Source organism: Podarcis raffonei, chromosome 6, assembly GCF_027172205.1.
Source record: "Podarcis raffonei isolate rPodRaf1 chromosome 6, rPodRaf1.pri, whole genome shotgun sequence".
NCBI classification, from domain to species: Eukaryota; Metazoa; Chordata; class Lepidosauria; order Squamata; family Lacertidae; genus Podarcis; species Podarcis raffonei.
In genome coordinates this window covers 31,346,590-31,490,768 of record NC_070607.1, presented here as the reverse complement: position 1 = coordinate 31,490,768, position 144,179 = coordinate 31,346,590, and positions in this window count along the sequence as shown.

The window sequence follows — 144,179 nt, the reverse complement described above, 5'->3', positions numbered from 1 at the left end:
CATTATTTGTCTATTTCATTAACAAAAGGGAAATAGATTATGTTGCTACAGCAACAGCTTGCCTTCCATGGAACAAAGCCTTCATTGGAAGTGGAAGTGGGATTTAAGTTAAAAGATGACATTTACCTTACTGCAGGGAAACGGACAGCGCAAGGTGCTCTGCTTGAACGGAGCTCTACAAAAACATCAGAGAAAATGTTCTCGGAGGCAGAAAAGGCTAGTGAGTTACGTAGTGACAGCAGGCCTGTGCAGTGAGCCTCCGGGTCCAATGCATGGGGGATTCATCAACATGGTTCATTAGTAACCTCACCAAGCTATGAAAGTGTGACATCAGAAGCAAATGTCCCTGATGATGAAGGTAAAGGGGAGGGGAACCCACTAAGGAAATGGAGTGGGAAATTGTATATCCCCCAAGAGTATCAATTCAATAGATACTGTACATGTTCTCTTGAAATGTGTCACCCCCTCCCACATACTCAAACCATTGTAGTAATTACCCAAACCACCGTACTAATTACTGTTGAAAAGCAACTACTCTATGAATTCCTACACTTGTTTAACATGAGCCTAGGAACGGACAAATCAATCCATTTCTGGCCCGTCTTGACAATTTTTATAGATACCCATTCTGTTCTGTTCCTGCATTAATCTCCTTAATTTGTTTTAAGAAAACCCCTCTCAAAATAGGTATTTGAATCTCTCTCTCTCTCTCTCTCTCTCTCTCTCTCTCTCTCTCACACACACACACACACACACACAAAAACACATTTGTTTAAATGTGTACTTGGATATATTCAAACTGCCATGAACTGTGTCACATTGTTATGATATTTGGAAGAAGTAAAATACCTAGTGAACAGCTAAGCTTCACATTGCACTGAGAGGTGGATATCAGGTCATTTCATATAGGAATTTTCAAAGGCAGAACATTCCCTACATGAGCCTTTGAATTGGTGAGGGGCAACCTTCATCTTGATTCAGAACTAGCTTGGAATCGGCTCTCTCAGATAAATCTTGGGAATTCTGCAAAATTGCCACATACATCCTGATGGGCTAAGAACATACATCTTATTCTATTGTGTCCCCCCAAATGCTCCCCAGGCCAGGTTTCAAACAAAAACAAAAAAGGAAGAGTTTTAGATCTGGATGGAGGGGGAAGTAAGAAACAATCAAGAGAATTCAACCAAAAAGATATGCTCATCAAAGAAAAGGTTGCTTGGTTCTTCGCTTGTACCCACAACTTCTGCACTTGCACTGCAGCTGACTTTGTAGTTGAAATAACTGCGCAATGATTAGCCACAGTTTCAACGGATGAGAATTTCATCCAAGAGTAAAGGGCTTATATTAAAAAATTGTTTGCATAAAATCTGCAAAGCAGCCTGGTCTAGTGTAGCACCTTGTTTTACATTTCAAACTGGAAAAGAATTTCTTGAGGGAATGGGACTTAGTTTGTAAAACAAATGAGAATTATAACTTGTCGGACACATTTGCATCCTGAACTGGGCATAAGTTATAGCACGATCCATATCATTGCTAGTCAAAAGTAAGTCCTATTGAATTAACTTGGCCTTACTTTCAGGTAAGGGAGATTAGGATTGTAGCTTTAGACATGTCTATTAACTTCAGTGGGCCTGCCATTTACCTCACAATTGTTGTCTGTAGTTGGTATAATCCTGTCTTTCTGTCTGATCTGCATCATGGATGGTGTAATGTCTAAAAATCAGAGAGCAGAAGCCTTGGTTTTTGCTTGTTCAGGTGTAAGATCTGTGAGTTCAATTAGACTTACACTCTACTAAGCATGTTTAGGGCTGAATCCTGAATGAGTCCCACAATTTATTCAAACCCAAGTTCATCTTTTTTCTCCCTGTTACATGAGGGATAGTTTGGAATAAGGCTCAGATTAAATGAAGGTCTCTGAATGTGAATAGCCTTTCATTTCACCCAAAATAAATACATCAGCTCTATGCTTTCAGAATAACATGCACAGCTACCAATCTTCATTTTCCTACTAGCTGGGGAGAAACTGCAAGTCCCGAAATTAGAAAAGCCACTAAAGTTACAAAGTTCTGTGCATGCGATAATTGAACTGGTTATGAAGAGAACTGTGAAGGGAGCTCACAGGAGAAGCGGAGAATGCAATGCTCAACAGAACAGAAGCAGCAAGAGGGAAGGAGCTGGGCTTTTCTAGGCCAATGAGACACTGAGGGGGACGGGAAGCCAGAGAATGAGAGTGGATGCAAAATTAGAGAATGGCTTTTCAATAAGATCCATTTTAATCGCATATAGGAAATTGTGACAAGAAATGACCCGAGCTGAAGAATACTAAGTCTTTAGATTGGGGGAAGCCAACGTGGTAACCTCCATATGTTGTTCAACTCCAATTCCCATCATTCCTGATCACTGACCGGGTAAATGCTTTTAAAAATAGATAAGTAAGTGAACAAAGTATGCAGGTCTCCACATGGAAGGCTTATATCAAACATTGCTTCAGCACCTTCTTGAAGCAAGAGGAAGAACAAGCAAGTAGTATGTCTTCTGCGTGGAGAAGACAGAGAAATGATATTGGGTAACGGAGAGAAGGAAGAACTGCTGAAAGCCTACTTTCCCTCTGACTTGGACTACAACTCCCATCATTCTTAGCCAGCATAGTCAATGGTCCAGGATGATGGACATTGTAGTCCAAAACATCTAGAGAGCACCCCATTGGCTACCACCGATTTACCCGAAGAGCAAGGATGCCTCCATTACTCCTTCCCATGCCAAGCCTTGCAGTAAACATCAAGGTCTTTGTCTCAAAGTCTGATATTTTTTAGAATATTCCACATATATCTTAGTGAATTCAGTTGGAAAGCAAGCAATTGTCCGGTTTAGGATTCCACATGAGAGACCCCACATCGCCCCAAGATGAAACTTGCTGTTGGGTCATTCCCTACAAATAACTGAGAACTCTAAATGCTATAAAAATAATAATCACAAATTCATGGCAGCCCCAAAAAGGTCACTAGGAAAATAAATATTATTTTTCAAGGCATTAGCAAAGAAGCCATCTATAGGGAGCATAACAGCAGTTGGCAACTACATCAAATATCCCCGTTGTGGTATATCTTTATCCATTATTAAATAACATGATTTCTCTATCATTTAAATCTATCTCTTTCAAAGCACAGCTCCCTCACTGAATCTGTTTTTACATAAGACTTCGTCTGCTGTTTCAACTCAGAGCTCAGAGTCACATCTGTAATTTCCTTCCTCCCACCTCATTTTTATCTACAAGCCTGGTTCTGTATATAAGATAAATATATCATTATAGACTTCATGAATAAACGCAGCTCCCTAAAGTGCATCTTCAAATTTTGTTTTCAGCATTCGTTTCCCCCCAAAAAGCTTCCAATAAAACAAAATAGGGAATTTGCCTGGAAAGTGCTGGAGAAAACCTACACTCTAAACACTTCTACTACAATAGAAAAATGTTTCTTAAAAAAATCAATGACACTGCCCTTCCCAGTTGGATATGAAAACCACATTAAACAAACAAACAAAAATACCTGTGCTATCTCAAGGATCTTAGCACACAAGCTGTGATCTGCTGACCCCTGCAAGCAGGTCATGAAGTACCATTCAGCAAAAACCAAGCAGTTACTAAGTGCTGTGCTATTGAGCAACTTCTTCAAAACCACTGTCTTGAACTCTGCATTTCACAAGTATGTTCAGACTTCTGTGCGGCTCAAGCCCTGCATTGGGCAAGGGAATACAGCAAAGAGTGGATCTTCTTTGCCACAATAAATTTAACCTTTGCATCTGGGATTTTCGCCAACTCACACAATACAATGTTCTGATGTTGTTTAGGGACATATAATGCTGTTGGAACAAATCTTATTTGCACTTCTCGGCGAATGTTATGGTTTTACCAAGGTAAAGGTAAAGGGACCCCTGACCATAAGGTCCAGTCGTGGCCAACTCTGGGGTTGCAGCGCTCAGCTCACTCTATAGGCTGAGGGAGCCGGCGTACAGCTTCTGGGTCATGTGGCCAGCATGACTAAGCCACTTCTGGCAAACCAGAGCAGCACATGGAAACGCCGTTTACCTTCCCGCAGGAGCGGTACCTATTTATCTACTTGCACTTTGACGTGCTTTCGAACTGCTAGGTTGGCAGGAGCAGGGACTAAGCAATGGGAGCTCACACCGTCACGGGGATTCGAACCGCTGACTTCTGATCGGCAAGTCCTAGGCTCTGTGGTTTAACCCACAGCGCCACCCATGTCCCATATGGTTTTACCATATGGTTTTGCCAAAGGGCACAGCAAAAGGTCTCTAGCACAAGACCCACTGAAATGAATGGAGTTTGTGGTAGAGAATTCTGGAGCGGCTCGCATTCATTTCAAAGGGGCTTGCCCAGGAGAACTCGTTTATTTATTTATTGCATTTGTATCCCCCTTTGTTTCTCCAAGGACCTCAAAGTGGCATACATGGCTTCCCCACTCTTCATTTAATCCCCACAGCAATCCAGTGAGGTAGATTAGGGTGAGAGGCAGTGACTGGCCTAAGGTCACCCGGTGAGCTTCACAGCCAAGTGGGGATTGGAACTCGGATCTTCCAGTTTCTAGTCCAACATTCTAACCACTACACCACACTGGCTCTCCTTCTGCGTTGATTCAGCTTGGAACAGAGACAGAGAAATCTGTCGGTATCGGATTCTTTGTATTTCTCATTCCTGCCCCCCAGCCCCCATCATAAGATCAATAAATCAAGCATTTTATTTGTATGCTGTCTTTGCAAAGTTGAAACCATGCTCAAAGTGACTTACAACATATTTTTAAAATTTTATAATTACAATTATGGCAATAATAATAATAAACAGCAAATCAAACATCAAAAGGTACACAACCAAATTGAACAATTTCCACATACAAGATTTAAAATAGATATACAAAAAATTAATAGCGATAGCAACTCCTCACCAACAACAGAGTCTGTTCAGCAGCCTTGGCTTTTGTAGCTGGAGTCAGTCCTGGCCCCTCCCTCCTATTCCAGGTGGGGAAGCAAAGCAGGGAGCAGGTCTTTGAGAATTTACAGCCAAGTTCATTTCTCTGCATTACTAGATTGCTTTGTCATTTTTTTAAAAAAAAGTTGCCAGGAAAATTTATCAGCATTTCAGCGAAAATTTGTCCACGTTCACATGTTTGTCTGCAATTGTGCTCGATGTACACATTGTTGCAAGTATTTTCGCCACTATAATTCATTTTTGTGGGTTGTTTCTACTAATATATCCTTTTTATGTCTACTTTCCCCCAATACACCTTAATCACATTATTTGGCTGGAGAAATGTATCTCAGGATTCAGAGGAATGCAAACTTTAAAAGGCAGCTGTGTTTCAGTTCACGTGTTGTTTCACAAAATGTGAATTAGGAAGGCTCGGCTTAAAATCTGAAAACAAATTTCTCCTCTGTCCCTAACCGGACGTCAATATTGAAAGTGCAAAGTTGGAATTGCATGTTCTTCTGGTTGCAAAATAAAGAATACGCAGAATATTAGCAAACCTTGAGCGAGTCAGACAATATAATTTTTGCCTTTCGTTCAGAATTAAATAATCAGCTGAGAAACTGTGTACAGTTTAGACTGCACTGAAATCATTAATAAGAATTTCTACCAAACATTAGTATGCATGGACATCAAAGGGGTAAAATGGCTGAGTCTGGCATATTTCCCTTCTAACAGGGAAATAGTTGCATGCAACTGATCATAGTTCAAACAACTTCGAAAAATAATCTTTAATATTTAAAGGAAAATGCTAGTCAGAGGTTCCATAACTTCAGTAGATCTTTGTCATGTATTATTTACCTTTTGGAGACATAAAGAGCTGCACTCCAACAAAAATTGTAAGGATGGCTATCAAAGTAGACCTTCGATAACGCTGGGAATAGAACAAAATGAATTTTCAAGACAGGGCATCTTAATGAAGGATGCGATGCATAGATGTTAACAGTAGATATTTAGAAAACTATGGTTTGTCTTAGTTTCTGTTATATATATATAAACAGCACAATCAGTGGTTATTATATGTGATATTCACATCATATAACACAGAATGAGAATAATTTATGTGAATACGTTGCAGTTTTCCATTGCCTAAAGTTTTGAACCAGCTGCCCAGCGTTCCTTGAATAATAACAATTCTTCTTCATCTGTGGGGAGGCTGATCTCTGGCTCCAATCCTATACAGTCATACCTTGGTTTTCAAACAACTTAGTTCTCAAACAAATTGGCTCCCAAACACCACAAACCCAGAAGTGACTGTTCCGGTTTGTGAACTATTTTTGGAAGCTGAACGTCTGACAGGGCTTCCGATTGGCTGCAGGAGCTTCCTGCAGCCAATCAGAAGCCGTGCTTTGGTTTCCGAATGTTTTGGAAGTCAAACGGACTTACAGAACGGATTCCGTTCAACTTCCAAGGTGTGACTGTATTCATTTACCTGGGAGTAAGTCTCCTTGAATCCAGTTAGGCACACTTTGAACACACATGTATAGGATCGAACTGTCAAGCAAGGAAAGAATGAGAGGAAGACCCTTTGAAATAGTATTTATACTAGAGATGGGGAGCTTGTGGCCTTCCTTCCTGACCATTGGCCATACTAGCTGTGACTAATGGGAACTGGTGGCCAACAATGTCTGTAGGGCCAGAGGGTCACCACTCATGACTTATACCCGTTGGTCTTTTTGACAAGCATTTATATCCAAGGGTCCTATTGAGCACCACAATATGGAAAAGTAATTCTTTTCCTTGTAATATTCATGATTAAACCCAGACACTTAGCTATGCTAAATGAGGAAGTAAAGAAAAATAACAGACAAAATGGGGAAAAAACAGTATCTAAGGCTAAGCATGGCCTCATGCAACACTTCTAGCAGAATATAAGCTTTTCTGTGAAAGTTTTCTATATGGCACCCATTGACTGAAATATGAAAATGCCTCCTAAAAGGGTTAGCATGCCCTCCAACATTTCTCCGATGAAAACAAGGACATTGTATTCCACAATATTATTAATAACAATTTTTTTATTTATACTCCGCCCATCTGAATAGGTTGCCCCAGCCACTCTGGGCAGCTTCCAACATATATAAAAACATAATAAAAGATTAAACATTTTTTAAAAAACACTTCCCTGTACAGGGCTTCCTTCAGGTGTCTTCTAAACTCCTTACCCTCAAATATTTCTCTGACAAAAATACAGACATCCTAAGGAAAAGCGGGACATTCTGGGATCAAATCAGAAACTGGGATAGCTTCTGTAAATCCAGGACTGCCCCTGGAAAACAGGGACACTTGTAGGATTTGGAATAGTTCAGTCTTTGGCAAGTGCATTGTTGAACAATCCATATTCCATGAAATCACCCAGAGTACTTTGGGTGCAGCCATTACCTTTTGGCCTGAGTCAAAACTGAATTCATCTGCAGCTGAACATATTAACCACTAGGAAAGAATCCATTCTAGGCCAGTTGGCTGGCTGCTGTGGGTTGTGTGTATATGCTTTTCAGGTTCCCCTCTGGTCATCCCTTAGAGTACTTAGGCCAGATGTTTTTATTAGAAATATTGCAACAATACAGTCTGTTTAAGTGTCTCCTGCTGTTAGACCTGGGATCCAGCCCAACACAATACTCTTAAGCATCCTGCGTCCAAAGAAAAGTGAGGAATAAGCAGGTTCACAGTTAGCAACCAAGGGATTCACATCAAATAATCCAATACTGCCTGAATAGGGAGAGGGGGTTTTCAGTTAGCCTGCCTAGGATGCCCTTAAACCCCTGTAAGGATGTGGCCAACCAGGCACTTTGATCAAGAGACTTCAGTGAGAATACATACAACCTCACAAGATAAACCAACAGCACCCTAGAGGCCTAGTGGTTCTTCCAGCTTTCTGATGCTTAAATATATATATAGCAGGATGGGTTCTTCTGTTGCATGGGCAAAATTGCTAAGGATAGTTGCATATTTCTAGCATTATAGTTCAATTGAAAAGAAATGTTTTACCACCATGACCCTACATGCAAACCTGTGGCAGGAGCTGGAAGAAGGGCTACCTTTGCAGTGACCAGCAGTGCCAAGTGATGTCTGCTGATGTTATTAGCACACAGCCAGAAAGGAGACTCAAGATACACAGCATGAGATGTAAAGGTTATATTCATTATTATAGTGGGGTAGGAAAACTGGAAGGACAGATCGTGAAGCTGAGGCTCCAATACTTTGGCCACCTCATGAGAAGAGAAAACTCACTGGAAAAGACCCTGATGTTGGGAAAGATGGAGGGCACAAGGATAAGGGGACGACAGAGGACGAGATGGTTGGACAGTGTTCTCGAAGCTACCAACATGAGTTTGACCAAACTGCGGGAGGCAGTGGATGACAGGAGTACCTGGCATGCTCTGGTCCATGCAATCACGAAAAGTCGGACACGGCTAAATGACTAACAGGAAAACTGGAAAAAAAATTCACATCTGGCAACTGTTGCTAATGCTGCAATGCTAACCAATTATTTTGTTTCATATAGTTCATAGGTAGATGAGTCTAAAAATCGGGGACACAAGTTTTCATGGCCCTCAACAGCTATATGGAGGCTCATGTACCAGAAATAAAGTATTTGGCATTAACTCTGGAAACATATACTCAGTTCTGACCAAACTAAGTCTCCTGGTGTACATGTTGCTCTAGGAGGCTACGTTTGGTCAGAATCAAGTATACGTTTCCAGAGTTAATGCTGAGTTGGCGCTAAATGCATTACTTCTGGTAAATGAGCCACCACTGCTGCAAGAGGGTCGTGAAAATTAGTGTCCCGGGCTTTTTAGATTCGTCTACCCATGTACTCTCTGAAACCAAAGGGGGTCATTGGTTGCCAGATGTGAAATATATTGGCATTATTTTCAGCTCTCCTATTGCACTATATAGAACAAGAAGATTTACAGTCAGTTAAACTGTGAAAGTGTGGGGTGCTGGAATCTGGATAAGTCAGGTAGAGGCAAATACTACCAGTCCCAAGCCCCACAGATGATTGGAAGCAGAATCATCCTTCCTTCACTAAGGGAACTATGGGGATACAGTATGTGTCAAGCATATGCAAAACTACTACAACAACAACAACAACCATGCTTCATCCAGCACAGGGTAAACATGCCAGGCTCCAAAAAATGCACATGCCAGGAATACACCAAGCAATGGAAGGTGGTTGGAAATCCTTGAACAAGACTCCCATTGACAGGCCTCCTTAGTTGAAATATGCTCTTAGTGAACTGAATTTTGCGGTGCAGTTCTTCAGCCAAGTAACGTATAAAAAAAAATATGGTGCATTAAAATGCATGTATTGGTGAAAACAACACACAAACAAATGCATCCTGTACATTTTGCAAAATGTGAGTATTAGGCAAAAAGGAATGCAAATTTGCCTATTCAGAGAATTTTGCACTAAAGTGCTGATAAATTTTCATGAGGACTTTTTAAAAAAGTCAAACTGATGTCAAAATGTGGAGAAATGAACTGAAGATTTGAAAAATGAGGACGTCAGAGAAACCAACATGGACAGATTTACTCATCCCTACCTATCACATTCCTCAAATGATCCCCACCTTACACCATTATGCTCTGTGTGTCATTTCCAGCTAAGAGTTTGGCTGGCCAAATAGCATAGCCCATATCTAAGACATGCAGCTATTTCATTCACCTACAGGCCTGCTGCCTAGGTTGTCTATCCATTCAGGAGACTATTAACCTTGTTCATGCTAACAGACCTGGAAGATTTGTGGCCAAGCAGAGATGGAAACTTGGAAGACCTGAAATTTCCACAGGGTACAGGATACGACAGTACCCCCCAGCTCTCAGCTAACACACCCAGAAATAGAATGCTTGAAATGGTATTAGACAACACTAGGTGAACAGGCAGGACTTCATGGGACAGAAGAGGGGGGCAATCTCAAAATATATGCCAGTTTAGACAGTTTCAGACTAATTGTACTTTTTGAACATTTTACCTCTTTAAAAACAAGCCCAAGCTAAAAGAATTGTTTTACTGGTTGCAAAGGAAAATTCACCCTCACATATGGAAACCATTAGAATGACGATATAGCATAAGTTTATTGTTACAAGAGTAGCCATGCTGCAGACTGAATGAGGTTTGTTTGTTTTTTAATTCGAGCAAAGAAAATTCTCAAGCACGGAAAGCCAAACTTGTTGGTCAGACATGCATCACAATCCAGTGCATGCTTACTCAGTAGCAAGCCCCGCTTTGTTCATTGGGGGTTACTTCTAGGGAGGGGTGAAGAGGATTGACGCCTAAGTGGGTTTACTTTAGGCCTGCAGCCTGCATTAGTTAAACGGGTGTGCTCTCTTTGCTTGTCTTCATCCTGAATGTCGTGCAGTGGGTGGGGTGAATGATTAATACAAAACACTGTGTGCAGGAAGAAGCTGAGCAACACAAAGTTTTTGTGCAAACAAGACCATATCATTAGAGAAAGTGATGTGATACACTCGAGGGGTGACATGTCGTTAGTCAGGCAGTTCCTTAATTCCTTAATACATGGTCCTAAAATAAGCACCAGAGCTTTCTTGCAGGCAATGGGCACAGTTTGTTTGTTGCAACTAATGATGAAGAAATTAATTTTCATAGAATCATAGAATCTTACGAGTTGGAAGGGACCCACGGGTCATCTAGACCAACTCTCCTTCAGAGAGTTGAACATGGTATGAAAGAGGAATTCATTTTATAAATACAGTGGAACCTCGTGTTACAGACGGGATCCGTTCCAAAGGCCCATTTGTAACACGGAACTGACATAAGCTGAAGTGCCACGTCTGCACATGCACGGCACAATTTAACACTTCTGCACATGCGCAGAAGCATGTTTTAGCACTTATGCGCATGTGCGAGTGGTGAAACCCGGACATAACCCATTTCAGTACTTCCGGGTCGTCGCGGGACGCGAGACGAAAACAAACAACATGAAGCAGACGCAACATGAAGTATGACTGTAACAAAAAAGCAGTTTTAAAAACAGTAGACGTTTATCAAAATACAGATAAAATCAACAGTTTCGAAAAATGTACATAATGAAATTACATGTCTAGGTTGCCTATATTAGATTTATACACATGCATACATTATATCAGATACTGTAATTCAAAATAAACTGAGATTGTTGGGTGTGTTTTTTTGAAAGAAACAACAATAACACCGACAACCATTGACTAACACACACAAACACATTATACTAAGGGAAACCAGGTGGAATGTATTTGAGGCAAAAGGTCATATCCTGAAGTCAGCAAACATTTTTTTTAGCTAGATGTAACAAGATTGGTCACACTGGCAAAAGGGTCATGTGAAACATTTTGGGCTCATGAGCTTTAGCGCTGGGTGTGTAAGCTGCCACCATTAACTCAGAAATTCCATCAGAAAACATGATGTTGTTTTATTAGCAGAAATTCCACCACATTTCCCTAGTTTGTCAAATGTCATTTTCCCCCTCCTGTTAGAGACAAGCTTTACACATTACCGGCTACTCTATCAAATTACAAGAACAAATATATCAACTCAACATACTGTTCTCCCATATAATGAAAAATTGATTTCAAGTGAAGAATTGCATACAGGGCTAGAGCAGTAAATTGCCTCCTTAGTGGCTTTTTGCATTCCCCATGAACGTAATTGAATGTCACTCATCCACGTTTGCAGACACGGTCCCATTGACTTTACATGAAGGAAGGAACTTGCAGGGTGCAAGTTCAGGAGTCCACTGTATGGCTTGTGGACTAGATGGAGCCTGTCCACCCTTTAAAAAGCATTTCAGGGCAGAGGCGTAGCAAGGTCAGGTGGTACCTGGTGCAAATTTTTTTTGTCACCCCTCCCCCCCCCACATCAATGGTTCGGGGTAGGCTTGGGAGTTGGGGTGGGCGGTGTGCCGACTGTCACCCCCCTCAGTGATGACACCCAGGGCGGTCCGCATCCCCCCACACCCCCTTCCAATGCCTCTGTTTCAGGGGTCTGCTTACTTACCTCTTCACAGTGGTTTAGACCTATTGTTTAGAAGTAGCATCTCTGGAAAGTTGCTGCTGCAAAGGAATTTGAACCTCCCGAGCAGCTAAAACATAGAATTACCAATGGTGTGGTTCATGGCAGGTGTTCTATCCTTTGACCAAACCTCCTTAAGTGCTGTCTTAGAAGGCTGATGTGGCTAAAATTATACAGGGTCAGTAAGAGGGACGCGTCAACTTCACAGAGAACTCCCTTAAGTTTCCCTGCATAATTCAAGCACTGTTAAGAGGCAACACCAAAGCCTTTAAAAAAGCAACAACAAGGCCAAGAAAAAGGTGTTGCTGCAGGTATGGTGCAACCAGAACCTGTCTTCTTCTCAATTGCCTCCAATTTGTCCACCAGTGGTCCACAGAACAGTGTGATCAATGAAAGTATTGACACATATTATGTAGTCAAAGTTTCCTTAGCAGCCTTTCAGATCTCTGCCTTATACCAACTCAGCTGACTGCCACCGACTCTCCAGGGTTCCAGAAGGCATATTTCCCCACCCTGTCTGGAGATACCAGGGATGGACCTTCTTCATACAACCCATCATCTCTATCACGGAGCTGCTGCTAAAATGGAGGTGAAATTCCATTCACACTTAAAGGCAAACCCACCTAATTCACATTTCCCAAAACAATACAGAAACTGAGATACAATTATCCCTTCCAAGTTGCACTTCTCTAGATTTTGCAGTTCAGTTCTCCAGCCAAGTAATGTGTACATAAATGCGTATACCAGGGCCAAATGTGCATAAAAATGCCTATATTCATGACGATGCAATGTATTTAGGGGAAATTGCCTTGTGAAATGTCTTTATTGGGCAAAATTGCACACAAAAAATGTGTATCCGAGGATAAAGTTGCACAAGATTGTTCATGAAATGTGGAGAAGTGAACTTAAGAATGGAAAAATGGGAGCCAGAAAGGAACCCAAATTGACCAGTGTGCCCAACTGTAGCTGCAACCCCTCTCAGTCAACATTAGTAGCCAGAGCTTCTGGCTTCTTCTGCATCCTACTGTGGGGCTCATGGTACCTCAGTTGCTTCTGTTAACTTTTTATTCTTCAGCCAAGACCCCAATGGATTCTCAGGCAATTTAGCCTGCTGTTTTTTGCCCTGCACACACGTGTGTACACACCGGAGGAGGGACACACAGGCGCAAATGCCAGGCAGATTGGGTCCTCTGCTTAAAGTCTCCCAGAGGCCAGCTCTTCTTCTTTAAATCAAGTCTGTCATTTACTCACAGGTCCCCACAGTGTGCAAAGTCCAAGAACAGTCTTTGGAGTCTCCTTCAGAGAAGGAAGTGCTGGAACCTTAGCATACGCTTGGTAAGCCTCTGTGTATGCATTTAGAGGTTGAAAAATGAATAAATGGAAAGTTGAGAGCAGCAATCAGCACAGCCAGAGTTTGCCCTGAGGCAGCATCCTTGGCAAGAAGGCAGCAAGTGCTAAATGAAACACATTACCAGGCTCATAGGTAAGGAAGCCTATGCACAGTGCTCCCCTCCACGCAAAACATAAAGAATAAAAAATAGGATGTGTTCCAGATTTTCCCTATTAATGTTAGCCGGACCCTTTTTTTGAAAAATAAAAATGGTGCATTGCTGAATGCTATCCCAAGGGTGTGTACTCACACACACATGCAACAAAACATAGGGTGAAAAGTACATTTTACTAAAATTAATTAAAAAAATTATACGGGGGTGGGGAAGATTGGACACTAGTCAGACTGGCAAAAATTTATCCCTCCCTTTCCCCTTTATGCTTAAAGGGTTGTGGAAAACTTGGTTCATTTATACATGTTTGGTGGGAATGGCCCCATGTTTAAAAAAAACTTATGGAAGAGAGTATTCTCCATTATATCTGCAATTACAAGCCAACTTCTTTTTCCAAATCCTGCCTTAGCACTACTGTATTTGGACATAGACCTGGGCTCCACTGTGAACCAGCAGCACAATTAGTGATAGCTCAACAATGGATGAACCAGACTGAAATACCCCTCAATATATGGGAAAATAATATCTGAGATACAGCAATGTCTGGGGGTCTCACCAGACACAGGAGGACAATTAAAGGCATAATGATAAGGGACACCTTCCGAGAAACATGGATCCCTTTCTTTAGCTGTGTTATTGACCTAAATCAAGACCTTGTTATACCTACTGCTCAATCATCTCAGTGAAGAGCTTACATTAAGAAATATGTTTGAACACTGAAGCTCATGTCTAAGGTCAATGGATAGCCCAAATACCATTAGCTGTACTGCTGGATAAGTGTTTAATGGTTCTTGTATAATAAAAATGGTTTTTTTCAAAAAATGTTTTGAATATATACATTTTCAATGAATATGAGAAGAAGAAGAAAAAGCCTGACACACAATGCTGTTCACATTTGGGCTCTCTCTCTCTCTCTTTTTTATTGGATAGCTTTTGCTAATCGCTAACACTTTCAGCAGGGTTCCTGCTTTGTGGAAGTGAGTGTGAATTCCTCTAAATGCGAATTTCTATGAACTCAACACCTGCTAGTAATGCCAGAATCTGCAAATGAAAGTAAATGCTTGTCCTTATTCGCTTAGGATATGAAATAGTTAGAACTGCAACGCATCGCCCAGGTACTTTGGTTAGAGTAGATGGGGTTACTCCAAGGTAAGTGGGCTGTATACTTTCAACATTCACTATTTTATTTTTTTTAAAAAATCTTGGCAACAAAGGCCCTCTTAAATGTATCCTGAAACACTTTTGAATTGATAACCTCAAAATGAATGTACCTCAGCCAGATTGATGCAATTCATTCTGCTTTGAATAGAATAAAATAGTTGAAATCTGGTTCTGTAAAGTGATAGCATGCTGTTAGGACATATTGAAAAGATAAAGCCATTCTTTCTAATGAACTCTTTTAAGTGAAATTGATCTAGAGGACAAAAATATTCAAGTTGCTGGCTGACCTTTTCCGTCCTATAGATGAGGATGTGCATAATGCATTATTCTGCCGGGTATGCATTTCTTATTACACAGTAATAGGGGGCCTCGGTGCTTTACATGTGACCATTAGAAAGATAAGAACATAACCCAGCCTTCATAATGTAATTGAGTGCTTCAAAAATATCTCTAATGATTAATATACCAGACATTATGCAATGCCCCTGCTAGGTAATTTTGGCTTGACACAGAATAATGAATGTTATAGAACTTCGGTAGCGTAAAAGACATTAGGCCCCCAGGCTGCCATAGCCAGTCGCGAGCCAATCACAATACACAATGCGGGTGTAGAAAGCTACCTCATTAATATCAGCGAGACTCCAGTTTGTTTACGTAAAGCCACCCAAAGAAAACCCTGTGCTCACGTAATACAAATATTACTTTGGCCAACATTCAGAAGTCCAGGCTTCAACTTTTACTCCTGCTGTTTTAAAGTTCTACTGTCCCTGGACCTTCATACTAGAGTGAAGTCAACACATCAGAGATATCCAGTCTCTGTTTGGCAATTGGGTGGGATGAACATGGGCGCAAAGTTCTGCTGCTCCTGGGAGATCTATTTTGCATTCATACTTGAGGTCAAACTGATCATTCTACGTGTCTTGTGTGTGAGCATAAACGTTCACTGGCCTGATAATGCACTAGAACACATGTTACGCGCAGGATTGGGAAGGCATGGAAACAGCCTTCCCAAGGAAAGTGTTCATCTTCTAACCGTAATGAGTGATATCCAACTAATTTACTTAAGTGTATGGATATTAATGGATCTGTTGACTATCACACAATGTCTACAACTACTACCATTGATCAGCACATTGCTTTGGCTTGATCCACACAGCATGGCATTCTCCATGTTTCAGCCAAGTAAGGGATCACTTTGCCATGCAAAAGCTATCAGGAGACAAAGAACTACACAACTTTTAGAAGACATCTGAAGGCAGCCCTGCATCAGGAAGTTTTATTATGTTTTATATATGCTGGAAGCAAATCAGATTGGCTGGGGAAACCCAGCCAGATGGGCAGGGTATAAATAATAAAATTATTATTAATAATAATAATTATCTTCAGCGGCATCCTCTTGGTTAATGTCCTAGTCCTAAATCCAATGGCTGAAGTGATAAGCTGAAGTGCTGAAGCCTCGAATGGGAAGTGTTCGTGTTAACCGACTGATACATCCTCCTCCGTTGAGTAGCTCTGGAAACAGCTCTGTCCTATTGTCAAAGAAAGTGGGTGGAGGCAAAACAATACAGCCCTAAAAGATTTTCAACTTCAAGTGCTATAACTTTAAGTGCTCATAACAGCCTCCATCCTATTGCAGCAAATTCATCATCTTACTCTGAGGACCACAGTGTCATCTGCATGTTTGTCACAGGCAAATACTCTACTCTCTCGAGGAAACACAGTGTCTTCACAAAGTATTCTGTTTTCGAGTGGTTCTTTTTTCAGAATATTGTACACATTTCATTAGTTGCAAATTGCTGGGGGTCCCCTGCTCCCCAATCACCACCCTGGGATATATATTTTTACTCTTTCTGGGCTCTCTTTGCCAAAATCATACCAGATGGTAACCCTGTCTGCATATTGAAAGTACCATCTACATGATAAATAAGATCCAAATGCCCACACCTGTATTTTACAGTCCACATCTGGAAATAGCTACCATACTGTTGATAGCTTGCATATTCATCACTGAAATCAGATTCAGAGGCAGCCCTTCTGATTCATGCTTTTGACCCAAGTCTAGGGAGACCATTTGTTTAAAGCAGACATTTTATAATACCTGGGAAAACATAATAAATCTTTGGGTGTGTAATAATAAGCAGGGTTGTTGGGTCTTGGTGTGTATATGTGTGTGTTTAGTTTTAGTCCCACACATTATTTGTAACACATTTTAAAATCAGCATTTTCTGGCTTATTTTCTTCTAGTCTCTTTTGGCATTTTTAAAATTTTTTATCTTTTGCTCTGTGACTTGACTTCCTTCCCTGCTTTCCCCTCTTCCTTAAATAACACCCAAGGACATAAACTGAGATATAGATAGAAGTGCAAGAAAAGCACGCAAGGGTTAAACCCTAACGAATGGGGATCTTGACTCCCAAAGGCATCCTTTCAAAAGCATAACTATCTTGGGGACTTCAGGACAAGGTCACTTTTGTGTGTTTCTGATATAGGAATTGATTGCTGACTTCTCATTTGACCTTTTGTTATACATGCGATTTGCCATGTTATCTTGGTTAGCTTGCTGCAAATTCAGAAATGAAATAAAAATATGAAACAGAGAAGATACAAGTTTTGAAGTCATTAAAAATAATAAGTTTAAAACTTTTTAAAAACCAACCAAATTTGGGCTCTAAATCCCAGCTAACACAGGAAAGGAGCAGATGAGATCTTTGCCTGCATCCAAGTCTCACACAGCCTAATTGGAAGCTGTCTTACTCATAAGTAGGTGCTATTGATTTCAATGAGAAGCAGAATGAATCGTCTGCAATTGCAGCATTAGTGTTCCTCAATGTTATTCTCTGGCTTTACGTTTTGCCGCAACTGCTACTGTTATCATTTGTGTGTGTGTGTGTCCATGCAAAAAGAAAAGGATACACACATCTTGATAAAAGTGTTATATCGGTGTTAGATGACTTCCAGGGCAGCAAAAAAAGAAAAAATAGCACTGTCACAAAAAAGCACTGATGCTGATGATTTAATTTATATATCACTTACTTTCCAAAATGGCTTCTAAATAGTTTTAATTAAGGATTTAAGAGATGCTTTTAAAAAATGAATAATGAATAGATCCTAGAATCATGGAGCATGTTCAGCAATGTGTACAAGACTAACCCAAAGATCAGAAAACATTGCTAAATTTCAGAGGGTAAAATGGTCTCTACAGAATCAATTTTGGCACCTTTCCCGGTCACGCTCAGCAGAAGGACAGGCTAAAGGAATCATAGATACGCACCTATAAGGCAATTTTTATGTTCTCATTGAGTGATTACAGACCTTTCTTCCCAGGACAAATTGAACTGAATGAAGGTCTATTTCTTTGTATCATCAGGAAAGACACCGAGGTTAATGCACCCACCTACCAACTGGAAATGCAAGAACATAGTTGGATGTGGAAGTTGGATGTGGAACTGGTCTTCACCTCATGGGTGGAGCAACTGATGACTAGCTCAGTCCATCTGATTGTATGTGTACCTTGGTGAGTTCCCACTTATTAAATAGTACTTTGCATCTATTCATTATTAACTTTCTAGATTATACTTCAGTACAACAGATTAGTAAAGTTATTATTCAGAGAGTTATGTTTCTTGAGGTTACAGACGTAAGGTGATGGAAAATATGGTTGATTTTAGCATGAGGTATTTCCAATTGAAAAAGCCCTCTGAAATACCTGATAGCTAAAGAGTGACACTAAACATTGTTCCAATAAGTTTACAGTCTAACCATGGTCAAGGGTAAGTTACATCAAAAACCAAGAATGAGAGAACTCAATAGGATGATGAGCTAATGCAATTTAAACACCGTTCAGATATTGTAAAGAGAAGAAAGAAAGGAGTTGAGTCATGGATAGATAGGTTTTCTGAAGTCGTGGGCCTTAAGAGTCATTTCAAGGATAAGAAATGGAGGATACAGCATTTGCACATGGGAAGATGATTTCAGGTGCTGGAAGAAACAAGTGAATGAGGATGGAGGGTCCCAAAGAGCAGAAATCTTCAGGAGGAACATAATAAGCGTAAGAAATAAGAGAGAAATGAGAGTTTAGAAGGGAGAACTGCATAAAGCTTTGAAGTCAAGGACAAGGAGTCTCTGCTAATATGAAAGAGGATACTATAGACATCAAGAAGCATAATACGGTCAAAAGTATTAGTATTAGGCTGCAGTCCTAACCCCATTCCATTCAATAGGACTTATTTCTGAGCAGATATGGTTAGGATTGCACTTTGTATGTGCCTACGTGTGGGCGTTTTCTGGGAGGTTTCTTGGCCATGTCCAGGAGTAGAGTTCACAATTTAAATCACTGTAGATCTCTGGTGCTTTATTGTTTTCATTATCTTTCAGCATTTTATATCCTCTGTATCAGTGGTTGGCGAACTGGAGGCAAGGGGCTAAGGAAGAGGGAAAATGTGGTGTATGTCATAAAATTGTGGAAATTTCTCAACATCATGTTAATTAGAACAGATAAGGAGAAAGTGTGGAACTCCTTGAAAAAGGAGGTAAAACCAAACTACACTCCAACTAAGTGCACCTGTGCTCTGAAGTACACCAAACTCCGCTGGGCTGTAACCATGAGATGTTATTGTTGAAGAATTAGCTCAGGAATATTGTCATTGAACTAACTGGGACTACCTCAAGATTTCTGGTGCTAGGAGAAGAGCAGCTAGTTGATTTTGCATAGGTGTGGCCACAGAACAAGTGCAAAGCACCTTTTGCCTGGCATATGTGTCTGAACTACAATGAACTACAGCCCCAACAAGCAAGGCCGATGGCTAGGGGTGATGGAAGTTGTAGTTCCCCTCACCTTCAAGGGCAGACAACCTGTTGAGGTCTGCAAACATAAATAAACTCTTCTTGCAGCATCACGACAAGAGCAATTGAATTCTTCCATGATTGTTTGTGACACTCCGCCATTACAGCAATTTAGTTTCACTGTGCAGGTGGCTGAGGCAAACCGATAATAGCAGCTGCATAGACGTCTCATCAAGCAGTGCCGAGAAGAACATAAATCCTACCTTGCGGCTGCTATTATTGCTTTACTTGTTTAGGTATTATACGTAGTGACAATGCACCCCACCGCCCGCCCCCAAACACCATATTGCTGTCCTTGCATGCTCTCAGAGCAAGCATGACAATGTTGTTCGGCGTGTTATTGGCTGACAACAACTAACAGAAACACATGCTGCTACCTGTGTATGCAAAGATATTCCCATTCAAGAGTATGTTGTCTTCTCTGGGTTGCTGTGAACTCCGCTATGTCACTTTCATCTCTTCGGATACTGCAGGCAGCTCAGATCTCCCAGCTCTTCTTTACATCCATTCATTCCCTTGGATGTTCTATCTTCTTCAAACAACTGGGAAGACTTTGATATTTTCTCAGCTGTACTGAACATCCTCACTCAAAATCCCTCCATTGCTCTGGCCACTTAGCATAGCTGCAGTGGGCAAAGGGTGTTGTGTAAAGCCTTTATCACATCATCTTGAAAATATCAAAGAAGAAAGCCATAGAAGCCTGCTGAGCATAACAGTGACAACAAATTAAATAAAAAAAAATTGAGGAAAGCTGCTGTCTGCACCTCATTATAATGCCTGTCAGGTGTCCTGAGTACTTGTGAGGTGTTTAGCTGATACGCTAAAATGGAAGGGCTGGTGCTGCAGTCGGAAATACTTGAATGGGAGTGGAGTGGCCAGGCCACCATAGTTTGTGACCTGTTAAGTGAATGTGTAGGCCAAATTCAGATGTTCCATTCCTACATGGGCACATGAGGAGGTGGGAAAAGAGAGCAGGTGTGTACTTCTGCTGACACCTTGGATCACATCAGCCAGAACTCACTGTAGCTCAGTTCCGGCACCTCTCAGGTGGGCACCATTACCATTATAAGAAGAAGAAGAAGAAGAAGAGTTTGGATTTGATATCCCGCCTTTCACTCCCCTTCAGGAGTCTCAAAGCGGCTAACAATCTCCTTTCCCTTCCTCCCCCACAACAAACACTCTGTGAGGTAAGTGGGGCTGAGAGACTTCAAAGAAGTGTGACTGGCCCAAGGTCACCCAGCAGCTGCATGTGGACAAGCGGAGACGCGAACCCGGTTCCCCAGATTACGTGACTACCGCTCTTAACCACTACACCACGCTGAGAACAAGGGAGATGCTCATGGTGAATTCTGACACCTCTTTTTCTGGAAAAATATACTGGGTTCGACTAGATGATACCCAGTGCTAACAATAACAAACTAAATTTGGAGCACGACACAAATCTGAAGAAAGAAGCTAAAGAAAGTTTCCCCACTTCTGCCAATGGAATTAGCACAGTGTAGGCACAAAACCCCTTCCTTCAGTTTACATTGGTTGCTTTTAAAAGTTGCAGGGTTTCCCCAAGACTTGTGTGCTATAAGCCAAAGCTCTTCTAACCCAAGGTCAAATGCCTCTTCTTCAAGCCAATTTGAAAACAATGTGTTGCTGAGATTTCCAAAGTGCTTTCTTTTCCTGTGTAAATATAGTTTTATCAATATAAATGACTGTTTATCGCCAGCTGTTTAAAACATTTATGATTTTGTAGGATGAGAATTGCTAACCCCCTGCCATCTCCCATTTAAATGAATTGGGGAAAAACACTGGGTAAATTGCTGCCTGTGATGTACAAACACAAGTAAGTCAAGTGCTCATAATTGTGGGAGTCATTTTAGATCATTCTAATTTAGGTTTCTTACCAGAAGTTCAATTTCCAGTAGCATCAACTTAATCGTCACCCTGATCTACGGCTCATTCACAAAGCTAACAGAATTACCAGGGAGGAATTCATAGCAGTGGCTTGTGGCCTTCTGAGCACACCTTAAGAACTTAAGAGGTACTATTTGCAGGTGTCTAGAGGCATAAATGGATGCCCACTAGCCTACACTGACTGCCGTAGAAACTCGGGTATCAATAAACCTTTATACGCATTTATAGCACAATCTAAGGCATGTTTGCTCAGAAGTGAGTTTCACAGTGTTAATGGGATTTTCTTCCTCATAAGTGTGTGCATAAGGTGGCAGCTTTAAATTGCCAGCCACTACAGCAAATAAGGTAAGCCATTGCCACTGTGGGGCTTGCAGTGTGAGGAGATAGCAGTCTATTTACCTCTTGTATGATTTCTGGATCCCAGCTAGACCTCCCGACTGCTTATGTGTGCATTTAAGCAGCGTACGAAAGGAGAGACTATGCAACAGCCACAAGTAACTAAACCTGCAGGAACAGGGACATGATTCAAAAAGATTATAAGCCTCTAACCTCCCCACTATAACTTTATACCACCCAAAGAGATCATATGCTTGCTCTTCAAATTGTTTACTTTTCTACTGAATTTTATTTATACTCCTTTGCCTTGGTTTTGTTTAGTATTTATTGTTACAAGTGCGACCCACAAGAAAATGTGGCCGTACAGAGTGCTCTGCTTCAGGATCATCAGTGCCACTCCACTCCACCCCCCAGCTTTCAGTTATCCTCCCTTCACCAGATCCTCCAAGTGCCCCTCTTTTCCAGGGACGTCCCTGATTTAGAGAAGCCGTCCCGGTTTCTGATTTGATCCTGGAATGCCCCACTTTTCCTTAGGGTGCCCTTACTTTCATTGGAGAAATGTTGGAGGCTATGGAGTTATCTGACCTCTAAGCCATCCAAAGGCAATCCTGTACAGTCGTACCTTGGGTTAAGAACTTAATATGTTCTGGAGGTCCGCTCTTAACCTGAAATTGTTCTTAACCTAAAGCACCACTTTAGCTAATGGGGCCTCCTGCTGCCGCCGCCGCACGATTTCTGTTCTCATCCTGAAGCAAAGTTCTTAACCCGAGGTACTATTTCTGGGTTAGTGGAGTCTGTAACCTGATGCGTCTGTAACCTGAAGCATCTGTAACCCGAGGTACCACTATATAGGGAAGATTGTTTTTTACAAAAATGTTTAATGTTTTATTATGTTTTACTATATGTTGGAAGATGCCCAGAATGGCTGGGGCAACTCAGTAATATATGTGGGGTATAAATAGTAAAATTATCATTATGGAATGTGATGTCCTTATTTTCTTTGCAGAAATGTTGAAGGGTAAGCTACACCCCAGAGTAAGTGGCCACTGCACTTGCTGGGTCTTCACTGGATAGTTTAGGGGAAGCTTTCCTCCTTAGGATCCCCCCCTTTTTATTACTATTTTTTGAGAACCTTGGGTTTCCCCAAAGCATGCTGCTACCTTCCTCGTGTTTCTCAGCAGCCTCAGTCAAAGCACCGTCGTAACTCACCACTTGAGCTTGCTATTAATTAGGAGATATGCTAGAACAGGGGGTCTCAACATTTTCCATACCTAGTGCTAACTTGAAAGGAAAAAAAAAACTACTGAGACCCTCCTTTCATGAAATGGAGGCACAGCCAATCACAAAATGGGGGCTGGTGGTGGAGGGGTTTGACATGCTGTCTCAGTCCTGCCACCCTCAGAGACACACGTGATGGGGACACAGGAAAGAGCCTTCTCAGTGGTTGCCCCAGACTTCACAACTTCCTTCCTTAAAAAGGCTTCTTTCTTGCCCTTCCACCAGCAGGTGAAGACTTTTTTCTTCCAACAGGATCTCTTCCATCTCTCACACTTAGCCAACCATTCTGTCCATTTTCCTTTCTTTCCCCTTCAAGTTAACATGCTGGAGCCTTGCTGTCTTAACTGCTGACCGCCTAGACCATATAACACCAGTTCTGAAAGACCTACATTGGTTCCCAGTATGTTTCCGAACACAATTCAAAGTGTTGGTGCTGACCTAAACGGCCTCGGTCCTCCTGAAGGAGCATCTCCACCTCCATCATCCAGCCCCGAAACTGAGTTCCATCACTGAGGGCCTTCTCACTGTGAGAAGTGAAGCTGAAGCTACAGGCAACCAGGCAGACAGCCTTCTCAGTAATCGCACACTCCCACCAGATGCCAAGAAAATAAACAACTATCTGACTTTTAGAAGACATCTGAAAGCAGCCCTGTTTAGGGAAGTTTTTAAGGATTGATGTTTTGTCGCTTATTATTATTATTATTCTGTTGGGAGCCGCCCAGAGTGACTAGGGAAACCCAGCCAGATGGGCGGGGTATAAATAATAATAAATTATGATGATGATGATGATGACAGCATGCCTATGTAAGGGAATGGGTTTCCATGCGAAGACCCACCAAAAAGCTAAGGCCCAACACCTGCAGTTTTAGAAACACTGTGGCAGATGATTGTAGGGGAAAGCAAGGGATCTCCAACCTCCCCTGCAAGGATATATTTTCTGTGAACCACAATATCTCGAACTTTGCCCCCTTCCGCACAGCCCGACCAGGGGCTAGTACCAAATACATGCTATCCAGCTTCTCTATCAAAGCAGCGCTATTTCCACTGTGTCAGTCACTGTAATCTCTAGTCACCGAATGCCTGCTAGAGGAGCAGAAAATAAGTGGCGTTTTCAGATACGGTAAAAAGTCCAAGACTTTTCTATTCCACACTTCATTCCCCTCATTCCTGTAGGGACCGCAGATGCAGAACAGAGGTCATCTGTACAGCACTCCTTGTCAAATCAAGGATCATTGGGCTCAAGTTCTCCACCAGAAGGCATCCCATTAAAGCCACACTTCCAGCAGAAATATCAGTAAATGACATTTTACTCTAGAAGGCGGCATTATCTCAATAACATGTAAGTGAAAGTGAAGAAAGAAAAAAGAGAAATACCATAGTTACACCCCATGACTGATGCTAGAGACACAACTTCTGAGATCCTGGAGGTTGAACCAAAGTAAGAGTGCCGCCGCCAACACAGTTTTCTGGGAGTTCTGAAAACTGCAAGTATACAGATTCTATAGGGTAAGGGATTAATTGAAATAGGATATTGGTAACTGCATTGGAAGCTAGCAACCAACTTCTGTAAAAGCCATTTTCTAGATTTGCAGCTGAGTGTGTTTTTATTCCATTCCATTTATGAATCACATCCTGTGAAATTGCTCAAAGCAATTTAGCAATAAAAACACATGTAAAACAATTTCATATATAAGAACCAATTAAAACAATTTCATATATTGAATCAATTTTTAATCCAATACAGGTATGGACTGATATAAAAAATATTTGTTGAAAAGGTAAAGTTTTAAGAAGAAAAGGAGTAGGTATTCAATAGGCACTGAAGAGATAATAGAAATGGCACCTGTCTGATGTATAAGGACTATATATACATAAAATATCAATAAATTGTGCAATTTTTACTAAAACTCTCTTTGTTGATCTGTCCCCACCTTGTAGGTTCCACTTGAGGAACCCACAAAACTACTTTTAGTTTTCCTTTTGGCAACTTTCTGACTAGAAATGTGTGCGTATCCTCCATTTTCTGCCTCCTCTTCCCCATGTTCTCCGATATCCACAGGAAGTCAATGGAGATATTATTGCTTTTGCAAATGAGTTCTGTGCAGCTGGGATTCTTCTCCCTCTCCCCAACGTGCAAAAAATAATTTCCCAAACCGGTGTACAATTTAGTGATGTGCCAGCACATGAGTCTTCTGTTAAAATTTTGCACATGCATGGGCAACATTGCTGACTGCACAGATATCCACTCGGTTTTGCAGCTCATGTTTTGAAGCCTGAACGTACGCACAATGTGAAAAAGGGAAAGTCTCAGCAGCTTCAACCTAAATTATACACTGTGTGTGTGTTGTCCATATACGTGCCAGTCCAGCCTATCATGTATAGTTGTGGGTGGGAATGTACATACCGATGAGAATACTGCAGCAGTGATATACATTTGCACTCAGATGCACGTTCAGATAATACTCTTTGACATTTCAACCCCCTGCCTAGTGCACACAATAATTTGAGCATCCAAATGCTGCTGTTGTGTTTTTCCAGGTGGTAAAAATATTGGGCAGAGTCAGAGGGCTATTGGCTGCACCAGTGGAACAACAGTATCTATGTTCAGTGCTTGCCTAGTACACACTTGTGCATTATTACCATAGAGTTTGGGGAAAGATATGAAGGAACTCAAAGCTGAGGTAAACTGTGCATGTGCACAAATTGCAAATTTCAGAACTTTTCTTACTTAAGCTGAAATTCGCACAAACCTGCTGGGGCTAATGGGATAGTCCAAAACATCAGGAGGGCTGCTCTGCACAACATCTTTCTTTCATGTTCAGATGCCCAAGCTATGGAAATATATTTGCTTCTTATGGAGGAACCATAGTAAGGGTACATTTACACTGCAAAGAATCAGTTATATATACCACTTTGAGTGACATTTCCCCAAAGCATTCTGGGAACTGAAATCTATAGACATGTCCTAAGAATTCTCTGTTGGCATCCTTAGCCTCTCCCACAGAACTATTAATCCTCAGAGTTCCCTGGAGTAAATGAATTATTTTTAGGATGCAATTCTATATCCATTTACCAGGGAGTAAGTTCCACTGAACTTCATGATACAGTCGTACGTTGGTTCTGGAATGCCTGGTGACTCGAACGTTTTGGCTCCTGAACGCAGCAAACCCAGAAGTGAGTGTTCCAGTTTCTGAACTTTTTTTGGAAACCGAACATCCAACGCGGCTTCCGATTGAGTGCAGGAAGCTTCTGCAGCCAATCAGAAGCCACACCGTGGTTTTCAAATGTTTTCAGAAGTTGAACGGACTTCCAGAATGGATTCCATTCAAGAACCAAGAACCAACCATACTTGCTTCTGAGTAGGCATATAGAGACATACGCTGTTGAGGCTACCTATGCCCTAAATTAGGAGCAATCAACAAGTTGCAGTCCAAATGTTGTGGATTACAATTCCCATCATTCCTGAGCATTGGCCATGCTGCCTGGGGTGGTGAGAGGCAATAGTCCTTAACACCAGGAGGACATGACATTGCCTACCTCTGCTCTCAAGGTTTACATCAAGCAATGGCTCATCTATATCCACACCTTCTGTTTCCATAGAAAATCTGCTTGTTGTCAAAGTAGACGTTCCCACATAATTTCTGTTGCTTCCTTAAGTTGCATTCCTACATCAAGACACTGCCAGCTAGATGGGATTCTGCAAGGACTGTAATGTTACACGACTAAAGAAACAAGAAAGGAGTCCTCTGAAAGTAAAAGAAAGTACTGAGGATGAAAGCATGGGTGACAGTCTCGCGGTCCCCTAGGACCTCTGTCAGCAGAGAAGAGAATTGCCTTGCGGAAAAGACCCAGCTGGCAAAAAGTATGTCAGCTGCAGGAGGTAAAGAGGGGAGAAGTCAGGCAGGAGTAGAAACTAGTGAGCCACTCTGTGGACATGTGGTGCCAAGGAACAATGTCCCACAGGCTGAAGGACCAAGGATTCACATATATGTACAGAACAACACAAGCGTCCCCAACTAGCAGAAATCGCACCTGCGCTTTGCACCCCACAGAGAGATTCAAGGTGCCTCGTTTCCTGAAAAACAGGTTTACTTCAGAGTCTGCAGCAGGCCCAAAGGGAGTTCACCAACAACCTCAGTCATTATCTCACAGCTTTCCCACTTGACTGCTATTTTCCCATATATGCACCATCTCCCTGCCCTCTCCATCAGGAGCTGCTTCACAGCACACCCTCGGAGTCAAGAGGGTAGACAGATTCCTCTGAAGCAGTTAGCACCGCATGGAACCAGTCAGCAGGGATGCCCAGTAATGAGCCCATCTGTACCATCTCCGCCCTGACCGATAAGAATTAGCTCCATTGCGCTACAAGGCCCAGCAATACATGGCAGCTTCATATGGGAGCTGCAATTAGACGTGCTTTGTTTTCTTTCCCGATCCACATAAAAGAAAACTCTTGTTTTTGCATACCGCCAGAACAATCAAACATAAATAACAAATTAAGCCAAGATTAACGGTTAACAAATTGCAACTTTAACTGCAAACCGAGGATTACTTAAGAGTTAACCAACACTATTAAAAATTCGAAATGGGAGATAAGAGAGCAAAAGTTATGCTAATGTGTTCCAGTTCCATTGTGCCATAATAATCTTAATAAATTCCAAGAATCCTTGCCCTATGATTTTGTTATGCTCATTGTTATTATACGGTGATGTCTAAATCATAATGCAGAGACGATGCGGAGCTGGTGGGTGCCACTTTCTGAGGTAAAAATGTCTTTGCTGAAAGAATTCGGCTGCCTCTGACACTGCCTCATGCAGTTGTGTGTATGAGGAGAATCATTGCTGGGGCAAATGGTCATTTGTTGGGCAGGAGAAGAACAGTTATTTACTGGTGATTTTGAATGGCATAGAAGGCTCTGATTGGCTGATCCAGGGGAATGTCAGCCCACTGAACCAGTCAGATTAATAAAAGGCTGGAGCTTGCTGGCCATTTTCAGTATCTGAACTCACACCCTCACTCACCTGATTTCCCCTCACCTCAGCATTTTGTTACACTATGACCTGGATACTTTTTTAAAAAAATGCTTTTTAAGAAACAGCATCATGGCAGTGCAAAGCTCTGAGGCTGGAGGGATTGCTCTTTCCCAACTCTTCATTTCACCAGTTTTCTGAACCACAGAAGACTCCCCAAATTTTGAGCATCTTCACAGAAAAGACATCAGAGAAACCAAGCAACTCATCTTGCTCCTATGCAGCATGACAACGGTTTGAGTTGGTTATATATGTGGTTTCCTTGCTGCATAATTTCCTTTGTATCAGCAACATTTTAACTACTGACATTTCTTTAGAACATCCCTCTTCTTCCATTACCGTTTTGGAAGAGAAAGTAATTCCCTTGTTAAACACAGACAAACCACTGCATAGCTAGCTCTTTAAGGACATTGTATTTTGCAAATAGCATTGCTTGTCTTTGTTTGTCGGTTTAATTGGAGTCCATGACTCCATTGTGGCCAGTTGCACAGAGTTATGGAGACCTGTGGTTATACTATAGAAGGCTAGAATTCTGAACAAACACGTGAAATTTCACCAAAAGAAGAAAACAGCTGGCGGTCGGTTTTGGTATGCATATATGTTAAGGATCACAGAACATGTAAGTGGGATAATGTCACATTTCTCCTGTGCCCGACACAGTCAAAGTGCAGCCAAGGAACTATATGAAGTGACTTACATGGCTCTGCTGTGTTAGCAAGAGGTTGTGACAGTTTCCCAGCTGGAGCCTGGGATGTGGTTGCTCTTTGCCTTCATTCTTGCAAGAATTGTGTCATGGGAGAATAAGGGAATGCTGACTCTAGCCGGCCTGCAGCTGGTCTGAATTCAGGAACCTGAGCATACATCATGGTTTATTATTTTAGCCTTGTGTGAGTGCTCTTCCTCTAGGACTCTTCCTTTCCCAGATACCTTTAGCAGATCCATCCCTAAATGAAACGGAGCTTGCCTGTTACGTCCCTCTGGGTCCTATTTTAACTTCAGAGGCTGTGTTTTTAAGAAAAATAATTGCAAGTTGCTGTTCTGTGACAATATCAGTCAAAAGCAACGGAGCTATCTCTCAAGTTGACATAGCATACGGAATTGTGTTGTTTCACATCAGACCTTAGTGCGGTGTTTTCCTTGATGTCTAATTCTTTGGCTGAAATTCAGTTTCGGCTGGCTTGTAATAAGCTCTTGCCCGAATCCTGCTAAGATTGAATTGTTATTGATTGGTCTGAAGCATTGGTGTAGAAGGGTGTGCTCCCATGACTTGCATTTGGTAGGGTCAGAGCTTCTGACAGATGATTTTATTAGAAATGGTGGGGTCATTTTGAAGCTCAAAAGATTACATAACCAAACATATTTTTGCTTGCCTGCAAAAACATGCTCTTTTTGTGTGAAAGGTATGTCTGCTTCATGTACCTTCAAAATGATTCAATCCTGTGATCCGATTGTCATCAGACTGGCTGCCAGGATTACATGAGGCTCTTAATAGAGCTTTTTAAATTACATCTAAATGTACAGATTACAGACCAGGTGTAGGCAAACTCCGGCCCTCCAGATGTCTGGGACTATCATCCCTGACCCATCATCCCTGACCACTGGTCCTGTTAGCTAGGGATGATGGGGATTGTATTCCCAAACATCTGGAGGGCCGGAGTTTGCCTATATCTGTTACAGACCCTCCAAGTGTCCGCTCTGGTTTCTGATTTGATCCTGGAATGTCCTGCTTTTCCTTAGGATGTCCCTATTTTCATTGGAGAAATGTTGGAAGGTACAGAGTTATGTGACCCCTGAACGAAGGAGATAAATAACTGTACAACCTTTAGACGCCAACTTCTAAAGGCAGCCTTGTATAGGGGAGTGTGTGTTTTTTTAAAAAAAGTTTAATGTTTTATTGTTTTTATATGTGTTGGAAGCTACCCAGAGTGGCTGGGGTAATCCAGTCAGATGAGTGGGGTATAAATAATAAAATTACTACTACTACTACTACTGTTATTAGTATGGAATAGGACATCCCTATTTTAATCGGAGAAATGTTGGAGGGTATGCAGATAATAATAAAATCACCATAATGCGTGCTGATCTTCAGTGAAATGTGCTGAGTAGTTTTCATTCATTTTCGCAGAGTGTGGATCAGGAGCAATTTTAGTGGATTCTGATCCATATAGTTACTGATTGATGAAGTCTGCAAGCAGGACCAGAACACAACAGCAGTATCTCCACTTGTGATTCTCAGCAAATGGCATTCAGTCATACCGCATGAGAGAAGGCATGACATAGCCACTGTGGCTAGTAGCCTTGTCCTCCATGAGTTGGTCAAATCCTCTTTGGAAGCCATCAAAGTTGGCGGCCATGATGTCATCTTTTCCTTAAAATTCTGTGATGTAGATTAGGTAGAGAAATAGTGCCTGCCCAAAGTGAACCGAGCAGGGATTTGTGTTGGGTGGGGGTGTCTTTCCATGCCAACCGCCACACTTTCTGTCAGGAGTTCAGCCTACACTTGAGTAGGACCCTGGCAGAGACACATGCCCAACTCGCATGTTCTCTCCCTCCTGGTTGATCGTTTGGGAGCTTCAAAAGCTTTCTTCTGCCCGAACATCACAGCGAGCGATGCCAACCGACACCAGCATACTTAGGGATCCGCAGTTTGCACAACTTGCATGACAGACCTCAGAAACTCATCATTTTGGCTAATCTACTTTATTTACATATAAACACACATGGAGCACTGCAACATGGTTCCCTCTCTCTCTAGCATCAGACAGCAAAGAGAAAAAGAGCAAAGGACAATAGTCCCACTTCACGGAACACAATAACACAAACATCCTGTCTCCGTCGCTTCCCACTCTGTGGAGTCAAAACACACACTGTCATGTGATAGACAAAAATCCCATGCCTGCAATCATAGATCAGGAATTCTAAAACTTTCTCCCTCTCAAAAGTCAGATCTTTTGTTAGCACTGTTAGATGCAAGGAGCAAGGGACCCTGTGGGTCTCTATCATCACTGACCCTGGGGTTGGTGGGAGTTGCAGTTCAACAACATGTACAACATTAGCAGATGACAAAGAGAACCCTGTTATACTTCAGGGGAAGTTTCACTACTGAAGTATCAGAAGAAATAATACGTTGGTGCCTGCGGCTACCCTAGCATTCAATCCCTTGTTCTTCTCCAGGGCAGTCTTTAGCATATGTACTGCTGGGGTGCAAAGATCTGCCCAGCACCCCCAAATTTAGTTTTGGCCCCCAAATTAACTTTTATTATGATGTAAGAGTTAATTTCACGTGCACGGCGCCATTGAGAATGACAACCACCATCGTTGAGTCAAGCACAGCCGTTGTGAATGACAAGCGCCGCCACTGGCGTGGAGCGTCTTTGGTAAATGAGCGCACAAAGTCAAAAGTCCTCTAGTGAACAGTAGGTATACATTTTGGTAATACCAAGGTATATATGTATTTTGTTTTTCTAGCTTGATCAAAATTATTTATTATTTCATAACAGGTAGATAGTTAAGGGTTGAGGTGGTTTCAGCGGCGGGCGCCTGGCGCCCCCCAGAATTTGGTGCCCGGGTGCCCCGTACCCCTTTCACCCCCGGGTAAAGATGGCCCTGTTCTTCTCAACACCCCTAGCAGGTCTTTGTAAAACCTAATTTGTAAGTATTTTAGGACATTAAATCTAAATTCCAGTCCTCTTGCCTTTGAGAGCTTTTTATATACTTTGGTTTTACTTCTGTACTTATAAATCTCAAACTTATAATTTATGTGTTTGACTTGAGAAGATGCATGGATGCAATTAACAGCATTAGACTTATTTTATTACTATGTCTTAGATTTAGGTTGCAAATGGTGTGAAAATCATAATTTTGGAATGAATTATAGAGTGGTTTTTGTTGCCCATTTGAATTTGTCAGGGGGTTGGGGTATAATTAGGAAGGAGCCATTTATTTTTCATCTTTGTTGTTTAATTGAGCTAATATTGTCTGCTGGAGAACATGAGGACATGTGGCTTGACCACTAGCTGGAAAGTGAGGCAAAGCTATTTCAAATGGAAGAAGGCATTCTGAAGGACAATCTTGCTTCCAGAGATGTTGTTTTTTTCCTTGAAAAAGAAAGCATTTTGTTGGCAATAGAAACCTTTCTCTCTCTTTTCTTCTTCTTCTTTTTTCTGTTCTTCTGTTGGACGAAATCCATGGGTCATTTGGTATGCTACTCTAACTGTTCCAACGTAATGATCTATTATTATGCTAAGTCATCATTGTATTTCTGCGCCAACAACAATGCAGATAACATTGCATCACACTGAAAAGACCATGTTGCAGTGTTTTACGTTTTTGTGTGTGTGTGTGTGTGTGTGTGTGTGAGAGAGAGAGAGAGAGAGAGAGAGAGAGAGAGAGAGAGAGTTAGCAACATTTTTGCAATGCTTCACAACATCGCATACATGAAAGTGCCCAGCATTAAGTAAGATCGTGAGAGAGGGATTGCTAGACCAGTGCGGCTAGTCTGTTGTGTCAAGTATTCACCAGTTACTCAGTAGTCCCAGGTAACCAGCTTGAATTCCAACTGCATGAAGAAGGCATAGCTGATGCTGTAGGAGGGAGGTGCTACCACACAATGCTGAACTTCCTGGGGGTGAAAAAGATGTCATTCCTGCACTTGAGAGCCATTTCCTCCTTCACTATATGCATTCAGCCTATACACAGAAAGGAGAGGAGAATTGCACCTGGTAGACTCACCCCTCACCTACATGAGTTCAGTGAAAAGGGGGAAAGAGGATTCGATGTATACATAGCTGTACAGACCCAGGCTAGCCAATGGGATAACTCCACCAATTTCACTTAATGGTTATGCTTGTATTCAGTTAGTAGCATTGCCGACTTCAGCATGGGACAACTGCTGCACTTGGATGGATCCTTTTTACTGGAATAATGGGAAGGTTGGTAAGCATTGGACTAGATGGGTCCCTTCCCACTCTAAGATTCTATGATGTAGTGGTAGAGCACAAGATTAGGGAGGATGAGACCAAATGGTGCCCTGAGCCATGAAGCTCACTGGGTAATCAAGGAGTTTCCATTGCTTCTTGTGGACTTTCCACTGCTCCTCAGCCTAATCCACATCACAGAGGTTTTGTGAAGATAAATTCTGTATTTGGGTGGGGAGAACCGAGAATGTGGCCTTGAGGAAAGGCAGGAGACAAATGAACAAATTATATCAGCCCAGGAAGGGCTTTTCAGTGCTACTTACATGGACACGGTCGTACTGAAACTGGGCTTTGGCTGTGCACTCTGATCTGTGGTGTTAAATTCCTCAGCAGACATTATTAACTCAATTAATCAGAAAGGGGATAAATTAAATTACTAATTCCTAATTATCTAAAAATAGTTAAACACGAAATGAACAATTAGGTAATTTGCCCTAGAAATTAAGATCTTTTTAAGGCAACAACATTCTAAATCAAAATGATGGCATGAAAATAAGTGTAATGTTGCTAATTGCACCCATTCATCCTCTCAAGTCAAGTATGTAAATCCGCAGCGACCTTATGCATTTTGACAAATGACTACAAAAAAGAACAAAGGCTCTTCAATAGACCAGCCTCCCTAATAAAGAGATGCAGGCAGGGACAGAAGCATGTATTTACCTCTGTCTCTTCACTGTCTTTAAAGAATAGCGGTGAAGACACGTCAACAAAAGCCCTCATCAGAACTGATATGAACTGCCAGTTCAAGGGAATAACCTGTTAGCATTGCCCCCTCCGCTCCACGTCTCCTCTTATTATTTTTGTGCTGAATTAAATTAAAATTCTGATTTGCAATGCACTTTGTATGCCATGGCTCTGCCTGATTATTATTTGTTATTATAAGTGCATGTTCCCCCTTCACCACTCTTTATTAGCCTTTTCTTCTGAACACTCAAGAAGAAGGTTAACGACTTCAATAATCTAGTAATCAGCTTTTGTTTACACTGGATTTATTATTATTATTATTTTGAGGGTGCACACATGGAACATAGAAGATCCATCTCATTTGCATAGTTCGTGAAGCTGTGTTTTACCATTTTATGCAGTTTTACATGGATTATAGGGGGGTTATATCAACAGCCATGAGGTGATATAATGCAGAGTTGAAGCCATAAGGCACAAACTGCAGCCAGATAACCTTGGTTGGCTCACATGCTGCATTTTGGAAGGAGATTGTTGGCAACATGTTTTCATACAGAAACTTCCCAAAGCGACAAGATGAACACATTGCTTAAAACACAATGATTTCACTTCTTAATTTCCACTCTGTTCATGGTATGCGTCTCCATTCATTAAAGAATATTCTCATCCACACCTGCTCACTGTGGGCCTAAGCTGCTCTGCCACCTTTGCTGGGAGGGGGGAGACCCTGTGGAAGCTGGTGCCTGTGTGGGGGTGCCTGGTTGCGCCCCCCTCAGAATTTTGCACCCAGAGCCACAGTCCCTTTGCGCCCCCCATGCTATGCCTTCCTGCTACACAGGAAGTTTCCACCCCTTTCAGTTCACAGCCAGATGAATATTTTGACGCAGAATTCCTCTCGTTGTCTCCCAAAGTCTTCCGATAAAATGGGGTGTACTGTGAATGACAGGATGATTTTATGCTAAGGTTAACTAAACTATAATTGAAATGTGCTGCATTGGATGATGACCAAAGCTCAGCTCGGGTCCCCTTGAGAAATACATTCACCACAGCAATATCAATGTGTCTGTTTGTGTTACTACAGTGGTACCTTGGGTTACAAAGACTTTGGGTTACAGACTCCGCTAACCTGGAAGTAGTACCTCGGGTTAAGAACTTTGCCCCAGGATGAGAACAGAAATCGCGTGCCAGCGGCACAGGCCCCATTAGCTAAAGTGGTGCCTCAGGTTAAGAATGGTTTCAGGTTAAGAACGGACCTCCGGAACGAATTAAGTTCATAACCAGAGGTACCACTATATTGTGGTATGTTCAGAACTTGACCATTAGGTAGGGCAAGGTGGCTGCCCCAGACAGCTAATTTGGGGCAACATAAAAGGGCAGCAAAATTGTCTCTTATTTGATGTAATTTTCTTGGGAATGCAACAAAATTAGAATCTGGTAACTGGTAAACTGCCGCTCAGCCCACCGAGGCCCACGCAATCGTTCTTGTCCAAATCTTGCTCCATTCAGTCTTCCACTGAGAGTTAGTGCAGGGGCACTCGGTACAGTGTTGCCAGATTGGGAGGGAGGGTTCTCCAAATTTGGAGGTTTTTAAAGGCCTTGGCAATAATTGTGGAGATAATTTTTCTTTGGGGGGGGTTGGGGGGAAAGCAAAATATTAACCACATAGATTTGGGAGGCCACCAATGTGTCAACTTACGATATGGGGGCACCAAAATGTTCTTGAAGTGCTTAGGGTCCCTAAAGGTCTTAATGCAGCCCTGCAATGGCATTTTGATGTGCCACGTGAAGAAACAAACTGTCTGTTGCTGACGTTCAGACAAAAGGCAAGCAACTGTGCCAGCATTAAAAGAGAAGCAACAGAAAGCTCCTCTGGAAACGGATGATGCCTACCGCTGGCTGTGCCTTCGGGGACCGACTGCTGATGCTACCTGCATTTAATGGGAGCAGAAAGTTCACAACAACGGGCTAGATCAATCCCTATGAATTTATGTAATGTTATTTATTAACAATTGCAAGCCCCCTCACCCTTCCATTCATCCAGGTCAGCACCTGAGATGCATCGGCTGCCCAGAGAAGGGATAAAAGAAAAAAGTGCAGATGCCCTGGTTTCCTATAAGGTCACTGAGGTCCTGCCGAGTGTGCCAGATTCCTGCTGAGAATCCCATTCAAATGCATTGTTCTGCGCAACAGGGGTCTGTACACTCAGCAGTACCTGCAGGAACAGGCTAGGCACTTTATAGCAATAACCTGTATAGCTAACCCTTGCAAGTTTGCAGAGAAGGCTTAAGGATTGTGCTTTACTTTGAAACTCTAAAATTTATGGAGCTATCGCACCTGTATTAAGTGTGTGCATCATATTGGCTGCTATTGTAACCTTGCAGTGCGTCAAGGCACCCAAATTGCTGCCCAATGGGTCTATATAGATTTTTATTTTTGACAGGGAAAGTGATCCTATCTTTTATTCTGGGTTAGGGATGACTGGCTCTCCTCCCACATCTAATGCAGCTTTTGATGTTATGGCCTGATTAAATTTGAGCCCAATGTGCCAGACTGTTGTAACAAATAATACATCTTCTCCCTTTCTTTTCCTTTTGTTGAAAATACACTCTGGCTTTCAGAAATCATTGTGGCAACTGTAAATGATGTATGAAATGAAAAATCCTGCTCACTTTGTTAAGAAGGGAAACCTGGCAGGGCTAGGCTGCACGTTTGCTGCTGTGCTTTGCTCTTTGCTGAAAGATGCACTCACAGGAGTTCACCCTGACTGGCACCGGGCAACACTTTCCCCCCACCAAATGAATGATAGTTTGCTGCTAAAGTGAAATGCAAATTGAAATCTGAGCACCACATGGAATTTCCAGGACCTAAATCAACCAAACACAGCACCTATTTGGTTCCATGCTGCCTCATTTCCCTCCACCTCATGCCATTTTTATTAATATTACAAGCATTCCAGATTGGGAAGGCAACTATTCTTTCTGTTTGACTATACTCCTGTGGCTGTGAGAAATTACAGTAATCATTTCGATGGGGATAAGCTTCAAGCAAATGCAAGGTACATCACTGAGTGCTTTTGAGGGGAGAAGTGAATGTAAACAAAGCAATAAGAGAAAAGAAGCCAGAATTTTGCTTTAGATGGGCCTAACTAGGACATGAGAAAAAACAACATGGTCTAGTCCTCCCATGGAGCTGTGGCCATAATTTATGGAGCATCTAGCATGCAAAATGTGCCAAGTTCAATTTGTGCCAACCCAAGGAAAACAACCACACACACAGACACAAAGAATCAAAGAGCAGGTGATACATTCAAGATCTGTTGTCTTTCAGCGTAGACAGCACTGGGCTAAATGGACAAGTACTCGGACCTGCTGTAGGGCAGTTTCCCATGTAGGACAAAGTGATAGACTCAAGCCTCAGTATCTCTACACAGATGATCTTAGGTAGCCAAGACATCTGAGAGTCTTGGTCAGTTAAGCTATAGAGAGATCCTTGGTTCAGTCCAAAGAAGGAAACGCAGATCACCTCTCCCCGTATGAATTGACCTTGCACTTATCATCTGAGGCCCTTCTCCATGTCCCCCATCCGAGAGGTTCAGAGTGGGGGGCAACAAGAGAACAGGCCTTTTGGTGGTGGCTCCCTGATTGTGGAATGCTCTCCCCAGAAAGCCTCGCCTGGAGCCATCACTATATGTCTTTAGGTGCCAGGCAAAAACATTCCTCTTTACCCAAGCCTATGACTTGTGAAGGGGGGGGGGAGAGGACTGTTATGATGAATATTTTATTATTAGGCTATCTGTCATTACATTTTTATCACTGATGTTCTGTAATGTGTTTTTAATGTTGTACACTGCCCTGGGATCTTCTGATAAAAGGCGTTGTATAAATTGAATAAATCATCATCATCATCTTAGGGCAGGCTTCCTCAACCTCGGCCCTCCAGATGTTTTTGGCCTACAACTCCCATGATCCCTAACTAGCAGGACCAGTGGTCAGGGATGATGGGAATTGTAGTCTCAAAACATCTGGAGGGCCAAGGTTGAGGAAGCTTGTCTTAGGGTATGTTTACATTACTGTTTACTTTCCACAGATTGCTCTCCCACTGCTAATTTTGAAGCTGAGCCACATGTCATTTGCCATTAGCAACTTCAGTCCAATTAGAAAACTGGATGTGAAGTAAGCAGCCATGTGAACATACCATGATGTTCTACCTTCATAGAGATGAAGATGAACAAGCAAGCACACTTGACAGCTTAAGGAATAGGAGTTCCAGGAAGGTTGTAGGGGCAGGGAAACCCAAATGATCAGGTGCGTTGGGTGAAGACCATCCCCGCCCTCTCTCTGATGTGAACAACCCCTTGCAAATGCAGCTGAAAATGCATTGGGAGTAAATAACTTCAATGCATTTCAAGTCACTGATGTGAACATACCCCCAGTTTGTCACGCAGTATATGGTTCTACGGGCAACTCTCGAAAGAAAGGCAGAGTAGCAAAAAAGCAAAGAAGCCTCAGCTTGCATTTTGGTCTCTGAATTGCATTGCCTATGATGACTGTGACCCTGACTCCAAGATGCAGAACGTGTAGCTCCTATGGGGCTTTTTTCTAAAAAGAGCCGTATTCATGAATCTCGTTCAAAGATGATAAAACAAGCTGAAAATTCATATTTCTCTGTTCTTCCTCCATTCTCTTCCACTGAACCAGCTGCAAAGGTTATACACCCGCCACGTCCCCTGCAGGCAACCTGCAAAATGGATGATCAGGAGGGGGAAAGCCAGAAATATCTAAAACTTTTCTTTGTGTATAAGCAGCTCGTTTCTGGTTGGCTTCAGAGATGGCTCCCTCAGCCCCTTCAATTCACAGTTTTCATGTATGGCAAAACTAGTTTAAAATGCAAAGTCTTTAACCTTCCAGGCATTTTTTTAAATGGTTGCTGCTGCTGTTATTTCTGCCTACCCCTCCATCTCAACTGAGTGTGAATTCAAAGAATTTGGGAAGACTTGAACAGGAAGGGAAGAACTTTCAGCCGACACATTTCTCGCTTAAATTCCTCCAAGAGAAATTGAGCTCGATGTTGTCTGATCACAAGCAAGGGCAAGCGGTTTGCAGCTGCTAGCAAATGGGAATAGTATCTGGAGGCCAGGGTTGCTCGGTGCGAAGAGCAGAGAGAGCAGCTGAGAGACGGAGCTGTTAAGAGTGATGGCGCATAAGGCCGTGCCATGCAGAAGGCATGCTTCAAAACTGTCTGCCCCCATCCCAGCATTTTGACAAGATGGATGTCGGGTGAGGGAATAACATAAGTAAAGCGTACTCATAGAATCTGACAAGACAAACAAGGACTGGAATGGAGAGGGCCACAGGAGAGAGCTAAGCCGAATTGGTAGTGCCCCTGAAAATCTGTGAGATGAAATGTTGCTAGAGGATGGCAGCTGGGATCATGCAGAGGCAAGCTATGTGGATCAGGAGGGAAGGGTAAAATTCCAGAGTCCGGTTCACCAGTTGCTTGTGGGATATGGCTCTGAACCAGACTTTTTGACCAACCATGCCCCCTTTGCTGCAGTACGTCCTTCTTTGTGTCTTCCATGCTAAAGTGATAAGTGCTTAGAATGGGGGCACAGGTCCTTCAGATGTTCTCAGTCCATATTGTTCCTGACCATTTGCAATGCTGCCTGGGACAGATGGGTGGTGGACGTTGCCAAGCCCTGATTAGGGATATCCAACACACTAATGTTCACATTGCTCATCCATTTCCCTGCCACATGGAGAGAGGGGAAATGAGCTTAGCACATTATGCAGGCAAAGTGGATGCAATCTATGAGGATATCATCATGGACAGCGTGAGCACAGTGAACCAGTGGAGGCTGGCTTAGACTTGGTAAAAGGCTGATTTCAATTACTGTTGAAAATCAAGACTATGTTGATCAATATGCATCTTCTTCTTTTTAACAGGAGGCAAGAGTGGCCTTCTGGTGCTGATACAGCTGCCACAAGGGAGCCACTTTTCTGCGATACAGCTGTGTTGTAAGATTGAAGGGCAGGTGAATAGGAAGTCGATGGAGCTGAAGGCCACCTTAATCTAACAAAGTTTTTAGGTACCATCTCCTTAGCAAGGAAGGTGAGCTGATTGATCTCAGTAGCTATAGATGGCCTTCTGAAAGACCAGGAAGTACCTGAAAGGGAGTTATCTGTTCCCCACCCCAACTAAGGATGACCTGGATGTCTCTGTGTGAACAGAAATTGAAGTTTGAGTCAGACACAGAGGTAAAGCTGGGTTTGGACTCTATAGCATCTTTGGGGTGTTGGTTGTCTTCCTGGGTATCTGATGTGGGAGCAATGGAATTTGGTTACCTGTTGAAGTGTTTGAGTTGCGCCCTTCTCGTCTGCACATCCTGTGTATTGACATATACATGCAAATATTGTGAAATGCCAACAAGACTCCAGCTGGACATAACCAAAAACTTATAATGCACTGTGCCCTAGAACGTCTTGTTATGCAGAGGAGTGAGGGAGCTAAGACATTTTACAGAGGTTTACATGGAACTCTGGTAGGACCACTGCCTACTGCAACCTACACTTTGGACTTCAACTTCACCTAACACAAGCATGTGCAGTGGGGAGGGAGCAGGTCTTACTTGAGACAGTGTTTTGAAAATCCTGGCTGTTTGGCCTAGCAGAGCAATCTAAACCCCAGCCAGGCAGCGACAGATTGGTGAACCCACAACCCTGTTGCTCACACTGAGTGGGGAAGAAGGCAAAAGCCTGCTCTGGGTTATGCCAGTCTGCATCTGGCTGATCCCTTCCCCTGATTAGTTTATTTACTGGATTTGTATACCACCCTATACCCGTAGATCTCAGGGAGGTTTTACCCAGTTTCAGTGGGCTACCATCAAAGGAAAACCCACTGCTGGTACTCTCAGCCACCTCTTCGTTGGGCAGAATGGGAAGCTGTGTACCAGCAGAGTGGCATGAGTATCACTCAATGGGCAGAGGCCAGCAGAATGTTTCTTGACTGCATGGTGGGAGACCCCTGCCCCACCCAACACCCACCCAGCCTGCTGCTATTGCACCCCAAGTCAGTACAGCTGGAGGGTAAGTGTGGCGTTTGCCCTCCTAGGTGGGTCATAAGAAAAAGGGTTAAATGAGTGTGAAGTGATTGGCCAGTGGGAACCCAAGGGGAGGAGTTAGAGTTGTTGGGAAGTCAGTTGGGAGTTGGAGAAGGAAGAGGGAGGATAAGTCTGTGGGTTGGTCTAGTTTTGATGTGAGAGTGAATGAAACTATTAGGAGGATTCAGACAGACAGTTGGGATAATCAGTTAGAAGTTATTAGGAAGGTATAGAAACTAAGGATAAGAAGCTGACAAGAAAAATTATCTGAAACCATAACCTTGTTCATGCTTATAAAATAAACTTGATTATTTGTTTTGATGTTAACAACTGTCTGGACTCAGTGTGTACCCGAGAGAAACGAGTTGGTGGCAGTGGGGAAGTGATCATAGTCGTGGCACAGGGATCAATAGACCGTCAAACGTCCGGGGACCCTGTGTGATTGCCACAGTAAGATACATCAAAGGATTGATCCATTGGTCTACCACAAAGCTCTGAGCAAAGGAGGAGGAGCTAGACAGATAAACAGAGAAGAAATGTGAACAGCAAATGGCCAAAGCAGGCAACCTTATAAGGCCTTCTCCCTATAAAAAGCTCCCCAGTCCGTCTGTTGCTGTATTTTGCATAGAAATGCTTGGAAATACTTTGCCTTGCTCCATCTCTGAGGCACCATATGACACCCAGCCTTGCTTTACTATTATGAATTTCCCCTCCTGACAGGAACCGGCTCTGCCCTGAATTCTGCCTTGCGTCCACCTTACAGTTTGTAAACGGGGACAGTGCTGTAATTGATGTACGCGCATGTGTGCGCAAGAGAGATATGCCTAAAGTCTGGTTTTAATATGCTGTAATTCACCTTTCGAGATAGGAAAGAATACAAATATTAAAAAGGCCTATGAATAAATAAATGCCTGCGATAAATAATGATGAAGTTTGAAGACATTCTGGCATTTGGCTCTTAAATAGAAAAAAGAGAAAGTACTTTCTCCTTGAAAAGATTGTCGGGAGAGCTGATTAACCACAGACAGGACAGTGTCGGAGATGTCTGCTACAACTGATACCATGAACATAAAGAAGAAAGAGCCTATGCAATTTGTTCTCTGCCTACAAGCAAAATTCACAGAAATGAATTATGAACCAACCCTGTGTCGTTTGCTGCGCCCAATATTCTTTAATTCTGATATTAACTTCAAAAGTTAACACACTTAATTCAGGTGAATAAATTACAACAAAACTCACTAAACACGGATGTTGTCTCAATACTATTCAAGACTCTGTTTGCTGCTTGTTCTCAATGACATTTTTTCTACTTCTTCACTCTCCTTATCCTCCGTCTCATTCGTCCAAACTGTTGCATAAGCCAAGTGATTGCGATTACCTGGGCACTTGGTTTAGAAATATCCATTATGTCAGGCGCAGCATTGTGAAATCACTGCCAAAAATCACTTGGATCGATGCAGCCAATAAGATTAAATGGGGAATGAGTAGCAGCAAGTCAGGAAGATACAAAATCGCCCGGGGAGGGCCAACCCCGAGAAAAGCTTGTGACAAATTCTCAGAAACAGGAGGTACTTATCAGAAGCCACAAAAACAAAGATGAAACGAGGAACGTTATTTCTAGATTACAAATCAGGGGTGAGAAGCTGGATCTGGCCAGTGAGCCAGATCATTATCTGCCCTGTGTATGACAAGCAAAAATGGACAGGTGGATGGGGCCATTCACCTGTCAATCACCCAATGCCTCAGTGATGTCAGACGAGGTGGTGCTTTCAAGTCTCCACACTCATCAGGGCTTCAAAATACCATGCAAAGTTCTGAGCAGGGCCCTTTGCAAAGCACTTGCCAAACTCCCTGTGCACTGCTTTGGGATGCCCCTGATAGTCACTGCTTCAAAGCTGACCTCAGTGATCCCTTCAAAGATCAACTGGCTGCATTGTTCTCCCTGGGAGGCACTGACTTCAAGGTCTTCTTTCTGCTGGGATTGACTGTGCTACAGAGTTGCCCATGAGGAACTCAGTAGCACAACCAATCCCAGCCTACCTTGCTCTCACTGCCAATCAGCTGATTGGCAGTCACAGCAAGCCTCCTTTGGCAATGCACAATTGGGAATACATTTTAAGGCTCCCATTGAGAGCTACATCTCCCCCTGCCACTCACATGTGATATCAAGTGTGGAGCGGGTGTGTGGTTAGGAGAAAACAGCACCACAGCCAAACTAGAACCTGTGTCAGCCTAGGTAGACCTGCAGGCTGGAAGTTACCCACCCCTGGTGTAAAACTATTTCCAGTCCCGGTAAATTGCCATATCCATTCGATCTCCAAACAAAATCTGCATGAAAATTCAGTTTAAAATTAAACACTTTCATCGCACGTTCTCTCAAAATGCATGTTTTAAAATGTATTTTGATACATACTTTTGAAGTGAGGCCTCCTTCAGAACATTGGGAAGTGCAAATGCTGGTGGAGAAGAATGTCCCCATCCACACTTTTGTCATGGATCAAGCCAGTTGTGCATCTGAAATGTGCAAGGATCTAATTCCTCAAGCATCCGTGGTAATTTGGGAAAGCCCTAGTTCTCTATTTACCAGCAGCATTTATGATAGAGGCAAAGTTTAAAACACCATCTAGAGTATCTATGCATCTGTGTCTATGCAACATCAAACACTTTTTAAGTACCAACTCAGGCTTAATAAAATAACTCTGGAGACACATTGAAAATGCATCCATATTAAAAAGCCAGCATGCACACGACTGGACCAACACTTGATTGCAATTCTACCTCGACACTCCAGCTCCCTCAACAATTGGCTGTAACTTTCAGAAAGAAGCATAATGGCTCTTCTTATCTCCAGGCTTAGCAAAGATCGCTTTTCAAAGCTGTGCGACCAAATTAATGCACAGCCTTCCCCCCAAGGTCTTCCCCCCAGTTTTATTAGCGGCGATAATATTGTAAGAGTGGTGTGAAGCAGCTAATTCACACATGTGCCATGTTCTGCACGCTGCCTGAACCTGCTGGAACATGATTTCCCGAAGAATGATGAGCGTAATAAACATCTTCTGGCAGAGGCTTGCAAAATCTGCACCCATTTTAGTCACTCAATAATGGGCCGTAAAACTCCCGGAGAACTGCGGGAGAAGAACAGTGTGCAGAGGTACGCATCAATTAAATCATGGAACACCAGTTCTGCGTCATGCTGCAACTTCCGAGCGGGGAAGCTGGTGGTCGAGGAAAAGCCGCAGTTGCTCACGCAAGTTTGTGCATACAAAATATGGGTACAAGCAATAGGCATTGCAGTGAGAGAAAGTCCACAATATACTTTGCAGAAACCAAGACGGTATCATGGAGTAATTCATCATCTCAACATCAATGAGCATAGTTAGTAGTGATTAAGATCAGCACAGAGTTTTGTGGCACCTTAAGGACTCAGAAATTTATTATGTCATCAGCTCTGGGCTCTGGTCCATGAATCCTTATGTCATAATCCATTTGTTAATCTTTAAGGCGCTATGACACTCATTGCTGCAACAGACAGTAATGCGGCTACCCATTTGGATATTAAGAACAAGTGAAAGGTTAGGACAAGAAGTGTAGCAATGAGCTCAGAGTTCCCCATGCAATCCAGTGCTCTAGGCTCTCATTCAGACCCTGAGTTTGCCCTGTACAACATAGTAGGAAGTGGATGTAGACCTGGGAAGATACAGTGAAGAAGGGAGCTGGATGCAGTGGGTGCCAAGGCCCCATGACCCACAGTTCCTTGGTGGATAATAAACACACAGACACGAGTATTTAGGTTTATGGGTTCAAATAGGCCACAACTTTATTGGTTGCACATGTGAGTGGTTTGGCCTAGGCATTGGGTGAAGCCAGGCTATATCTCGACTCCTGCCCATCTGCAGGGAGTTCTTCTTAGGGTATGCCACCAATAGGGGGAGCCCTATGACTTACATCAAATACCGGCACCCCGAGGGTCCCTGCTGGGGTCGTGGCATGGCCTAGCCCATGTCCGGGCATCGGACAGAATGCACACCCCCGGATCCCTTTAACAGGATACCCTTTAAGAGGAGGGGCAGACAGGGGCTACAACCTCCCCTCCATCCAAAAAAGGGCTTGACGATTGCTACAGGGCAGGCAAAACCAAATGACTGGCGTGAATTTGCCAAGTGGAAAAAACTCCTACCCGGTCCAAACAATATGGTGGCCGACATTTGTCCATAGCAAGGTTGTGTCATAGCAAAGCAAAAAAAAAGAGGGCAGGTGGGTTGGGAGTTCTGGCGAAGGGCAAGAGAGGAGGGCTCCCTGGCCACGCCACAGTTTAAATTTCTCATGGCCACACCTCCTACCTGTGCTGATTGGACAGAGGGGCCACCCCTGGGTAGGGCCCTGCCCAGCACTGGTGACGTGGCTGGGACGGCAAAGAAAGGGGGCGCCAATCTCCACCCTCCACCAGATCACTGCAGGGGCCTGCATGCCTGGCCGCAACGCTGACCACCAGAAAAGGTGACAGGACCTGTCCGAATCAGAAAGGAGGAAGCAAGGGAAATAGCATGGGGAAACAGCTATGGCCATTTGGATCAGTGTGTATCAATATATCAATGAAGCAATGTGTGGCGCGGCAGTAAATTGTAGAAGTCCTTTTGCATACATCTGCAGCTTGTTTAAGATAGGCACAATGGGATCTGCTGGCAGACCCTCCACGTGCCCCTATTTTCCAGGGACAGTCACAGATTTACAGAAGCCACCCCAGTTTCTGATTTGATCCTGGAATGTCCTGTTTTTTCTTTAGGACATCCATATTTTCATCGGAGAAATGTTGGAGGGCAAGCACTTGTGGGAGGCCTATCTATGGATTTGAACTTTCCAGCCACGTAAAGCAAAATTCCTCTGTAGGTCTGAACATGCAAAACAACTGAAAAGCTCCTAATGCATGTCCGTAGATGGTTCTGAATTGGGATGCAAATATTTAAGACTTCACTGAAGTTCATCTTGATTATAAGGCTGCTTTATGTACAAATCAAATGCTCCAGTGTATAATATACAAAGTACTGTTGCCAGTGGTGCATTAGTCCTTTAAAGTGCTTTAAATACACGCATAAATAGCCACAGCCTATTATGCAGTTAATCTAATCTCAGCCTGTAAACACAACTAAATTGAGGAGGGAGGGGGAATAACAAGTAGGTGAGCCACGTGACCATGGAATCAGCTAATATTTCAACTGATCAACACAACAGGCACTTAGCCATCAATAAGAAATGTACTGATAAAAATACTTCCATCTTTTTCAAGGTAATGTCTCTCCTTATTTATTTATTTATTTATGAAAAGAAGTACACTTGTTCAGGGATTGTGTATTTAACTGCTTAATAAAATTACCCGTTTAAATACCAGAAAGGTAATTGAAACACTAATGTGTCGAATCTATTACCTATCAGCATGTGCCTGAAAGAATTTTCTCTCTCTCTTTTTGAAAAAAACTTCACTCTCACTAGAAACTATGGGATTAAAACTGACTCAAATTGCATGAGATTGTAATTAACCATAATCTTATCAGCATTGTACTGCTTAGAAAGTTTAATTAGCTTGTAAGATGTTTGAAATGGGGGCAGAGCTATGTCAGTGGTCCACTAGGCCAAATGGGGCATTGCCCCACCAACTTCAGCCTGTCCTCATCCATCTCCCACCTGCCTCTTACATACAACCATAGCCAAGGCTGACACCAAACATCAGCTTCTTCCCCAGTCTCAGTGTTGCCTTGTAGAACAGAAAAGTGAATGGGGACATAACTAGAATTAGCTGGTTCTGCCTGCCATTGGTTATAGCATTCTGCTATATCAGGGTGGATCTACACACAAGGGAAAAAATGCTATAAATAAGTCAGAAATAAAATCGTTACAACAAAAGGAACAAAAACGCTATGGAAAATTGCAACTATTTATTTATTTATTTTTGCTCTCCAGCCCCGTCTGGTGTTGCATGTTTATAACGCATTCAAAACACTGTTTTTTGATTAATGTAGCTGAGTCCCCAGTTTCAATGGGAACCTACCACCATTGGTTGTTTCTCATATCTATTGTCCATCTTTGAAGGGTATTCAGGTAACAGCAGGGATTGCTGGACCCCATCCCTAAGTAACTGTCACCAAACTTGTCAGGGATTTTTGCTTCCATGGAAAAACCCCTGAGGGTTTCCTTGCACAACAGCCAAAATATTGTTTCAGGAGAACAACTTAAGCAGTTCTGAAAAAAAGTTTCTAATAGGGATGAGAGAGAAAAATTAATGTGAATTTACTTAATTTGCATTTCTCAAGCCAATACATGGATTAAAACTATCCTTTAATAATCACACTTCTCCAGATTTTGCCAAGTAGTTCTCCAACCTAAAAATGTATACAAAAATGTGAATATTATGGGAAAGGGCACACAAAAATATGCATATTCGTGAAAATAATGTACAAACACACATATTAGGGGAAATTGCTTGCAAAACCCTGTATATAAGGCAAAATTGCTCATGCACTTGTATATTTTGAGAAATGCACACAAATACCACATTGAAATCTTTGTACACATTTTTTAAAAAATGTCCAAAGTGATGTAGAAATGGGCTGAACCGAACTTAAGACTCGAAAATGAAAGAAACTGAAATTTAAGAAGATAGGATGCAGGAAAGGGGGAGAAATAATAATTTAAAAAACTATGGAAATGGGGTAGGAAGTTGATAAAAATAAATAAAAATATGATGTATTTTTATGTTGTGTGTTTATGTTGAATTTTTGAAATTTCAATACAATATAATTAAAAAGAAACTGAAATAGGTAGATTCACTGATGCCTTTACAAGACTTTGGTGTCCCCCTCAAAAATCCTCAGATAGTTTCTCCAGCCTAGAATCTCCAAACTCTCCTCACAATCTCACCATGAGCTTTGCTTGCAAGGCAGATAAAAAACTGGGGTGAAATTCAACAAAGTGTTATGTGGGCTATGTGCACCTGGGCGGGGGGGAGCAAAGTTGTTGAGCTTTATTTTGCAAAATCTTAAAAAAAAAAGACTTTTTGAGCTATTTTTCAGGAAATTCACCAAAAAAATCAACACTTCCAACATGGGTTGCCCTACGCCCGGGTTTTCCATGACATTTTTACTGATTTTCGGAAATTCCACCCAGAAACTATTTCTGACAAACCTGTGTTTCGCCATGTATCCCCCAAACCTATTCTGGGGTTCCCCAACCCTCCAGAGCAGATTTAGGAGGTGTGGGTTCATTCCATTCCACAAGTAAGCCCTTGTTCCATGCACACAACAACTTAACTGAATCCCTCCCATAGTAAATTAATATATAAAGTCCAATTATATGCTAAATAATTATTGCCAAACACTTCAGCCATGACAATGAATTAGCGTTGCATGATCTCCCTAGAAGACCATGCTTCTGGGTGAAAGCAGTATTCTGTGCTCATTTTCTTAACCATACAGTAGTACGTCTTAAGAACTTAATTCATTCTGGAGGTCCGTTCTTAACCTGAAACTGTTCTTAACCTGAAGCACCACTTTAGCTAATGGGGCCTCCTGCTGCCGCTGCACCGCCGGAGCACGATTTCTGTTCTCCTCCTGAAGCAAAGTTCTTAACCCGAGGTACTATTTCTGGGTTAGCGGAGTGTGTAACTTGAAGCATCTGTAACCTGAAGTGTCTGTAACCCGAGGTACCACTGTACTGTTTTCTTCCCCTTAGGCTACCTCTCATCCACCTTCACCCCAGACCCTGAACAGTTCAGAGACTTACACAGTTCTGCACCAGCAGTGCTCCCCAAAATTAAAACAACACCCTTATAAACACAGTGGGTTTGCTTTTGTTTTTTAACACATCAGTAAATTGGCAGCTATTTAAATTCTCTGTAAATGACTGTGCAATCTTACAGACGTCAAGTCAGAAGTAACTCACATTAAGTTCCACGGACTTTACTCCCAGGCGAGTGTGTCTCAGCCTGCAGCCTGAGCCTGCAGTGTTTGCCTATCACCTGTGCGCATTGTTTCCTAAATGGCTAGCTTTATTTTAAGCAGGGGAAAAAAGACTCCTGTGATGCTTTGTGCTTCTAAATGCAGGGCTGAGCCTGGCTTGTGCCTGCCGAGTCACCGGGCATTAGCATTTGATTGATTTGCAGTACCATTGTGGGACTCATTCCAAATACATGTGGTATTTAAATAGGGACTAGCCATTGACTTTGTAATCCCTTGTGCGACACCGCCGCTCTGAAAGGGGAAGGGGAAGAAAGTCAAGTAGTGTATTTGTCAGAATGCCTTCACCATTCCCACTATCCCCATAGGCGGTGACTGTCAGTGTCTGTGACTGCAAGCTAGTTCATGTCCTGATATTATTGTGCACATCCCCAGAGGGAGTTCTTGGGAAGGACTTTTGCATTCATGTGAAGACAGAGATTTCGGCAGCTTTCCAGAGGCAGTGATTGCCCGAGACAAAGTGACTGCTACATGGGCAGAGACTGAAGGACATCAACATACTGTAATACATTTTGGCACAAAACAATAACAGATTAAGGTCCTTTTCACAGGTGATTGAGCAAAATGAATAGCGGGAGCGGAGGAGGCTGATGCCTCCTTCATGCCCACATGACTGCGTTTCAAAAATACAAAGGGCTCTCTTATTCTTGTTAGTGCAACTCTTTGTTAGGCTTAGATAGGTTATTGCTTTTAATCATAAAAGTTCATCCTGCATCTCCCGCAGAGCTCCTGGCTGATTCAACGGGAGATGATGGTTTAGTTTAAAAGTGAAAGCTCAGGCCTGAAAATAAATTACTACCATATATAATTTGATCATCTATTTTTCATATGAAGTACTTTGCAATCTTCGGTGTGTCTACCCTCAGTGCCTCCACACCAAAAAACAGAGTTGGGTTTTTGGGTGGGTTGTTACCATTGTTGTTTTGGCATTATTCCCTTTTTGCACGTGGTAAACTGAGGCTGAGCGATATTTCTTCTTTTTTGCAAAGTGGCACAATCATGGCACTAGAAAATTCTACATCTAATATATTTCAGTGTATTTTGTTCACAGCTGTTTCATTTTACAAAATATTTTGCTGGCTCAGTTGCAGAAAGCCTGCAGTTGCTGGGGTAGAGGCATAGGAAGCAAGAAATAACATGACAACCTTTTTGGATTGAAATGGCCACAAATTTATTGATTACAGGTGTAAGAAGGCTTTGGTGTGGGCATTGTGTATGTATCCTGTATCGGCCAACCCTGTGGCTGACTGATAACTTTGTCAGGGTCAATTCTGAGTTAAGGATACCCATTTGACACACATCAAATCAGGCTACCCCTCCAGGGTGCCAATTGGGGAGTTCTGTGGTTTGTCAGCCCCTGCCTGGGCCTACAAACAGAATTCTTCCCCTTGGGACCCCTTTACTGGGATGCCCTGATACTTTCATCCAGAAGAAAGGGGATATAAAGCTCCTTCTCATCCCCCCTGATTAGAACAAGGATCCAACCCAACGCCTTTTTCTGCCAAAAACTTGAGACAACTGCTCACCCACAACTATGCCAGGCTGCAACTGCCACTGCTGCCCAGATGGGATGCAGTCTTTGCAGTTTGGCAAATGCAGAAACAATGCATTATTTTGGAAAATATTTGGCACATGGGTGGTGCTGTGGTCTAAGCCACTGAGTCTCTTGGGGTTGCTGATTGGAAAGTCAGCGGTTTGAATCCGCATGACGGGGTGAGCGCCCATTGCTCTGTCCCAACTTCTGCCAACCTAGGATTTGGAAAGCATACCAGTGCAAGTAGATAAATAGGTACCACTGCGGTGGGAAGGTAAACGGTATTTCCATGTGCTCTGGCATTCGTTATGGTCCTCCATGCACCAGAAGTAGTTTAGTTATGCTGGCCACATGACCTGGAAAGCTATCTGTGGACAAACGCCATCTCACTTATCCTGAAAAGTGAGATGGCCGCTGCACCCCATAGTCCCTTTGGACTGGACTTAACTATCCAGGGGTCCTTTACCTTTACCTTTGGAAAGTGTGTGCAGGGAATATGTGAAGGTTCATAGGATGAGGATAGACAATGGAATGCATCAAGGAAATATCAGTGCAAACTTACACTAAAGACAGAGAATAGCTACATACCTCCCAACACAAACTTCAGGTCTGACGTTACACAGCACTCTCTCTATCACTCTACTAGCTATATGCTGGCATGCAAGAAGATGTGTCAATTTGCCTCTTATCGAGGCACATTTCATGTGCATTCAGAGTAATTGAGATAACAGCTGACTACATGACAGCATTGACAACAACTGTGGGTTTGGTGTCCTTTCCAGCATAAGCTGCAGAGGCTCCTGCTGTGTGCAGAAACAGCACATGATGAAAGCATTTTCATGTCACAATGTTAAGAGAGTCAATAGTTGCAAAATATGGATGTGAAATAATGCACGGAAGCAGGTTCGCTCTTACCTGCAGTGCCTTATGGCCCGGTTACAGCCATCCCAATGCAAGGCATTGAATGCTCTTGACAGGTATTGTTGTTGACGTTACTCAAGGCTCCTACTGGTGTAGCACTTTGCCTCCTGGAAGACAGATTTGTCTATTCTTACCTCCACAGGGATTTTATGGTAAAGGGTGGACAAAAAAAGGAAAAGGAAAATAAGAATGGATATTCAGAATAATTACACGTTTGAGTACCTGCAAACGAAAACAAGAAACTGTACTAGACCGAAGAGGGAAGGGGAACCTGCGGATCTCCAGATTTTGCTTTACTCCCATAATTGTTGAACGTTCACCAGGATGGCTGGTGCTGATGGGAGCTGGAATTCAATAGTATCTGGAGAACCAGAGGTTTTCCAGGACTGAAATGAGTGTTGGTTTGATCTTCCATTCCCCAAAATAATAAAAAAGTACCAGCAAAAATCAGAAACGTATTCAGAGGAATTCAATTCTCCTCTCTCTCGAGTTAAGTCTGTCCTTGGTGTTATGAAGGGGTGTTATGGTGGGTAGCTGGCCTGCTTAGAGGGTGCAAGGCATAGCATGTACATTTCTGACCTTCAATGCCTTGCAGCCATTCGCTAATTTGCTCACTTGTGGCCTGATCAAGCAGATGCTAAAATTTGGCACAGCTCTCTCGAGCAGTGCACCACGCCTTCTGGAGTGTGTAAACTGGGATGTCGGCCTCTCCACCTGTCGTTTGGTCAATAGACTTTTCCCCAGTGATGCTGACTGTGAAACATTGGGAGAAGATGAATGGGTGAGCCCAGTCCAGCAGTGAGCAAGCATTGCTGCTGCCAGAGTGCTAGCCACCTTACGTTGCCTAATAGCAGGGCTGGCTTAAACATCTGAACAACAGAGTACAATGTTGAAATGTTCCTGAACAACATTATACAATGTTATAGAAGATAGCAGGGGTAGCCAACAGAGTGTTCTCTAGACACTGCTGGACTCCAACACAAACCATCCCTGACCACTGTCTAGGTCTAATGGGAGTTGAAGTCAACATCTGGAGACACCACATTAGCTACCCCTGTACTACAGAAATGTTGTTTGTGATCCTTCACATATATTTTAATAGTCCATTAAAAGCATCAGAGGGAAAAGCTAAATACTTGCAAAAGCTCGTTAAGTATAAGCATAATTCTAATCAGAGGGAAAGCACACTGGATTTGAACTAATACCATCATAAATCAATGAAGGCAAAAGTTGCATTAGAAAGTTGGCTTTTGAAGAGGGAATCAACAAATCATTAGCATCAAGCCTATCACCCAGAAAAGTCTATTAATACCACACATGGCACAATACTGCAAGGCATATATGACACTAAAGAGAATGCATAGCAGAATACAGCAGTCAGCGCTTGCCAATTAGCCACTCTGCGTAAAAGCATACACAAATAAGAGGGCAATTATTAATTGTGTACCGCAGTTAAGAGGTAAAGTGTAAGGTGTTTTCGGTTATTGCAGGAACAACCGTTTAGGATAACATTACCCAAACAGAGAGAAGCAAGTCGTGATTCAGAATAAGAACGGCATCTAACATACCAGGTGAGTAAGTGGGTGGAAAGTAGGTGGGAATCTGCTGGCGGATCTTGGGATGATTTGCCAAAGGGTTTTTGTATGTTTTTTACTCCCTGTTATTTAACAACAGCAAAAGGAGAGGCTTCCCCTTTCTTCTAATTTAGGCGGCTGAATTTAAGAAAGTTGCAGAAGGGGGAGCAGGAGTAGATTTTGTGTGACCTAACTGTGACCTGGTGGTGAGCTCAGTTCTGGTAGTGAAAGCAAATTCCTGGAGTTAGCATGTACTCAGAGGAACCCTGCTTCTTAATTCTATGTCCCACACAACCCACCTTTTTGCACCCAGCTCCAGTTTGTGGACCATCGTACACACACACCATAAATAGATGCACTTTCTGGACACTAGACCTGACGTACTGAATCTGGAACAATGGGTTATATGGGCCAGTAGCACTGGCAGACCCTAGACATGTCTATGGCACAGTGGTAATAAGAGCATTTCTTGTTGCTTGCATGTCTCATTTACTAGGTCTGCTAGGATCAAATCAAACATTCTGTTTTTTAAAAAAGATATTTATTGAAATTTTCAACTTTAATACATTAAAAAAGAATCAAAAAAGGAAAAACAAAAAGGTTTAAAAACACATAAAGTTCACAATCCTTATTTTTCTATAACATATTTCCCTGACTTCCACACCTCCCCTTCTTATATTCCAATTCAAAATGTTAGTTCAGCAAGTTCTTATCCCTAATTTTAACCTTTTTCTATTTAGTTCATTTAAAAAAAGCAATTTTGCCTTATCCAAACTTAAACACAATACTTATGCATCAATACTCGTTCTTAAAACATTTTTCTAACGTCGACCCAATTTCCCTTCCACGAATTCCCCAATTTTCATAGAAATAACAAAATAAAATAAAAATAAAACAGATTGTAATTATACACCCTTTGGATTCCCAAACTCCACCCCCACTTTCCCGGTTTCAATCCCCAACAAATGTCCATCAGTCTTAGTCTACTATCAGCCTGGAGATCTCATGTCCGAGGCTCTTAATTCTCTCTCAATTCCTCTCTGCCGGTTTTTTTTTATAGTCCTTAATATTAAACACCAGATCTCGGAGAAGCTCTGGCCCAACGGGATCCATGTTTCTTCCAGCCAGACCTCCATACTTAAAAGTGGAGCCCGAATCATGTTTCTTATTCCTTTCAAGTCCAAATGTCCCCAAAGCTCCAACTTCCACCTTAAGCAAATTTTTAATCCTTGGGTCTTCAGATCTCCACATGAGGAGATCTCTCCATTCTTCAATCTCCAATTCAAGCCAGATTTTCGACATCAAGTTCTTATTTTCCTTTGTAGCCAACATGTCAGGCCTCTGGCTCTCCTTTATCATCTGCAAAGTTACAGCTCCTCCTTCCTTTTCCTCAGGAACAACATATATCTCCTTCTCCACACTCTCAAAGCTCTCAAGTTTCTCTTTTTGTCCAGCTGCATGGGCTTCATGAGTCAAATCCTTATCAAATTCAGTGATGTTATTTACTGTTAAGTTCAGAGTTGCAACATTTGTAGCCAAAACATCAATTTGACCTTGTAACTTTCCCAAGAGAACAAAAACTTTGTCCAACCCAGCCTGAATTTTCCCTCCTCCAGCCATTCTTGTAATGTTCCAAATCCCCCTCTAGAGGGATTTTGGTAACTTAATATTCCTTCCAATTCAAATCCAAAAATCAAGTTAGTTTGTAACAGTTCTTCCTTGTTTTCAACAAATTGTAACCAAATTGTAACAAATATAGCCAGCAGAAACAACAGAAACAAAGTTCTCTTTTCCCGTCTTGACAGCTAAATTTGACAGCTGTCAAACTCTTCAATACCTCATCAGCAGGCTCTCTCGCGAAGCACTCCCGGGTCCGGGGGGGTGGCACTTCAGCTCCCAAGATTAGCTCTTTATCCTCCAGTAAGATTACTTATATTGCCAAATCGTGAAATTAATGTCTTTTAGCAAGTAAAAAAGAAAGGGTTCTCTCGACCTTAGTTAGCAGGTCCTTGCTTTAAATTATTTACAAGACGGGGAGACGGACTTCCTGTTTGCACCTTCCCCGATCGTGCCTAATTCAAAAAAAAAAAAATTCTTTCCAATTTCCGTACTACTCACGGGTTGTTGCTTTAAAGTCCAATTGTTCACAAAAAGAAGTCAGCGCTCTCCGACCATGGCAATGCGGCTTCACTCCGCAGGAGAAGCAGTCGACTCACAGCACCGCGCCGCTCACCCTGTCCCCCGCTCCGAAGCCTTTAAAAAGGCTCCTTCACAGGTCGAGGGGGTGCAAATGGTGCCCACCGAGTCACCAGGTTCACAGGCTTCACCACCTGTGATTTTTGAGGGTCCCCGCGTCGCCGCAGCGGTCAAGACCCAATCCTGCGGAGCCGATTCCCTCCGGAGCTCAGAGGGAATCCGCCATTAGCCGATGGCGCTAACCCGAAAGACCCAAATCAAACATTCTGGAGATCATTAAGAAAGATGGCCAGGAGGAGCGTTTGAGCATTGCCCCTGTTGCAAGCATGCCGGTCACCCAAACCAATCAGTTTCAATGTTGTTTTCAAGTGCTACAGTTTCCATTGAAGGCCACAATATTTTAATGGGTCCAACATTTCAAAAATTATATTGAACCTTCAATGTCTGGAGGTCAATTCTTTGATACAGCAATAAATGATAAATTACTTTTAAATGAAGCAACTTCTTTTTTCCTTTTTACTAAGGGGAAACCCAATTAGAAGGTTGCAGATGTGTGTGAATGCAACTCCCAATAGCTTTAGGGGTTTGTTGTGGTGGTGGTGGTTGTTAAATGCAGCTGCAGGACAGGCATAAATTTGGATTGAGGCTGCGACATGGGCAAAGAGAGCTAACCTTTTCCTCTCATGCCAATTCATCTTACATTTCTCCCTCCACTGCTAAACCCAAAGACGAGGGGAGGAAGTTACTGGATTTATTTATTGCAATTATTTATGCCCCTCCTTTCAGGATATAAAGCCTACCAAGGTGGCTTACAGGCAACATTCAATGACATATTTTTAAAAATACAATTAAAAGTAAGCTGTTGAGTGTGCAACTCCCTTCAGCCCCAGCCAGCATGACTAATGGTTCGGAAAGATGGTAGCTATCACCCAACAGCTATCATCCACCTGCAGGACCACAGACTCCCCACCTGTGCCTACACAACACCAGGCGATTCATTCATGTATCTGTGATGTCACATTTAGTTTGGGCACAAGCAGGTGAAGTGGAACACATGTTTAAACAAATGATACCTCTTGGTCTACTTTGTACAGATTTTGGATGGCTCCAGGTGGATGAGGACCAAGTTTCTTTAGTGCCTTGCAAACCAAGGGATTTGACAACAAGAAGCACTGAAGAAATTTTCTTTTTCTGTTTTTGGTGCAGTTTATGAGATATTATATATATACTCTTTTAAAATGTTGAAAAATACACGCAGCTAACTGAAAACATGTTTCAGCCATGGCTTTCAGCAAGCTTTGCCTACTTGAATTCTGCAGGCAGAATGTGTCATTGCAGAGGCCCATCACATCTGATTATGTTGTCATCTTGTACCCCGCCAGCATTTCATCGACACACTGCAGGGTCATGATCCAGTTTTTCTGTTTTCCACACAAGTTCCTTTGAAGGCTCCAGGGCCAAACAATGGCCATAGAAACTGATCATAATTATGAATTTGACTGAAGTCCTTCATTATTCATTGAACTAATGAGAACTTTGGATCAAAAACAGGCATTGGTAGATTACAAAAGCCCAACTGTTTCAGCCCACAAAATGTCTGTGGTGCCCTACTTCTCTCACCACCGACTGATGGAAATGTATGGGGTTGCATAGGCTCCACATTTTGCTTACATATTTAATAGAGAGAGAGTGCTGTAGCTACAAACTGCTGAATGTGAGGGAATTATCACAACTCTTTCCCGTGCTCAGGACCCATGTCTATTCATCAGGTCCAACTCAAGGACAGATGGGTAACTATCAGGGTGCAGAACAGACAGCTCTAACTTCCAACAGAAGGGTATGGCTAGAGGACTGAACTAGGGCCTGCTCCCACAGCCTCCTAGACTTTGCCACCTGAGGCAGTTGCTTCACTCTGTCTAATGATAGTCCTCACATGGGGGCATTGTACATGCTCCCAGCTCTGTTCTGCTTCAGAAGCCAGTTCAACACAAGTTATTGCAGATATTCATATACAACCTAGAGCCAATGAGACGAGAGCTTCTAGCAATGAGAAGTGGGGATGCAGCAGGCCTGGTGGCTCCCTTCTCATACGTGGGAACACCACCATTTATCCTGGGGTTGGCTGGTATGTGCAGAAGCATCTGTTTTTGTTATTGTGTTCACCAGTCTAGCCAGCAATTGTACTGACACCCAACATTTTAATTCCTTGACAAAGCCTCCTAATGGTTTCTTGTTCTGGAGTGACACAACATTCAATGCCCATATGGGACAGCTGCATATCCCTGCATTGCAGGTGGTTGGACTAGAGTGATCCTCAGGGTTCCTTACACCTGTACAGGTCTAGGATTCTAGGACATTCGAGCCCCAGAGGCATTGAGGGGAGTTGAAATGGCAGTTGCCAGCCTTAGCTGCCTCATCTGCATCACTGGGCAAGGGGAAAGCAGTGGAAGTCCGGCACTGAGAGAATTGTTGGCATCCTTGGGGTCTCAAATTTCAGTGGTGCCCTGGGCAACACCAAAATTCAGCACCCCACCCCACCTCTCATTTTCCATTCTACTACATATTTGTTTCAACATCTGTGGAGCCCTCAAGGCTCCACAGGCAGTGCAACTGAACTGGTTATTGTTGTTTAGTCATTTAGTCGTGTCCAATTCTTCGTGACCCCATGGCCAAGAGCACGCCAGGCACTCCTGTCTTCCACGGCCTCCCGCAGTTTGGTCAAACTCATGTTAGCAGCTTCGAGAACACAGTCCAACCATCTCGTCCTCTGTCGTCCCCTTCTCCTTGTCCCCTTCTCTTTCCCAACATCAGGGTCTTTTCCAGGGAGTCTTCTCTTCTCATGTGGTGGCCAAAGTATTGGAGCCTCAGCTTCAGGATCTGTCCTTCCAGTGAGCACTCAGGGCTGATTTCCTTCAGAATGGAGAGGTTTGATCTTCTTGCAGTCCATGGGACTCTCTCGAGTCTCCTCCAGCACCATAATTCATGGATCACTGCCTTGCCGCGGCGAAGGGGCTTGAATAACTCAGAGAAGCTACGAACTATGCCGAGCAGGGCACCCAAGATAGACAGGTCATAGTGAAGAGTTTTGACCAAACGTGATCCACCTGGAGGAGGAACCAGCAAGCCACTCCAGTATCCCTGCCAAGAAAACTCCATGGACAAAGACTGAACTGGTTGCCGCCCCCTAAATCTGCCTCTGACAGCAGCCCACATTTGAGTTGGTGGCAGGGTCAATGGGAAGCCTTCCTGAAGGCTAGAACTCAGCCAACAACCACTGGTTCTAACAGTGGCTCTAGCTCTTTTCATCAGTGAAATGTTGAAGAATATGCTGTCTATCCAGGTGGAAGCAACACTATTGTCACGTGATTCCCCCACATGAAGTCTGAGATCGTACACGCCAGACACAGAGAGGCAGGCCAGAAATATTTAAAAAGGAAGTCCTCTGTCCGTATCTGTGGACATAGATTCAACAAGGCAGGGAGAAGACATTTCCTCATCAGGTGGAGGAGCAGGAGATAAGAGTTCAGGATGTTGGAATACAAGCTAGCTTGACTTTTAATTTGAAGCTGAGTGGCATATTGATCTATTGTCCCTAGTTGTTGCTGGATGGAAGTGTGACTCATTAAAGAACTTGCGATTAACTAGGAGTTCTCAGGGGTAAGATCAGAGCAATGAGCGAGGTTCTGAAGCCTTTTCAGGTAAATGTATGAAGCTCATTATAGGAAACTAAATCAAGGCATCTGGCGAAAAAAGGGGGGGGAGAAAAGAATACCAAGCTGAGCTGGCCAATCACTCAGATGCCTCTTCCCACCCCTTTGCACCAGTTCTTTGGCAAAATGGGAACACAGCGACTCCCGTGTGAGGTGTTTTGTGAGTCTTGACAAATAACAGGAAAACATGTTTTCTTCCTGCTTCATTAGGGGCACCAGTAGTTAATGTTTATAGAATATCAATAATGCAGTGTGTAGTGCTGCATAATTAAAGGCAACCCTATGTTAATAAAATAACTTGGAAACGAAAGTGCCAAATAGAAGGCGTAAATACACTGCTGCCTTTGGCCTTATTTCAGACAAGTTTAATTACACTCCGGCAGCTGCAACCTACCCTGCAAGGCTATTTTTTCTGTCACTTAGAGCTATCAAGCCCTACACCCATTTATGACATTTATGAGGGAGAGCAAACAGCATCCCAATGGCCCACAAGTGAATACTTGCAGTTTATGGATGTCTAGACTGCAGATTTGCAAATAGTAGCTCACATAAATGGAGCCAGCTTCCCTCACGCAAAGAAAGGCAATCAATTCTTTTTAAGCCTTCTGCAAGAATGAGGAAAAGAAGCCTAAGATGGGAGGTAGGCCAGAGCTGCAGGATTCCAGTCTCCATAAGCATCGAAACTCAGGAAGGACACCTCCCAATGGTAGGCTGACCAGATGCAAAGGCTATATAGCTCTTGGTTTCAAAGTATTTTTATTTTTTTGCTTTATTAGCTTAGACTGGCTCAATGGTTGCGCCCTTATCTGAAGAAAGAGGGCCTGAGTTGAGTCATGCAGACCCTGGCTGCATCCAAACTAGATTATTGTACGTATCACTGTCTTTAAAGGAAGTTTGGGAATGAGCACTCACACTTTACATTGTGGCTGCCCTTTGCAGGATCGCACATGGTGCTACAGTTCCCAAGGAGCTTACTGGCAAACAGGGGCTGGCTTGCCTCTCAGTGTTAATTTTACTCAGCCTCAGCAATTAAGTTTCTTGCTGGGAGGTGGGGCCAGCCCCATTTATAAATAGGGGGTGGAGCTGACAATAGCCAGACACACGGCTCTGGAGATTCACCCTCCCTACCTTCCTGTTGTTAATGTTTCTTGTTTACAGGTTAACTTTTTCTTCCTGTTTAGCGGGCACTGCTACAGTCTTTGACTGATTGCTGTTGAAGAACCGGGAATAAATTTTTCTGCATTGGCAGGTTTTGTCTTCCCTGTATCAATTCGTCACAACTTTGGCAGTTATGGCCTTGGGTGGAATCCTTTAGTCTTTTCTTCCCTATATTGGGGGGGGCATGAAATGGTGACTCACCCCCCTGCAGTGGTGATTCCAGGGTTCCCTCTTAAAGGAGTCACTGGCCATACACTGAAAGGTCGTCAGTGAACTACCCTGCTTGTGGGGAGATGGGTTTGGCTGTCTGCTACACTTACGTCTCGCAGAGCACCCCCATATCCCATTTACCCTGATGAGCCCCAGTTCGCCCTGGCTAGGGGGCTGGGAGGGATACACGCCCAAGGCCTAAGCCAAGTTCTTCCTACATTCAGAAATTTAATAAAGTTGTGGCCTAATTTTAATTCCATAACACATTGTCAGAGTCTTTATTCCTTCCTTATGATCCCTGGGGGCTGGGGCTGTCGCTGCCTGCTCACACAATCTTTAGCTGGTACATAATGCAGCTGCTGTGATGCTTTTGGGGGGGCGGGGGCAGAGTTTGGATCATGTTAACACCAATTCTGGACCGGTTGCATTGGTCACCTATTTGCTGTCAGGCTTAAACTGAATTGTTGGATTTGGCCCTTACAGCTCTGAATTGTTCCTCACCAGGTTTCTTAAAGGACCGCCTGCATCTCTATGAACCTATCCATCCCCTGAGATTGGCCTCAGAGAACCTGTTCTCTGGTTCTCCTTTAAGAGCCATAAGATTAGTGGAGTCTGGGGACAGGGCCTTTTCTGTGGTGACCCCACATCACTGGAATTCCATCCCTGAGAGGTCCTCCTCATTGTGTTCGCATTGGTGGCTTTAAAGCAGGTTTGAAATACTTTTAATCATGCTCAGCTTCTTGCCGATGATATTATCTGCCTTTGTTTATAGCTGTTGCAATTTTAATTGATAATTCCCTGGTTTTAGTTATTGTAATTCCTTAGTTGTAAGTGGTAAGTCATCTCGTGAGACCTTTACCCCCAAAGGTAGAATATGTGCACGTTCAATCAATCAATCAATCAATCAATCAACTGCAACTTTTTTTTAACCTCCATGACAGGTTACCGTTCATATGATGCCTCTTCTGCATCACAGGAGCAGGAAATATTTGCATTCAGTCATTATATATGATGCTGTGTAACCATGAAAAGCATGCATTTCTAGCTTCCAGCTGCATCTTTATCTATCATAGTTTATATATGGTGCTTTTCAAGCATATTGTCAGGGAAGCTTACAACAAAAGATGTAAAACACCATAAAATACATAGAAATAAACTAAAAATAGCAAACTGATAGAAACAGCATAAAATAACATAAAAATAATCCAAGGGAAGTAGATAAACAAAAGTTTTCCTCCCTAAGGTTAATGTGCTTAGGAGGGTGACAGATCTCTGAATGAAATAAATAAAACACTGTACATAGTTCTTGAAGCCAGTCTCACTCCTATTTTGCTCTATTTTTAATTTTAGAAATTTGATGTCTGTCTTTAGAATCTGACTTTGTTCCAATAAGGATAAGCAAGCTTGATAATACCCATAACAGCTAATGCTACCAGAGTTACAGCTCAAAACTGCCTGTTTATTCAAAAATAATTATCATCGACAGGACTTGCAAACATTCCAGCGATCAGGGATTAGCTAATTAAACTTTGTGATGATGCTATCATGCAAAAGACAGTGATTTATGTCGCATCATGAGTGGATAGTAATCATTTGTATACATTTTTAAATAGTAGAGTGTCTTTTTATATGTTTAGAGAGACTATAGACAAATCTATGGCTTTGAAAGTAACAATGTATAAGTTGGAAACTATTTTACTGCAGTTTAATGGGATGGAACTTTATTTTTAAATTTTTTTAAGGGTATATTCACAAGTACATCTGAATGGGATTACTATTTTGAAGTTCTCTCATTAACTTTTTCCCAAAAGTAAGTCTCACTGAGTTCACAGGAGTGTATCTTTTGATTTAAATGCCTGGGATTAGCATCTTAACAATTCAATATCTATTGGACACGTAGTACTAAAGTCTCTAACCAAAATGTATTTAACAACACAGATTTAATAATATTTTGCAGTATGAGACTTCAGTGCTTTGGCAGCTTGTTCTTTACATACATACATATAAACAACAGCAGGACTATGTGGTTTTGGATATCTCTGAAATTGCTTTTGCTGAGCTGCAGAGCAAGAGGAGAGGGGAAAGTGTGTGAGTCCTCCATAAATGCAAGAGTTGATTTGGTAGCAGATTATATATATACATCAAAGCACCCAGCTAATAAGTGTGCAATAAAACTTGACCTGCATTGAATATTTGGTAGAGGCGAGTCAGAAAATCTTGAAAAAGGAATTGGATAAGGTAGCCATAGCTTCTGCAGGACTCACTAGCCAATGTTTCATCAGCAAAGATGGTACAGTGGTACCTCGGGTTACATATGCTTCAGGTTACATACGCTTCAGGTTAAGAACTTTGCTTCAGGATAAGAACAGAATTTGGGGTCTGGCGGTACGGCAGCAGCAGGAGGCCCCATTAGCTAAAGTGGTGCTTCAGGTTAAGAACAGTTTCAGGTTAAGTACGGACCTCCGGAACGAATTAAGTACTTAACCCGAGGTACCCCTGTACTTCATTCAGAGAAGGAAGAACTCAGGAATTAACTTACCTTATGTCTGAGCCACTCCTTTCCTTTATTTCTGAATTATTTTCTAAACTCTCACTTTAGTCCTTCAAGTTCACCTCAGGTACTGTGCAGCAGGATATTCTTGGACTAAGTAAAATATAAGATATGAATTTTATCTAGGGGAGGGGGGAAGGGAGTGAAACGACTGCTTTCCAAACTGGGACAAGTTCAGTAGCCTGTGGCCCATCCAACAGTGGCCTTCGAGTCAGCACTGGGGTTTCTGTAGTGCCTTCGAAGCGGTCACAAGACTTTCCCTCCTCCTCCCTCTTGGTCCCATCTTCTTTCAACTGTTATCAGGCTGGGGGAGGTGGGAAGGGTAATAAAAGCCCCCTACCCAAAGAAGTGGTTTCAGAAGCAGCATGGAAAACCTCCCAGCCAGTCGAACTATGTGTAATTATTTTTAAGAGAGGGATTAATATATGAAGATGCTATGCTATAACATAAAATAAGTTGTGTGGTTTTTTTCCTTTCTCCCCCTCTGTGGAAAAAGAGACCACTGCTCTTTCCGCTGCTTTCCCCCAATTAAACAAAGCCAGCTCAGCAGAAGCTTGAGTATTAAAATTTGTGCACTGAGGAGACTACTGTGCCTAAATATGTTCTGTATTTATGGCCTGCAATGAAAAGTCGGGGCATGGGGTCTGATCTTAAATCTAATAAAGTCCATGGAAGTCACTGGGTTTTCAATCAAGCCAATTAAGACTTCTGTGGCTGAATATTGGTAATTAGGAGAAAGAATCAAATGGCTTATGGTCTTTGAACTCTTCTGTTCACTTCCCATAGGTTGTCATATTACAGAAACTCTGATTATCCAATCACTGCATTACCTCAACATTTTCTAAGTTTCCTCCTTGGTTTTGCCCCCCCCCCCCAAGCAACATAAACAACATAGCATAGTCCTACTGCTGCAAATTTGTTTAACTCTTTCCCCATATTTATTTTCTTCCTAGCAAACCATGCCAAAAGTATAAGTGGTCGCTTCCAGACTGGCTCTCTATTCTGCAGCACATTATTGGTAAAATCAGTTGTGGATTTATTGTGCTTGGGGCACATCTGTACCATACATTTACTGCGCTTTTACACCACTTTAATAGACATGGCTTCCCCCAGAGAATCCTGGGAGTTGTCTTTTGTTAAAGCCATTTCCTGTTCCCGGGAGATGACGTTGCGTGGCAAGTCCCCTCCCCCATGTGAAATGAAGACACCGGACACAGAATTTTAGGTTAATAGGCATAAAAAGGCCACAACTTTATTGATTACAGAATTGGAAGGTATTGGCCTTAGGCATTGGCTCCTATCGACTACCCGGCATGGGGACCGGGGAGGGTTGTCCACAAACCGTGGGAGTCCTGTTGAAGTACGCCAACTAGGATCCCACGGGTGTCACCGCTCTGGGGCGTGCCGGAGGCCCTTACCTGCCTAGGTTTCGGACAAGGCCACGCCCCTCGGAGTCCTCTACCGGACTACCCTTACTTTTGGGGAAGGTGATGGCGCTTCCTTCCCCCCTTCATTTGCATAACAATTGACCCCTGCCAATGCCTAACCGCCAATACCAAAATAAGTTGTGACGTTTGCTACGAGGTAGGCGAAAAAACCAAAAGGCTTGAAGTGCGCCAACTTGGAAAAATTCCTACCAGGCCCCTTGCGGCGACCAACCGAAGTCCATAGCAAGGTCAAGGCTAGCTAAACCTAAAGGGAGGGTGGGATGGGAAAACCGCTCAGCTGGAAAGGGGGCAAAGAGGGCGGTCCCCGGCCGTGCCTAGTCTTAAATAGGCTAGGCTACGCCTCCCCGGCCCGCTGATTGGCGGGCCGGGTCGCTGACACGCCCGGGGATTCCCTAACCACGCGGGGGCAAGGGCCAGCCCCCGCGTGTGAGATGTGGGAGGGATTTCTGCCCGCAACCCCCTCTCCTCCCAGGTCGGAAATGGCTTTGCAGGCTGGGGGCAAGCATTCCCCACGCACACAGGACGGGATAGCTCCTGCGCCATTGGATGGTCCTCGGCCACGTCATCCTTAGGCTGTCCAATCCGGACCATCTGGGGGCATGGCGCGGGCTATTTAAACTGCCCATGGCCAAGGACTTGCCCCTGTTTTTTCCCTGCTTAGTCAGTTCTCCCGCCCTTAGGTTAGGCTCTTTATTTCTTGACCTTGCTATGAACCCTGGTTGGTCACCTTGGTTGTCCAAGGGGCCTGGTAGGAATTTTTTTATACTTGGCAAACTGGCACCGGCCATTTGGTTTTTCGCCTACCTCATAGCAAATCGTCACAACTTTGTAAGGTTTGGCAGTTAGGCATTGTAGTATTAGGTTGAAGGGGAGGGGAGATAGTGGCCATCACCTACCCCTACTAATTCAAGGGTATTCCGTTAAAGGAATCCAAGGTGTGTGGTCTCTGTACGAAGCCCCAGACGGGGGGCTAGGGCCATGGCACGACCCCTAGCAGTGACCCTGGGGGAGTTCGTAGTTGATGTGCATTAGCAGGGCTCCCCCTACTGGTGGTTAACCCTTCCAAGATTCCTGCAGTAGGGCAGAAGTCAGATATAGTCGTGTGGTATCCAATGCCTAAGCCAAGACCACTCACATTATGTAACCAATAAAGTTGTGGCCTTTTTCTTTCTTTCTTTTTTTTAAATAAATATTTATTAAGATTTTACAGAACAGAACAAAAAATTCATCATTTCAGAACGTATCATTTCCATACATAAAGTTCATATAAAAAAATAGTACAACAGAAAAACAAAAATATATAGCAAGAAAAAAGAAAGATAAACAAAAAGAAAAAATGAAAAACCCTTTTTCTTAAATTTATAAAGTTCCATAACCCTCTGTCTTGACCTCCTCACGTCCCCCTTTTTTGTGTTCCTCTTTAATCCAATCCAATTCAGCAAATTCAAAACCTTTTTTAAGCCATACCTAATTTTATATTCTTCTAGTTATTATGTCCCAATTTTCCATTATTTATGATCCATACCTCATCTTATATATTATGACATAATAATGTTCTGTTCATAACCCCCTAACCTTTTAAACATTCTTCTTTTAATTCACATTTAACCAAGTCACACCAACCCTGTTACCTTCACTTCCCACATCATATTAACACTCAAAGATTTTACAGTATTTTTGTAAATAGTCCTTAAACTTTTTCCAATCCTGTTCAATCGAATCTTCTCCCTGGTCACGGATTCTGCCAGTCATTTCAGCCATCTCCATGTAGTCGATTACTTGCGTCTGCCAGTCCTCCACGGTGGGTAGATCTTGTGTCTTCCAGTACTTGGCAAGCAATATTCTTGCTGCTGTTGTTGCATACATAAAAAATGTTCTATCTTTCTTTGACACCCGTTGGCCAACAAGTTGTGGCCTTTTTCGCCCATTAACCTAAAATACTGTTTCATGTGTCTTTATTCCACTTCCCGGAAGGGTTTGGGACCTTGCTACGCAAAGGTGCTGAGAGTTGTTAGGAAACCCCTATTGCCCTACAGTTCCCGGAGTGGTTTAACAACCAATCCCTCTCCACAGGGAGCTCTGAAGTGGCACTCTGTGGAGGGAATAGAGGTCTCCTTACAACTCTCAGAACCCATAAACAAACTACAGCCCTCAGGAGTCTTTGCACGAATGTTAAACTGGTATAAGAGTGCTTTCAATGTATGGGGTGGGGGTGGTGATGATTAGTGGCTCTGCGATGCTTTCCCAATCCTACCACATTATTGCTGCCCAGTGCCCAAAAAAGTGTGATGAAGAAACAAACAAAGCCCAGAACATTTGTGATATGAAAACGTATATGACTTCAGCAGGATATGCACTGATTGGAATTGAAGCGGTATGACCGCCTCATCACTTTTGCAGGTGTAAATAGTATTGAAAGTGGGATCGTGTGTGACCGTCCCAATAGCATCATGGGCACACATCATCGTGAATGCACAGGCACGCTGCATCTTACACAGATTTCATTTATGTGATCACAGCTTTACAGAGATCACTGAAAATAAAAAGAATAATTTAAAAGGTATGGGAGAGGGGACCCCCTCCCCATAAGACTGTTTGAGCTCTCACGTGGGCCCTCCTGCAACCTTCCCAGAGCCTGGTAAGCAAGGTGCTTTGAAAGCTCTACGCCTTGCATGAGGAGGGGCAAGGCCCACTCAACACCGGTTTCAGACATTTAGGGATGGTTGCACAAATCCGTTCCAGGGGTTGTTGTGATTTTATATGATTTTCCTTATATGCTTGAAAGTCGGGAACACCACATAAAATGAAATCTACCTGTACAATACATAGAGAAAGAGAGAGAGACCCAAGAAGAAAGACTCATTCACTGTGGAAAGGGTTTTGATTAAAGCGTTGTCATGACATGAGAACTGACAAACAGTTCTCGTGGGCCCACACATCATGATTCCAAGGAAATGTTTTTAGACGGAAAGACTCTTTACGAGTGGTTCTTTTCCATTTAAGGGAAGAAAGCTACCGTGAGAGACCATTGCACATTTGCACAGCTAATCATTCAAAATTCAGGAAATGCCAGTGCTTGGGTTTCACACTTAATCCTAGTCTTGGTCCCATGTGACTGAGCTGTGTTATTCAGTCTTCAGTTATATGACTGATTAAAATTTCACACCTCAAGCACTGCCCAGACCTGGTGGTTTTTTCACTATTGTAGGCAGAGATGATACATCTGATAATATTATTTTCTTGCAGCAATGTTTCCACCAGTTACATTACCACAAGACCACACAAGCCATTATGGACGGGCCCTTGACCCCTGCTTCAAAAGAAGTCTGGAAACTGAGATCGGAATGAGCCTAGCCACTAATGTTATTAGGGATTCGTAAAGTGATTTTAGTGAAACACAAAACATTCTTACACACAAATGTACATCAGTTTCAGGGTGGGAAATATCCTCCAGCTATGAGACAGGAAAGTCTCAAACTTTTTGCCTCTTCTTCTGTGTCTCTTCACAACCACATCCCATTAAGAGACGCTGAAAGGGTCTACCACATTAGCACCTGTGAACTAGGATTCCTCCAGGTAGTCACATTGTGATCTGACTTCTTGAAAAGGGAGCGGGTGGCGCTGTGGTCTAAAATATGGTTACCAGATGTCCCAGTTCCCCAGGGACAGTCCCCGAATTTACAAATCTGTCCCCGGACAAAATGCGTCCCTGGAATGTCCCCAGATTTCATTTAATGTCCCCGGATTTATATTTTAAGTGTTGTAGATTTATTAGCAAGGAATGAATGTTGCGTGATTGGTTCAACGGCACAAGACACATCATATGGGGACTTCCGGTGAGGCAAAATGGCGGGCGCCACTGCCGAGGGGGAACCGGGGACTCCCGGAGCATCATCTGGGGGAACTGCTGACACACACACACCCGCGACCCAAATCAAGCCGGGAGTGAGAGCACCTGGTCACCATGCCAACTGCCCAGCCCAGGACCATGAAAACCCCAGAGCCAACGCAGGGAGAAGGAGGAGAGGAGAAGGAGAAGGCAGAGAGAGAAAGAGGAAGGAGAAAAAGAGGGGAGCCCTGACCTTGCCACGTTCCCCCGGATTCTTTGAAAAAAATCTGGTAACCTTAGTCTAAAACACTGAGCATCTTGGGCTTGCCAATCAGAAGGTTGGCAATTCAAGTCCACACAACAGGGTAGAAGCAGTTTAGTCATGCTGGCTAAATGGCTTGGAAAGCTGACTGCGGACAAACGCCGGCTTCCTCAGCCTGAAGTGAGATGTGCACCGCACCCCATAATCACATTTGACAGGATTAACCATCCAGGGGTCCTTTGCCTTTACCTGACTTCTTGACCTCAAGGAGAAGGGCCCCAATGGTTTCTACCAACATTTCACCTATTTTCATTTTTTGGCCAACACTGCTCTATCATAAATGATGGATAGGGATGCGGGTGGCACTGTGGTCTTAACCACTGAGCCTCTTGGGCTTGCTGATCAGAAGGTTGGCGGTTCGAATCCGCACAACAGGGTGAGCTTCTGTTGCTCTGTCCCAGCTCCTGCCTACCTAGCAGTTCGAAAGCAAGCCAGTGCAAGTAGATAAATAGGTACCACTGTGGCGGGAAGGTAAACGGCGTTTCCATGTGCTCTGGCTTCTGTCAGGGTGTTCCATTGTGCCTGAAGCGGTTTAGTCATGCTGGCCACATGACTCGGAAAGCTGTCTGTAGACAAATGCTGGCTCCATCGGCCTGAAAGCAGGATAAGCCCCACAACCCCATAATCGCCTTTGACTGGACTTAACCGTCCAGGGGTCCTTTGCCTTTAACTTTTTTTATCATAAATGATGGACCATGGAGAGAGAGTATTTCTCTGCTTGTGGAAAAAATACCAATAGGCTTGCTACCACAAGCTGAGCCTAGCCAGAAAGCCACTAGGCTGCCAGGGCACTGGGTGCAGCAGGGGGTGCCTTACTGACAAGTACCCTTCTTTTAAAGACTGTTCTAAAGATGGTAAAATAAAGTAATATAAACTTAGATTTACTTTCCCAGAGGCCAAAGGGTATAGATTTTAGCCTAACCATGAAAAATACCTTTAGAACTCAAGGAGTAGCTTAATAACATTGCAGTCTAGCAAGTAGGGAAGATTTTAAGACAGAAATGCCCTTTGAAGATCAATGAAGCCAATTGTAAATGTAGATAAAGGAGTTTGTTTAGGTAAAGGAAGGCAGCAAATCTCTTTCACACAGAGAGAGACTTTAAAATCAAATCCAAAAGTCAATCACTTTTGCTAACCACACTTTACCTGCCATTGTAGAGGTGGGTTTCAGAGCATGTGCAGAGTTACTTGCAGGAAAAAATGACATAAGAGTGCATCAGTCTCATGTGGTGAAACTTTCCTTACCTGTGACCAGGGTTCAAATTCCTACTCACTTGGTAACCTTGGGCCAGTCCTTACCTCTCAGTGTAACCTACTCACAGGGTTGTTGTGGGGATTAAATGAGGAAGGGGACAACCATGTATGATACCTTGAGCTCTTTGGAGAAAAAGGTGAGATATAAATGCAAAACAACACATAACTCCAAAGGAGACTGGGCTGGGTGATGCCCCATATATTTATAGGAATATAGACATGGAGGAGTGTTTTCCCATGTTATTTCCATGTCCTGAGTCCTAATTACTCTTGTGGCTAACTGCAATAATAACAATAACAATAATTCTCCCAACAGACATTATTAGTTACTTTTGTTGCGGCTTAAAAAAACAACTTTCGTTAAACTAATTTTGTCGGTCCATGAACCTTAGTCTCATTCCTTGATTTTTCTTGGTCTTTACACACCTTGTCATTCTAACCAGCTGGTGGGTTCAGTTAGGGGCTATCTTAGCTAAGGACAGGCACTATGAAAACTTGTGTGTGTGTTTGTGTCAAAAGCTTGATATAAATATATCAAAAGCTTTGCCCTTGCATTACAGTGCTCTGTTCATGTTACTAAATTCATCTATAATGCTGAATGTCTTAAGTGGTATTATTTGAGAAACAGCCTAAGAAAAGAAAACTTGGATTGAAGAATGCGTACACCCGTGGGGGACAATGTCTCCTGTGCACTTGAACCAAAACACAAAGCTATTCATATATCTTTCCCTGTGAATCAGTACAGGAACCTGTTTCTGCCTGACACTGTTTTGCTAAAACACACACCAAAAAAACAACATAGCAAGGGCTCCAGAGGACTGTTCAGCTGTTTCATGACAATCTTATAGTTGTGCAATTAATTAAAAAATCCCTCTTAGCAATATAAAATCTTCCCAGCTGCTAAGATGAATCCAGGCAGGACACCCTCTCGTGGGCATCTGGCAAAGTCTTCCGGGACTTTCTCCCAACATCATCTCAGTTTATATGAGCAGCGCTGTTTGAGGTAAGAGTTTAAGACCTCCTAAAACAGAAGGAGTTCAACATGTGTTTAAATGACACGAGCGATCCTTCCCAACCAAATGCATCTTGGAGAATGCGTAACATCTGTGTGCTCCTTGAAACATTTGGAAAGGAGGCTGCGCCTCCCCTCTTTAGCAACCTGTCCTGCTGAAAGCAGCTTTCTCTGCTCAAGAGGCCCAAAGTGACTGGTTATGTCAGCAGATCTTTTTAACACCTTTGGAAATGCGAAAATTCGTTCCCATTCTATATTCTCTCGACGCCAGCTAATGGCAGCATGTGGTGTGCACATGAAAACTCATGTCTCGGGGGCGGGGGGAAGCTGGAGATCAAACCCATGTTCTGGAAGAATAAAGAGTAGTAATCCTTATCTAATATGTTGTTGTTTAGTCGTTTAGTCGTGTCCGACTCTTCGTGACCCCATGGACCAGAGCACGCCAGGCACTCCTGTCTTCCACTGCCTCCCGCAGTTTGGTCAGACTCCTGTTTGTAGCTTCGAGAACACTGTCCAACCATCTCATCCTCTGTCGTCCCCTTCTCCTTCTGCCCTCCATCTTTCCCAACATCAGGGTCTTTTCCAGGGAGTCTTCTCTTCTCATGAGGTGGCCAAAGTATTGGAGCTTCAGCTTCAGGATCTGTCCTTCCAGTGAGCACTCAGGGCTGATTTCCTTCAGAATGGAGAGGTTTGATCTTCTTGCAGTCCATGGGACTCTCAAGTGTCTCCTCCAGCACCATAATTCAAAAGCATCAATTCTTCGGCGATCAGCCTTCTTTATGGTCCAGCCCTCACTTCCATACATCACTACTGGGAAAACCATAGCTTTAACTATACGGACCTTTATTGGCAAGGTGATGTCTCTGCTTTCTGCTTTTTAAGATGCTGTATGGGGCCCTTCTATTAAATGAACCCCACAATCCCATTCTCAAAGTTAATATTCTGAAGCTGCATGTGCTAAATGTTCAAATGTGCATGTGTGTCTTTGCAAAATATGTGTTTAAACTGCTGTGTTCTCATCCTCAAACCTTCAGTGGCCACAGAGGAACTGTCATTGCAGACTGTGGGCTTTTCCCAGACAGAGGAGCATCTTTATAACTGAGACATAATTTCAAATACAGTTCCCCATGTCTTTCGATATGGTGGGCAAGAGATCCAAAGAAACATTCCATAATACAGCGAAAGGTCCCACGTTATGTTTTGAGTTGAAATCTCACACTTGTGTTGTATGTAGGCTTTCTAGATGACCTCTGACTTCCTCAGCTCACTGCCCTGGGGAAGATGCATATTTGCCCAGTGATGGGAGCACCGTGGGGTCTTGGGCAACTAAGCTTTACCCTCACTTTTTGACTCTCTGGTTCCCCTAGCCTTAGCAGTGGGCTGCCCCCTTGGTGGATTATGTTGCTGTGCTCCTCTCACCAGGAGGGAAGAGTAGAGTCCTGTGTTACCAACTGGGACAGCTGCCGCCTGAGAGTGGGAAGAGCTCACCGCCTCCAGCTTCTGTTCCCCAGTCTCAGCTCCCAACCCAATGTTCTTATCCTGTTCTCCCTCTTCATCCCTCTTAGCCTGCCACTCTACTCCAAAGCCCAGAGACGCTTCAGGACTCATGACAGTTAGGATAGCTCAGTCAGTAGAGCACGAGACTCTTAAATCTCAGGGTTGTAGGTTTGAGCCTCATGTTGGTCAAAAAGATTCCTGCATCGCAGGGAGTTGGACTAAAGTTGGACCCTCGCAGCTCCTTCCAACTCTACAGTTCTATGATTCTATGAAAACAATTTGCAACCAAAAGAACCAAAAGAATAGTGTGGGTCCATGTGTGTGTGTGTGTATATACATATATACATATATATATATGTGTGTGTATATATATATATATATATATATATATATATATATATATATCAGATGCCAAAGGACAGGGTAAAGACACCAAATGTTGATCTCTTATTGTATTCAGGAAGATTTATATGCCACTTCATCAAACAAATCCCTAAGCAGTTTACATAATGGTATAAAACAGGGCAAATGCAGACAAGTCGGCGAAAATTGGTTAGAAAACAGCTTGGCAAGTGTATCAGTAGCACTTGCCTGTATTGGACAGCAGACAGCTAGCCTATAGTTACAGGTGCAGCCTCAACAGTGTTATGTCAGCATGCATTTACCCAGCCTCATTTACTCCAAGTAGCCACCCAGGCAAGTGCTACTGATACACACTCATCACATGCCCACCATAATTTGGCAAGATGTGGTGTTGGCCAAATATCCATTGTTAGATATGCTTAGCTTACTCCCTTTTCTTTTCTTTTTTCAGACACCACAGTAATGGTCCTAGCAACCGCCCTGCAGGTGTGACTGCGGCACAATTTGTGACATGGAACAGAATCCTTAGAAGGTGGCCACGCCATGAAGTTCAGCAGACGTGGAAATTGGGGTTGAAATCCCGCAGCCTTCACAGCAGCAGTTCCTGGGCACCCGAACTAAATGCAAAGCAGCAGCAAAGACAATGGATTAGGAAGCCCACACATGCATACATTTATTCAAAATTAAGCCTGGTCGCCCCCTTTCCACCACCACCACCCCTCCCCACTCTCACAAAAAAACCCAGGCTTGAATTTGACTCGTACCTTTAATCTTCAACAGTATTAGTGAAACAATTATAAGAGCACATTAAAGCCATGTAAAAGTTTGAAGGGTGGATGATCAAAGGAGGAAGATATGTAAGAACAAGATGGAAGGCTGGCTTTGAGATTCAAAGCTTTTGTGTGCTCTAATCATTTCACTAGCATTCATAAATCTTTAACATCCTTTTCTCAACTCTTTTTCATTTTTATGTATTCAATTAATTTCAACAGAATGTGTTCTAAATACATCATGTGCCTTGATGTCATATAGGAAGCCTGTGGACTCTTCAGAGGGCTGATGGGAAAAAAAACACACGTCCATTCTGGTGGGCAGAACCCATCTCTCCACCATGTGGGTCCCTGGTAGATTGCGCCCTGTTTATGTTTTTGTTTTTATGAATCAAGGAGGTTGACCATTCCAGAGCTTGCCAATAGGAACTGACAAAACTGCCCTCAAATGACTGCATGGAGCAATCCTGGTGGTGCAAACTAGGGTCCTTTTGCATTTTCATAGGATCCTGAGGTGCATGGCTTGAGTGGCGTGTTTTTTAGTTGCTGGTTCGTTCACACACACACACACACACACACACCAAATATAGTTGTCCCAAGACTATCATTTGGATAGTTTTCACAGTTTGGCTGGCCTTGAGAGCAAGAAATGTCCTCACAAAAGCTGTTGACAAGGAAGGCGCATTTCCTTTCAGCAACAGAGGAACAAAGGGAAGAAGAATAGTTTGGATTTGATATCCAGCTTTATCACTACCCTAAGGAGTCTCAAAGCGGCTAACATTCTCCTTTCCCTTCCTCCCCCACAACAAACACTCTGTGATGTGAGTGGGGCCAAGAGACTTCAGAGAAGTGTGATTAGCCCAAGGTTACCCAGCAGCTGCATGTGGAGGAGCGGGGACGTGAACCCGGTTCAGCAGATTACGAGACTACCGCTCTTAACCACTATACCACACTGGGTAGTGGTGTACATTCTCTGGGACTTGAGGGTTGTACAGAATGTATCACAAACAAAACTGGAGAGAGCATTGGGGCCTCCCCCTATACCAGCTGGGCAGCCGGTGTGACAAACACAGCTCTGTCTTCCAACGCCTCAGAGACACTCCCTGGCTGTTGCCTCACTTTGCCTAATGGGAGAGCCAACTCTTACTCTTTAGCAGTGTGTGATAAGATGGCAGGAGGTAGCAAGACAGTAGGAAAAGGAGGGAAATGACTATTCCCACCTCTACCCCAACTCCTGAAGACAGAACTCTTGTTCTTATGAGTTGGAGATATATCTCATCAACAATTTCCTTGAAGTCCCCACTAGTGGGGAAGGGCCATAGCTCCATAGCAGAGCATCTTGCAGCCCAGTATACCTGAAGGAGCGTCTCCACCCCCATCGTTAAACCCGGACACTGAGGTCCTCCTCTGAGGGTATTCTGCTGGTTCCCTCAATGTGAGAAGTGAAGTTTCAGGGTACCAGACAGAGGGCTATCTCTGTAGAGGTACCCTCCCTGTGGAACACCCTCCTGAAGTTTTAAATTCTTGATCTTTTGCATTTTTATTTATGCTGTAAGCAGCCCAGAGTGGCTGGGGAAACCCAGCCAGATGGGCGGGGTATAAATAATATGATGGTGGTGGTGGTGATGATGTGGATAGTACCAGATTACAACTGCAGTATCTCCAGGTAGGGCTGGGAAGAACTTCTATCTGAAGTACCTGCAAGTCTGTGCAGACATGGCTGAGCTAGATGGACAAATAGCCTGAGTCAGCTTCCCATGGGTTGCATTCAAGGAAGCCCTGTTCAGAACAGGCTGATCGAAATGAATACCGTATTTTTCGCTCTATAGGACACACCCAACCATAGAACGCACCTTGTTTTAGAGGGGGAGAACAAGAAAAAAAATCTTCTATTTCTCCTTCCGCTTGGCTGGAGGGGCGCTGCGCAGCTCTCCCTCTCTGCTGAAGCCAGGAGAGTCTTGCTCTCCTGGCTTCAGCAAAAGGAACCCGAAGCCTCCGGAGCACAGCGGGAAGTCGCGCTGCGCTCCAAAGGCTTCAGGGATAGCAAGACTCTCCTGGCTTCAGCAAAAGGAACCTGAAGCCTCTGGAGCGCAGCGGAAACTCGCGCTGCACTCCGAAGGCTTCAGGCGGCTATCCCTGAAGCCTGGAGAGCGAGGGGGTCAGTGCGCACCAACCCCTCTCGCTCTCCAGGCTTCAGCGAAAGCAAGGCGAAGCCTCCGGAGCATGGAGGGAGCACTCGCTCTGCGCTTCGGAGGCTTCGCGTTGCTATCGCTGAAACCAAGGAGCCTACATTCGCTCCATAGGACGCACACACATTTCCCCTTAATTTTTGGAGGGGGAAAAGTGGGTCCTATAAAGCAAAAAATGTGGTAAATCTAGTAAGCAATTTTGTAAGTTTCAACTCTTCGTTGGACTAGCATCAACTACCACCCTAACTTCTTCCTATGCCTATATCGCTAATCTTTCACAGATGGCCTGAAACAGTTAGTTGTATGCCAGCGGCTTACACGGTTTTGTATAATTATTCAGCCTCCCGACATGATGGTTTTCTTGGTGCCTGTTTGTTGATTAAGAGTCAGCAGATCTACAGGATGCTCTCTTGTAATCATGCCAAGCTGCCACATATCTCTGCCTTCTCTAAGGATACGGAACCAACAGCTAAGGTGTCTCATTTATGCATGCTCAGTGAACCAGATATATTTGTTTGCTTACTGATTGATATTGACTTTGCTGACGCTGGTGATGCCAACGCTTGCGGTTTCGGAAGCAGCAGCATTTCATGCGACATTCTGCGCAGGCTGTGCTGTGGGCGGAGGACACCCTCTGTCATCTCCTCTGCCCCTCTCGGTGAACTGTAAATCATGTCATTAAACAACTGCTTCCAAAGTGCAGCCATTTGTCATGTTCCCAGGGACAATGCCACTTTTAATGCATGCACTTAGCTTGCTATACCTTGTGGCACTGAGGCAGGATTGTCACCTCTCGGTGCCGTTTAAGTACTTAATGACAGATGTTCTAGGATAATGTGCGCTAACCCCATGGCTCGTGAAGATGCCAATGAGCAATCACTAGTGGAATCAATATGTTCAGCAGAGCAAGGTCTATTCAAATTCATGAGGAATAGCCCACAGCTAAATGGGGCTGCTACTTTTAATTTTCAAGGACTGATAGTCATTTCCAGTAATCTCTTCAACTCAGATTATTTCAATCCTTGGATTTTTAGCATTAGAAATATTACACTAAATGGCCTACGTAATGGATAGTTCCCTTAAATATGTAACTTAACTTGTACTTCAGACAACTCACATTGAGTTGCCACTGGGTTTTTCATCTCTTCTTCTCATGAGGAGTGAAGCCAATCGAGTTATACTTGTGTGGACTTTTTATACTTTTAAACATTTATATTTAAGGGTGCCTTCAAACTGTCATTATTTTGCAAGTTTATGCAATTAAAGTGCTCTGTTCCCATAGCATAACAAATCCACCTTAAAAATGGATTATTATTAGTATTATTTGCAGTTAGGAAAGTGACAGAGAAATGCTTAAAAACTAAGTGTGGGATGCATGAATAACAGGAAGACATAAACATCATGCATACAAATCAGGATGAATGCCCATTATTGTACAACCATCCCGTAAATAAATCAGGATGACTGTTCAGTAAGGGCAGGATAGAGTCCAACCACAATGTAAGCTATGTGCAAGCAAATCAAGATGGATGCTGAATAAACAGATCATCTAGAGAAGCCCTAAGCTTCAGACCAGGAAATATGTGTCACTGCTACTGAATTCTACCATCACTTGGGACTAAGAGTGGCTGATTAAATTTGCTGTACTCCATTATGATGGATCAGTGCCTCTCATGACAAGTTGGAGGGTGACTCTCTTCTTGCATTGCACTGCAGCTTCTTTCTGCCCTGCCAGAGTGATGGAAGAAGCCCCAGGATGCTCTGGGCACTGAGCCAATGCTGGCATGGGAGAGAAGCCCAGCAATAGAGTCATGGCTGGGACCATAGCTTGGTTTTTTGTGATTTATAATATTTACTGCAAACAATAAAAATGACAGTGACTGACTTTCTCATGCACACTCTTTCTTGTGCATGCACACATGGGGAGACACACAGTCTCCCTCCTAAGCTGATCCATACAGATGGGCTTGGCCCAGTATACCTGAAGGAGCGTCTCCACCCCCATCGTTCAGACCAGACATTGAGGTCCAGCTCCAAGGGCCTTCTGGCGGTTCCCTCACTGCGATAAATGAGGTTAAAGGGAACCAGGCAGAGGGCCTTCTCGGTACTGGCTCCCACCCTTTGGAACGTCCTCCCACCAGATGTCAAGGAAATAAACAACTATCTGACTTTTAGAAGACATTTGAAGGCAGCCCTGTTTAGGGAAGCCTTTAATGTTCGATGTATTTATTGTGTTTTTAATATTCTATTGGGAGCCGCCCAGAGTGGCTAGGGAAATCCAGCCAGATGGGCAGGGTAATAATAATAATAATAATAATAATAATAATAATAATAATAATAGCTGACAAGGTAGGCTTGCCACTCCCTCACCACTCCTCAAATGATTGACCTGATGACCAGGAACGGTGCACTTTTCATCTCAGTTAGGGTGCTGGGCTCTGCACACTCCAGCACTGTGTTTACTTTTTTGTTTACTTTTAGCCAAAATTGGTGGGGTCTTGAGGAGTCAGAATTAGCTTGGGTGCCAGAACAGAGGGTTATCCCCCTATGGTTTAGATGTCACTGGCCTTAGTATCTGAGTGCAGTCAGGAGTTTTTTGCTTGGAGAAAGACAATCAAGTTCTTGTCTAGCTTTATCATCATCTCCATCACCATTAAAATTAAAGGTATATATCATCCTTCATCGAGTGATTACAAGGAGTATGGAGAGATGGGAGGATGGAGGAATGAAATTCATGTCCTGCTACTTTTGCACTGAAAAAAAATCACAAAAAAATCCTGATTTCTAATCCAGGGGTCACCAACATGACCCCTTAAGGCCTTTTTCTGGTGCCTATATAGCACAAGCACTTTCTCCTTGATTTTGAGGAAAGGATGGTTATCTTTTTTCTGCCTTGAAAAGTACATAGAGCTGAAGGAAGGAGTTGGAAGACTGACACCCAAATGTTTACAAGTGCAAATATTTTGGGGTGAACATTAAGAGAGATTTCAAGAGGGGCAGCGGGCTCCAGATGGGAATAGATGGCCTACAAAGAGCCCTTTTCAACCCTCTGATTCTATGATTTACCCACATTCAGCGTTCTTCATTCTTATTCACTCTGCTCCGAGAAAACATAGTATTTTATGCATCTGCTCTAAATATGAAATTATAAATGCAACGTAGCTTTTTGGGCCCACATATTATTAAGGCACACAGTTTGAAACAAAGAGACAATGGAAAAATAGCTTCCATTTAAATCAGGTCTGGTTTATTACTTAACTCTGCCAAAGAACCACAGTGTGAAAAAACAATATATCTCAGGTGTAATAGGAAATAAGAATAACGGGGGTTCTAAGCAATATTTAATTGGATTAAATGAATTTGGTTTGGGAATGTTGAATCTATAAAATCTCTTGCACTGTGAAATTAAATTATAGATAATATACAGTACCTATGGCTATGAGCCACAGGCCCTTGCTGGGATTAATCAATGAGCAATATATCTTCCAAATAACACCATAAAGAATAAACATCTCATCAAAATTACTGTAAAGGAAATTTAAAAGAATGGTTAATTCCATTCCAGATAAGCTCAGATGAATGTGGTCTATGAAGACCAGTATTTTATTCGACATTCATTTAAAGGGAGTATCTTGCAAAGCCTACATTTTACTGCTCATAGATCATAGAGCCATATATGCTGCTTAGAGCATACAAAGTAGTTACATGGATATAAATGTAAATAAGAAAGCAATGCATACACTTGAGAACTCTGCCTAGCGATGAATAATAGAAATATAGCCTTCTGTCCTGGTCTTGCCAACTTCTGATACCAAAAGGAAACACTTCCTTATATTGTCAGAAAGCTGGTCCATCTAGCTCAGTATGGACTACAGAAGGCATGGCCAAACTTGGCCCTCCAGCTGTTTTGGGACTACAACTCCCATCATCCCTAGCTAACAGGACCAGTAGTCAGGGATTATGGGAATTGTAGCCCCAAAACAGCTGGAGGGCCAAGTTTGACCATGCCTGGACTACAGTATATAGACTTGCATTGCCTCTCCGGGACTTCAAACCTTCTTCAGCCTTACACGGAGCTGACAGGGATTGAACGTAGACTATTTGCATTAAAAATACACTGTACCACTGAGCTATGGCACTTTCAATAGAAAAGGGGAACAAGGATGTGCTCAGAGACATGCATGCTATTGTAAACTCTTCTGTAAAGGCCTCATGCCCAGTGCTTTAATTTTTCCTTAGCAAAGGCAAGATGACAACTGCACACATCACTTTGAGTAGCTTTCCCTCTTATGCTCTACATCAGGCACATCCAACTCCCAAGAGACTGCAATCTACTCCCTGTATAAAAACACTGGCAGTGATCTAGCCATTGTCACTGGAGGGAGGAGGAGTGTGTGGGTGTGGGTGTGGATTACCCAGAGTTGAGCAGCTTTGGGGGGTAGGATTGCCCAGAGTTATTCTGCTTCTTTTTTGTTTACTTTCAGTAAACTTGTTTTAATTCCATGATCGATAAGGTTCCCGCGATCTACCAGGATCAGCCAGGGATCTACCGGTAGATTGCAATCTACTGGTTGGACATGCCTGCTCTACATCAGTGGATCTGAATTTTTCTCTCCAGAAGACTTTCCCCATGTATACTTGTCTGCTACCATTGACTTCTCATGTTCTCACTTCTAAGGGACTGAGTCATTTGAGCTCTTTGTGTGCAGGCCGAGTCCATCGGGCCTCATCATTTTTCTGCATAAACTGAGAGTGTACCCAAGGACACATTCAATAGTCCCCTTTGGCACCGCAGGGGGACATTGGTAGCGTTGGGCAAACGGTTCCTAGGAAGCTTATTTGCCATGACTGATCTTCTCCGTGGGAAACTGCTGACATGTTTCTGAGGAACCACAGGAGCACAGTTTGAGAGCTACTGCTCTAAGTGATTGAATTCACAGATGCCTTTTAATATAATGCAAAAATCCTCCCTCATGCAAACATTTTTGCAAACTACTAAGTGGAAACTTCAGAATATGCAAGCAAATGTGATTGTCACTCCAAGCTTTTCCCCTTTACATATACCACAGAAAAGTTGTCAATCTCAGTTTCCCAGACACTGAGTGCCCTGTTCTTACACAACTGCCCCCCTCCAGTTGCTAACCTCTGATTACTATTCAATAAATATATACACACACAAATGCCAAAAATAGCCCCTGTTTATCAGAGTTTTAAAATGGCTTCAAGTAATCTCCTGGGGATATGGAAAATGGTTTAGTTTCCCCATTATGTTCTCAGAGAGACCAAAGAGCAGAAGAAAGCAGTTCATTCCCCCTGGACATCAGGAGGACTGCTCCAAGCACAAATAATTCCAACTAGAATAGGATTTCCCTTCCACATGCCCACATAGTCCTCCTCTTGGCCAGACCCACAGGCCTTCCTTCCGCAGAACTGTGACAGGGTCAGTGGGGAGGGTGTGTGCCCCGAATCACCCTCCCAAAATGTTGGGTGTATGCACCTGCTCTTCTGTTTTCCCAGAAAATGACCTCAGGTGATGGGGAAACAGAGTTGCTCCTCTACAATTCTGTGATGGGAGGAGCAGGGAAGGATATGGGGACAGGTTGGCCCATTTCTTATTATTTCCCACTATTGATTATTATAACATCCTTGTTCTTGATCTTCCTACTTCTACTGTGCCCTAAGTTCTACCACAGGAGTGGGGAGCCTCAGGTCTGCGGGCCAAGTATAGGCCTTTCTATCTGCTCCTTGGAACCCTCTCTAAGTCACACCTCCTTTTAGCTAACCCGGAATACAGATTTGCAGAACACACCACAAATGAACTTGCTTGGGACAAATTGATAAATGGCCTGTTTTAAATCAGAGGCATTGCAGCTTGTTCTTTCTTTCATTCTGGCAGTGGAGAAATAGCAACTTGCTAGTATTAAAAAATGCTACGAGACTCTTTGTGATCTGTGCAGGTCACGTGTCTCATTTTACTGGCATTCTTTAACTGAGATTATTTAACTGGAGATGATCCTGGGGCCTTTTGCATGGACAGTGTGCAGTGCCAGATTTATGTATAGACTAAGTAGACTGAAGCCTAGGGTCTCTAAATCTAGGGGGCCTCACCAGCCCACCCGCTCTCCAGAGGGCAGTCTCCCATCTCCCAAAATTGCAAACCCAAGACTTCATGCGAGGGCAGGGCACCTCAGGCATCTAAACCTAGGTGGCCTCTCCAGCCTGCCCTCTCCCCAGTGCCGCAGTCTCCCCTCTCCCAAAATTGCAAACCCAATAATTCATGTGAAGGCAGGACAACTTGGGCCTCTAAATCTAGGGGGCCTCGCCAGCCAGCAAACTCCCTAGTGCTGCAGTCTCCCCTCTCCCAAAACTGTAAACCCGATACTTCATGTGAGAGCAGGACAACTCAGGCCCAGCAACTATGAGACTCAGGGCTAGCCAGTGGGGCCCAGTTTGAAGCAGTGGGGCGCAACTTGATTTTTTTTTTGTAGGGCCCCCGTTCACAGCCAAAGTCTGCAAAATCTTATAGCTATAAATAAAATCCATCTAGATTGCCCTGGTGTGGGGGCCCCCTTAGCAGCAGCCCATGGGGCCCAATTTGGCCAAATTGCTCTAATTGCCCTGATGAGAATGTGCACGGGTTGGACTAACAAGCCCTGCACCTTCTAGGTCCCTGGTGTCACCATTCAAAGTACAGACTCAATGACTTGTTATGGAAATAAAGGGGGGAACACTTACTGGAAATCAGTTTTGTCACCTCTTTCCCCCCCCCAAACCCCGAGACAATGAGCCCAGCCACCTTTTATTCACAGTCGCATAAGCACTACACTACAGCATGGCCATAAACCTGTATGTTCAACTGCTGAAATATACACACAATATGTAGCAATGGAGATTTATGTTACTGCTTTATGATCACTGCTTACTGCTTTATGAACACTGTGTTTTATGAATGGATTCTGTATTCTGTGAATTACCTAAGAACCACCAATAGGGAGCTAACCAATTGGGTACTACCAAACAGCAGCGACCCCTATTGCTGAAAGCAGGTAACCAGCAGGGAATGCTTCAGCTCAGCCTTTGCACTGTTGACTGAACACCCCCTGCTGTGCAGATAATTGAGAAAGCTTGTAAATTGTATCCCTTCTGGCATCCTGGCCAACTCTATTACGCTGGTGTAAACCCTGGTGCACCAGAAGCCCAGAATAGAAGCAAATAAAATCTGCTCATACGACAGCAACTGATATGACTTGTGAACCAGTTCTTCCAAAGTCTGTCTAAATTATAAAGCTCTAAAATACAGGCCAAAAGAGAGCAGGTCTGGGGAGAGCAAGACATACAATGGGCACCACCAGGGAAAAGGCCCTGCTCCATGTAGCTCCTGCCCTGTCATTTGATAGGGTGCCCACTTGCCCTCCTTCTTGACATGGAATGCTCTCTATTGGAGTCTCCAGGTCCAGTTCAAAAACCATAAGAAGGGAGAGCAGGGACCTTGAAATTCCCAACAACTGTTAATCAAGCAAGCAAGCACACAGGTCACCTTTGTCACAGTCAGGACGCCTATGTCCTGGCCAGGCCTGCACCCAATCTTGTTTTTGTACAGTTTTGTAGAAACAAAGTGGCACTAATAAAGAAAAGTCCCAGGGTGGCAACAGAAAGCAAACTAAAAATGCTTTTGCAGTTCATCAGAACTATCCAGCAATATCAAGTTATAGGAAAACTGGTGCTATTAACAGTAATCCTTCTAGTTGGTTAATTGGTTCGGCAACTTCCAGGCTGGAGGCCTGGGCAGGCCGGGTCGTCCTCTTATATACCTGCTGGGATTAACAAGGCATCTGACCCTCACCTGAATCTCATAGCTCTCCTGTAGCTGCCTCTGATTCGTTATCATTTAACTCTTGGGGGAAATAATTAGCATCACACGTCATGTGCATGGAAGTTGCCAAACCAATTAACCAACTAGAAGGATTACTGTTAATAGCACCAGTTTTCCTATAACTTTATATTGCTGGATAGTTTTGATGAACTGCAAAAGTATTTCTAGTTTGCTTTCTGTTGCCACCCTGGAAATTTTCTTTCTTAGTGCCACTTTGTTTTGTACGATTCCTTGCAAATGAAGGAAAACAACTTTTCTGCTAGTATATGTTGATAATATAATTTTGGTTACTGAGGACAAACCTGGGAGATTTTTCTAAACTGGGGATTGTTGTTGTTGTTAAATTTATTACCTTTCACCACCAGGTTACAACTATTTAAAACGCAGAATTAAAAACAGTTAAATCAGATTGCTGTCACAGAAATAAATAATACTTAACATGAGGCTATTTTAAAACAATATCATTGCAATACTATTGTATACAAAAGCTAAATAAATAGAGTGATGTGTCTTTTCAGAACAGGCATCCAACTTGACACAGCAGGAATGAATCATAGCCCTCCAGCACCAACATCCGGAATAAAATGCTGAAAACATTGGAGGCTTTCAGCAGCCAGTTTTGACTCCTCTTGGCTTTGGGACACCAATACTGAGCTGATGTCACTGTATTTGTTCCTGAGCTGTTTGGCAAAGTGTCTTTCTTTTGCACATTCCATTCCATCCCTCAGAAAAACTGCAAATTACAATGTAGGTCCCTGTGCACCATTCTCTAGTGCTTTGCATCTCTCAGGAGTTCCACACTGACCATTCTCAGGACTGGCAAACAGGCATATGTGACATTGGGAGTAACCATGGTGTAGCCACATGAAATGTTACTTTTGCATCCTCTAAGGATACAGAACCAATAGTCAAGGTGTCTCATTTACTAGTGTTCTCTCAGAACCAGATATCTTTGCATATGTGCTACTTGATAGGAACCTGCTTACGCTAGTGATGCTGATGGTAACAATATTCCGATTTCAGAAGAACCAACTTTTACATTGAATTTTTTGCATACATGCCCTGTGCTCCAATGAAACCCTTTGCCATTTTCTCTGCCCTCCTCTCTCCCTTTTTGTAGAACAGTAAATCGTATCATTAAACAACTACTTCCAAAACACACTACAGAAAGCCACTGAGGAGCAAGCAGGGAGCGGATTCAAAAATCACAACAGAATTTCCTTGTCGCTTCAATTTCCTTTCCCGTGCATATACCACATTTATCCTTCTCCAAAACTGCACTGAATTCTCATACATAGAAATAAAGTCTTATTACCATGCATGATACTGTTGAAAATGCCTCAGACCTGACAGTTATGCCACACTGTTGATTCAGTTTTGCCACCGTAATATCACCCTGGGCACTTATGGTTCACACAATGAATTGAATTTTGCTTCTACTTACCAGATCTCTGTTTTGTGTCACTTGGAGAGGGCATAGTCAATACACCATCTGCTCTTCCAAAAATACCTGAAGGTAGTGCATTCGGGCTATATTAGACATTAACGTAGAAACTGTTTTGTGCAATATTGCAGTCCATAGCTATCATAAAAGTATACACACAAGGATACGACACAATTAGCATGAAAATAGTTTAATGAAAGCTTTACTACTAACGCAACAGAGATTATACTCAAGCTCTGTTAGCCTTAGTTCCATTTGGGGGAAAAATTACGCTAAAAGTCCCTGCTTCAATACTTGAGATAATCTTCTATAGAAGCTTTAAGGTAGGGAGAGATCATTCCCAAGCGCCCCACAAAATCAACCTTTGATTTTGCAGTGCCCCACAAAATCAGCCTTCAGTGCCCTAACCGCAGGGTCATGATTTCGGCAAAAACCCAACATCATCCTATTCATTCCAAAGTAGCACCAAATGTCAGCAAAAGGCACCCTGCATTGCTTGGCAGTGAAAATTGCAGGTTTCACGGCTCCCCACAAAACAAGTCCTTGGTGCACGGACCTGCGCAGTCACGCTTTTGTAAAAATCCCAACATCATCTGATTCATTCCAAAATGGCATGAAACACCAGCAAAAGGGTGCCTGCAACATTTGGCGGTGAAAACCCTATGTTTCACAGTGCACCACAAAAACAGCCTTCAGTACCCTAACCCATGGGGTCACAATATCACCGAAAACCAGACATTGTCCAGTTCACTGCAAAGCAATGCCAAACACCAGCAAAAGGCCCCCTGGAATGTTTGGCAGTGACAAAATGAGCCTTCGGCGCCCTAACACTCAGGGTCACGGTTTTGCCAAAAACCTGACATCATCCTACTCACTCTAAAGCGGCCAAGACTGAGGCTGATGTAACAGCATCCAAGGGACCACAGCTTCCCCAACCCAGCATAAGAGAAATACTCATATTATCAACGAGAGAGCTGGTTTTAATGGCATTCAAGGACCTGCAGGTGCCCATTCAGACCAATATGCTCTTATCTAGGTCTCCATGTCACTGTTTTAGTCATGTTTCCTGCCCCTATTACCAACACTATTTCTGAGTACACACAGAACTGTTTGGAATTTATATTACAGTGGTACCTCGGGTTAAGTACTTAATTCGTTCCAGAGGTCCGTACTTAACCTGAAACTGTTCTGATCCTGAAGCACCACTTTAGCTAATGGGGCCTCCTGCTGCTGCCGCGCCGCCGGAGCACGACTTCTGTTCTCATCCTGAAGCGTTATTTCTGGGTTAGCAGAGTCTGTAACCTGAAGCGTATGTAACCTGAAGTGTATGTAACCCGAGGTACCACTGTACTAATATGTTGACATTAATAAGCCAAGTTCCATACTAATACTTCATTCTGCTAACAACCCTTAAATAGGATTGTAATTTCTTAAAAATAGGGACACTGGAAAGAAACTAGAAAATCTAGCTGACATAATAAAATTACTTGTCCAGTTTAATATTCAGTATGTCAGCAATTGGGTGTATGTGTGTGGCCATGCAGATGTTGTTGAACTACAACTCCCAACAGCCCCATCTACAGTGGCCAGTGGAAAGAGTTGATGGGAGTTTTAGTCCAACAGTAATAACAACAGCAACATCTGGTGGGCCACGGTTTCCTTGTCTGTGCAGCATGCCGTGGTCTGACTGCCTTAAAAAATATTCCCCTAATAGTATAAATGCATTTTTTAAAAGCAGCCTTCCAAAATATTTCCAAGGTGGTATTATTCTTAATTATATAGAAGTAAAGAGTCTTCATCATTAAGAGAAATTCAGAGAGCTATGGATCGTTGCTCAACCCTGCAGTCCTTGGCCTTATGTGACTCACAGGCATAGTGTGGCTGAAAGCTCTTGACATCCACTCACACATGCTGCTGATTTAGATAAAAGGACAGCCAGAAACCCACTGGCATAGTTTTGATGACTGCTGAGCAAGATGCAGCAAAGGTCATGCCAATTAAAGAAAAGGAAGGTCGCTCACCCACACACCATGCCCCATGAACCTAGCAAGGGGTCTAATATGGAATAATGGAATGTCAAGTAGGATCCCAGTCAAGCTTTCCTTGGGCAGCTAGGGAAACAAAAAACACACACACACATGTGGCATCAAAATTCAGGACTTCAGCCCATCAGCTCTTTTCCTCTATTCTTAATTATCTTCTGATCCCAGTGTGGAATCCAAGCAGCTTTATTCCGTTTTACTTGTTTTCGACCCGTTGAAACCCAGCAGCGCAATGAGGGGAAAGAGCTGCCATGGCCGCATTTGAGCGGCTAAACCCCGCCCCCGAGCTTCCCTCCGATTGGAAGACTGACCGGGGAGCATGGCGCGGTAGCAATGACGGCAAGCAGGGGCTGGAACGCCCCCTGCGAAGCACGGGAACGGCTCCAGATCACAACCCCTCCCCTCCGGGAGGAGGAGAGGCTAAACCACACAGTAATCCTCCCCTTTGAGTGTGTCTATAACCACGTGCAGGTTGGTGGATGTGTGTTGTCCTCGTTCTTTGTTTAGCACTGTACGGAGTTTATTTGTGATTGGTTCCAGTCCGGCTGGCAGATAGCGGTCCTGAACTCTCTGCAAAAATTGGGTCTTGCTCCTCAAGCCATCTTAAATTTGGGATTGGATCAAGCAAGATCCGTGGTCAGGCAAAGAATTATGGACATAGAAAGACAACAGGACTGCTTGAGGTTCCCTGATTACATAATTGCAGAACACAAGTGATATGTTGCTGTCCTGGCAGCATACCTCCATTTCCTTGTATCCAGAAATGCAAGAAGGGCCTTTACTCTTGCCAGAAGTTTGGCTCTGCCCTCGCCAGTTCTGGAAGTATCTTTTGGAAAAGTCCCGAACACCCAGAGACTTTGTGCCTGCACATTAGGGGAAACAGGAAGCCCTGAACACTTATTTTTTAGATGTCCTTTTTACAATGAGGCACGTAGAGATACCATCGACCCCCATCTGGTGAGTCTTGCTGACCTTCCAGACAAGCCAAAACTCAATTTTCTCCTCTTAGGTCTTTTCGTGTACATGCGACTATTTCAATTTTAATCTGTAAATTGTTATTTTATACTGTTTTAAATGTCTATTTCACTTTTGTGAAAGTAGTCTCAGTTGTGCCTCTTGAACTGGTCTTTAACGTAATAATAAATTTTATTATTATTATTATTATTATTATTGGGATGCAGGTGGCTCTGTGGGTTAAACCACAGAACCTAGGACTTGCCATTCAGAAGATCGGCGGTTCGAATCCCCGCAACAGGGTGAGCTCCCATTGCTCGGTCCCTGCTCCTGCCAACCTAGCAGTTCAAAAGCACATCAAAGTGCAAGTAGATAAATAGGTACCGCTCCAGCGGGAAGGCAAACAGCGTTCCTGTGCGCTGCTCTGGTTCGCCAGAAGCAGCTTAGTCATGCTGACTACATGACCCGGAAGCTGTACGCTGGCTCCCTCGGCCAATAAAGCGAGATGAGCGCCGCAACCCCAGAGTCGGCCACAACTGGACCTAATGGTCAGGGGTCTTGACTGTACGGAGTTGCTCAGCAGTCCAGAGTATTGGGGCAATGCCCTAGCCCTGTTTAGATGTTATCCCCCTAAGAGGCAACCTGGGTACAGTGGGGCTCCAGGTGCAACTGAAAACCTCCTCTGGGGTTCTCAGTTGCACAAGGTGCTTCTTCCACAAGGCTCGTGGCTGCAGAAGTTCACATTAATCACACAAGGATCTGGGTGAAGACACACAAATAGGCTTAACATACAGCCCCAGAACCCTCCTGTACCCAAGTTGCCTCTTAGGGCAGCAATGCCTGAAGTGGGCTTCCGGTTTAACCGTTTCTCTTTCTGACTTACTGGGAAAGTTAAAAAAAAATCTGCCAGCATTCCCAACAACTCTGCTTCTTCAGTTTATACTGCAGCGCCATGGCTGAGAGGTTCCAGGTTTTTGAGCTCAGGAGCCCCTTGTCTCTTGCACAAGAACATTTTGTTACTCTACACATAGTATTGTGGGAAACGTTGCCTTGATGTACTTCAGCTTGCATATATACAGCTAGCCTTTGCTATGCACCCTGGAATATCATCTTTGGAGGTGCAGGCATCAATTCCATTATGCCTGCAAGTGGAGCAGTAGTGCAAGTAGAGCAATAAACTGCACTGTGCAGAAACAGTGGCCGAGGCAGTAGAAAACTTCCAAAGACCCTGCCTGAATGCATCTGTGCTTTTGCAGGCATGAAAATTACTGTGCTGCTAATGCAGAATGTACCTGTGCCTCCATTTTGGAATGCTCCTTGGAATGTGCATGCCATTTTTGCAAATACAGATCGTTCCAATGTACACTCATCAGGAAATGGGAAAGAAAAGAAAAAGAGGGGGAAAGCCCCTATTTAAGCTCTTGAAGTGTGGTTTCAGACCAACAACTGATTTCAGTATTAGTATCCCCGACCTTTGGCTGTACTGGCTGAGGTTGACAGGAGTGAACGTTCAACAACATATGGAGGGCTTCTGCCATTATCTCCCCTTTTCACAGTGAAAGAAGATGTTAGCAACGGGATGCTCCCCAAACACCCCTGATTCAAATTCTTCTCTACCCCTAAGCAGGAATCCAAACTGAGCTGTGGGGACAGTAACCATAAGGAAATGTTGTAGGTGCCCTTTCCACGTTGACATTGCCCAAGCTGTGCATTTGCTTTTCTATTAATAACTTCTGAGCAGCTGAGATAACATTCAAATGACCCAGGCACATGGTTGGGGTCAACACCACAGGTCCCGACTCAAGAGGGGCTCCCTGTCCCTGGCAACAGCTCAGCCCCAGCTCACGTCTTTGGTTCACTTCCGTGTTCAGGAGCTACTTTCCTGAAAAGCTTCTCCCATTCAGCGTGGATAGTGTGCAAAACTCACTATAATGGGGCCCATATATGATGACATTTGCCTCTCGGCCTTGCAGACTTTCAACATTTGCCAGTAAACCACAGAACAAACTGTGACATTGGGCAAAAACTGAGACTTATCACCCACTACCGGTGTTTTCCTACATTTTCTTCTGGCCAGTCAAAATGCTGCACTTTGCTAGAAAGCCTCGACATTCATATTTATGTGGCTCTTACCATGACAGATGCATGACCAGAAGGGAAGGATGTGCTGCGTATCTGTTCATCTGCAGGGATGCGCCTCTGGAATGCTGACATATTCCTGGAACAAGAACACTGATGATTATATGTCTGGTGGGTTATCATATTCTCTTTATGTGGGATCTTGGATGAAATGTTCTCAAAATCAGCAGTGATGGGAAATACCACAATGCTTCCTAGGATTTCTATAAAAGAAAGAGTTGTGGTAGTCGGGGTAGAGAGAAGGGTATTTCCCAAGAATGGAAAAGGAGGGTTGGATCATTTTGGTAGCATTCCCAGATAATTATGTGGCTAAACCAGTGATGCTCTGCAAAAAGATGAGCAAGACAACGAGATGCCTTGCAACAGATGCAATACACTTCAATAGAAATTGTCATCTTATACAAACACATGCCATCTATCTTGATTTTTTAATAGCCCTAGTGGGGGGCATGGATGGAAAAACATTTATTCATTAACTAGCTGTGTCGTGCCTGGGGCTGCTCATCAATGAAGTGAAGTCCTCAAGAAATCAAAGTGTCCATAAGGAATGGTTTTTGCATTTGATAAATCTGTCTAATTAACAAAAGAAGACCTTGTGTTGTTGCTTAAAATATTTTTTATTTTTTATTTTATTTTTTGTAGCATAAAAGTGACATTAAGAAGGGTTTGGGGGAGGAAGGGGTTGCATCTGTTTGAAACTTATTTTTCAAAGGAAAGTTCTAGGCAAAAATCTGTCTTTCATTTCTTGCAGATGGAGTTGTTTGGTCTTCTGGGTGCTACTGTTAGCTTTTACCAGTATTTGTTTCTCAACTATCCCAATTTTGTTCCTTTGCTTTTATCTTTCCCAATCTCTGAATTTGGTATTTTCTGATTCCTATGCAAAATGGCAGGCAGTCTGCACCTCTCAGACTAATGTGAAGATTGTAACTAACAGCACCAATTATTTTGTCTGCTCAAGAACAAGTCCTAATGAATTCAATGGAGGTTAAGAGTGCAGCCTTAGCAGTGGTGTGCACTGAGATATATTTTTTTTGCAGGGGAACAGTTAGAGCCAGAAGCAACGGCTTGCAAAGGCAATGGGGGGGGCAGGGAATTGTTTGCGTGACATCGCACCTCTCTCCCTGAGCCAAGCAGAAGCATCCCAAGCTTTAGGAAGGAGGTGCCAGGGGAACAATTAGGGGACTAACCTAGTGCCCCTAGTCTACTGACCGCACACCACTGGTGTAAAGACACTTTCAGATACAGTGGTATCTTGGTTGTCGAACTTAATCTGTTCCGGGAGTCCATTCGACTCCTGGAAATGTTTGAAAACCAAGGCATGGCTTCCGATTGGCTGCAGGAGCTTCCTTCATGCAGTTGGAAACCACAGAAACCACTCCAGACATTTGGCTTCCAAAAAACGTTTGCAAACCGGAACACTGGGTTTGCGGCGTCTGGGAGCCGATTTGTTCAGGAGCCAAGCCATTCGACAACCAAGGTCCCACTGTATTTAAGTCCCAATCCATTAAAGGGCTTTGAAGGGAAACACCAGCACCTTGATTCAGGTGAAGCAGGAAGCCCATGCATTTAGTGGCTTCCTGCCCACTTAATGGACCCTTTACATAGACACCCCTGCCAAAGTTCACACATTACCATTTACATTAATTCTCGGGGATGGGGTTTGAAAAGAAAAGAAAGAAGATCATGAAGGAGCCTCTGAAATTTAGAGCTTCCTTTAACGGGCGTAGCTTCTTCATACTGCTGTAACAAGCGCAACATCCTCATTTGTTATTCTCTCTTTTTATCTCTGACATGAATAAATTACAGCAAACTGCTTCTTATCACAGAAGACATACTACCTTTCCTCAAGGAGCACAAACTGTGTGACTGTGGAATACTCCTGTTTAGGGTGGCCAGCCAGGCAACCAAGTCCTCTGTTCCATTCCTTCCCACCCTGGTTTTCCATTTCTCTTCTTTAAATAAGCATTCCGTGGCAACTGAGCATGCTCAATCCTCAAGGCCATTACTGAGGTAATTAACAAAAAGCTATTTTGTACTCCTGCATGCCTTGGGGCTCCCCTGCTGATAACTTCTCTCTTGTGCCCAGGTCACACTCATGCGCAATAAGGACCCATGTTTGGTGAATGAGTTTGCTATTACAGCATGTCATTTAGCCCTTAAACTATTCTTGAAAGATTCTTACAATTAAAAAGACAGTAGAATCAGGGAGAAGCGGGTAGGTGGGCCCGTCTGTCTGACAGCATTTGTCTAAATTGATCATAGGTGGGCTATCAAATTTTAGTTTTGTCTTCATAGCTGTCAAGGCTTGTAGAGAGCCTAAGCATCACACATCCCATTTTCCGTTTCATGACCAATGAATATGAATGACAGTCTGGCCATTCTCCTATGGTGTTTCCTTCCTGTTTGTTGGCAGGGAAAGTGATTTCATGGTAGAAGGTTGGAAAATGACCCCTTGTAATGATGGAATTTACATAAATAAATGCTGATAGCACAAAACGGATATTATGCTGTGGGCATCATCACAATAAGTTGTCTCCTACTGACATACAGTCTAACTTGGAAGTGCATGTTATGCAAATCAAGCTAATGCCCGTTCCTCATTACTGTCATGGTGGTGGAAGCAGAAACATATCCTCCACAGACAGCTTGCGTCTGGGCTGAAGCCAAAATGTTTAGTTCTGTATGCTGACATAGGAACTGAGTCAACAAAAATAGGATGTAATAGTCATACATCAGAGGAATCCATATTGGGGCAGACCTGAAACTTAATGGACTGTGCATCTTATGTCTGCACAGAGGGCCTTTCATTGGTATTGACCCATAATATGTCTGCTTCCTCTTTTGCCGATTCTATAGAAATAGATTACAGAAGCAATTTCTGAAGTTAAAATGTCTGCAAATAATCTATTAGCTTTCATTAGAAACAGATGAGTTGACGTTTATAAATGCTTAAATTATGTTGTAGAGCCCAAAGTCTACCAACTTCCCAGAATAAACCACAGACAACTTGTAGCTCCTTGATCTAATGTTTATGTGAAGTCTGACTAGGATGGGATCCAAGTTTTCAAACAATGCCATTCCCCAACTTCTCTGCACATCATTCAAACATACTATTCCCATCATTGTTAGTTCATTTTTAACATTATCCTCAATTGTCACTGGGCAAAAAGAGAGTTGAATTTGCTGGAGACATGTTTTGGCAGAAATGCTCAGATCTTAGAACATGCGGGAGGTTGTGTATGCAGAGGAAAGTTTATTCCAGTTTCATTTCTCATTCCGTCCTTGTTCAATAGTTTCTACAGTCTATGCTATTCAGGGCAGTTATATAGCAACATGTCAACACATATATTGTAAAAACAATTTCTATGAATTCAAAGGTGGCTGAATTCACACCTGTTGAAGATGGGGTTAGGATTGATCTTTTAGTTTAGAATTAGTGAGCGATGCTTCTATGGGTCATAATGGCTCAGTGGGAGAGACAACAAAGGCTCTTCAGTCTTTCATAAATACCGTCCTCTCGAAATGACACAAAACATCAGAAATGTAGGAAGCACTTTAAGATTACTATTGGGAGCACATCATGTAGGCGCTAGCAAGATAATGCAAAAGCTTAGAAGAGTTGTCAGAAATTACTTTTTGCATGCTATACAATGTAGTGGTTTCAGTTTACAGAAAAGCTAAACAGAGCATTACTCAGGAGAGTATTTCCCTCTTAAAGTTTTGTTTGGTAGACATTTCTCTCAGTAGGCTTGCCAGATATAAGATTTTGATCTGGAAGTACACCATGGTTTATTTTCCCATTGCAAGTGCCAAGAGATACTTCACAAACCAGCGTCTCAACAGCACATGACATTCTGGAAAAGAATCTAACTTCCTTAATTCCTTCCTGCTCACAAGTCCCACTCCTGGGTGCACTTACAGGGGAGGGGTGTATTCTTCATAGACTACATAGCAGCAGGTCTAATGATGTACTAAATAAATTTAAAAAACCAAATAGCTGCCAAATGCCAGTTCTTAGAAAAGGTCCTGTACGCGGCACCAAACAAAAGGTTGCAAGAAGGAGGTGGACATAATGTCTTTGTACACAATTTTGCCACAAATACCATGGAAGAGTAAATCTCTTCCACCGAAATCAGTAAGACTGAAACATGTTAATGACGGCTCTTATTTATTATGGCCACAGGACTTTTCATGTGCATAATGGTTCCCATAGTTATCCTTTTCCATCCTGAAATCACCCTCTGAGAACATTCATTACATTCCTTGTTTGAGAGATTGAGAAGAGTAACTTGGCGGGATCAGGGCCAAACCCACTCTAGCCCAGTCCCAGCATAGCCCAGCCTGTGTAGGGACTGTAAAGCAGCTCCAATGTTCTCACCTATGTGATCTGAAAGGCTTACACTTCAACTAACTCAGCAGATACAATCTAAATCTCTACTTACTTGATTGCAGAACATGGGTGGACAATACAGTCCTAGGTACAGGGATGAGGGGGAGGAGGAGCATTGCAGGAAAACGCTGTGCGGTTGTGTAGAGAAAAGAGTTGTTTCAGAAGCACAGAACAAAATTCCCAGCTTCTGCATCCACTTATACCAGCCGTGTCCAAAGTTTGAATGGGAATCATGATGTCAGCTGTCAGAAAAGCCCTTCTGTCTGCGGTGGTTCAACACTGTAAGCAGAAACAGGCATGATTTGACAGTAATTAACTTTATTGCTCAGTAACCAAGGAGACACATCCATCTGCTAAGCAGGTCGGTTGCAGAAGCTAAAGTTCCATCCCCTCTTTGCTCTTATTTATACCCAGGGACGAAGGAAGGGGGGGCAGTGGAGGCAGCCTGCCTCAGGTATCATCCCTGAGGGGCAGGGTAACAAAATCTCCCCCCCTCGAGCGGATCACTGCCGTACTGGTGATCGCCCCCCTGGGTGGATCGCCCCCCCCCGGTGCACGGCATGTGCACCGCTCTGGGTGCCTGTTATGTACTGAGTTGAATAGGATCCAAACTGCAGCAGTCTGATTGGTCCTAGAACAATAGGATCCAAAAGGCAGCAGTCTGATTGGTCCTAGAACAATGCAGCAGTATGATTGGTTGGCAGGAACCACCCAATCATGCTCCAGATAGAAGTGAATCCACAACCTGATTGGCTTACAGTAGAATTCCGGAATTAGCCAATCATGTGCAGCCCATTGTGTAAATAATGTATATAAAGCAGATACCTTGAGGGGACTTTCATTCATTCCTCCTCACCACTATGTGTCCATTAAACTTTAATTAGTTTAATGTTAAGTAAACGTCCAGTGCGCTTCCAACGCCATAAATCTTATCTCAGCAGAGAATTTCGTGCAGCGGTTGAAGAAGGCAGGAGAGTCAGTACCTTTCAATGAAGAATCCTGGAGCAAGCACTTTGGAACTCAGGAAAGACTTTATTTACAAAAGAAAACCCTGGCGATAAAGCACACATGCTCTTATCTCCGGCATAAAGAAAACTTTACTCTAAACCTAACTCATATCAGCCCACCGGCCACAAACTGAGTGAACTGACTATTTATACAAACTAACTCACATTCTTGGATGCTTAATGACTTCCAGCTGCTCAGTGATTAGAGCGACTTGTTACCTCTTAACCCTTTAGTACCAACACTATGAGCTGAATAAAGAGCATGAAATCACTTTGCGACTCTGAGTATATTTCAGTGCCCAAGCAGCTAGCTCCGCCGCTGTTTATATCTCCCTCCATGCATTTTTTTCACTGTCACTCAGCTTTTCTTAATTGTTCTAGCCTTTTCTTGACTCTTCTTTCCTGCACTGAGAGTGAAGGAAGGGAAGGAGCCGAATCAGGACTATACTGCAGGGCAGGACACATCCCTTGCCCCTTCTCTGCCAGTGTCTGTGGCTGCCTCAAGTCTCTCCCCTTCAACCTCACTCTCTGCTGATGATTCCTCCTTGTCCCACCAGTCTGAACCTGGTTCAAAGTCCCCTTCTCCCTCAGGTGCTTCCTGAACTATTGGCTGCTACCACTCTTCCTCGTCCAGCCAGGCCCTGAGACACGGGCACTCACTGAGGGGAAGGCAGGGAGAGCAGCCACAACAGGTCTAGTTTTCTACAAAGAAGAAGATGAAGCAACAGAACACGAAGCACATCTTTATCAGCTGGCACAAAGAGGCTTTGGTCTGCGATATAGGCGTCAGCCCATGTCCATGCAGCGCTCATTGTGTAGTTCTCTTATTAACATTGTAAGACAACCACTGAACTTAGGACAAACTGTAACACATAGTAGGCATGGGGGGGGGGGACACTCAAAATCTCTCTCCAGCTACCACAGAGCCTAGTCCCTAGAGCATCAGATTTTTGTGTAAAAACAAGACTAGAACTGCTCCAGACTTTGGTGTACTGGGACACATAAATCACGGATTAGATTCCCTACAGTCTTCAAGATTTCTGTGCCACAATAGTCTAGGGCTGCCATATTTCAAAAAGTAAAAAACAGGACACCCTGAAAGCTGTTGAGCTTTGACAATTTAGAACACCTGTTTGATCAGAGACCACAGCAGGGCAAAAATAATAATAATGTGTGAAGGCAATCAAGGATGGTTCTGTTATATCGCCTTCAATGGTCTTTAAAATAAAATAACCTGGGCAGAGAGTAGCTGTAAAGGAATGGACCTGTCCTGCCATTTTATGTTCTTTGTTATAAAATAGTTGTTTTCTTCCTCTTCCTTTTCCAAGGCTGCTCTAATGAGAAAGGTTAAACATTCACAGAAGGGTCTTGAGTTCAATTTGGTAGTTAAAAGGGGGAGCGGAAGAAACCTAACAAATCAGGGGAACTGGAAACTTATGAAGGACTTTGCTCCCCTTTTTATTGCCCATGCCATTGGGAGGCAAAGTTAAAAGGATGTATTTGGGAGGAAGGTTAAAGAGTTCAAGAGAGAAAGAGCTGCAACACTGTAAAGGCGGTGGGGAGGAGGCTGTGTTAAGAGAGAGCGCTTGGAGCGAGTAGCAGTCAGTGGGGAACAAGTGGGGCGGCGTTGCTCTCTTGGGTTCCCAACACCGAACACTGGAGAAGAAAGATGCCAGGAAAGAAGTCTGCCAACGGAGCTAGAAGTTGAACTCTGGCTGCATTCAAACAGCACTAATGTTTTATTTCAGCTTCTGTCTGTCTGATGCTTGTCTAATAAAAGGTAAAGGGACCCCTGGCTGTTAGGTCCAGTCGCGAACGACTCTGGGGTTGCGGTGCTCATCTCGCTTTACTGGCCGAGGGAGCTGGCGTACAGCTTCCGGGTCATGTGGCCAGCATGACTAAGCCACTTCTGGTGAATCAGAGTGTCTATTACACACACACATATTTGAAAAAGACCCTTCTCCCCCACATTAGCCAAATTCCCTGCTGCACTTGGTGGATGCACTCAGAGACAGACCTCTAAGGATGAGCTCAAGGTCCATGTGAGATGAGGCGATGCTTCAGGCTATTAGGTCTCAATCTGTTTAGAGCTTTATAGGTCAAAACCAGGACTCTGAATTGCTCCTGGAAATGAAGCCAGTGCATTTTGGAATGCAATTCAGATTAAACTCCTTCCCAGATGTCAAGAGTTTCCTCTAGCTGGATGTTCTTTTTTTACATGTCTCTGTACTCCTAAAATAGCTTGAGAGCTGGCTTGAGTTGAACTTTGGGTCTATTATTAGGTACAACTACCAATATGATGGTGTTATCCCTACCTACAGGCGGGAATAAGAGACAGAAAAGGCAGAGTTGCCAGTAACCTGGACCTCCTGCGCTAGTTATTGCTCCTTACTGACACACCACCTGCTTACAAGAAGGAGTATAAGAAGAAAGAAAATTCATTATGCCTTTAAACCACCATTTCATTTTATAGCATCTCTCACTTGCCTCTGGTTGGGAAATGTAGCATGTCAGAATTCCTTTTTACGACTTCTGCCTAAAAGCAAATATGTTCTGCTGTCTCCTTTCAGAAGTGGAGATTGTATTTTCAACTTTCTTCCTCCCTTGGGGAAAACACTCGCTCCAAATTTGCAGAGCAGCCAGAAGGATCTCAAAATTAAGAAAGATGTTCTGACAGGTGATTGGTTCAGGACAAACTTCAGTTAAAAAAAGGAGAAAGAGCCAAAAGAAAAGGGTGGAAAAAGACAAAGAGCGTGGGGATATATAACAGATCAGTAGCATGTACCGTTTCTGTATATCATTTCTGTCAGGTACATCCTTTCTGGCTTGAGAAATCTTTTCTGAGTTTTTGGGCTTATAATAGACATGTACAGCTAACTGCCTTTTATCTTGCCTCTGTCATATTGATCTATCAGTGAATCTATAATAGAAGATGGGAGACTGAAACCGTAAAAAGTAATAACCATTGAGATGGATAACTGGAGCAAAAATGTAGTTTCAACAGGACACTTAGTGCAAAGAACTCTAGATTCATGTCGGGGGGCATAAGAACCCCCTTCAAAGGCTGACTGTTAAAAACACCTAGCGCACAGATGACCTGCCTTCAGACTATGATATGTTTCTATATTGATTTTTCAGAGTTTCAAAACAACAGGAAATAGCCAAGTGAAAGTTTCTGTGCCAAGCACTAAAAGTAATTTACCTCCTCCTTCTGATTCCAGCTTTGTATTTTTGTTTTATGGTTCATAGTGCAAGTGCTTTTCTTTTTTTTAATTCATTTCTGACACAGGCAAAGGCAAGCAGGGAGCTGTAGAGCCTAAGAGGCAGTGGAAATGAAACGAGCTGCTGCATGTCAAAAACAGAGGAAGAGGGGGAAAGGTAACACATTACAGTTCTGTGGCAAGTCATTACAAACAAAAGACTGTAGCTTAAAAACAAGGACCTTTGACATTCTCTGAGATTAAACAGCACAGATCTCAGAGGAACCCAACAAAATGCAGTTTGCTGGAAAAAAAACCACCCCAAAAAACTAAGATAGGAACACTATGGAATATGGTGATGCTAGTGAACCTGTTTATTCAACCATTTTGACTTTGGGGTATAAGGACTATATTATTACAATATTATGACACAGAGGAAAATAACAGCAGTCTGTCCCTGCCTTTATAGAGCTAGCATACCCTCCGACTTTTCTCCAATGAAAATAGGGACGTCCTATTCCATAATAGTCCCTATAGTTAAAGCTATGGTTTCCCCAGTAGTGATGTATGGAAGTGAGAGCTGGACCATAAAGAAGGCTGATTGCCGAAGAATTGATACTTTTGAATTATGGTGCTGGAGGAGACTCTTGAGAGTCCCATGGACTGCAAGACGATCAAACCTATCCATTCTGAAAGTGATCAGCCCTGAGTGCTCACTGGAAGGACAGATCCTGAAGCTGAGGCTCCAATACTTTGGCCACCTCATGAGAAGAGAAGACCCCCTGGAAAAGACCCTGATGTTGGGAAAGATGGAGGGCACAAGGAGAAGGGGACGACAGAGGACGAGATGGTTGGACAGTGTTCTTGAAGCTACCAGCATGAGTTTGACCAGTGGAAGACAGGAGTGCCTGGCGGGCTCTGGTCCATGGGGTCATGAAGAGTCGGACACAACTAAACAACAACAACAACAACAACAACAACAACAACAACAACAACAACAATATATTACTTATACCTCACCCATATGACTGGGTTACCCCAGCCACTCTGGGCAGCTTCTAATATATATAAAATCATAATAAAACATTATGCATTAAAAAGCTTCATTATACATGGCTGCCTTCCGATGTCTTCTAAAGGTTGTATAGTTACTCATCTCCTTGTCATAACTCCATATTCTCCAACATTTCTCTGATGAAAATAGGGACATTCTGGGATCAAATTAGAAACCAGGAGGGCTTTTGTAAATCTGGGACTGTCCCTGGGAAATAGGGACACTTGAAGGGTCTGAGTTTGCATGTCAGAGAGACCTAGTCAAAGAATGAGATTGTTTTTCTAAAACAACAACAACAACAACGTGGTATATAAATGTTATGGAATAAAATACAATTAAAATATGCTAATAGGAAGCAATGAGTTTGATTCCTACTCTTTCCCAATTTATACTCTCTTAGCCTATTGAATCCTTCATCCACCAATATGAACTAACACTATAATTTCATTCAATATAAAATGAGCCAAAATGTATTTGAAAATATTTTTCTGACAAATTTTTGAAAACTTTGTTTTTGGAGCTTGTCTTGAAATAATGGAGAAGCTCAACCTTCCCTGGACAATATTCAGCAAAATGCCACCCTTGTAGCAATTTCACCACCCATTTTCACTCAGCCCTAGAGATTTTCATCAGGAGAGTCCCCATAGATAAATATAAATTCTAATTCTCCATCACATTCAACAGAATTGTTCCTTGCACAAAACGACTGATCAGATTTTGAGGCTGCTTCACCAACTGCTTTTAATAAATGGTATTATTGCTGGAACCCTACAAGGGGATTTATGACTTTGCCCTGTGATAAATATGAGGTCTGTAAGCAGCCCAATCGATCTCTCCACCAATGCTTCGTCAGAGATCATACACTGGTTCAACCTCCAGCCATTTCGAGGGTAAGCCTCAGATCCACAGGATGCATCGCACGGTGCCAATTGAAAAGGATTTGTCATCGTTCAAGTTGTTATTTGATGTTACTGTGTCTATTAGCATAAAAACTCCAAGCTGGAAAAACAGCTGCCCTTGCAATTAATTGATATTTCTCAACATCTCAGGCACACGGGCCTTTTTAACAACCAATGACTGGCAGTGCTGACTTCTTGACAGCAATGTCGGGCAGAGAAACTTCAGCAGACTGACCTTTATAAGATTGTTCACAATATCTTTCATCAATGCCAGGATTCCTCTGAAACGACTGCTGTGTTCAGAAAAATACTTGCCCGTCAAATCAACATGTGAGCTGGGAGAATTGCCCAACCCAAACTGTTGCATACACTGGCCTGGTTCACGCGTAATGCTATGTAATCTATGGCTTATTAAACCATGGTTTGTATGCACAAACCCTTGCCAGTGGCTTAACGATGATCTATTTACTGTCAAGAAATTATGATTTGAAAGCATGGTTTGTTGTTGACTTATGAGCCTTGGTCTTTTTTAGCTATGGCTTGGTAAGATGTCATCATCATCAACAACAACAACAACAACAACCTTTATTACAGTCCGGAGACCCAACAAATTGTTACAAAGCAATACACAATTCATACAGCCTACCTCCAGGTTAAACAAGCATTTTGTTCAGAATATACGGATCATTGGTTCTTGCAACCACCGATAAAAACTTTGCCACTGCTAATGTTCTAGCATTTGTCCGGTCTTCCAATAGGAACCTGACATAGTGAGCCTCTGATTTTCCCGGGAAAGGTACCAGCAAGGGTAATATCAGTTCAGCCCTGGCTTGCTCATATTTTGCACAGTGCAACAAAATATGTTTTATGGAATCGATGTCTTGAGCACACCAGCAAAGTCTGTCCTGGTAGGGAACTCCTCTCAACCTGCCATCCAACACTGCAGAAGGAAAGACGTTTAGTCTGGCATTGGTGAAAAGCCTTCGATAATTTGGTACTGTCAGGTTTTTAATGTAAGATGTTAACTTAAAGACATGCCCATATTGTACTCCTACTGCCAGCAGACTACAGAATGCGTGTGATCGAGATTGCAAGTCACTTGGTATGATGTACAATTGCACCATCCTTTCTTAAACATACCGTATTGGTCTGAATATAAGCCACACTTTTCCCCTGCAAATTCTGATCGTAAAAAGTTAAAGTGCAGCTTATATTTGTGGCCTTACACCACGGCAATGGCACCCAGCCCGCCCGCTGCTCCCCAACCTCCTCCAAGGTGTCAGAATGAAGGGGGAATTGGGGAGAGGCCGTCAGCAAAGTGTTGCCCCCAGGAGCGTGGGGCAACAGTGCCCATCCCATCCACAGCTCCCAAGCCTCCCCCAAGCCGCCGATTTTTAAAGGTGTGGCTTATTTGCGGGTGTGGCTTATATTCGGGCCAATACGGTAGTTTGTGTGATGACCACCACCCCATACACTCATGAAGGTAAGCTATAAAGGCATGAGGCAAGAGCAGCTAGAAAAGACAACAAACTCTGGAGAAATGAGCCGTGATTTGTTTGATCATCTGTGTTTAACAAACCATGGCTTAGCATTATATGCAAACCCAGCTACTGGCTTGCCCCAACCCCTGTGCATAGAGCGCAGATGTCAGAGCTGCCCGAGGTCCCAGCTCACAAAGGACCAACGCCTCTTCGTTGTTAAATACGAAAGTCTTTATTGAAGTTCAGTTTCACTTTCACAGCCGCAGCGTGCAGCCCTACGTCTCAAACTCTAGACCGCTGAAGCTCCGTCTGAATCTCCTCCCCCCAGACACCAGTTTAAGACTCTAGCCTTGCTCCACCTCTTCCTCTGCTCTTTCCTCCTCTGGTTCCGCCTGTCCGTCGGGGTCTCGCCCTTCCTAGACTCTTCTGACGCTGAGTCCCCTGAATCTTCCCCCTCCCTCCGGCGGGCTTTAGGACCTGGTTCCCAATCCGGGTTTCCTGCTGTCCCGCGCGCCTGTACATTTGAACTTGGCGCGCGCGCCCAGCCTGCAACCTTCCTCCTGACCGTTGCACTGCTGCTGTCACTGCTCCCCCCTTCGGGGAGGCTAGCTGGAACTGACCTCCCCTCCGTTCCCCCACTTTCCGATGGAGGCGTGGTCAGCCCTGACTCATCTTCTCTCCCCGCTGGAGGAGACGCTGGTCCTGACACATGTGACTCTTCCCCCCCACTACGCTCTGGTGGGGAAGCTGGTCCTGATCCCCCACTGCTGCTTTGGGCGTCCCCGCTGGCCCCTTGTTTCTGGTGCGTCCCCCCTGGGACCCCCCTTGCCCTGACCATAGGCGCCCCCTTCTGGGAATCTTCTGATTCGCTGGAGAAGCTCATGGAATCTCTCGGGTCACTGTCATACTCCCCTATGCTGCCCTCGGATTCCTCCCCTTCGCTCTCCATTTCCTCTCTCCCCTGTGCTTCTGCTCCTGAGCCCCTGACAGCAGACATCTCTAGTGAGGAAGCCTTCATGTGTATAGCTCTGGATGCAAAGGCAATCAAGTGACTTGAACCCTGTATGATTGACTGAATCAGTGCTGGGAGCATTTATTTTGTGTGGACAGCTAGGAGCAAATTTTATCAGGCATTTTCACTTTGTACGTCCAGGGGTCTCTTGAAGATTTGTTATGTCAACTGGTCAATGCAATTGTCCGAAATGTCTCTTGAGTAGCCATTCATTTTAATGATTGCTTGTAAATATTTTTATATAGTTGTACAGTGCCCTGTGAGAGGGTGGTGTGTGTGTGTGTGTGTGTGTGTGTGTGTGTGTATACACAGTGAATCGGAATATAGATACTTTTTATTAACTAGGTTCCACGGTTAGCCTTACTGCTAGTTTTGCCACTTCTGAAAGTAATAAGTTCCAATGAACGTTTTGCAACAAAACTTTACTTAAGAATAATTTGTTTGAGATATTTTCTCCATACCCAACTTTAGAAGAAGGACTCTTGTAAGAAGTAACCCTTTCCCAGCATCATAAACAAGGACTATGATAGGGAATATTATTTAGGCTGGTTCATTATATGCTGTTTTGTCACAAATATTTACACAAGCACGCGAACAGATATTACAGTCCAGGCCAAAAATGTAGTATGTTTTGTTTGTATGATAAGTCGGTCTACAGAACCACATATTTTGATATGATATGTTGAATCGTATTTTTAAAAGAATTTAAAAGAATTTAAAAAAAGAATTTATATAGTTACATACAGCCTGTCACATTGTGTGTGTTGTTTAAAAATGTAGTATGTGCAGAAAGAGACGTGTGTGTGTGTGTGTGTGTGTGTGTGTTGCTTGCTGAATGAGGAATCCAGCGTGAAAAGAACTGCTATATGCACAGTTTATGCCCCAATCCAGCTGCTGGAAACTTTACCCAGATCAGAAAAATAGCAATAAATGGTTTGGGTGGGGCAAAAGGCTGGATATCCCCTCCTGTTCCATGGTTGCTACATGCATGCATTGCTAAGTCAAGCCAAAGAAGATTAATAAACAGAAAAACCATTTAATGAATGCTGAGAAAACAGATTAAAAAATAAAATGGGAAGAAATCTCAAGGGAATCTGTTGACTGTAATTATGCCCCATCAGTGTATATTCCATCATCGGTGGTATTGTTAAGAGTTTTGAAATGATAGAAGCCTTGTACCTCATTAACGCAGAATCCATCACAAGACCTTGGTAAGTTTTAAAACATTAGCTCTGCTCACTCATGTGACTCCTCTCAAAATGGATTGACAGCTGGTGTCGAGAACGCTTATAGTTAAATATCCTTCTGACAGGCCACGTACAGCTGGTCAGTTACATGTGCAAACAAGTGAAAATGCTGCTGTTTGACCTGGGGAACGGGCACTTCAGAATAATCAGCCAGAAGGCCAGTGCCCCCATTGCAGACCACATTTGTGAGCTTGGCAAATAGCAGGCTCTTAAGACTAGCCAGAACTGATGGGCACCGTGTAAGGTGTGTGTGGGATTCACTAGTTACCTTTTCTGGCAGAGATCTTTGTTTTGTTGTGTGTGTGTTTTTTTTCCTGTCAAATTGTACAGCTAAGGTGGCAAAGGAGGTTATTAGGCGTAGTAGCAAATTTAAAGTTTTATTAGCAGTAAACTGCAAAAGCTAATGGTGATGCCGTCTCTCCATAAAATCATTGTCACAGTTAATTCTGAACTCCTTATTTCAAGCTTAATAATAGGAAACTCAGTGGAGAAGATATTACACGGCCCATATCACTCATGAGTGCCTCAGGCCTGAGTAACTTGTTATTTTGCTCATGAGTGAAATAAAATGCAGATTATACTGCCTGATATCAGGGGCATTGTTTTAATTGAGGGTGTATGCATGGTGGCTGGGTGGGAGTGGGTGTTCTGAATAGGTTTCATTTTCCTTAGTGCTCTGAGAATGATCTTTGTGTTTATAGCTGCAAAATGCCAAATCGCCTTCCTATTGTTTTTGAGATTTCTCTCTCCCACACAAACACAAAACACACACACACACACACACACAACCCAACCTTATGCATCTTTACTTGGAAGCAAGTCCAAATGAATTCAAGGGAATTTACTTGTGCATAATCACATGCAGGCTTGAGCTGAAGCTTTCTTGCCTTTTCTTTTGTAGGTTCTTGGGTAGAGAAGGGGTTGTGGTGCTCATTAACGGGCTGGATCTACACTGACCTGTTTAATGTTATTTCCCCCTATTAGAACTATATGTCATTCTAAAACGTCACAGGGCATGTTTGTTAATTAAAATGGTTTTTACCTTGTTTCCCACCACTCCATCAAATGTAAGTAATACCTGGCGACACCACTTTCCAAAATACTGTTTCTTTCTGTGCTGGTCACTGGTTGCTCTGCTCCCCCTCTGCTGTCAAATTTTTATTATTCCTCCCTCCCATTGGTGGGGGGTCAGAGTTGGAATGCAGTAAAATAAAAAAGGGACATAGGGACAAATGAGCAATGTTTCACCAATATAGCCACATAAAATATTAAAAATTAAGAGATTTATATGTATTATTATTACTTTTTCAAAATTATATATATACAGAGAGAGAGAGAGAAAGCTTTTTTCTGGGGGTACGCAGAGGTACACATACCCCTAAACATTTTGTGAATCTTTGTAATTTTGTCCATTTACTGTATTTATTTTTCCTGATTTGAACTATAGAATGGTGATTTTCTTGAGTCAAAATGAGACTACCCCTAACCTTTTTTTAAGGAAAAAAGCACTGGAGATAGATAGATAGATAGATAGATGATAGATAGATAGATATCTTGATAAAACAGACAAGGTAATAATGCACTATGAATGTAAAAAGTAGAGCTTCATGTGTCCATCTATGTTATGAAAACCATTCCTTAACCCTTCCTTAATGTTAAAAAACCGTAAGTGTAGATCTGCCCTTGTAAAGCTCAGCACAGAGATGCAAACAATTGAACAGCAATTCTTCCTTACAGAGCCAGTCCTAACGTTAGACAAAGTGAGGCAACTGCATCAGACAGCTGCTTTTTGATGCCATTAAAAGGGAGTGAATTGCTAATTATACAATTTTCTGATTATTGCATTTTTCCTCACAGGGAGATGCACTTGACGGGGTTTTCTGTGCTGCCAAAATAACTCTGCTTTGCTAAGCGGGTCCCTGGACCTCTGGCCTCCAAAGTCCTGTCCTGTGTGTACAAAGCAGCTTATATGCTTTAAGAATGAGTTGAAACAAAACCAACAAAACCATATCATAAAAATGGAAAAACCACAGCAGGAATTAAAACAGAATCAACAGGAAAATAAACTATGTTAAAATTCCACATGAAAGACCTAGCAAAGTAAAAAGATCTTCACCTTGTGCCAAAAGGATGATAGAATCAGTGCCTGGTAAGCTTCCCATTCCATAACAATTGGGTCATAACAGAGAATGCAGTTTTTCCAGTTCTGAAGGAAGAAAAAAATGAGCCAGTTTCAACATTTCAAAACTGGTGAGAAATGTCTCTTATCCCTGGTAAGTTATATTTTGCATTAATCAATGTTCCCAAGTAGTCTACAAGGGCAGCCTTATGTACAACACATTGTGGTAGTCTAGAAGGAAGCCTTATCAGAGCATGGATAACTATGGTGAGGATATTCATCTTCCAGATAGATGGAAACTTGTTCACCAGCTACAACTTGCTTACCAGAAAAATCTGGCAGTTGTGTGTTTTGTTATGTGAATTTGTGTGAAGTGTTCACCTGGCTACATGTATCACCTTTTGAACTAGCAAACTGGACAACAGCCTGAGAAGACCCTGAAGGTGAGATGCATAATATTATTCACATGATATTTGAGCAATATAAGACTAAAAAATGCCTGCTGAAAAGCTTCTAGCTGATATCAATTCAAAGTGTTTGCTGACCTTTAAAGCCCCAAATACGCTTGGCCCTATATACCTGAAGGAGCGTATCCAACCACATCATTCAGTCCAGACACTGAGGTCCAGCTCTGATGGCCTCCTGGCGGTTGTTGGAAGAAGTGAAATTACAGGGAACCAGGCAGAAGGCCTTCTTGGCAATGGAGTCCACTCTGTGGAGTGCCCTCCCATCAGATGTCAAATAGATAAACAACTACACAACTTTCTGAACATCTGAAGGCAGCCCTGTATCAAGGAGTTTTTCATGTTTGATGTCTCACTGTGTTTTTATATCATGCTGGAAGTTGCCCATAGTGGCTGGAACAACCGAGTCGGATGGGCGTGGTATAAGTAATAAATTATTAGTTTTTAGTATTAGCATGATATCTTATCTGATGTTCTCAGTCCCAGACTGTGATATGTGCATATTAATGCTGGTCTGTCTTAGAGGAAAGTCATAAACATTAATGCGTTCTCTTAAAATGCTCAGGAAAAGGACTATATTGGGGGTGCCAAACCTGTGGTCCTTCAGATGTTTTGCAATTCCAACTCCTATCAAGCCTGAGAAATGTTGGGGGTTGTAATCAAGTAAAATCTGGGGTGGGTGGATGTGTCAAACACTCTCCATTCCTCCTTTACCCTAACATGTCCACAATTCTACATTCAGCAGATTGGGACAGAATAGCAAAGCGTGTTTCAGCCACTGAAATTTAAAGAGTTTAAAAGCCTGGGATTATTCAAAGCACTTGCCATATGCATCTTTTCAATTTGAATATCCAGGCATCTGCCCAGAAATTATTGCTTTGCTTTTTCTAGGCTGCTTTAAGTAGGGCATCTAGAACGTCCAAGATATTTTGGAAGAGGGCAAAGAACTGTCCATCACTCAGTGGGGATTTTCTACCAATGAGAAATCTGTGCAGTTATTTATATTCTTAGGATACTAATCTCCTTTCAGTTTAAAGTACTGGTGGATAAGCTTTAGTGTAGTCAAGAGGCTTGGTCCTCCAAACTGGCTTCTAAATATAGATTCCAAAGTCATTTAAAGACTTGGGCTTGGGCAACAGGCAAGCAGTTAAACACGTGCAGAAGTTCCCAAAAGATTTGCACAAATTCCCAGAAAAGAAACCTCCGCTCATATGTCTCTCCTGGTTGTGCCTGAACTATAGTATGTCAACCTTTTAAAAGGCTAACATTGCAAAGACGTATCCTCCCCCCTCCCAAATTGTACCATTTCTCCTCATACTGTATCCTATGTGAGAATTCTGGATTTGGAAACATGGATTCACAGACCAAGAATCCAAGAAGATCTGTAAAGTTTTGGGTCTTTTTGAATATTTTAACAAATGTTTGGATGTTGTTTTAATTTCAAGAAAGGAGTCAGTGTTGCACGTGATTTGGCTTGGAAACCTAGCTGCAATTTAGCTAACTGAAAGGAGACGATGCCAGAATGAATCATACCATGAATAACGAATAATCTCAATGTAACAGGGACACAAAATGGACAGTCTCCGTCTATGCGGTGGGTACTTTTTGAGCTTACAGGAAGATGTATATAGTTTATTTAGTTTTCACAATCACAGCTTGTTAGCAGATCTCTTGTGGCACACTCATATTCCCCAACACACCATTTGGGAATGACTTCTCTAATGGCTGGGATCAATAAGCACTTGTAGCAAACCACCAAGAAGAGAAAAGGAGATCGGGGAAATGGAAATTCTAACAATTTTCTCCCAATTAAAAAAACAACAACCCACCAGCATGATTTAAAAGGTTTATTATTTTGCATCCAATGCATGAAGCCAAGTAATTAAAACTGATTTATTTTACCGATATAAATATACCACAAACTTTGCAAGGAGTTCTTAAATGCTCTCCCCCTCTCCTTTTGGTATCTTTCCCCATGTGCTAATTAATTTCATTAGCCAAAAAGCTGATTACAAAATGTTATATATGAGGATAAATTGTTGACGCTATGTGGTGACAGGCTCCTCATAAATCTAATTTCAAAAGGACATTTATTGCATGCACCTTTATACATATATATATATATAAGATAACACTAGGAAAGGGACCATTAATAGAAGGCATTGCTTTCATCGCTGCAGTTCTGTACAAATGCTGCAAAGTAAAATACATTATTTTATGGCTTGCACTCACTGACTAATTTTACCTACTGGAGTGAATATTTTATAGCATTCCAAGAGGGAATCTGCTTAATGGCTGAGATATCTATACCTATATTTCAGCATAGTTTACAGTGGATAAAGACATTTCTTGCCTGAGGTTATTTTTACACAACACAAGAAAAAACTTTATTTCGTTTAGGATCTCTTTAAACTCCTTGAATTAACACCACATGATATCGCTCATAGCTTTTGCTCAATTATTTTTATACAAGCAAAAACTTAACACTTCTCAACTCACCAGAAATAATTACCTAAGCAACTGAGAGTTCTCAAGAACACAAGGTTTGGTTTGAATGATTTTGGTATATTTTTAAGTGACTTTTTTATATGAAGCTTAATTTAAATATGAAGAACTGGGAGGAAGCACATTGATTTGGGGCAGGGTTTAGGAATGTAAACAAGCAAACATACAATGTTTATTTCATTGGGCATGACATGACTCCCTCGGATTCACTTTCAGGTTTCTGAAAACTTACCGAAGTCCAACTAAAGGACACCTGAGCCAATAGTACTTGCTATTTTTGACAACATGCTAGTGTCAACTCTTCTGTAATTATTGCTTTGAAACTGTTCTGCCTGAATCCATAGGTATATGATACCATTCTGCTGGCTGTCATCAACTATGAGAATGATGCAGGACACATTGCTATTATTCCCCATCAACTTTGCCCTCATTGACAGTGCCACACTGCTAAATCTGCTTGGCTTTATAGCGGATGAGGGACAAAATCTCCCCGCCCCCATTTTTACGGTAATAATAATATATTATTATTTGTACCCCACCCATCTGGCTGGGTTTCCCCAGCCACTCTGGGCGGCTTCCAACACAGATTAAAAACACATTAAAATATCACACATAAAAAACTTCCCTGAACAGGGCTGCCTTCAGATGTCTTCTGAATGTCAGGTAGTTGTTTATCTCTTTGACATCTGATGGGAGGGCGTTCCACAGGGCGGGCACCACTACCGAGAAGGCCCTCTGCCTGGTTCCCTGTAGCTTTGCTTTGCTTCTCGCAATGAGGGAAATGCCAGAAGGCGCTCGGCGCTGGACCTCAGCGTCCCGGCAGAATGATGGGGTGGAGACGCTCCTTCAGGTATACTGGGCCGAGGCCATTTAGGGCTTTAAAGGTCAGCACCAACATTTTGAATTGCGCTCGGAAATGTACTGGGAGCCACTGTAGGTCTTTCAAGACCGGTTTTATGTAGTTTCGGCAGCTGCCCCCAGTCACCAGTCTAGCTGCCGCATTCTGGATTAGTTGTAGTTTCCGGGTCACCTTCAAAGGGAGCCCCACGTAGAGTGCATTGCAGGAGGGTATCATTTACCCTCATGAAACTGGGGGGTGGGGTGGGGATTTTGAGCTGGGAAGGGAAACTTCCCTGACATTTGTAGGGGCCATTGCCTTACTTAGTTTTAGCTGACAAGATGGCTGAAAAATCCCCCCCTCTGGATTTTAAAAACAGCCTCACAGTGAGTCACAGACTCCTTGCACCCTCTCCAGTTGTGATTCCTGGACCAGAATACAATGCGAACAATGATACATAATGTTGTTTCTATGACATTCTCATCCAGGAAGCACAGATGAATAGGTTGTGCTGATCGTCATGCTCAATACAACTCCAGTCCTCATCTACCACCTTGATGAAAACTAACCTAAGCTCCCCCCACTGCAGGGAAATTCACCCAGCAATTCAGTTTTCACCCCTCCCCCATAAATGGTTGCCATAGCCCCTGATCCTGGAGTCGCACTGTGCACCAAAAAGGACCAGGAAAGGACATCCAGCTTTGGCTTGGCCTTCCTGGCTAGAAGATATGGCCCTGCCACCATCCTCCAACATGGAGGATGCCTCCCCCACAAGAGCCCCTTCATATCCAAACCATGCAAATGCTAAAGGATATAAAACTTATGAAAAGCGCTGTTAGATCAGGTCAAAGACCCATAGTGCACCAGATGCCTATGGGGAAGCCTGCAAGGAGGACTCCAGTGCAAAAGCAACCTTCTCACTTCTGGCCATCTCAGTTGTAAGTCTGCGTGTAATAAAACCCCGGCGTCCAGTCACGCTTCCCTGCGTCGCTCTGCTGGAAGCTGACCTGGCCGGAGAGCAGAGTAGCAGCGGTCCTGGGTCCGTGTGAGATAAGGGATAAATCAAGTCCAGAGACAGTTCGGTTCTTATCTCTAGAAGCGTTTATTTACAAGGCAATAAATCCGTCCGAAACTTCCGACATCTCCCTGTGCTTTTCCAAAAGCACACACGCAGCTTCTGTGCCGAGCTGCTGCTCAGTGAGGAGAGAGAGCAAGTCTGAATGCAGAGAGACGCTGTGACTCACTACTCTGCGACAAGCTCCTCCTCCCAGAGCTCCTCCCAGAGCTCCTCCCAGATACAGGACACCACGGAGTTCTGACCCTGTCAGCTCCAAACTCCACACCCCCTCTTGTCCTGCATCTGGGGACAATAGCCATCAATGCTTTCCCCATACACAGACCCTCACAGAACTCCTCGTGCTTCTGGAAGGTTAATGGTTTTGTGAAACCATCAGCGAGGTTCTTGGTTGAGGGACAGTATTTCAGAGCGACTAGCCCCTCATGAACGCTCTGACATACATTCTGGAAACGTATGTCCAAATGTTTGGTCCTCGCCTTGAATTGCCCTGTCTCAGCTAATTTAAGGCATGGTTGGTTGTCTTCATGCACCACAACGGGCAGACAATTCTCTCCACAGACTTCCTCGACCAAACACACATAGAACTCCAGTTCTCTGCAAACCTCTGATAGCGCACTGAACTCAGCTTCAGTAGATGAAAGCGCTATGAGACTTTGCTTCCGGGACCTCCACCCAATCACTGAGTCCCCAAACTTTACCACTAGGCCTGACACTGATTTGCGGTCCTCAAGGTTAGCCCAATCCGAATCCACCCAGGCGGTCAGCTTGACATCGCCCTCAGCTGACATCTTGAGGCAAAAGTCTTTGGTATCTTGCAGGTAACGTAGCACCCGCTTAACACCATTCCAGGCCTGTACACTAGGACTTGAAGCCTCTCTACTGAGCAGATTGACAGCAAACGCTATGTCTGGTCTGCTCCACTGTGACAGATACAACAGACTACCCAGAGCTGACTGAAAGAGCTCAGTGTTTTCGAACACCACGCGTTCTACTTGCTGACACTCCTTCACGTACCCAGCCTCCATGGGTGATCTGGCACCTGCACAATCAGACATTCTGAACCTCTCAAGCAACTGCTCAATCTTACCTTTCTGGCGAAGCAAAAAGCTTCCATCACTTGCTCTTGTGATCTCTACGCCTAGATAGGACTTGACATCTCCAAGTTGCTTCAGCTTGAACCGCTTTCCAAGCTCCTTAGCAAACTTTTCCACCTGTTCACTTGTCCTTGCCATCAACAAGATGTCATCAACAAACACCTGGGCCACTTGCTGCTGCAAGCCTGAATCTCTAATGTAAAGACAACTGTCTGCAAGAGATCTCTTAAAACCTAGCTCTTCTAAGGCTTCATGTAGGCACATATTCCAATTCCTGGCAGATTGGCGCAATCCATAGATGGATTTGTGCAACCGCCACACGACGCCTGGCTCACTGACTTCGAACCCTGGAGGAGGAAGCATGTACAACTCCTCCTGGAGATCTGAGTTCAGGTAGGCGACATCTACATCAAAATGGTTCACCTTCCAACCTCTCTGTGCTGCTATTGCCAAAAGCATTCTCAAAGTCTCCGCCCTTGAGGTCGGCGAATAAACCTCTGTGAAGTGAACACCCCTCCTCTGTGTGAATCCACGGGCCACTAATCTCGCTTTGTACTGTGGTTCGCCTGCTTCTGTGGGTTTAAGACGGTAAACCCATCTGCAGCCAACAGCTTGCTGGTTAGCCGGCAGCTGTGTGAGTGAGAACACTCCAAGAGACTCCATTGAGTTCATCTCCTTCTGCATCGCCTCATGCCATTTGCTGGCTTCTTCCCGAGGCAACTTCTGAACATCCTCAAAGGATTCAGGTTCACATCTAGCCACACCAACCCAGACACTCGTGGCTTCATACCTTTCAGGTGGTTTCCCTTTGGTTGATCTTGCTGACCTCCTCAGCGTGAATTCTGGAACTGCGCCTGATTCACCTGGATCAACCCTCCTATCCTCTATGTCAGAATCATCCCCCTCTGACCTGCTGCGCCGTTTAGGGCGAACAGCTGGTTCTGCTGGCGAGGATGGTTCACTCCTTGGCTCAGACTTGACAGAGACCTGTGGAGGGGTCCTGGGACTCCCTTTTGGAGAGATACGGAGTCTCTCCCTTGGAGATCCCGGCTCTGGACTCTGTGGCTGTGGACTGTGCACATCAGCAACAGGTTCAGCCTCACCCTCTTCCTCTTCCTCATCTGAGTCTACCAGAACATCCGGATTTCCATGAAGACGCTTCCACTCACTCTGCTCGCAAAACTCAGCACTGCCGCTAATAAGCAGCTTGGACTGGTTGCCAGTAGGGTCTGCAAAGCGCCACGCCTTTGAACCCGGCTCATAGCCCACAAAGATCATCTTCTTGGATCTTGGCTCACCTTTTCTGCGCATGGCCTTTGGAATCAGAACCCAAGCCGTAGACCCAAAAGTGCGCAGAAAATGCACTTTGGGCTGTTTCCCATGAAGCAGAAAATACGGGGTGTCCCCTACACTGGAATTGAACACTCTATTCTGCAGGAAACATGCTGTCCGATAACTCTCGGCCCAAAAGCGCTGTGGCAGACCCGAGTCTGCCAACATAGCATTCGCTGACTCCTGTAGCGTGCGAAACTTTCTCTCTGCAACCCCATTCTGTTGCGGAGAGTGGGGGGCCGTCAGTCGATGACTGATACCCTTCTGCCTGAAGAACGATTGCAGCGCAGAACCTGTAAACTCCCCCCCCCGATCAGATTGAAAGGAAATTACTTTGGTAGAGAACCGTAGCTCTACCGCTGTGATCCAATCCCTGATCAGTGCAGCTGCCTCTGACTTCTGTTGCAGCGCAAATATCCACGAATGTTTTGAAAAATCGTCAACCAGAAGCAGAACCCACTTAGATCCAGCTAACGAAGGTGTCGGCATGGGGCCCGACAAATCTGCATGGACAAGTTCAAAGGGTTTACTGGTTTTCCTCTCAGACCTGGGGTATGAGCAAGTCGTGACCTTTGACTGCTTACAGGCTTGACAATCTAGGTATTTGTCACATGCTTTGAACCTGCACCCAATGGTGTTGCCTGTGGCCTTCCTCACATATGACCACCCTACGTGTCCAAACCTCCTGTGCCATAAGTGTATACAATCATGGTGTGGTGGGACATTAGCACACTGCCCTTGGGCGTCTTCAATGGACTCTCCACTAGCCCCATTTTCCACCAGCCCCATTTTCCCACCAGCCCCATCCTCTATGGGCATCTCCACCAGAAAGAGTGTGCCTTTTCTCTGGACACTGTAGATCTTCTTCCCATCCCTGAAAAAGGAACACAAATTGTTAGAAAACAAAACATCGAACCCAGCAGCCATAAGGGCTGGCACACTTAAAAGAGAGTGGGCAAGCTCCGGTACCACAAAAGCTTGCACCCAATGATCTATAAAAGAACAATATAGAAAACCAGATTCAGTCAGTGGTCTTTGAGACCCATCAGCTAATGTAACATAGCGTCCAGTTTTAACTGTCTTGCAGTTCCTCAGGAGCCCAGCAGATGTCACAAGACAATGCGAGGCACCGGAATCGATCACGAGAGATAAAGAGTGTCTCTGGCTGTTTTCCAAAGATGCCGTGGCGTTTCTCGCACTCCCATCGGTTGCCATGGCCACAGCCTTCTCCCGACTGAGGCTTTTGCCTTTTCTCAGAGACGCCATCGCAGCTGTGAGGTGATAAAACGCCTTGTCTTTGTTTTTCTCCTGGCCTGCTGCTTTCCCACGTCTTTGCTGGGAACCGGCCCTGGGAACCTGCTTTGTTGACATTCCACGCCGGCCGGTGTCCTTGGCAGCCTGGGCCTCTAGCGGATGCTTCCCAGCGCTGTTGGACGTCGCCTCAAAGCACAAACAACTTTCGAAGCCTTTCGCTTTCTCAGAGCTCTTGGAATGGCCTGCCCCCCCACTGCCTCTTGGGGTGCAGCCTGTGCCCTCTTCCACAGCTCTCAGCCGCTCTCCGGCACCATCACACAGACGTGTCGAAGCATGGAAACAGCTTCCCGGAACAGCCCCCTCTGGTCTGGCTCCCACTGCGGCCTGACTTGCCGTCTTCAGTGCCTGCCACGCGACCCAGGGCTTGCTCCCTTGGCCCTCGGCTTCCTCCCGGCCCTTGGCTCCTGCAGAGCCTTCGCTCAGGCTCCTCAGCACCTGCCAAGCGGCCTCAGCCGATTTAACGCCCTCCAGGTGGGGCAACAGCAAAGCGTCCACACTTGCTTTCAGCAGGCAGAGCTCTCTCTGCTCTCTCTCACGCAGCAGAGCAGTAGCCTGCATGGGTGGGGCCGGCTCCTTCTGGACTGGACTCCAGAGCCCTGTGGCCACAAACCACCCCCTTGCTCTTCTTGACCAGGCCTCCCAGTTGGCCCCATTCAGCCTCTCACCGGGGTAGCTCTCTTGGCTCTGCTGTGCCTGTGCAGCAGCCATTCTTCCTCCCCCCCGGGGCTTCAGCGTACTCACAAGTTTGCCAGCAAGCCGGACTCTCGAAGCAGCCGTTCCTCCTGGCTCTTGGCTCCGCTCTCCGGCATCTCCCTTCTGGCAGGAGATCACTGCAAATCACCGCTGGCAGCCTTCTCCCTTCTCACACTTGTCAGGAAACACGTAACTCCCATAACCTCTGCGTGTAATAAAACCCCGGCGTCCAGTCACGCTTCCCTGCGTCGCTCTGCTGGAAGCTGACCTGGCCGGAGAGCAGAGTAGCAGCGGTCCTGGGTCCGTGTGAGATAAGGGATAAATCAAGTCCAGAGACAGTTCGGTTCTTATCTCTAGAAGCGTTTATTTACAAGGCAATAAATCCGTCCGAAACTTCCGACATCTCCCTGTGCTTTTCCAAAAGCACACACGCAGCTTCTGTGCCGAGCTGCTGCTCAGTGAGGAGAGAGAGCAAGTCTGAATGCAGAGAGACGCTGTGACTCACTACTCTGCGACAAGCTCCTCCTCCCAGAGCTCCTCCCAGAGCTCCTCCCAGATACAGGACACCACGGAGTTCTGACCCTGTCAGCTCCAAACTCCACAGTAAGACCTACAAGACCTGCTCCCTGCCTTGTAGGCCTTTTACCACCTGTGCCTGGGAGGGCAGGCCCCTGACTGACGCCAGTTACAAAAGCTGAGGCTGCTGGGGAGGCCAGAGGCCATCTTGGCTGTGAATCCTGGAAGACTCTTGGGTTGGGGTATTGTTTGGGGTTTTTGTTGGGAGTGGGGTTCTAGCTGTTTTGGGGGAGAAAGAAATTGTATCTTTATTTTAGATCTTACCATGATTTATGTGGAAATTTGGTTGAGTACTTTTTGGTGTTTCATTTATTGATTATGGCTACTTTTGTTATGTTTGAAATTGTGTATTTTTTTCAAGATGTAAGCTGCCTTGAGCATGGTTTTAGCTATGGAAAGGTGGCATACATTTAAAACTATGTATGTATGTGATACCTAGCAGCTGGTGTTTAGGGTGATACTGCTTTCAACAGTGGGGCTTAGTAGTGAGCAGGTCTCCTGTGCCTTTTCTAAAGTTTCAGATGACTTTGGCTCCAGATTGAGTAAACATCTTTCCACTGATCACCCAGCAGGACCCACTGGGAACTGTCCAGGGTACTGATCCCTGTCTTGATATGACCTGCCCTGGCTTTATTTTCTTGGACCTAAAGCATCTGCAAGAGACTTCACCTGCCCACCTCCACTGTGAGCTAGGAGTCCCAGCAGAAAAGGATAATGGCTGGGGAAAGTGCTCTAGTTTATAGTGTCATGCATGCATGATCCCTGATCAATTAGAGTCATTGAACTAATAACAGAATCCTTTGCAAGGTAGCAAATGTAAGTGCCTGAAAAGTATTCCATCTCAGTACTGAAATGTCAGAGGAAATACCCCATATAATCATTGCATAGAGACTGTTAATGAAAACTGCTCCTGGGCTCAGTTTGGGGAAATAAATCTGCATGTATCATGGTAATCATCCCAGAAGCTGTGGTGTGATATGGAAGAAATGTTTGGCCAAGAAATGCAGGCTAGTGCCTGAGGTAGGCCTCAATGTCTATTTGGATTGCAGAAACATTTTTTCCCTTCCTGGAGTGTGTGAGAAGCAGAAATGCTGATAAGGCCTTAGTAGAGATAATACACCAGTATGAAGAAGGTACAGGATTTGTTACTCCATGTGGCTAGCAGCAATGGGTGGCCTTTGTGAGTCTCCCTGTACCCTGATAAGGCTTGGGATCGTATCAACCCCTAAAACAATAGTGGCGGGGGAGGGGTAGAAATTCCAGGTGTTTGCACCATGACCTGTCATTTACAAATACGGAGTGGATTTTTTGTGAGAGAGAGTGGGGCAAGAGAAAAGGACAAATCTGAATTCAGAAAAATTGGGGTGTCATTTGGGATCACTCAGTGCCAGAGCTGACTTCTTTGTTAGGTTTTATTTTTGCTCCAAGTTTTCCAACAGGATTCCTGCTCATTCTGAAGCCTTTGGAGCCCAGTTTGCCTTTTGCCTTGTATTTTAGAGTAGAACATGCCCTTACTTTGAATACAGTGGTACCTCTGGTTACGAACTTAATTCATTCCGGAGGTCTGTTCTTAACCTGAAACCGTTCTTAACCTGAGGTACCACTTTAGCGAATGGGGGCTCCTGCTGCCGCTGCGCCGCTGGCACATGATTTCTGTTCTCATCCTGAGGTAAAGTTATTCACCCAAGGTACTACTTCCAAGTTAGCAGAGTCTGTAACCCAAAGTGTTTGTAACCCGAGCTGTTTGTAACCCAAGGTGCCACTGTATGTCCTTCCTTCAGCTCTCTGTGGCCATTCTCCTTTCTGTGGCCTTTCTTTTCTAGTCCAGTCCCTTGGGACTGTGGCTTCGGTCCATCAACAATGTGGAATGCATTTTATTTTTGTTTCTTCCTAGGAGAGAGTGATATGTCACCATTTTATTTTTTCCCAGCCTCCTCAACCACATTCATCTGGATTCCGCTACTTACCCAGTGGAACCATCTCCACTCACCCCCCCCCACTCCACTGCATTCTGTTCTGTGGGTTCTGCCAACTCACCTGGGTGGATTTGAGAGAGGCACCAAGGATATGCAAGAAGAGAGGGAGAAGCCCTGTTGCACTGTTGTTAGTCTTTGCTCTGGCTTCCCCTCATGCACTGGGCTAGTTCAATCTAGCCTACTATGTCACAGGTGGAGAAGCTGTGGTCCTCAGTTGTTTCTGGACCCAAACTCCAATCAATCCCAGATCTATGTGACTTTTCAGATGCATGCAGTTTAAGTGTCAGATTTTACCCTATTTGTGCAGCAAATACATACATTTCTCAATACAGTAGTATTAGGTATCCATTTCCATGCATGTTTGGTATCCATTTCCACTATGCCAAAATTAACCCTGTCTACAGCTATAAGCAATCAATTTATTTATTTTTTTACCCTGGTAACAATTCCGAGAAATCGGCACACAAAAACCTTTTCACAGCAAGGCACAATTCACATGATATGTGCAAAGTCCTTCACTAGATCTTTATTTTCTAACTATTCCACTGATATTAATCCCATTAATTTTGGTGGAATTGCTGCTGGCAGAAGACTCCCAGAATTAGATTGAAAGTATTACTCAGGCTAGTTGTTTGAATCAAAAGTATTATCCTGGCTAGTTGTTCATGAATAATTGCACCTGACACTGAACTGTAGCTCCTGAACGTAACAGCCACTTAATATCAAAGCAATGCTATCAAACATTGCCTTGTCCTTCACTCTACAAGCTGTTTATTGTGTTCCATGCCTTTGAAATCTCAACAGAAGAACCGCAGGCAAGTAAGAATGCAGAAGCTTGGAGATCATCAAATTTGCATCCTCTCTGGTACAACAGCAATAATAGTTCTTGGACTTTTGTTCTCAAAACACAGGAATTTGACATCAAATAACTGATGCAGCAAATATTCCACTATGCATCCTCTTTTCCAAATCCTCTTTTGTTGACAATAGGGACTCTTGAAACTACAGCAGATATGAACTGTAAGCAATTATAAGTATAGAAATGTCAATATAGCCCTTACCTGTAGTCCCATGCCTATGAGTGGCTGTTTCTCAAGGACCTTCATCTACATGCAGTACTGAGGCTTTTCTATAGCCCACAAATTCTTGCTGGAATCCTGATTTTTTGTTTTATTTTAAAATAAGGCTTCTTGGCCTCACAGATGGGGAAAAATAAATTTGAAAACAAGTCGGTAGTATGATCTAAAGATCAAGCAGCTATTAGATACATAAAAAGGTCAAATCCATTATGCTTTTCAGGTCTCCTTTTTTTTGTCTATTTGGTCTTTTGAGGAGCTGACTAGAGATTTTTTTACATTTGGAAGTAAAAAAATAAGTAAAACAATAACAGAGTCTGGACATTTTAAAAGGTAAGCAATAAATGTCTAGTATTGAATGGTGTCATGCTGAAAATTTCTCCTGGCCTTTTACATATTTATTTTTCTACCATCCTCCATCAATTCATGAGAAAAGAAATTGATTTTGAAATTTTGGGGAAAGAACATTTTGGCAAAATTCTCATGGGTAGGGTTTTTGTTGCATTTACATTACTTTCTTTTTTATATGAAATTATTTATTTGGTTTTTCAAATTAAAAATTTCCAGAGATGTATCAAACATAAATCATAAAGACAAGATTCCAAGGAATTTCCTGGACTTCCCGCTTCCCCTTTGTTATTATTAATCATTTCCTCCTGCATCTTTTATGATAATCGAAATCCTTTACATCTCCATTGTGTCCAGAGTTCAGCCTTAAACTACAAGTGATATTTCAATCCTACTAACAATTTTAACTGTTTACAATGGTCTTTCAGATAAGTTATAGATTTTCCCCATTCCTTGTTAAAAATTTTGGTCTTCCTGATTTCTGACTCTTCCGGTCATTTTAGCCATTTCAGCATAGTCCATCAGCTTCATCTGCCATTCTTCTCTGGTAGGAACTTTATCTTCTTTCCATCTCTGGGCTAATAACATCCATGCAGCCATGGTCACATACATAACAGCCTTTTTCTGCTCCCTTGGGATTTCGACATTACTTTCAAGCTGGCAGACGGGTCTTTGTTAGTGCCTTTCCCTTCATTCTTCAAATCACCATCTGTCCAGTGGTCTGAAGATAGATACACCCTCAGCTGGGCTATCTTATAAGCACAGGAAGGTGGAGAAACTACTTACTGTGGTCCTGACATCTGTTCATATTTTAAAAGTGAAGCCTTTTTTTTTTTTTTTTTGATGAGTATGTTTTGTTTTGAGGGTGGAAAGTAGGGCTTCTTAAAGCCATCAACCGCACCAATCTGAGGTGCTTGGTAGCCAGCTTTCTAGGACCTCCTATTCTGCAGTTAAAGCTCAGAGGAAGATGTCATGAGATAACTTATGGGTATCTCATGGGGCTGTTTTAGATCAGGAAGTGCAGGAAGTAGGAGAGACTGCAAAGCGCTAGGGAAGTGTTTAATGGGGGGGGGACACAACCCCACAAAGACGGACATTTAAAAGATCTCAGTGGAAGATGCAAAAACGAATAAATATGGAAGTATATTTTCCAGAAGAAAACTTTCAAGAATTTAAAAGATGGGTTTCAGCAATGCACTTGTTTTGGCGGCTCAACAAGATGTCTACTTTGCTCGCCCTAGAATTGCAGCAAAGTGAAACAAGGCATCCTTTAAAACGGTCTCTGGTTCTCTTGATTGTAGTTGTGATGACCACAAATGGATTCTCTCTCTGCTCCACTTTGATGTCCCTCAGTCTTTTACAGAGCTCTTCTTTTGTGGATAACTTATTCATGTATCCGCTATAAAGTTTATAATGACATCTGCAAACTCCCACTGAAGAAAGTTCAGCTTTAAGGTCTCAAATACTTTCCCATCAAAACTATTCCTGTATGACAGATTTGCTCAATAGCATTTTCTGCATGAAAGTTCACTGAACAATGAGTCTTCTCTTCAGTAATCACTGAACCTAAAGAAACAGCCACCCCCCAAAACTTAATTACTCATCTTCCAAAATTATTCACAATCCCACATTTTTATTTACACACACACACACACACTTTACTTTGCCAGTTGCCTTATATATAAAAAGTATTATAAAACAGATATACACTTTTAAAATGCCCAGCAGATTGTACAGCAAGAAGCCAGCACTCATTTAGGAATCAGAATCCATGGCTGGATTTTTCAAAAGCACCGAGCTCCTATTTTGTCTCGCATTGGCAAGTTATAAGAACTCAGCATGTGGGATAAATGCAGTCTAATTGCAGTTACTAAGCTACAGGCTGTCTGAGGCCAAGGGAATCATCCCATCTTTGATAATTATTTGGTCTACAATTCATCTAAAAATCAATAATATTAACCCAAGGGAATGGCCTATTCCATTGCAAAGACATGCTTATACAACAGATGTCATTGTGGGAACCAGCACTTTAATATCTAAACGCTCTGGAACCAATTACTGAAGGGTATTTTCCTAATCCCGCTTGTCCATATGACCTGCCACTTGTCCGCAAGCCTCTCCCTCTCCAGATACACAGGACATTTGTGTAATAAATGCCTTTTGTTCAGAGTTGGCTGTGCTTTTGTGTCCTATTTTGTAAGCGCCCCGTCTTCTTGGTGATAGCAAACTGTTTGCTTCTATGTTCATGAAAGTTAATCTTTTAATAAACTATTCCACCTAACAGCTAAATAAATTTGTTAGCATCCTGCTTACAGAACATCAGAAATCTGACAAGAAAGCATTTCTTTGAGTCTGTTTCGCCAAGAAAGATTAAACGTAACCTACTGTAGCATGAACAGAAACATCACAGAACACAATTTTTCAGGAAATAAATAAATAGGGCAGTCATGTATACTCCACCAATTTGGATCTTGAATCTGAATCCCCATATCATACCTAGAATAGTCTTGGAAATTCATAACTGATCAGCTCTTGGAAAATGCACTCAAGAGATAGAGAGGGCAGAAGACTCCAAGAAACTCAGATTGCAGACTTGTGACCCAGATGGCATGTTGAGCCCATTTCAGAATCTGCAGTCCAGCAGATTCTTTTAGGATGCAGTCTGAGGGCTGCACCGCTGCTTCCAATCCTGAAAAATACATTTCTGTCTTTGACATTTGAAAGAAATAGTAATTCAGAACCCAAGAACCTGGAGCAGTTGACATGGGAGGTGTCATTTCTATCACAAAATTTTAACACTCTAAAATCATGCCACGAGTCTCCCTGGAGCAGTGGCATTTGATGACGTTCTCTCACTTTCAGGGCTGCTCCCATCTAGTTGCCGATCAGGAATATACTCTCAGTATGTTCCTTCCATCTCTACAACTCTATGATTCTATGGTGCAGCCCCACTCACTGCTTGTGTGTTGAGTTCTTCTCAACAGAGCTAAGTTCTCAGCAAATGTCTTTCCCATCATCTGAACCTGCTAACTGAAGATGCCCAGGGATTGAACCTGGGACCTTTTGCAGACAGAGCATGAGATCTATAGCAGAGCAACAGCCTCCCCCACAACACATTTTTTCTGGCCTCTGGGATATGCATATTAAAGGCGCATAATGTTCTCCTCAAATGCAGACTGGCTTGAGATAGAGAGGAAATGAATCCCCTTCCTATCCTCTTCCACCCAGCTGACACCCCTTCCCCAAACTACTACTCCATCTCTAATCCATCCTTCTAGGAGAAACAGATCTGAACAGATCTGCTGATTTCTGAGACATTCAAACCAGGTAAAGTTCCTCCATCACCACTCTTTGCTTGCTAGCTCTTTCTGTAGGCCCAAATGTTAGAGGGAACCTGCAGGCCTTCCGATGGCATTGGCTGGGGAAGATGTCATGCTCCCAACTGCCCCAACCAGTATGAAGAATTGACAGGGATGATGGGAACTGTAGTCCAGCGATGCCTGTAGGGCTACAATTTCCCCACCCCTACAATACATCATAATATCAGCCACATGTACGAAATGCATTGCTGTGCTCTTTAAAGAGCAGCAATTACATATAGCTGGGTCAATCACATTATAGCATGTGGTTAAACTGAAGAGGTTTTCAACATCTTGCATGACTATTGCAACCCCGTTAGTTGGCTCTCGGCATATTTGAACATCGTTTATTTTCTGATAGGCCAGGGTTGGTATTAAATCAAACGATTTCAAGCAGGACTATGATGGACATGCTTTCAAATGAAAGAAAAGTGGTGAGCAATATAGTTCCTGGAGTTTAACACGCTCTGGTCAGGAGGTCACATATGCTAAGGAGGCTTATTTATGTCCCTATTAAAGACCCAATCGGTGGGAAGCTGGATTGAAGCAATATGACTCACTCTTCCAAATAAAGAATGCATTGTTGCTACACCATACATGTTTTGTTTCTGGATAGTTAATGTTACAATGTAGGAACTGCAGGTGACGCTCAGAGTTTCCCCCATGCCTTCAGGAAAAGCAGCGCACACAAAGCCTCATCAGAAGAAATGCATCCCCAACCCTGCCCAGCTTTTCTGTGGAACATGCTTCATTAAAAACTTGGGCAAAGTGGATATTTTATGAATGAATGAACAAGTGAACATTCGATCTTTATATTTTACTACCTGTTTCTTAATTATGCATTGGTATTTCAGGTACAGTGTGACAATGAACAAATGGCCAGCAGGCATGGTGTAAAATGAGGAGGACTTTAAGCGGCCAGAGGGAAATTATCTGAAGGAACTGAGCTACATGACTAAGAACTGTGGGTGCTTTCGAGCTTCAGCTCTTTGAGGTCCATATTGCCAGTCACTGTATGTAAGAGGATCCCCCAGAAAAAGGTGGCGTTTGCACACAACACAGCTTGGACCACGCAGACCACATCTACCTCCAATGTTTAACAGATACAAATAAGGACACTGGCACACATGAGTGCCTGGACCTAGAAATGTAGTTGGGCAGCTCAGCAGTACAGTCCAGTAAGCAGTGGTGGGCCAACACACCATTGCACATCAAACGGAAAACAAGAACTAAAGGAACAGACTACATGTTAGGATAAACACATTCAATGCCTGCCCTATCCTTACGCAAAGTGAGGCAGCTGCTTCAAGGCAACTGATTTTGAGTGTCATCTAAGGGAAGAAAATCGTCAGTTAATTTATTATTGTTGCATTTTATTTTTTACTTCCATGGATATGTGCTTTTGGGTTTTCCGGTGTCAGGTGACAAAATAATTATGCCAGCCATTGGTACAATGGAACTTGACTCGAGGGAGGGGGACACCATTTACTGTTCTGCCTCAGACAGCAAAATGTATTGAGCTAATGCTGAATGCGCATTTCTTAAGAAGCTGCTTAAACTGGCCACTTTTATTCTGAAGCGAGCAGGGAAGAGCTGCACAGTTCTGATCTAGAACATGCCCCTAATCCAGGGCAAGGCCCTGAAACACTTGCTTGGCACTAATCACCATTTACCCCATACAGTGCTGTTTTCAGTAAGTCCGCTCACCTTATCTGGTGAGCGGTGTTGCAGCCAGACCATGGGCCCTGTGGTAATCTGGAGAAGGGACCATGGTTTGACTGACTGACTGACTGACTGCTGGCAATTGGGTGAACCAGTAGCCTTGGGCAGGCCTGCCCTGGAGGGTGGGCCCGGCTGGCCAATCAGCAGTGGGGGGATAAATTGTGACCTGGCCCGACAGTCCCACCTTCTGCACTTCTTTCGCAGTAAGGGTAAACACATATAGTCATTGCCCAGTCATGGAGGGTCTACTGTGGTTTGTCTGTTCCACCACTCCCCATGAAGTTGTAGAGGGGTTCCTTATATTTTAAAAGGACCTGTTTTCCTTATCCCTTTTATATTCCCACTGACATAATTCTGTTTCAAATAAATAACACATTTCCTAACCTTCTATCACCTACAGTAGCTGGGTTTCATTATAATTTTCTTATAATTCATTATACATTAAAATTTTATTGTAATTTATTATCTGTTATAATTTAATTATAATATTATACATTATATTAGAATTTATATACATTTTAATTTATTAAAACTTTCAGTGATGTAAAAGAATGGGTTTATTTGCAAGTTGTTTATTTAACAGTACTTAGTTTGATAACGGCTTAAATATATTACTTTTGCTTTGAAGATATTTCTTTTAATTATATCATTGTTACTTTATAGAGGTGCTATAACCTTGTTCTAGTTCCCATTTCTACACTAAACTATTAGCCAATTTCTCTGTCCATCTCCACCCCTGTTAAATCACAGGCCGTTCAGACCTGATGTCTTCTCAGGTCAGAGTTCTCCACCCCACAGTTACCTGACAGGCTTCAAGTTTTCTCTCTGATCAGGGATTTGCTTATTCTTCGTGCTAATTACTAACTGCTGACATTCTGGCTTCAGCTATCCTGAAGGGCTGATGGTGAAGACTTCTTCCTGTTTCAGGAATGCTCTCTTGAGGTACACCAGTTCAATGAGTCTACATCTCAGGCTCAAGCTTGGTCTTAGAGTCCAGGCAGCACATCCATGCCTTCAACTGCTGGTTCTTCCAATCTGGCTGATTTCCCCTCCTGACTAATGGCAATATGTTGTCAAATTCCATGAATATAAAGGCAATGAACCCAATAGACATATTAACATGCCTGCCGAACCAAATAGAGATACTTGTTTGAAAAGGTGGGGTATGGTGTCCTAATCACTCTTCTAAATGCCATATTTCATGAGATATGGAATTTGGTAACTCTGCAGCTCTGATTCACTGTGAGAATTATTTAGGAAACATCCAATATTAAATATATAATACCTGCCAAAGTTTGGTTTCTATCGGTGTGACTTCTGTATAAAGATCATTGTACTTGCAGTATGGCTGTTCCACCGTCCTTGTGTCACCCGACCCCACTTATTATCAAGCCTGTTGCCATTGGTTGGTCAGGTTGTGCATTGGCCAAGTGCCCCAGTAGCTTAGAAGGTCCGTCCCCCAGTGGTAGCACCACTTTTGAAGGAGAGCCAAGTTTGGTTCCAATCCAAGATGGCTGCCATCTTCATTTACCCAAAATGCAGTGCCCCAGCATATAGCTCTATGAAGTGGAAAGGATCTGAGCTTGGCTCCTATTCACAAGTAACACTGCCACCTGTCTGCCATGCATATGGATGTTCATAGGCCTAGCAGGGAATACACTGAGTAGTGTTGCTACTTCCATGATGGCAGCAAAAGAAACAAATACTTCATGGCTGAATTGGGGAGTGTGTGTGTGTGTGTGTGTGTGTTGGGAGGGTGGGGCCCAACCAGCAGCACTGTGCTGCTGGTCTCCTGCCTAGCAACTTTCATTTTCTCTTCCTTCCTTCAGTTGTTCCCTACGTCATTTCTGGATCTACATTAATAGCAGTCTATCATATATTTTATATGTTACAGTGTGTTGATCTATCGCTAACATGGCCTTAGACTGACATAACCTGCAGCTGACCTCAGGTCAGTGAGAAACAGCTTGATAGAAAGCTAGGAATTTGGAGTCACTGAGTCTGCTAGGAATTGCCACTTTGCCTCAGGTGAACAGATACTACACATTTTATTACCTGCGAATCAAAGGTTGTGTAACTTGGCAAGCTGATTTGTGTGAATTTGTGATACTGGAGGATATATAACTCTCTGTTTAATACCTTCATCTACTGAGATGAGTCCTTCGAAGATAAATAAGTTTCTGCCTGTACCATCTGAAATCTCTGCATGTCTGTATGCCTGTTTGTGTGTATAGTTTCATCGGACAAAAAGAAATCAATGGAGCCTATAAATCAGAAAGCCTGAGGATCCTTTAATAATTGAACAAACTAGCTAAACCTTAAGATACCAAACATTGGCATAATATGCGTTTGTTGAGCATTCTATCATACCTTGATCATTCTGAGAGCTTATTTATATAATGAGGTAACACATAATGCCTACTTTATTTTGAAAGCAGGACTGTATGGACTTGCTCTGGAATAAGAGTGATGGTGGTTGATGGGTGTACACTGAGAGTCAACTCACACAAAGCTGTGACCCCTGGTTGGTCCCAGGAGTACATGGTTTCTTCCTCCTTGAGATTGAACCAGATGGTGATCTTCAGAAAGGGTGGAATCTACAAGGAGGACACTTTGCTAGCAAAGAAAGGAAGCTAGCTCTTCAGCCACAAAGAAAAGCACCACTATAATAATCCATTTTGCTGAGTAATTCTGTTTCTGTTTAAAACCAGTTTAAAATGGCATTCCAGAACAGGAGGGGAGGACCTACAATCTTGGCTACAATTTAGAAATAGAACATTTAGTGTCACAAGTCATTCCACTTTATGATGTGTATTTCTGCATGTGTATTTTTTTTATGTTGAGAAATTGTTCTGAATGTAGAAGAATAGCATATAAAGATTTAATTTTGCCATCCTTCCTGAATCCAGGTAGCTGTTCACCTACCATACCTTCACTTATTTCAAACCATTATCCAGTGGTCACATGACATTATCCACAGATTTCCAGTCCTAAGTTCAGGGCCTCCACCCCACCTTCAGCTGCAGGGGTGGGGTGGTGGAGGAGCGGAACACTTTTACTTCCACTTCCCAGGGCTCTCATGGGCCCATGCTGTGCCAAGAGTTTATTTTCTTTTACCCAGCAGCAATTGCTGAAAATTGCTTGCAGCCACCAGCTGCAGCACACAAGCATGGCTGCCGCACACACACAGGCACTGCATATTCCACTTAGGAGGGAAGGTTGGTGCATTTGGGACTTGCTAGTTTAGACTATGATGTTGGGAAAAATTGAGGGCACAAGGAGAAGGGGATGACAGAGGATGAGATGGTTGGACGGTGTTCTCAAAGCTACCAACATGAGTTTGACCAAACTGTGGGAGGCAGTGGAAGACAGGAGTGCCTGGAGTGCTCTGGTCCATGGGGTCACAAAGAGTCGGACACGACTAAACGACTAAACAACAAGTTTAGATAAAAGGTAAGTAAGAAGTTACGTGATAGAAGTTTGTAAAATTATGCATGGCATGCAGAAAGTGAATAGAGAAAAGATTTTCTCCCTCTCTCATTACACTAGAACTAGTGGACAACCAGCGAAGATGAATGTTGGAAGATTCAAGACACATAAAAGAAAGCATTTCTTCATGCAGTGCATAGTTAAAATTGCTCCGACAGGAGGCGAAAATCATGGAATCATAGAATTGTAAAGTTGGAAGGGACCCTACGATGCAGGACTATGCAGCTGTTGCATACAGGAATCGAACCTGCAACCTTGGCATTATCAGCACCACGCTCTAACCCAGGCTTCCTCAAACTCGGCCCTCCAGATGTTTTTGGCCTACAACTCCCATGATCCCTAGCTAGCGGGACCAGTCTCAAAACATCTGGAAGTCCAAGTTTGAGGAAGCTTGGCTTGCTTACCAACTAAGATGTCCACTAGCTTGGATGGCTTTAAAAGAGAACTGAACAAAATAATGGAGGACTTTATTCTACCTGCAAGGTCAGAGGCACATGCCCAGCTTGCAGGCTACTCACAGGCATCTGGTGGGCCACCATGAGAACACAGCGCAGTACTAGACGGCCATTGGCCTCGTCCAACAGGTTTGTATCAAGTTCTTGTTCTAATTTAAAACATGGTAATGTGTTTATTTATTATTTTATTTATGAAACTTATATATTGCTCTTCATTTGAAGATCACAGGGCAGTTTACAATGTAAGATGGCTCTGCATGAATGCACCCAACAGGAAGCTCTGTGCACCCCCATCCACTCCCCAATGCAGTAGCAATTATTATTATTATTATTATTATTATTATTATTATTATTATTATTATTATTATTACACCCCACCCATCTGCTGGGTTTCCCCAACCACTCTGGCTGGCTTACAGCACATACAAAATTGTAAAACATTAGACATTAAATCCCGATACAGGGCTGCCATCAGATGTCTTCTTAAAGTCGGATAGTTGCTTATCTCCTTGACATCTGATGGGAGGGCATTCCACAGGGCAGGTGCCACTACTGAGAAGGCCCTCTATCTGGTTCCCTATAACTTCACTTCTCGCAGTGAGGGAACCACCAGAAGGCCCTTGGAGCAGGACCTCAGTGTCTTGGCTGAATGATGGGGATGGAAACGCTCCTTCAGGTATACTGGGCCGAGATGAAAATGTGGGGGGTTGAGTGGACCGCCTTATTTGGTGCACCCCTTAAAGCTCCTGCCAATAAAACCAGCACTGCTGGGCTCTCTTGCTGATCTTAATAGATGGGAAGATACAGAGAGGGCAAACAGGGTGAAAACTATTTAGGGTTTTATCCAAGCCAATTAGTCATTTGATTTATTCGTTTATGATGTTTTGCTGTGGCCTTGCCAATCATTATAGATTCTCAAAGCGTGTACATTATAAAATTGCAACGATCAAATAAAAAAAAGCCCATAAAATATAATCAAACAATTAAAACTCAAAAAAACAGATAAAAGCCAAGCCAATGAATAAACAAACAGTAGAGAGGAAATAAAATCATGCTTGCTTCTGAGAGCACAACAGAAAATGAAGGTCTACGACAGCAATCCTATTTGAACCCTGGATACACTTTGAACAGGATGGCTTTTTAAAATCCGCAGTACTTTCAGAAAGATGAAAAAATGTGGGTTTGTTTGATCCCTGTTAGTCGAATTCTGTACAAACGTACTCAGAATTAAATCCCACTGAGTACAATAAGGCTTACTCCTTGGCAAAGGATTGCAGTCTGTGTAATTTATATTTGCACTTTCTAATACCGTGGGCTGTATAGTTATATTTAGAGTATACCTCCCCCCTGGACTTACTTAGGTCCATTAATTTTAGTGGGTCTACTCTGAGTTCAACCCCAAGTTTTCTGGACCCAGACAATTTTCAAAGTATAAAGTTTGGGGCAGTTGCACTCAGAGAGCAGGTTAAAACTGTGAGCAGACTCTCAGAAGCCAAATTGTCAATGTTATATTAAAAATGTATAATAAGACGCATGAACATGAAAGCTGTGACAGAAAAGGGGAAGAAAAAAGAAGAAAAAATCAGGCTAACTGCAAGGATTTCAATGAGCTTGTCAGATTTTCAACACCTTTTTATGGTTCAAAAGCTATTAAGCTCTCTTTCCACGTTCTGTCTGCTTTCTCTGACACTAGCCTTAACTACAGGGGACAATAACTGCATAACAGACGGTACAAAAAGAACTCCGAGTAAGGAAGGGAAGTCCAAAACAAAGAAGTCAGCATTCCAAATTGACAAGGATTTCCACTTTGAAGCAGAATTGAACATGCACAAATAACGAAGCAACTAAATAAAAGGACACACAAAGAGGTTTCTACCCGATGAAAACTTTTTTGGAAACAAGTATTAAAATTTATAATAATTATCAAACAGAAACAGCAGCGGTAGTTTAGTTCCAAACAAGAGTTTGCAAAGCTGCTTCTGACGGGGGGTTGTAAACTAAAAATGGAAGCCAATCATGCGAATATCACTGGAGATGTAAATAATTTTGCCCAGTGCTTCAAAGATGGAATGGAGAGGAGCAACTGAGAAGGAAGACTGTGTGAGCCTGCAGAGGATGTAAAATATGCACCATACCTAAATTTCAGTTTTGCTGACTGTTTTATGCTACTTTTGTTATCTTGCGTCGTTTTAGTTTATTATGTTTTGCCTGTATTTGTACTTCAGTTGTTTTAGTCTTTCTGGTATACTATCATGTGAATATGATTGAAGGATGGTTTAAAAATACTTGGAATAGATATAAATGAACTGTTATATTCACTCTGTCTATCCACCCCCCACCCCACCCCTAGAAGAACCTCGGAGAGTCAATATCCTCTTACTTCAGAGTAGAGTGCATGGGGCCATTGCTACAAGAGCTCAGACACTTTTTTCATCACTGGATTCCTCCCCTGGGCTTGTCTTTTATCCTGTTTTCTAACCCTACTTTCCTTATGTTCCGCCAGTCTCTTGCTATAGACTCACCACTGGAGTTTTCCTCCATAAATAAAATCAGCACCCACCCACAGCTTTCAGTTTTTATTTACTTAGCATACAGATCTGAAGCAATCCAGTTTGCTTTGTGGTGCTATGGATAAAAGTGAGCAAGCCTCACTGTTGGTAAACAATTCAACTGCTTTTGGCCCATTGATGGCTCCCAGCCAAGAGAATTATTAATGTGCATTCTGCTGTTGCATTGGTACCTTCAGTAAGGTCAAAACAGGGCTACATTATTTATGTTTTATGGGAAGATGTATTTAATGTTTGTAAATCCATTTGGATAATAACATTGATTTTAATGGGCTGATAAATGCATGTGTCTTTTAATGTCCATTACAATAACGATCGCCTGGAGTCTATAAAAAATTCAATGTTTACTTGTTGATTAGGCTCATCCTTTGGCGGGATTGCTACTTAACCAAAGTTCTCAAAAAGTTTCTAAACTCTCCATAAAGCTTGAGAACCTTTTGATAAAGTGTTTGGCAACCAGTGAACTAGCAGTGGTTCTTTTTGCTAGGTCTAGTGGTTGAGTTCTAACCAATTCTGTCTAGGCTACCTGGTGATCACATCAAAAACCGGGGAGGCTTCTGTAAACCTGGGACTGTCCCTGGATATTAGGGACACTTGGAGGGTCTGTTGAGGTATAAACCTTTAGGACAGAGTTGGGGAACTTGTGGCCCTTCAAAAGGTTCATGGACTAGAACACCCATCATCCCTGACCATTGGCCAGGCTGACTGGGACTGATGGGAATTTAAATCCACTAATTTCTGGAAGGCCATTGGCTCCACCTTTGCTGAGTACACTGGCTTAGTAAATATAATGAGTATTGGGAGACCACACAAGGCTCAAGTTAACTCATTCCTGGCACAGGGTGCAATAGCACGTGACATTGTTTCAGCTGATTAAATGCAAAAAATAGAGCACCCGTCTCTGAAAGAGATCTGAGTAGTTTCTAAGCCAGAGACATATTGGAAGTCCCTTCCTTTTCCGCCTCCAGCTGGCAGATTGTCAGCTCCAGCTGCATGATAATTAGCATATCTTTTTTTTTTTTTTCAAAATCATGGCAATAATCTTTCCATGACTTTTCTACTAAATCCGCATTTTATTGCCAATATAGAGGTGCCTGAAGGAATTGAGAATTTATCCGAACCCATAAATCACAGCACACATTGGACAGCACTTTAATAATGTCAACTCTATCAGTGAAAATAAGGAAATCTCATGTAAGAAGAGGGAGCCTTCTCCTGTATTTCTATGATGCCAACAATGGATTTGGAAGAAAATAATCTTCTCCAGTCACCTGTTTTTCTTAAATGATTGTGTTTTCTTTGACCAACTTGTTCACTTAGCCATATCAATATTGTCGTTCAAAGATGTGGATTGGACAGCTAAGGGTATGTTCAGATGACGAGCTTGTTGATAGGCATACCCAAATGTATATATTTATTGTATCTTCTACAGATACATTTGTGCTCAAAATGTTCACGGAAAATAAACACAGTGCACAATCAAATTATATAATAAAAAAGTTCTAATACCACAATTTTTGTTCTTGTTTTTATGTATTGTATGTATTTATATTGTATTTTTATTTTGTGAGATCTATGGATGAAGGGTGGCATACAAATTTAATAACAATAATAATAATAATGCTAAAAATTAAACAATGAAGCTTAACCAATATGCCAATAAACAATATTCATCACCTTTGCAGCCTAAAGTAGCCCCAAAGGTGATGACATTGCTGCCCCACTCCTCCCCCGCACCGCTGCAAAAAAGCCAGCTCCATTATGATAGACTAATATTGGTTGGAAGGTGTGATAAGGAAGATGGAAACAGTGTCTCTCTCTCCACACAGTTTTTTCCGATAGCAGAAGTTTTGAGATGTCATAAATAAGCTCAAGGTACGGCTTGAGAAACTCAGATTGTGCTGCCATGGGGCCAGTTCATACAACTGAAGCCTTCTGTGGATGAAGCTACATGGAAGAAACAGCCTCTGCCCTGGCATACCCAGTTATGATGGCCACTTCCCCAGAGGCGGAGCTAGCTGCTCCAGCACCCCGGAGCAGAGCACATGCTGTGCAGCCATGGGCGGGGCCATGGGGGCGGGGCAAGCATCCCAGGGGGCGAACCACCCATAGGGGTGGATTGAGCAGCCCATGGTGGGCTGCTTCCAGGGCAGGGGGAGGGAGGGAGCCATGCCGCTTTGACAGCAGCCTTCCTCCCTTCCCTCTTCCTTTTGACAGCTCGGGGAGGCTCCCCCCCCGGGAAGCAGACTGGGAGGGAGGGCAATGGTGCGCCACCCTCCCGCGACTCCCAAGCCTCCCCTGAGCTGTCAAAACGAAGGGGAAATGGGGGAAGGCTGCCTGCAAGGTGGCGCAGCTCCATCCCTCCCCCTGACAGCTCAGGGTAGGCTTGGGAGTTGTGGGCAGGCAACGCGACAAATGTCACCCCCCTCAGTGAGGGCACCCGGGGTGGACCGCCCCCACCGCACCCCCTTCCTCCACCCCTGCACTTCCCCCGGCATTTTTCATAAATGTGGTGCATAAAATATGTACTGCCTCATTGCCCCTTTGAATTGTGATGCAGATGTTTCCTTCCTTACAGTTCTTACTTGAATGTAAGACCTACGTGAGCAATAATGTCCACCGACATTATTCTTCTCTCCTAAGCAATGAGTGGGAATGAATATAAACACTGAGAGGGGCTGAAAGGCTCTTCCGTGAAAACATTATCTAGCCTGGCGATGGCTGACTCAAATTAAGCCTTGCCTGCACTGGGGAACCAGCAGTGCAGATCCAGTCAAAGTGTCTATATTCTGTTGAAGCAATTACTCTTGGCCAGGAGTCCAAAACCCATTTCTGGGAATATTCCTAGTAGAAAAATGTGGTTGACATCCAGATTCCTAACAAGCAGGGGTAGAAAAATGTCAACAATGGTAAATCCAACTGTGATTCCAAGCTGGCAAAGTTGCTTGAAACCACTCTCCATCAGCATTTGCCTATTTCCAGCCTTTAATAATAACATGCTTATTTCAGATTATATCATATGCTTCTCTGCCTGTACACATGCACACATAGGCTAATTTTGTAGGTTACATTTCCACTATACAGTGGTACCTCAGGTGAAGTACTTAATTCGTTCCGGAGGTCCGTTCTTAACCTGAAACTGTCTTAACCTGAAGCACCACTTTAGCTAATGGGGCCTCCCAATGCAGCCGCGCCGCCGGAACACGATTTCTGTTCTCATCCTGAAGCAAAGTTCTTAACCCGAGATACTATTTCTGGGTTAACGGAGTCTGTAACCTGAAGTGTATGTAACCTGAAGCGTATGTAACCTGAGGTATCACTGTAATAACCTTAGGGGAGAAGCAGAGCAAGACAGGTATCAAAAATAGAATTTTTGAAGATGGGGACATCATTTGCCCATTTCTGCAGGGACCTCACCTGATCTCCAAGAACTTCTGAAGATTATAGACAGGACTGACCAGTCCAAGATAAAAAAAGAGGTGATAAGGGAACAACTAGTTACTTTAAATGAATTCACATATCCAGGGCCTGATGAGCTGCACCCAAGGGAACTAAAAGAGCTGGTGTATGTTATCTCAGGGCCTCTGCCTTGATGCACGCCATTTAGAGGCAACTGTAATTAATCAGTATATAAATTGTCAAAATAAAATAAATAAATAAATATGAATTTGGACAGCAGCTCTATACTCTCCAAGGAGTGAGACCTGTTGAACTCAGTAGGACTGAGAGCCAGTGTGGTGTAGTGGTTAAGAGCGGTAGACTCATAATCTGGGGAACCGGGTTCGCGTCTCCGCTCCTCCACATGCAGCTGCTGGGTGACTTTGGGCTAGTCACACTTCTCTGAAGTCTCTCAGCCCCACTCACCTCACAGAGTGTTTGTTGTGGGGGAAGAAGGGAAATGAGATTGTTAGCCGCTTTGAGACTCTTTCGGGTAGTGATAAAGTGGGATATCAAATCCAAACCCTTCTTCTTCTACTACTTCTGTGTAGACATTAGGCTTGCACAGTTGGCAAGAGTTGGCCCTGCAAGTTAATTAAACACCTCACTGCACATGTTCAAGCTTTAACGCTACTGAGATTTAGTGAGCAAAGCTTCTGTTCTTCTTTAGTCGGTGGAAATGTTTGAAGAGATGTCAACATTTTGTTTGGTGGCAATGACGATAGGCTAAGAAGATGCTCCCTATTCATCTCATTTCCAAACAATTAGTAAACCAGGGTGGGGATATATAAAAAAACTTTACTGAGATATAATTTTGGCAAAAAGATAGCCTTGGTAACTGTACTGGATAAATGTGTTATGCCAAATAGATAAATCAGGCCATAGTGCAGAAAGGTGATCAGTCTTGTGGGATTATAGTTATTCTTTCATTTTCAGCTAATTGCTACCAATGCTCAAGCAAAGAGAGGTAGTAATAAAAGAATAGTAATTTTTTAAAAAAGAAACATTGCATCAATTCACAGGGCGCAATTAAGTAATAATAAAAGAAAGTGAATCTGTGTTTGCAGAGCAGATTATTATGTACAGATTTTACAATATATACTCGAACTTGGTGGTGTCTGGTAGTCTTTCCCTATCCCCAAGTGTTTGTTGTGGGTTTGATTTCCTTTCCTCCCCCTCTTAGCCCTTCTTCTGCTTCAAAATGGGGTATACTGCAGAGGTGCGAACCCTGTCCATTATGGAATTTGGTGACCCTAGCAACATTACAATCAGCATCCAAAACTGAATTGCAATGCAGTTGAGAAGAAAAGGGAGATAAACGGTAAACATCTGAGGCAAATGTGCTTGTGATATAGCGGTGTACGGACACATAAATTATTTTTAGCAAGCCTACTACTGGCAAGCAGTTCAAAAGGAACGCAAGATAGGAGGCTATGGTGGCAAGGACGGTAGATCTAAGCAAAAGAAATGTTTGTTGTGGTTGCAAATAAATTGCTATTCAGGGAATGCTTTAAGTCCCAACAAATATGCACTCAATTCCTAGAGGGGTTCCTTAATCCTATCGGAGTTTACTTTCTGCCGTAATCAAAAGTTATACTTTGGATTCAACTTGAATTAAAGGACACCCATGGCGAAGGGTTGATTCCCACCCCCCTCTCCCAATCAACAAAGAAGTTATCCAAGCAAATCAAAGGTTGCAGGATGGAGGGAGGCACTGAGGAAAAATCAGACAAAATTTTCAATCAGGAACAATCAGGTTCTTGTAGATCTCTCTCCCCCCATCCCTTTCCTGCTTAACTAAATAAATACACTCGCAGTTCCACTACTTTGCTGCACAGGAGGAGCAGCAGGAAGCGGATGGTAAAGTAACACGAGCAGCTGGGACTTTATCGAAAAAGGGAAATACAAGAGATATTGATATCATAAATTATGCAATGACAATATATGTGACCTGAAATATGTAAGGTAAGTAGATAGGCAGGCAGGTAGATCTGAGGATTTGCAATGCTGGTTACATAACCTTGTATGAACTGAAGTCTTTAAAGATGTTGCAGAGTTGCATTAACATCTCTTTAACATCAAATATCTGCTCCTTGCCAAGGAAGTAATCGCAGGTGGGATGTGTATAGAACTCTCAGACAAAGAGAAAGACAGACTTATTTAATGAAAAGTCTCGTGTCCTGCCATGCCTGCAGGTTAAACTGAGGTGTTTCTAATACTTCCCAAATCTAAAAGGGCCCTGAATGTCAGAGGGCTGAACTACACATTACATAGAAGTACTTTGGGGGAAAGTAACTGCATTGGAAGAGAGAAATGGTTTGGATTATTTAATGAAAAGTCTTGTGTCCTACCATGCCAGCAGGTTCAGCTGAGGTGTTTCTAATATTTCCCAAATCTAAAAGGGCCCTGAATGTCAAGGGCCGAACTACACATTACATAGAAGTACTTTTCGGAAAAGTAACTGCATTGGAAGGGAGAAATGGTTTGGATCAGGGCCATGGTGCTGTGAAAGGGATCTAACCTTTTAAGCCATCAACTTATCCCCTCCTGGGGTGGGGAGGCAGGTAAGCCCCACCCTGCATGATCGATCACATGACACTGCACGCACCCGCTATTTGAATTGTGATGACCATTGTAGCGTTCGTACGGAGCCCCCGGTCGTCTCACGGACTATTGACCCTTACACCACTAATCCGCTGCCACCAACCAGGTCCTTCCCGGTAAAATCACTTCAGCCTCAGTCAGGTTCTCAATTAATAAAGAGTGTATTTTATTTCAGACACAAACAAACTTTTACGGCATTCCAAACATTGTTGCTCTTTACTTTCTTAGTCTTATTTTCCTCTCTCTATCTCTTCTACCTCCCCTCACTCAAGAACCCACTGCCCTAACTCTCTCTCTATTACCAGCTGCCTACCAACTGCTTCTCCAACTGCCTTTCCTAACTAGCCAACTCACTAAAACCAACCAACTACCCACCAACAGCTCCCAACAACAACTCAAAGCTCGGGCTAAGCCCTTTTATACACAGGTAGGCTCCACCTCCGGCTTTCCTATTGGTCTATATTTTTAACCCTATCTCTCCCCCCCTGTTCAAACATTTTCTAAATGAACAGGCAAACGCCACAACCATCAACTCTGGAGGTGAATGGCCCCCTCAAATATTTTATTGGGGAGGAGGCCGAAGGGACCGCAGCACCTTGGAGTTGGCTGCTGTGTCCCGTCCACAGCTAATATCAGATTCTGGCAGTGATCTGGAAACTAATAACAGCAGAAACAATCACCAAAATCAGTGACAGGTTTTTGAGAGGGGATGGGGATCAGGTACCCTTTTTATGTCCAAGTGCCTACATTCTCTTTTTCTCTCTTTCTTAGCCTAAGTGGCAGTTTCACATTTTCCTTTTTATCCAGATATTTCTACAACATGCCCATACATAAGCCCAAGGCACCACTTTAACTTGCTCCTGCTACTGTATCTTCCAGTCCCAGATCCAAACTGTCCCTGTCTACTTCTCCTAAAATTACTATGCGGCAAAATACCACAACGGTTGAATTTCTCTACAATTGAGGCAACTCGTGAGGCTGTTAATCTGTGGACCCTTTTTGAGTTTTGTAAATAGATGTTGTTGGTTGTCATTTTCAGGGCCTCTATCATTCTGACTGGTTTCCAGAGCCATAAAGTTATGGGCAGTTGCTTTGTCTCATTATCTCTTGGAAAAATACAGGGTCTGCCTTTTTTTTCCTTCTTCTTCTTATTGCTCCACTAACTTCTCCAAACATTCATTTCACTTTCAAGAAGACAGAGACAACTGAAACCATGCAGAACCTATATTAACAAAAACAAGAGAATTCCAGCAAAGTTCTAAGCGCTAAAATAAACAAAACCCAAATAGGTTCAACTGCTAGGATTTTATTTTCCCTTCTCATTTTTCAGTTTTATATTGAAGAGTTTAATAAGAAAAACAGAGGGGAAGGGGTAAAGACACGATTCCCGTGAAGTAACCCATTCAGACTAATCCTAGGAAAATACTTTTAAGAAGACAATGAGAGCTCTCTTGGATCAGACCAAAGGCCCACATACAGACATGAGGACAGCAGCATTCTGCCTATTAGTGCAGACCCTCCAAATGTCCCTGCTTTCCTGCTTTAGAGAAGCCACCCCAGTTTCTGAGTTGATACTGGAATGTACCATTTTTCTGTAGGATGTCCCTATTTTCACTGGAGGAATGTTGGAGGGTATGGAGTTATCCGACCCCCGAGCCATCTAAAGGCAATCCTGCATAGGGAAGGTTTTTAATGTTTAATGTTTCATTATGGTTTTATATATGTTGGAAGCTGCCCAGAGTGGCTGGGGTAGCCCAGTAAGATGTGTGGGGTATAAACAGTAAAATTATCATTATGGAATGGGATGTCCCTATTTTCATCGGAGAAATGTTGGAGGGTATGCTAGTGATTCCCAGTACCATCTGGTATTCAGTGACATACCGCCTTCAGTACTGGAGGAACTACAGAGCCATCACAGCTGTGGCAGTCAATGACAGCCTTATTCTTAAGGAGTCTGTCTAACCCCATTTTAAAGCTATCAGAGTTGATACATTCTGAGGTAGCAAACTCTGTGCACCGTATGAAGAAATACTTCTTTTTGTGTGTGCTGAATCTCCCAGCATTCATTGCATCCCCTCCGCCAACATTTCTCAGATGGGAATACATACATCCTATTCTACCCTCCAACATTTCTCTGGTGAAAATAGGGACATCAAAAAGCAGGAACTTCCAGGATCAGATCAGAAACTGGGACGGCTTCTGTAATTCTGGGACTGTCCCTGGAATATCTTGGAGAGTCTGTATGACCCAAGGATCAAAAACCTTTCCTTATGCACTTTCTCCACACACCATGTATAATTTTATGCACCATTAGGATGTCTCCTCTTACCTGACTTTATTCCTTAGCTAAAAAGCTCCAAATGTTGTAAACACAAAGGAATTCTTCCAGCCACTTGATCTTTTGGGTTGCCCTTTGACTGGCTCTACAATACCCTTTATGAAGGTTGGGGACACAGTACCCATGTATGCCCAGTTTTCCATAGATATGTATAAAAGTAATTTGATATTGGTGTTTGTCTTAAAGGTGTAGTGAATGGCCATATTGCCACTGTTGACCTCCTCCTTTTCCCTATTCCCACTGATGGCAGCTGAGGCAACAGCATGAATACAAATTGAATCTCTGCACCATCGTGAGGGCGAGTCTAGATGTAGAATGGCTCTCTGTATTGGGCTATATCCTCCCCATTGGTTTTCAGAGAGTTTAAAAATGAGCACTATGAGGGAAAAGCATATAGAGGAACAGGCCATCACAACTTTAAAGAGGCTGCACTAATTAATATTATCTGAGGAGATGGAAATCCATGTTCAGATCAGTTGCAGCACCATATCTGAGCTTCTTTCTTTCTTTTTTAAAGAGGGAAATGTATAATAACCCATGTGAATGATATTCTGGGCTGAGGGTACGCTATAATTTCAAAATAATTGCACATAAGCCTGGAATCTGAGCCGTGTATCTCTCTCAAAAGTGGAAATTTTATCCACTGCATGTGGACATTTATTAAAAATTAAACGGTGATAAATAATTCACAAGTCGCAAATCTGAATGAAGTTTCACAGTTTGGGAGGAATCTTAAGTAGCTTTTAATTATATGATTAACTGTTTCTTCCCCTCACCCCCCCCCACCAAGGACTGAAACCTCAGCTGCCTACCCAATTATCACATGGATGTGTTTGTACTGTATCCACCTTCGCGTGGAAGCTCAAATTCCACCTTCTCTCCGCTAAGGGCAAGCTCCCGACTATTCCTTGTAGCATATGGTAGCATTTTGTTTCATATTTCTATTTATAAATACTTTATTATTACTTACAAAACAAACTTGCACATTACACTGCAGCCTCGCTGGTTCCCAGCTATGCAATAACACTGAGCATTCTTGCATTGCGCTTGCCTCAGCAAAACGCCCAGGTACGGCAGCCATTACTATAATTATAGCCTTTTATTATATCTCCATGTGTTAATTATTAAAAAAATAAAACATGTTATAAAATCTTAATTCCTTATTATCTTTTTACAGCTAACAGCTAGAGGAGCGTAATGAACTTTTCATTTTCACTCCCAGCAATCTTATTGCATATTATAGCCGGAGCAAATATTATGCTTATGCTGAATGGACAATATTTGTCAGTTTATTCAGAAGGCTTTAAGTCTGTTGCAAAGGAAGATAGGTTTCAACCAGGAACATGGCCTGCTATGATGCTATGAAGGCCCTAGGAGCTCATCCAGTGTGACCGGTTTCCACATATATCAGTTCCTTCCTAAGTCACACAGAGCCAAGGAAGACATTTTAAAACAACAAATGCTACAGCCCTTCCTGAAAAGTACAACATATGACTGCAGGGGGAGGAATGGTACATTTGAAAACACATTCTCTTCACATAGGAAGAAAAAAAATGTCAAGGAGAAGACATTTTTCCACACTCTACATGCACAGTACATAGAAGTACAGTGGTACCTCAGGTTAAGTACTTAATTCGTTCCGGAGGTCCGTTCTTAAACTGAAACTGTTCTTAACCTGAAGCACCACTTTAGCTAATGGGGCCTCCTGCAGCTGCCACGCCGCCGGAGCACGATTTCTGTTCTCATCCTGAAGCAATGTTCTTAACCCAAGGTACTATTTCTGGGTTAGCGGAGTCTGTAACCTGAAGCGTATGTACCCTGAAGTGAATGTAACCCGAGGTACCACTGTACAGTGGATGCTCAGGTTGCGAACATGATCCGTGTGGGATGCACGTTCGCAACCCGCACTGTCCGCAACCCACAGTGCCCATACCCGTCTGTGCATGTGCGGGTTGCGACTCGGCACGTCTGCGTCTGCGCAAAGTGCGATTTAGCGCTTCTGCGCATGCGTGACTGCTGAAACCCGGAAGTAACCCATTCTGGTACTTCCTGGTTTCGACGGTCCGCAACCTGAAAAAACACAACCTGAAGCATCTGTAACCCGAGGTATGACTGTAGTCATAATGTCAAATATGGAGTTCCCCCTCAAGTATCAAATGAAACAGGCTCAGGTTGGCTGTACTGTTTGCGGGGAGCTGAATGTGAAGTATAGTTTCAGCCTCACAGAACAGCCAGATACTATTCCCCCCCCCCCCACACACACAAGCACAGAATAGAATAAAAGTTGCAGAGCTCCACTCAAAGAGGGAGGAAACAAGGAACAGTGAAGCAGTACCATACCACTTTAAAGAGTCATGGCTTCCCCCAAAGAATCCTGGGAGCTGTAGTTTGTTAAGGGTGCTGAGAGTTTTTAGGAGCCCCCCCTTCCCCTCACAGAGCTACCATCCCTAGAGTTCCCTGGGAAGAGGAGAGACTGTTAAACCACTCTTTGACAGGGCTAGAGGTCTCCTAACAATTCTAAGCACTCTTTTTTTTAAAAAAAAACTTTTTAAAAAAACTACAGCTCCCAGGATCCTTGGGGGGAAGCCATGACTATTTAAAGGTGTACTGCACTTCTTGAAATGTACAGTTCCTTCACCATCCTTAGAGCAGACCCAATGAAACCAGAACTTTCTTTCATTTCAATGGGTCTGCTCTATGCAAGTTTGGATCAACTCATAGTCAGGCTGAACTGAGACTTTCCCTGTGCCTTACGGTCCTCTGTGGTGCTCTGAGCACATCAGTGGAAGAACAGGGTAGAAAATCATTAAGCAGCAGCATTGTCATTATCATTCCTGGAAGAAGCTGCTTTGCTGATGTAACAGGTACCAGCTGGACGGCAGTGCAGATGCACCATCAGGAGAATCAGATTGGTTCTGCTGGTGCAACCATGCAGCCCAGGCCTCTCTACCGCCTCACCTCTCCTCCTCGAGTGACCAAGTGGCATGTATGGCCACTAACTGGTGATGGACAAGAGTCCTGCTCTCCCTTCTTGTGGTTCTTTTTTCTTTCTTCTCCAAATAGACGTGTATCCTGTACAACACAGACCCTCCAAGTGTCCCTATTTTCCAAAGACGGTCCCAGATTTACAGAAGCCGTTCCAGTTTCTGATTTGATTTCAAAATGTCCCACTTTTCCTTAGGACGTCCCTATTTTCATCAGAGAAATGTTGGAGGGCAAGGATTTATGCGGCCCTGGAGCCAAGTTTCTATGCAACCTTTAGAAGGCACCTGAAGGCAGCCCTGTATAGTTTTATCTTGTTTTTATATACGTTGGAAGCCGCCCAGATGGGCAACTCAGTCAGATGGGTGGGATATAAATAAAAAAAGTGTTGTTGTTGTTGTTGAATAGGACACCCCTATTTTCATTGGAGAAATGTTGGAGGGTATGAAAATATAGGCATGGCCTTTGTCAAGTAGAGCACATGAACTCTTCGCTGGGAGTGAGTCCCACTGAAAATAATGGGGCTTCTAAGCAGAATTGTGTTGTCAGTAGCTTTGTATACAATGCTATTGAACTACCAACCTTACTGTATGCTTGTGAAACATGGACCACTTATAAACACCATCTCCAGCTCCCTGAAAGATTCCATCAACAGTGTCTCTGAAAAATTTTATACATCACTTGGGAAGACAGACGAACTAATACTAGTGTACTGGAAGAAGCAAAGATCACCAGTGTTGAAGCAATGATTCTTCAACATCAACTTCGTTGGACTGGACATGTTGTGTGGGTGCCTGATTATCACCTTCCAAAGCAACTACTCTATTCCGAACTTATAAATGGAATGCATAATGATGGTAGTCAACAAAAGAGGTTGAAAGACTGTCTCAAGGCAATTTTTTAAAAAATGTACTATAAACACCAACAATTGGAAAACCCATGCAAGTGCTCCATTTGGAAAACAGCCTTTACCAAAGGTGCCATAGGCTTTGAAGACACTCGAACTCAGGACCCAAGGGAGAAATGTGCTAAGAGAAAGGCATGATTGGCAAATCCACACCATGATCAACTCCCACCTGGAAACCAATGTTCCCACTGTGGAAGGACGTGTGGATCCAAAATTGGCCTCCATAGTCACTTACAGACTCATTATTAAAACCATGTTTATGGAAGACAATCTTACTTGGCTATGAGTGATTGCCGAAGAAGAAGAAGAAGAAGAAGAAGAAGAAGAAGAAGAAGAAGAAGAAGATACAAAGTTCCTTTGGTTGCAACAGCACAAGCTTTTCTTTTCTTTTTACCGAGGATTGCTGAAGCAACTCCATAGGACCAGGTTATTCACATCCATTAACATATTGGAGTTAATGACCCCCTCTTGCTGTAGTTTAAGCTCCAGAGACTTTAGCCGAAAGAGTTTGTAGCATGAAGAGCATCGTCCTCTAGAAGAACAGATTGTGGTGTAAACAGCTTGTGATGTATATGGTCTTCTGCCAAAGTGGGAGTCATTGCTTGCCCCCATGTTCTTGTTTGCGTGACCCTCCGCACAAGAATGAAGATATATAGCATTCTGTCTCCCTCGCCAGGTGGGAAGCAGGTGGTGTGCCTCGGCCATATGGGGTGACAGCAGCATCTCTCAATTAATACTTGAAAATGAATAAATAGAATGTTTTAATA